The following is a 144,179-nucleotide window of genomic DNA, read 5'->3' on the forward strand; positions in this document are numbered from 1 at the left end:
GCAGCTTCAACAATCGTATACAAAGTCGTGACAGCATATGCTGATGTCGTATTACCATTGGCAAGTTTGAAACATGAACCATCCACCCATAAGGTACCATCACACTCTACAAGAGGAGTATCTTTAAGATCCACTCTCCCTTTTGTTTCTTCTTCTGTCCTGAGAAGACAATCATGCTGTCCAGCATCATCTGTCTCTACTGGAATCGGCAATAACGTGGCTGGATTTAACGTACTGCACCTCTTTATGTGCACATGACTCGCTAACAGTGTTAACTCATAACCTGACAATCGAGCGCTAGTTAAGTGCTGTGTCTTGGTCCTGTTTAACAACGTGTCCACTGCATGTGGAACCATCACAATCAACATGTTATTCATTACTAACCCAGCCGACTGTTGAATAGAAACAGCTGCCGCCGCTGTGGCTCTCAAACAACACGGCAATGCTTTAGCTACCGGATCCAAAGTCGACGAAAAATACGCGCATGGACGCTGCTTGTCTCCAAAAGACTGTGTCAACACTGACAATGCGCAACCTTCTTTCTCATGGACATACAGTGTAAAAGGCTTACTGTAGTCGGGGGTACCCAACACAGGAGCCGAACACAATGCATTACGCAATTCGGAGAAACTTTTCTGACAATCTTCAGACCATGGAACGGGATTTGGTGTATCTTTACAGGTTAATGCTACCAAAGGTTTGGCCAGCAAAGAGAAATTCGGTATCCACTGCCTACAGTATGATGTGATGCCCAGGAAAGCACGTACTTCTCTCTGTGTTTTTGGCACACTCAACCTTGCAATTGCCTGAATTCTTTCTGGGGTCAGTTTCCTTCCCTCCTTCGATAAGAGATGACCTAAGTAGGTCACCTCTTGTCGACAATATTGCAGTTTTGAAAGAGACACTTTGTGATGCAAATCAGACAAATGACGCAACAACGACAAGGTGGCTTCTTTACAAATTTCCTCAGTATCTGCGGCTATTAGTAAATCATCGACGTACTGAATGAGGGTTGCGCCATGAGGTAAAACAATTTCATCAAGCTGTGTTTTTAAAGACTGACTATATATTGATGGGCTTTCACAGTAGCCTTGAGGTGCGCGTTTGAAGCGGAAGCTTCGGCCTCCTAGACTGAAACCAAAAATATCCCTGCTCTCCTCGGCAATCGGGATGCTGAAGAAAGCATTCTTCAAGTCAATCACCGAGAACCAGGTAGCGGAAGCTGGAATCATAGTCAATAGGGCAGTGATATCAGGAACAACTGGAAACTGTGGCACAACTATTTTATTGACCTCTCTAAGATCAATCACAAACCTGTAAACAGGTGGCTGAGAAGGGTCAGTACATTTCAAAACAGGCAGAACAGGACTATTACAAACGTTGCCTCTTGTCTCTTCAATTACATCTTTTTCAATCAAATCATAAATGATCGCTAGCAACGCTTTTTCACCTTCACTAGAGATCTTGTATTGGGGAATGCGTGGCAATTTAACATCGGCTTTCAATGTCACAACATATGGCGGTATTTCCAAAAGACCCACATCATTAGGACCAGTAGCCCAAAGAGTATCAGGAAGAAACGACAATTCGGTCGGGAGTTTATCCTTTGACAAATACATTGGAGAGATTACTTTCCTACCCAGTGTAAATTGTACTCCCGAGGGAGAACAATATAATGTCGCATACAATCTTTTCAACAAATCCAATCCTAACAAGTTTTCACCACAACCTGTCGTCAGAATAAGGGGTGCTTCCAATTCACAAGGTCCAACAGAAAGGGACATAGGACTAGAGATCGGATTCCTAACCGGGGCGCCAGAAAAACCTACTGAAACATTCATCTTGCTAGACAATGGTGCGCCAGGGAGTTTTGAGTGCATAATAGAACTCTTTGCAGCACCAGTATCCAACAGAAAAGGCTCTGACACACCTGATGTAGTTACCTTAACATACGGTCCACCTTGATCTACTAGAACTGAAACAACTCCCTCTCTTTGTCTATGGCTGCCCTAGCAATCATTACCTTCCATATTCTCATCTTCTGCATAATAATCGTCAGCATAGTACTGAGCCGTCCTACCAGACGCACTATTTTGCTGGTCAAAACTATTCATTGAATTCTGAGATGGAAGGGGACGCGTGTTCTGGGGGACACTTCCACGTCCTCTACCTCTAGGAGCTTGTTGAACACCTCGACCTTTTGCACCAATAGTACCATTCGTACGCTGTTACAAAATAGGACAACTATACTTGAAATGACCCTCTTCTTTACAATATGAACACTGATTGGGACCTCCCGGAACACGTGGTCGAGAAAATTCGAACCTTTGCGAGTTTCTTTGAAACTGCTGAGGTTGCTGATAGTTACTCTGACCACCACGTGGCGGGTAAGCCTGTTGTAAAAGAACCTTCATCTTTAGTTCTTTAGTTTTCTTGTCTGCTCTATCCTTCTCATCTTTATCCCTATTTTCGTAATACTGTGCAGTAGCCAATATTTGTGCTGAGGAGGAAACGGCCCAAGAACTCTCTGAATCTTTCAATTTCTTACACAGCTCGGGAAGCAAATTGTGCACAAACTTGTCAACGAACAACCTTTGGCCACCTTCTGTAGTCATATCTTGACCACTGTGGTCGATAAACGTTTCCTCACACCTGGTGAAGAAATCAGACACTGTTTCATCTTTCTTCTGCTTACACGCAGACAATTTATCCCAATTCACATGCATCGCAGGCATTAAAGTCTTCATGTAAGTAATGATCCTAGCAGGAAGTTCCGCTACCAAAGGCTCAGGCTTGGCACCACCAACTTGTCTATCATTTGCAGCACTAATGTTAGCCCATGAGTCGCCTAGCTCTTGAGCGAGATCTGTATTGCGAATCACTCCCCACAAAGGCTGTGGAACAACATTCCCAAATAACATGTCTATGTCGGCTAAGTTCATAACACATGAGACTGCCGTCTGTTCTAATTCCTTATAATATCCTGCAGGATTTTTACGGGGGTCAGGCAAAGTCTGCTTAAGGGCTAAAACTTCAGATCGCTTCCAAGGAACATGTACCCGAACACGCTGGAAATGAGCTGGCATAGCAGCAATACCTTGAGTGGCATCAGCCGCAACGGCGTCCTTCCATACCGGAGGGACTTCTCTCATAGGGTATTGTCTCACCTTTTTATCAGATGAGTCATGTTCAAACAGTGACTTAGAAGGACCCTCAATCCTAAAAGACAACAATGTTGCAACTGCTTTCTCAACATCGGGATCCACAATTGTGCCCTTTTCAAATTCAAATCGTACGCGGCACAAATCCTGTGGATTCGCTTCCAAATCATTATCCTCCAATTCCTCACAAAGAAAAACACACATCTTTTCAAAAACGTATCTCTGTTTCGGTGCTTCCCATTGACGGAAGACATCCATAACAGACTCCACATCATATCTTGAAGGGTAGATAACCCATTTACGCGCCATACGGTCAAACATTTCTCTCTCTCGAGAATCAGGCAATTGACTACGCGTCTGCTTACGTCTTAAATCAGGGGTCACACCAGTGGACCCGAAGAGAGGAGATATAAGGCTAGCAACAGTAGCAGTCATTCTCTGTCTCATAGAAGGAGAAGTTGACAAAAGAACGGGAGGAAAAACAGAGGGAAACAAGGCAGATGCAGATGCAGAAGCAGAGGCAGTATCGGGAACACCACCAGAAGAGGCGGTTGGTTCCACAGACAAAGTCGTAGAAAGTACAGGTGGAGCAGGTAGCAAAGTCGGCGGCCCTTGAGGGGGCTACACCATAGGAGTAGGAGCCAACTGAAGAGGAGCTGGCGGCTGTGGAAGAACTTGAGGCAAAATAACCGGAGGCTGCACAGCTAAAGGTCGTGGAGGTGCTGTAGCACTCTGCACATAAGGAGGTGGTGAATTCAACAAGTGTGACATTAAAGGGTCTTTCTCCATTTCTTTTGACGCATCTTGCTGAAGAAGTGGCAAAACTGGATAACATTTATCGATCACCATGTTACGTTGCCTGTGCAACTGCTCACTTATCTGTTCTTCTTCATTATCTTTAAACTGCATAGCAGCTTGCATTACCGTAATACCCTTTTCTCTATTATTTCCCTTTGCTAATTTAATTTCCTTCTGTTTGGCTTCCTTATGCCATAGGCGGAAAGAGTCAAACATCGCCGGCCGGGCTTTCTTCTTAAAAAAGTTTAACCTCCAGATTATCCAGAATCTCTGTGTCAAAACTACCATTTTGGGGCCACTTTAAAACACCATCTTTCCTGGTGTATCAGATCCATACTTCATTATATGTGATGGGGCCTACGCCATGTTTCACATATAGTTCATAGGTTGGAGTTCCAATCGGAGGAACCGGACACGAGTCCTCCAATCGGGAATCCCTATTACAACCAAGACAAAACAAATTTTCAAGTCTGCTAAGACCAGGCATCTTCGCTCTCTAGTCTAGCTTCAAACTTCAAAGGATTATCGAATACGATAGTCTCGTGAATACACGAGTCCCTCGGCTTTGGTACTTGCAAGTTCCAAATCAAAGATCCCAAGGGGATACCAAACTAAAAACCAAACTAAGGACTGGGAGACGCTCCACTTATACTTAACTGAGGTATCGATGACGTCACCAGAAGGCTCGTTTATCGTTTCACTCTACCAAATCACCAAGGGTCCAAAACAGGGCGATAGTCAGGGCAGCAGTCCTTCGTAGCCGTCGGGAAGCGGGGAACCTCGCCGTAAAGACTTTCGGACCACGTCGACATACAGGGGTCGATGAAGTGGCGGCCTTCCTCCAGAATTTTCACACGAAGCTCCTCACGAACCTCTGGCTTGAACCGGTACCGCTGAAATCGCCCAACATTGGGCGCCAACTGAAGTACTGGGTTTTTCAGAACCCAGCGGTGCCAGGGAACACACCCAAAGACTTCGAGTTCTTCCTGTTTCAGACTACAGAAACACAGAGTCTTCTAGGTGAAGTCAAAGATCGAATTTATTGGCTGCAGCCAGTAACAGGTATCCTAGAAGTACAACACGGTGTATATTCTCAGGAGACTGCTCCACCTTACAAAGTCAGCCTTCTCTTTTATACAAAATATTATGCTTTAGGCAAACATTCCTTATTTTACAGTTAACCATTCACATATTTTTACTACAAAGAAAAAGCAGAGTCATGATGACAAGCCCATATTTCAGTTTGTCCCGCCCTCAATCAATTACCCGGCAAGGCTCAGTACCTTCATCAGATATCGACGGACCTCCAATATAAACAGGCACCTCCTCCTCGTAAAGCAAGTCATAAAGAAGGAAACAGGGACAGGTGTGTAGAAGATTAACCATGGTTTGTGTGTGATCAACGGGTTTTACGATATGTTGGGCCTTGATACTAATCTTGTTCGACCACTGGGAAAGGAACTGGCCGAACAGGTTTGGCTTCAGGCAGTGGAGTCAGCTTGCCCAGGTCACCGAAGAGTCAACGAAGGTGTGCGTGTCCTTCAGACCCATGCTTTGCTTTAGTTCTGCGCCTATGTGAGGGCAATCACAAAATGGCTGTCATTCTAAAATGGAACCCGAGTTTTAGGACGGAATCTCCTATTTCAGGAGATCTCGTCACTCGAATATGCCGCAAATGCTTGTGCATAGTATCCTAATCATTCTCGGTCCGCTGATACCAAATTCGACATGGTAGAACCATGTTAAATACGTGGTTCTGAAATTTACAGTACCACAACTAAACTGTGTGAATATCTGTATCACTTTGTCAGTTGTTGTGTAAACTGCTGCACCAGTTACTAGCTACGTGAAAGTCTATATTATTGATTGATTAGTTAACTGAGTATTTGTATGGGAGAGTGAATGTGTGTGTGGTTCAGTGGGGGGTGTGTGACTGCCCAAAGATGTGTGAATAGTTGATTCAGTAGGTATATGAAGTTAAAACTACATGTTATAACAGTTGTTTGGGTGAGTGAATATCATTATGGGTGTGGAGATGAGCAAATATATGTCTCAATGGTACATGTCCAACAAACTAGAAAAATAAAAACCAGTGTATGTGTCATTTGTTGTATATAAATAGGTATACAGAAGACTCAGTGATTGTATGAGTGACAGTATGGATAACTGTATTGTTGTAATAGTGATTTTATAACACACTAAGTATGAGCTATTATCTATATGAATAGATGAAGTGGTGTTTTTATAAGTGTATAGCTAAGTAAAAGTAAGTATGATCAATTGTTTGCATAAGTGAGTAGGATGACTTCATAAGTGATTAGGATGTGTGCTGGTGTGTAATGTTGATATAGGTGTATAAGTATATTTGATAGTGTTCGATTGATCATTGACAGCATGTATGAGTGAATCTATAGGTAAGTGATTAGATGTGTGTATAGATCTAGGAATCACTGAGGGGGTGTTTAGAAAATTGTATTGGTGTGTCAGTGGTTTTAAATCTGGCACTCTGTATTTTACAGTGAGTGATAAAAGGTTATACTAGTGTATGATGAGGTGTATCTGATTGTCACGTGGATGATGTAATCAGTGATGTCATCAGTGATGTCATTTGAGATGTCATCAGTGATGTCACTGACCATGTCATGAATGATGTAATATGTGACATCATCAGCAGTGGAGTGCGGGCGCGCCAGATTTAGTTAGTACAACTAACTATATCGGAGGAATTTCAATGGTTTTGTTCGAGTGAAATGTCCAGCTAGCTATAACACCCCTAAAACCTATTGTTTTTTCAGTGAATTTCTAAGGTTTTTTAAATGCTAATTCCTAACTATATCAGGCCTGAAACCTATGGTTTTTTCAGTGAATTTCAAAGGTTTTTTAAATGCTAATTCCTAACTATATCAGGCCTGAAACCTATGGTTTTTTCAGTGAATTTCAAAGGTTTTTTAAATGCTAATTCCTAACTATATCAGGCCTGAAACCTATGTTTTTTTCAGTGAATTTCAAAGGTTTTGTAAATGACAATTTTTAATGTATTAATTGTTATACTGATTTTTTTTATACTGATTTACTACATTTTTTAAACTGTTTATTTTTAGATATTTTATTTTTTTAATTACATTATACATTACAATACAAAATATACTTTCTCAGAATGAATTACTTTATTTTAAATACTTTGCAAATAGGCAATAGACTTTTAAGTACAGTAGTTACAGTTGTTGCAAAGGGCAACACAATTTCAAACACAAAGCAACATTGAGCTCAATGTGAATTTCTAGTCAAATGTAATTAGTTACTTTATGGATTACTTTTCTAACCAGAGGGCTGGATCCTAGATTCAGTCCTTGAACATCTCCTGTAAACAGTTGAGTATAAGCGTTTTGGTTCCAGTAGTGATTTTTAAGGATTATTATTGTATTTTAAAAATTGACACTTAGAAAATATTTCATAAGTGGTGGATCCTGGATCCAGTACTGGTGCATCTCCTGCAAACAGTTGAAAGAATATGTTTAAGTCATACATACGATTTTTTAGGAATATTTTTAGTTTGTGAAGATCGACACCTAGAAACTTTTCTGCTGAAAACCACACAATGGATTCCTATGGAAGGAAATACAAGTTACTGGTAAGTACGCTTAGAATTACCTTTCAGGGTCAGTGCTGGTCTAAAAGATGTAGCCCTGGGTTCTCTCCTGATAACAGGTGAGTAAATCAGAATTCGTAGTTCGGCTGATTTTAGAGGAATATTTGTATGTTTCAAAAATGGACACTTAGAAACTTTTCTGCTGAAAACCACACAATGTATTCATATGGAAGGAAATACAAGTTACTGGTAAGTACGCTTAGAATTACTTTTCAGGGTCAGTGCTGGGCTAAAAGATGCAGCACTGGGTTCTCTCCTGATAACAGGTGAGTAAATGGGAATTCATAGTTCGGCTGATTTTAGAGGAATATTTGTAAGTTTCAAAAATGGACACTTAGAAACTTTTCTGCTGAAAACCACACAATGGATTCCTATGGAAGGAAATACAAGTTACTGGTAAGTACGCTTGGAATTACTTTTCAGGGTCAGTGCTGGGCTAAAAGATGCAGCCCTGGGTTCTCACCTGATAACAGGTGACTAAATCGGAATTCGTAGTTCGGCTGATTTTAGAGGAATATTTGTACAATGGTGAAGGAAGGGGACGGGGCCTGAGGTGACGTGTGCAAACACGCCCTGTGGCGCGTTTTAAGTTGGGGAATTAATTCCTCTTCAATCCTGTCATCCCCTGGGGGCCAACTAGCCCACCAGGTACCTCCAGTATGCGCCAGGGAGCTGCGTTGCAGAGAGGTGTTCAGAGGCCACGCCCCTTTTTACAACATTCTGCAACGCAGCTCCGTTGCGCTTACTGGAGGTACCTGGTGGGCTAGTTGGCCCCTAGGGGACCTCTGGATTGAAGAGGAATCAATTCCCCAACGTAAAATGTTCCACAGGGCGTGTTTCCACACATATCACCTCAGGCCCCGCCCCCTACCTTCACCACTGTGCAAACGTGCCCCGTGGTGTGTTGTAAGTTGGGGGATTAAGTCCCCTTGAATCCTGAGGTCCCCTGGCGGCCAACTAGCCCACCAGGTACCTCCAGTATGCGCCAGGGAGCTGAATTGCAGAGAGGTGTTCAGAGGCCACGCCCCTTTTTACAACACTCTGCAACGCAGCTCCGTGGCGCTTACTGGAGGTACCTGGTGGGCTAGTTGGCCCCTAGGGGACCTCTGGATTGAAGAGGAATGAATTCCCCAACTTAAAACATGCCACAGGGCGTGTTTGCACAGTATCATCTCAGGCCCCGCCCCCTACCTTCACCACTGTGCAAACGCGCCCCGTGGCGCGTTTTAAGTTGGGGGATTAAGTCCCCTTGAATCCTGAGGTCCTCTGGCGGCCAACTAGGCCACCAGGTACCTCCAGTATGCGCCACGGAGCTGTGTTGCAGAGAGGTGTAAAAAGGGGCGTGGCCTCAATACACCTCTCTGCAATGCAGCCCCCTGGTGCATACTGGAGGTTCCCGGTGGGCTAGTTGGCCCCCAGGGACCCCCAGAATTCAAGGGGAATTAGTTCCCCATCTGCAAACGTGCCAGGGGGTGCGTTTGCAGAGTGGTGTAAGGAGGGGCGTGGCCTCTGGCCCGATCCCGTTAGTTTTTTTGTTCTTCTTTGTTTTAGAAGGGGGGCTGTGTAGCCCCCCTTCTTTTTCTATTTTTTTTAGCCCTGGTGACCCCAACCCCCAGGGCCTGCCCCCAATTTTTATCTATTAAATAAAAATCTGGAAGTGGGCCACGTGGCCCCCCTTCCAAGGCCATAATTTGCCCCGGGGACCCCATCCCCGGGGCATGGCCCTTTTGTTTAAAACAAAAAAAAAATGTATGGAGGGGGCTGCGTTGCCCCCCTCCTGTGGCCACTTAAGGCCCCGGGGACCCCATCCCCCGGGGCCTGCCATTGTTATATATATATATTTTTTTTATTTAATGGGGGAGGGGGGCTGCGTGGCCCCCCTTCCGGGCCACTTCTCGCCCCAGGGACCCCATCCCCCGAGGCCTAGCCACTCGTTGGAGACCGTGGGGGGGTCCCCAATCCCCCACGGTCCCAGCCGGCACCCCGCCTCCTGCGGGAGCCGGAATTGCTTTTCCACATGGGGAGCAGCTAACATTCTGCTCCCCATGTGGAAAAGCAACCTGCTTTGCTTCATTGAAGCGGGAGCAGGTTTCCCTGCTCTCGCTTCAGTGAAGCAAAGCAGTTTTCAATGGCTGGGTGGGAGCCGCGAGGCTCCCGCCCTGCCATTGCAAACAGCAGTGTCCCGGGGGTGGGCACCCTGGGACACTGCAGGAGCCGGCCCTGGGGGGTGGCGGTCCCCAGGGCCAATACAAGGCTCCAGGACATGTACAAGTTGCCCCGGGGGTGGCGGTCTCCGGGGCTGGGGGGACCTGAGAGCCCCCCACATCAAATAGTTTTAAGCCCCGGGGGGGTGGCGGTCCACAGGGCTGGGGGGCAGCAAGCCCCCCACCCTTGTTAACGAAGCCCCGGGGGTGGCAGTCCCCGGGGATGCGGGGGGCTGTGAGACCCCCGCATATACAATCTTCGAGCCCAGGGAGGTGGCGGTCCCTGGGATTTGGCCCCCGGGGGCAAATTAGCATATTCTGCACGGGCACATTTTTTAAATTTTCGGCCTAAATTCGTGCTGGGTACACGAATCTCGCCAATTTGTTTTTTTTGGTTTACTTATTTTTTGGGCCCTGGGGGTCCTTGTGGGACCCCCTGAGCAGGCCTAGGGGGTCAGGGTTTTTCTACCCTGCCCCCTTTTTGCATTTTTTGCGTTTGTTTTTTAGGTTTCTTGTGCCTCAGTTCTACCGAGGCACAAGTTGACTGCCGACACTTCCTGATCTGGAGTGTTGACAGCCAATTAGAATACAGCTCGTGCACGGCAGGGTTCGCTCTGGGTGCGGGGAGGGTGCACGGATCCTGCAAGGCCATAGATATATATCTACTTTGACTTCTAATTTTCTCAGGAACTACTGAACAGATTTACACCATTTAAGCAAAATGCACATTCTGAACTTAGAACTACCTCTTTACCAAATTTGGTGTAATTCCGTTCAGCAGTTCGGGCTGTAGCTGCGTCAAAAGGTCCTATGGGAAAATGCATGGGGAAAATGCGTTTTTGGACCCTTTTTTCTCAGCCCCCACTTGACGAATCACCGTGAAATTTTCAGGATAGGAGCGGACCGGAGCTGGCCAAAAGTTTGGAAAATTTCGCGAAGATTCGTGAATCGGCGCCAACGTTATTCCAAATAGAATGTTGCGGATTTCCTATGGAAAATAGGTCCTAACTATATCTACCTACTTGCGACCGCCAGTAGGTAATATATATGTATATATATATATATATATATATATATATATATATATATATATATGATATGTTGGAACTCCCACAACCTCCAAACGGCGAAGAAGGAGAGGGACCACAAGACTCTTCAGGCAAGGTGTTTATTCGACCATTTCTCTCAGCATAACATGACCCGTTTCGGGCTCGAGAGCCCTTGATCACATACCGCAATCCTCTGCTGATGACGTCAGATATTACATCACTGATGACATATGTGTCTTTATGAAAAATAAATATTTGTAATATATGTATAGCTAAAGATTAATGGAAGAAGACATGGGTAAATAAGTGTATAAATACAGTGATGTAATATCTGACGTCAACAGCAGAGGATTGCGGTCGCGTGAGTTATATTTGCCTGCAGTAACTATAACGGGGGAATTTCATTGGTTTTTTACGAGTGAAATGTCCAGCTAACTATAACATGTGTGAAACCTATGGTTTTTTAAGTGAATTTGCAAGGTTTTTTAAATGCTAATTCGTAACTATAACGTGTGTGAAACCTATGGTTTTTTCAGTGAATTTGCAAGGTTTTTTAAATGCTAATTCGTAACTATAACGTGTGTGAAACCTATGGTATTTTTCAGTGAATATATATATATATATATATATATATATATATATATATATATATATATATATATATATATATATATATATATATATATCAAATTAATGTAATTAATTTAACTATAGTTTGAATGGGATGTTATACTATTTCCCTGACTCCATTGTTTTGTATGGGCTTGTGCTGCAATACCTGTGACTATGTGTGGTGCTTGACTTACTCAAAGGATGGAATGGAATATTTTTACAGCTATTTTGACACTTTTCCCTGTAGCAATTTCAGATGTGCATTTTGTGACTTGCAATGGCTTTACTCTTATATGGGCATGTGTTTTTATTAACATGTCCCTCCAAATCCCTTCTTTAATTTCCCATAACCCCTCCCATTTAGTATCAAGTATTCTTTTTCCAGCCACCCACACTTAACTCTTCCACATTTACTACTAAAATGGATACCTATGTGCATGGCGATCTCTTCCACTGTGGCGAAGACCTCTACACAGATAAGATACTAGGTGCTCCTCCAATAGGTTCATCAATGGCATGTTGTTTTCTGTGAGTAGTACTAATGTAGTACTACTTTATGTTCTTGAAAATACAGTTTATGCATAGGTCTCCCTGTTTTCTCCTTTTCACCCTTTTGGAAGGCATGAAGCCCCGGATCTTTCCCATTTCTAAAACTACCTCACGTACTGTGTGTGATACTGCTGTGCGACACAAGGTCATGTTTAGACAAAGTTTAATAATTTGCATTTGCTTCAAACTTCAGCTACGAGAAGGGGTAAAACCTCCATCTCCTAGCTTACAACATTAATTGTCTACTTGCACTCATAAAGATGTATTTCTTTTCTGAAGCATCTGCTGAGATGTCTATAGTTAGAACTTAAGCTGATCGAGTCACCAGCTCCTTCGATTGTGTTTCACTTTTAAGAGTTATGGTACCTAATGCTCTAGTTACCAGATTATGCTGTAACTCTTGCATTAGCGTCACACTGTACCCTGGGACTGGACTGGCTGTACCAAGCATCAGGCGTTTCCCCGGGATGCTGGAAGGATGAGGGCCGGTTTTGCAGCGGTGGGGGCTGGTTTTTTTAGTGGAGACCGCTGCTGCAATATCAGCCCCCAGTAACAAAAGCAGCCAGCAAGCATTTCCAGCCTCCCGGAGCCAGGCAGTGCTTCCCCAGGTGCTGATCCAGGAAATTGCCAGGACTGCTTTGGGTTCCCAGTACGGCCCCGTTGGACAGGACTCGAATTGAATATTGAATGGGAAGAGAAATAAGCATGAGCTAGGCTGAGGAACTGATTACGGGGAAGGGCTCAGGTGTGGTCTTGGGGTGGGACCTAGAGCTGTTTATTGTGCCTGGTGATCTCTTACCTCCAACCTCTTTATCCGCTAAGGCTTCTTTCATTTTCCCACCTCTTCATTCAGATCGATTTGCTTTTTGTAGAAGGGACAGAAATATTGACAACAGGATACTTCGTGGCACTGCCACTGGACTGGTGTGATTTTAAAGAATCCCTCCTATGAGTTTGGGGTACTTTGAGGGGTAAGGCTGGACTTCAGGCATTGTGCCATTTAGATCTGACCCAGGGTTGCCCATATTAGTGGTTCCTTTTTGCAGGTAGTAGTCTGGCTGCACTCAGCCACGAGTGACCCATCTAAATCTGTTGTAAATAAAGTCAGTGTTATGTTGTCCATGTACGGCACCTTGAGTGATGATATTGAATACAATCTACTAATAGTCTGCAATGTATTTATTGACTCTTAACTTTGTGTTTCTGACAATACGCAAGAAGGCACTCGTTCAAATCGCCATGGTCTCAAAATCTCTTCAGGTGGTTACAGCTGTTTTGAATTGCCGCATGCACGGGCTACGCCAAGAGCATCGCCATTTTGTTTTTTACCAGGCAAGTTAATCAAGTGAGGAGAAAGATGAATGACACTCTCTAAATAATATGATTTGTTATTAGAATGGAGGCTGCAGAAGGGCCTCCAGAAGACTGCAAACCACAGAGCAATCAGCAGAAACGAGTGGGCAGATTTATGAGCCCCTTGCGCCACTTTTTCGTCACTTTTAACATGGGAAAAGTGACGCAAAAGTGGCGCAAGGGGCTCATAAATCTGCCCCGAGGTTTGCGAGTCACGGCTCCACTCGCTATAGCATCAGAAATAATAAATACAAAAAGAACAAATATGTTGTTCCGTTGCCAACAAAACTGTCACCAAATAGTTTGCAGCTGAGAAGCTGGCACTTTACCTTCACGGGAAGCATGTTCTTTGTGTCGTTTCATCTAAATCTGCGTTCTCCAATTGTGCCAATTGCTGAATGGAGAATGGGCAAGGACAACTGCTTCGCTGCCAGGGAATTATTCGGATGAAATTTAGGGGCATATTAACAAGCCAGGCGATAAAATTATCGCCGCTTTAGCGGCAAAAAAACGCCGCTAAAACGGCGATAATGGGCTTGATAATATGCTCTATGGAATTCCAATTGAAGCCCATGTTAGATGTCCTTCACATTTAACATGGGTTTCAATCGGAATTCCATAGAGCATATTATCAAGCCCATTATCGCCGTTTTAGCGGCAGTTTTCTGCCGCTAAAGCGGCGATGATTTTATCACCTGGCTTGTTAATATGCCCTATTGTTCGTGCGCAGAGTAAGTCTCTCAAATCCACCACACTGCATTTCTGCAGAAGAACACTGGGAACAGTGTTCTGGGTAAGGCGCCAGGGCCCTTGTGACTGCTGGAACACATTTTAAAAGTATTCCCACACCCTTTACAATGTTCAGTGAGAAGGGAACTGGGCCAGGGATTTGAATTTGTTTCAAGGATATTGTTATACGCATTTCATAAATTTGAGATCATAAAAAGAGACACGGTTCATTTTGCCGTACTATCCTGCACCAGCCTATCAGCTTTGCAAACCAAAGCAAGAATGCTGTGCAGAGGGCGTCAATAAGGCATAGACTTTATAGAATGCAACACACCCTCTACATACCTCCCCCACCTTTTGAGTCTCCACGGGTGGTGAGAGAAAGTGGAATGGGGCAGTGTCATCTTAAGAATTTTGGGGACTTGGGCACTACACTTTTGGGGGCACCTGTTAGAGTTTTATTACCCATGTTCTGCTAATTCAAGTCTTTATGATGCCAAGGAAACTTGCAGGAATGGGGCCACTCAAAAACATTTTAGATATGCCTGGCCTGTATACGGATGAACATGCTTACTATTCCTATTGCCAATAAGTTAAAACCAACACAAAGTGCTTATAAAACTAAAAAGAAATATGCCTAGCCAAGAACACCCAAGATCCTTAAAATGATCAGGAGCAAACAGAGACAGTGTTCGAGGTAGGCAAAGAGGGGGAAGATCTCCGTACAGAAATTGACAGAAGGGTCACAGAGAGTTCACTTTCTCCGGGGCCCCTTGGAAGGTGGGGCCCTAAGCAATTCCCCACTCTACCCTTCCCTTAAAACATCTTGATAATGTCCGGGCGAGCCTTAGAGAGTCAATATTTTATGGAGTGTGAATAGGGGTTTCAGTGCCACTGATCCAGTATGAGCCTGTGAGGTGAATTTCACTCCCTTTAAGGGTGAAGGCGAATACAAGGATAAGGACAGCCTCCAATCAGAGTCGTAAGTTCAAGGTATGAAAGACACCCTCCAATGAGAGTCAAAGACAGCTTCCAATGAGAGTCGTAAGTTCAAGGTATGAAAGACACCCTCCAATGAGAGTCAGTTGAGGGGTATGAAAGACAGAATCCAATGAGAGTCAGTTGAGGGGTATGAAAGACAGCCTCCAATGAGAGTTGTAAGTTCAAGGTATGAAAGACAACCTCCAATGAGAGTCAGTTGAGGGGTATGAAAGACAAAATGTAATGAGAGTCAGTTCTGGGTATGAAAGACAGTCTCCAATGAGAGTCAGTTCAGGGTATGAAAGAGTATAAAAGACAGCCTCCAATGAGAGTCAGTTCAGGGTATTAAAGACAGCCTCCAATGAGAGTCAGTTCAGGGTATGAAAGACAGCCTCCAATGAGAGTCAGTTAAAGGGGATAAAATACAACCTCAAATGAGAGTCAATTGAGGGGTATGTAAGACAACCTCCAATTAGAGTCAGTTAAAGGGTATGAAAGACAACCTCAAATGAGAGTCAGTTGAGGGGTATGAAAGACAGAATCCAAAGAGAAAAGACAGCCTCCAATGAGAGTCAGTTCAGGGTATGAAAAAGTATGAAAGACAGCCTCCAATGAGAGTCAGTTAAGGGTATAAAAGACAGCCTCTAATGAGAGTCAGTTCAGGGTATGAAAGAGTATGAAAGACAGCCTCCAGTGAGAGTCAATTAAAGGGTATGAAAGACAACCTCAAATGAGAGTCAGTTAAAGGGTATGAAAGACAACCTTCAATGAGCGTCAGTTGAGGGGTATGAAAGACAGAATCCAATGAGAGTTAGTTAAAGGGTATGAAAGACAGCCTCCAATGAGAGTCAGTTCAGGGTATGAAAGAGTATGAAAGACAGCCTCCAATGAGAGTCAATTAAAGGGTATGAAAGACAACCTCAAATGAGAGTCAGTTAAAGGGTATGAAAGACAACCTCCAATGAGAGTCAGTTGAGGGGTATGAAAGACAGAATCCAATGAGAGTTAGCTAAAGGGTATGAAAGACAGCCTCCAATGAGAGTCAGTTCAGGGTATGAAAGAGTATGAAAGACAGCCTCCAATGAGAGTCAGTTGAGGGGTATGTAAGACGGCCTCCAATGAGAGTCAGTTCAGGGTATGAAAAAGTATGAAAGACAGCCTCCAATGAGAGTCAGTTAAGGGTATGAAAGACAGCCTCTAATGAGAGTCAGTTCAGGGTATGAAAGAGTATGAAAGACAGCCTCCAGTGAGAGTCAATTAAAGGGTATGAAAGACAACCTCAAATGAGAGTCAGTTAAAGGGTATGAAAGACAACCTTCAATGAGCGTCAGTTGAGGGGTATGAAAGACAGAATCCAATGAGAGTTAGTTAAAGGGTATGAAAGACAGCCTCCAATGAGAGTCAGTTGAGGGGTATGTAAGACGGCCTCCAATGAGAGTCAGTTCAGGGTATGAAAAAGTATGAAAGACAGCCTCCAATGAGAGTCAGTTAAGGGTATGAAAGACAGCCTCTAATGAGAGTCAGTTCAGGGTATGAAAGAGTATGAAAGACAGCCTCCAGTGAGAGTCAATTAAAGGGTATGAAAGACAACCTCAAATGAGAGTCAGTTAAAGGGTATGAAAGACAACCTTCAATGAGCGTCAGTTGAGGGATATGAAAGACAGAATCCAATGAGAGTTAGTTAAAGGGTATGAAAGACAGCCTCCAATGAGAGTCAGTTCAGGGTATGAAAGAGTATGAAAGACAGCCTCCAATGAGAGTCAATTAAAGGGTATGAAAGACAACCTCAAATGAGAGTCAGTTAAAGGGTATGAAAGACAACCTCCAATGAGAGTCAGTTGAGGGGTATGAAAGACAGAATCCAATGAGAGTTAGCTAAAGGGTATGAAAGACAGCCTCCAATGAGAGTCAGTTCAGGGTATGAAAGAGTATGAAAGACAGCCTCCAATAAGAGTCAGTTGAGGGGTATGTAAGACGGCCTCCAATGAGAGTCAGTTAAAGGGGATGAAAGACAACCTCCAATGAGGGTCAGTTGAGGGATATGTAAGACAGCCTCCAATGAGAGTCAGTTAAAGGGTATGAAAGACAGCCTCCAATGAGAGTCAGTTCAGGGTGTGAAAGAGTATGAAAGACAGCCTCCAATGACAGTCAGTTAAAGGGTATGAAAGACAACCTTAAATGAGAGTCAGTTGAGGGGTATGCTAACAATAAGAGGATTTCAGTGAAAGCAAGGATAGTATCACTAGATGGGCCGCTATCAATTGGAGAAAACAAAACTGCACTAAAATACTTCATAAACCTTTAACCCCTTCGATGCTCATGACGGAACGGTTCCGTCATGAGCATCGGTTGGGCTGTGCTCATGACGGAACCGTTCCGTCATGAGGACAGCCCCTGGGGGAAGCGCTGGCGCTCCCCCCCTTGTGCATCGATCTTGCCCCCCTTTACGGGGGTGGCAGCGGAAGAGCTTCCGCTGCCACCCCCGAGCCCCCCCACGCTTTCTGATGACGTCAGCGCGCACAGCGCGCGCCGGCGTCATCAGGAAGCGTTGGACGCGCTGGAATCCATTTCTTCCAGCGCGTCCATGGCAGCAACAGGTAGGTTCCCTTGTCCGGTGGGGGCCGCGGGGGTGATTTCTTTTGTATTGAGGCATCGGGGGAGAGGAAAGAGTATTTCCTCTCCCCCGATGTCTCAATACAGGGCATTCCTGCTCCACGATCGCGCACAGCGTCGCGATCATGGAGTAGGGATGCCCCACTAGACACCAGGGATTTGTTTCTTTGAATTTGGGAAGCGACCCCTTAGGCAAGGGTCGCTTCCTTGGGGTGCAAAATGTTTCGAAGTCTTTTCTGCCCCCCTGGGGGCAGATCGGTCCGCTTTCTGCGCGTTTCTGCCCCCAGGGGGGGCAGAAAAGCCCACTAGACACCAGGGATGTCGTTTATGTTATGTAGGAAGCGACCCCTTAGGCAAGGGTCGCTTCCTTGGGGGGCCAAATAATTCGAAGACTTTTCTGTCCCCCCTGGGGGCAGATCGGTCTTCTTTCTGCCCGTTTCTGCCCCCAGGGGGGCAGAAAAGCCCATTAGACACCAGGGATGTCTATTTCGTTATGTAGGAAGCGACCCCTTGGGCAAGGGTCGCTTCCTTGGGGGGCAAAATAATTCGAAGACTTTTCTGCCCCCCCTGGGGGCATATCGGTCTTCTTTCTGCCCGTTTATGCCCCCAGGGGGCAGAAAAGCCCACTAGACACCAGGGATGTCTTTTATGTTATGTAGGAAGTGACCCCTTGGGCAAGGGTCACTTCCTAGGGTGGCAAAATAATTAGATGACTTTTCTGCCCCCCCTGGGGGCAGATCGGTCGTCTTTCTGCCCGTTTCTGCCCCCAGGGGGGGCAGAAAAGCCCACTAGACACCAGGGATGTCTTTTTCTTTATGTAGGAAGCGACCCCTTGGGCAAGGGTCGCTTCCTTTGCGGCCTAAATATTTAGAAGACTTTTCTGCCCCCCTGGGGGCAGATTGGTCGTCTTTCTGTCCGTTTCTGCTCCTAGGGGGGGGCAGAAAAGCCCACTAGACACCAGGGATATAAATATTATTGTAGGAAGCGACCCCTTGGGCAAGGGTCGCTTCCTTGGGCCCCTAAATTTTTTGAAGACTTTTCTGCCCCCTCTGGGGGCAGATCGGTTTTATTTTTTTGCCGTTTCTGCTCCCATTGGGGGCAGAAAAGCCCACTAGACACCAGGGAATTAGTTCAATTAGAAATAGAAGTGACCCCTCGCTTCCAGGGTGCAATTTGTTATATGTATTTGGCTCACCCGCCCCGGGACTGAGTAGCCTTTTTTTTCCTGCTGTTTTCTGCCCCACCTGGCACACAACCCGATTGACCATTTGGGTAGTGACATGGCATGTTATAATGTTTATTGTTATATTTTTTGTGATTTCCAATTGTAATGTTTTTTTTTTGTTTACTTTTTTGTTCTAGGTGAAGGCTTTTCTTCTTTTCACGTTGACGTTTTGGTACTGGTGGTTCTGCTGTTTGTGTAGTTTGGTAAGAGACTGTTTTTTTGTACAATGTAAATGTGTTTGATTTCTCTGCCTGTTTTTTTTTTGCAAATGGTGTAATAATAGCAGTATGTTTGGTTTTTGAGTGTCAAAAACTTTTTGCATTGGTGCTCGATGTGTATTTTGTTGTCTTGTGAGTAATTTTTTTTTTTTTCTTCTTTCTAGTTTGATATCGTTGGTCTTTGCTGTGTCACTGCAGAGTTTGTTTCTGGTGAGTGCAGCTGTCTCTTGTAATTGGATTGTATAGTTTTTGAGTACATTGATCTTTGTGATAAAAGGTACACATTTCTTTACTTACTTGGTTTGCACATTGTTGGTTGTTGTTGACTTGTTTGTGCAGTCTTCTATCTTAGTAAGTATAATGGCTAGCCGCAGGATGACTGCTCAGCAGGTTGTTGGTTTGCTGTTTGAGTCTTCCTCTGATATTGGGTCAGAGACTGACTCTGCTTCTGAGGGAGAGGAGGCTGGGGACGATTCTGGCAGTGAGTTTTCTCTCCGTATGGGGTCATCGGATGATGAAGATACTCTTAGTGCGGATGAAGTGCCTGTGTTAGAGGAGGAGACTGATGTGCCGATAGTGCGGCAAGAGGCATCTGGGCTGCAGCCTGCGGCTGCAAGGCTTCTCCTTGGTGTAGTGCGGCAAGAGACATCTGGGCTGCAGGCTGGGGCTGCAAGGCTTCCCGTTGGTGTAGTGCGGCAAGAGGCATCTGGGCTGCAGGCTGGGGCTGCAAGGCTTCCCGTTGGTGTAGTGCGGCAAGAGGCATCTGGGCTGCAGGCTGGGGCTGCAAGTCTTCCCGTTGAAAGTGATGACCTCTGGGTTGCCCCTGGCCTGGTGCAGCCGGAATTTCCAGAGTTTACTGGTGTTCCAGGGTCTAGAGTGAATACTGAGAACTTTTTGCCTGTAAATTTTTTTCAGTTGTTTATGGACGATGTGTTTTTGGCAGAGATTGTTGAGCAGACTAATTTGTATGCCGAACAGTTTTTGAGGGACAACAGTGCCAGTCTTAAGCCACACTCTAGAGCTACCCGGTGGACTCCCACAAATGTTGAAGAGATGAAGAAGTTCTTGGGTTTAACTTTTTTGATGGGCTTGCTAAGGAAGCCATCATTGGCCTCATATTGGTCTAGCAGTCCCTTGATGGCAACGTCTATTTTTCCGGCAGTCATGAGTCATGACAGGTATTTGCTTCTGCTTCGGATGATGCACTTTGTTGATAATGGTTTAGCGTTGCCACGAGATCACCCTGATTGTGACCGTCTTTTTAAGATTAGGCCTGTCCTTGATCACTTTGTTGATCGATTTTCTGAGATTTATGCCCCTGGTAGAGAAATTGCAGTGGATGAGTCTTTGGTGTTGTTCAAGGGCCGCTTGGTTTTTAGGCAATACATTCCTAGTAAGAGGGCACGCTATGGAATAAAGCTGTATATGCTGTGTGACAGTAGGACTGGATATGTCTCTAATTTCAGGGTGTACACCGGTAAGGAATCTAGGTTTAACCTCCCTGGTTGTCCGTCCACTTTTGGAGTGACTGAGAAAATTGTTTGGGAACTTGGTAGAGGATTTTTTAACAAAGGCCACCATTTATATGTAGATAACTTCTACACTGGTGTGCGGTTGTTCAGGGAATTGGCCAAAGTGGACACTTTTGCTTGTGGCACAATCCGCTGTAACCGTAAAGGTTTTCCGAAAGAACTTGTTTGTCAAAAGCTTGTGCGGGGACAGTGCAGTGCGTTGCGTTGCCAGGAGCTTCTTGCTGTGAAGTTTACAGACAGGAGAGATGTCTACATGCTGACTTCCATCCATGATGAAAGCACTGCACCTGTGACTGTTTGGGGTCAGGTCGCTGAAGTGCGCAAACCTGTGTGCATTTTAGACTATAATATGCACATGGGTGGTGTTGACAGAGTAGATCAGAGGTTGGAACCTTACGCTGCTCTTCGTAAGGCTTACATTTGGTACAAGAAGTTGGCTATCCATCTTTTCCACTTGGCAATGTTTAATGCTTTTGTTGTGTTCCAGGATTCTTGCCCTGAGTCAAAGATGACTTTTGCTAAGTTTCAGGAGTCTGTAATAGGCAGCCATGTTGTAGTGGAACAGGCAAGTGTTCCTAGAGTTGGACTGGTGGAGGATGTTGCTAGATTGAAAGAACGCCACTTTCCAGATCACATTCCTCCCACACCCGCAAAAGATTTTCCCAGTAGGAGATGTAGAGTCTGTTGGCGAAGAGGTTTGCGGAAGGAGAGTCGTATGTACTGCCCCGATTGTCCCTCTCATCCTGCACTGTGTCTCCCTGCTTGTTTCAGAGCGTACCACACGCGTAAAAATTTCTGGGAACATTCATGAGTGGTAAAGTGAACTGCCTGGTCTGTATTATTTGGAAAATATGATTCTGTTTCAAGGTTGGTGTTAGTGCAATGTATTTAGTTGCTGATTTTCTGTTAGAAGATTTGTATCTATTTGCAATTTGTTTGTGTTTTTTTTTTTTCTAAAAAAATCCAAAATGTGATGGCGGTGTGTGTAGGCTTGCGCTTGGCTGTTGGTGTGTGTGGACTGGCACTTGGTTGGTGGTGTGCGTGGAATGGTGCTTGGCTGACGGTGTGCGTGGACTGGCGGTGTGCATGGACTGGCGGTGTGCGTGGACTGGTGCGTGGCTGGTGGTGTGCGTGGAATGGTGCTTGGCTGACGGTGTGCGTGGAATGGTGCTTGGCTGGCGGTGTGCGTGGAATGGTGCTTGGCTGGCGGTGTGCGTGGATTGGTACTTGGCTGGCGGTGTGTGTGGACTGGTGGTGTGTGCGGACTGGTGTTTGGCTGGTGGTGTCCGTGGACTGGAGCTTGGCTGGTGGTGTCCGTGGACTGGAGCTTGTCTGGTGGTGTGCGTGGACTGGAGCTTGGCTGGCGGTGTGCGTGGAATGGTGCTTGGCTGGCGGTGTGCGTGGACTGGTACTTGGCTGGCGGTGTGCGTGGACTGGTGGTGTGTGCGGACTGGTGCTTGGGTGGTGGTGTCCGTGGACTGGAGCTTGGCTGGCGGTGTAGGTGGATTGGCGATTGGCTGCCGGTGTGCCTGGACTGGCGATTGGATGGCAGTGTGCCTGGACTGGCGCTTGGCTAGCGGTGTGCGTGGACTGGCGTTTGGCTAGCGGTGTGTGTCGACTGGTGCTTGGCTGGCTGTGTGTGAGTAGTGACTTTCTGCTGGTCACTACACACAATGCTAGCTGAGTGCCACTCCACGCAATCCTTCAGCCTGTGTAGTTGCTGTGTCTGGATTGTGGGCGTGTGAAAGTGATGGGCCCTTGAATGGCGCTGTGTGCTGGTGTGAGTTTTGTTATGTGATGGGCCCGCGGCTGGCGGTGTGAATGGTTTTGTATGTCTCACACGTATGAAAGGTGTATGAATGGCCTGTAAAGAGGTTGGTGCCTTGTCGTGGCTTTACAGCTCACGAGCTGTGAGTCAATGGTTCAGTTTCTCACCCTTTCAATTATTACCAGTGCATTTCATGTTTTGTGAAATCACTTGCTAATACAATTTTATCTACTGAACCATCACTCACCCTCGTGCCAAATCCAACCAGTATGTGTGTGTGCTTGCGGGTTAGATGGCTGTGCAGTAATATTTGTCTTTCTGAAGCAGGGTGTACCTTGTCCCTTTTTGGTGATTTTTGTACTGTGTTGCTTTTGTACCTGGTGGTGCGAATGGTCTTGTTTGTATCACGTATGAAAGGTGTGTGAATGGCCTGTAAAGTGGTTGGTGCCTTGACGTGGCTTTACAGCTCACGAGCTGCGAGTCATTGGTTTGGTTTTTTGTGAATTTAATTATTGACAGTGCATTTCATTTTTGTGAAATCTCTTGTTAATAAAATTTAATACACTGAACCATGACTCGCCCTCGTGCCAAATCCAACCAGTATGTGTGTGTGTTTGAGGAATAGATGGTTGTGCAGGAATCTTTGTCTTTAGTTTCTCTGCCAAGGTACACTTTCCATGTAAGAATAACCCACCAACTGTAGATATTGTCAAAACCCTTGGGAGTTCATGGTGATGTCTCTCTAGTGAATTGAAAAATATTTTTTATCCCCATTGTCCTGTAAACCTCAAACTGTCTGCCACATTTTCTTTGCAGTATTATTCCTAAATTCTCACGCTGTAGTAACAATAGTTAATCTGGTTTTGCAAGGGGGGTTACTTTGGTTTTTTGCCCAGGGCTCGGCGGCCATCTAGGGAAACCTTCCAAACCCACGCATTTCTGAAAACTAGACACCCGGCGGCTTCCAGGGAGGTATGGCTTGCGTGGATCCCCCAACGTTTCCTTACCCAGAATCCCCTGCAAACCTCAATTTTTGCCCAAAAAATCACTTTTTTCACACATTTTGGGGTGGGAAAGTAGTGGCATCACCGGGCTCACACAAATTTACCACCACCCAGCGTTCCCCCAGGTCTCCCGGTAAAAATGGTGCCTCACTTGTGTGGGAGGCCCAAGTACCCGCGGCAGGCAAGGACAACAAACGTAGTGAGGCGACATCAAAATGGCCTATCGCCAAACCACCTGGTTTTGCAAGGGGGGTCACTTTGGTTTTTGGCCCGGTGCGCGGCGGCCATCTAGGGAAACCTAGCAAACCCACGCCTTTCTGAAAACTAGACACCCGGCGGCTTCCAGGGAGGTATGGCTTGCGTGGATCCCCCAACGTTTCCTTACCCAGAATCCCCTGCAAACCTCAATTTTTGCTCAAAAAATCACTTTTTTCACACATTTTGGGGTGGGAAAGTAGTGGCATCACCGGGCTCACACAAATTTACCACCACCCAGCATTCCCCCAGGTCTCCCGGTAAAAATGATGCCTCACTTGTGTGGGAGGCCCAAGTACCCGCGGCAGGCAAGGGCCAAAAACGTAGTGAGGCGACATCAAAATGGCCTATCGCCAAACCACCTGGTTTTGCAAGGGGGGTCACTTTGGTTTTTGGCCCGGTGCGCGGCGGCCATCTAGGGAAACCTACCAAACCCACGCATTTCTGAAAACTAGACACCCGGCGGCTTCCAGGGAGGTATGGCTTGCGTGGATCCCCCAACGTTTCCTTACCCAGAATCCCCTGTAAACCTCAATTTTTGCTCAAAAAATCACTTTTTTCACACATTTTGGGGTGGGAAAGTAGTGGCATCACCGGGCTCACACAAATTTACCACCACCCAGCGTTCCCCCAGGTCTCCTGGTAAAAATGGTGCCTCACTTGTGTGGGAGGCCCAAGTACCCGCGGCAGGCAAGGGCCCAAAACGTAGTGAGGCGACATCAAAATGGCCTATCGCCAAACCACCTGTTTTTGCAAGGGGGGTCACTTTGGTTTTTGGCCCGGTGCGCGGCGGCCATCTAGGGAAACCTACCAAACCCACGCATTTCTGAAAACTAGACACCCGGCGGCTTCCAGGGAGGTATGGCTTGCGTGGATCCCCCAACGTTTCCTTACCCAGAATCCCCTGCAAACCTCAATTTTTGCTCAAAAAATCACTTTTTTCACACATTTTGGGGTGGGAAAGTAGTGGCATCACCGGGCTCACACAAATTTACCACCACCCAGCGTTCCCCCAGGTCTCCCGGTAAAAATGGTGCCTCACTTGTGTGGGAGGCCCAAGTAACCGCGGCAGGCAAGGACAACAAACGTAGTGAGGCGATATCAAAATGGCCTATCGCCAAACCACCTGGTTATGCAAGGGGGGTCACTTTGGTTTTTGGCCCGGTGCGCGGCGGCCATCTAGGGAAACCTAGCAAACCCATGCATTTCTGAAAACTAGACACCCGGCGGCTTCCAGGGAGGTATGGCTTGCGTGGATCCCCCAACGTTTCCTTACCCAGAATCCCCTGCAAACCTCAATTTTTGCTCAAAAAATCACTTTTTTCACACTTTTTGGGGTGGGAAAGTAGTGGCATCACCGGGCTCACACAAATTTACCACCACCCAGCGTTCCCCCAGGTCTCCCGGTAAAAATGGTGCCTCACTTGTGTGGGAGGCCCAAGTACCCGCGGCAGGCAAGGGCCAAAAACGTAGTGAGGCGACATCAAAATGGCCTATCGCCAAACCACCTGGTTTTGCAAGGGGGGTCACTTTGGTTTTTGGCCCGGTGCGCGGCGGCCATCTAGGGAAACCTACCAAACCCATGCATTTCTGAAAACTAGACACCCGGCGGCTTCCAGGGAGGTATGGCTTGCGTGGATCCCCCAACGTTTCCTTACCCAGAATCCCCTGCAAACCTCAATTTTTGCTAAAAAAATCACTTTTTTCACACATTTTGGGGTGGGAAAGTAGTGGCATCACCGGGCTCACACAAATTTACCACCACCCAGCGTTCCCCCAGGTCTCCCGGTAAAAATGGTGCCTCACTTGTGTGGGAGGCCCAAGTAACCGCGGCAGGCAAGGACAACAAACGTAGTGAGGCGACATCAAAATGGCCTATCGCCAAACCACCTGGTTATGCAAGGGGGGTCACTTTGGTTTTTGGCCCGGTGCGCGGCGGCCATCTAGGGAAACCTACCAAACCCACGCATTTCTGAAAACTAGACACCCGGCGGCTTCCAGGGAGGTATGGCTTGCGTGGATCCCCCAACGTTTCCTTACCCAGAATCCCCTGCAAACCTCAATTTTTGCTCAAAAAATCACTTTTTTCACACATTTTGGGGTGGGAAAGTAGTGGCATCACCGGGCTCACACAAATTTACCACCACCCAGCGTTCCCCCAGGTCTCCCGGTAAAAATGGTGCCTCACTTGTGTGGGAGGCCCAAGTACCCGCGGCAGGCAAGGGCCAAAAACGTAGTGAGGCGACATCAAAATGGCCTATCGCCAAACCACCTGGTTTTGCAAGGGGGGTCACTTTGGTTTTTGGCCCGGTGCGCGGCGGCCATCTAGGGAAACCTACCAAACCCATGCATTTCTGAAAACTAGACACCCGGCGCCTTCCAGGGAGGTATGGCTTGCGTGGATCCCCCAACGTTTCCTTACCCAGAATCCCCTGTAAACCTCAATTTTTGCTCAAAAAATCACTTTTTTCACACATTTTGGGGTGGGAAAGTAGTGGCATCACTGGGCTCACACAAATTTACCACCACCCAGCGTTCCCCCAGGTCTCCTGGTAAAAATGGTGCCTCACTTGTGTGGGAGGCCCAAGTACCCGCGGCAGGCAAGGGCCCAAAACGTAGTGAGGCGACATCAAAATGGCCTATCGCCAAACCACCTGGTTTTGCAAGGGGGGTCACTTTGGTTTTTGGCCCGGTGCGCGGCGGCCATCTAGGGAAACCTACCAAACCCACGCATTTCTGAAAACTAGACACCCGGCGGCTTCCAGGGAGGTATGGCTTGCGTGGATCCCCCAACGTTTCCTTACCCAGAATCCCCTGCAAACCTCAATTTTTGCTCAAAAAATCACTTTTTTCACACATTTTGGGGTGGGAAAGTAGTGGCATCACTGGGCTCACACAAATTTACCACCACCCAGCGTTCCCCCAGGTCTCCCGGTAAAAATGGTGCCTCACTTGTGTGGGAGGCCCATGTACCCGCGGCAGGCAAGGACAACAAACGTAGTGATGCGACATCAAAATGGCCTATCGCCAAACCACCTGGTTTTGCAAGGGGGGTCACTTTGGTTTTTGGCCCGGTGCGCGGCAGCCATCTAGGGAAACCTAGCAAACCCATGCATTTCTGAAAACTAGACACCCGGTGGCTTCCAGGGAGGTATGGCTTGCGTGGATCCCCCAACGTTTCCTTACCCAGAATCCCCTGCAAACCTCAATTTTTGCTCAAAAAATCACTTTTTTCACACATTTTGGGGTGGGAAAGTAGTGGCATCACCGGGCTCACACAAATTTACCACCACCCAGCGTTCCCCCAGGTCTCCCGGTAAAAATGGTGCCTCACTTGTGTGGGAGGCCCAAGTACCCGCGGCAGGCAAGGACAACAAACGTAGTGAGGCGACATCAAAATGGCCTATCGCCAAACCACCTGGTTTTGCAAGGGGGGTCACTTTGGTTTTTGGCCCGGTGCGCGGCGGCCATCTAGGGAAACCTAGCAAACCCATGCATTTCTGAAAACTAGACACCCGGCGGCTTCCAGGGAGGTATGGCTTGCGTGGATCCCCCAACGTTTCCTTACCCAGAATCCCCTGCAAACCTCAATTTTTGCTCAAAAAATCACTTTTTTCACACATTTTGGGGTGGGAAAGTCGTGGCATCACCGGGCTCACACAAATTTACCACCACCCAGCGTTCCCCCAGGTCTCCCGGTAAAAATGGTGCCTCACTTGTGTGGGAGGCCCAAGTACCCACGGCAGGCAAGGACAACAAACGGAGTGAGGCGACATCAAAATGGCCTATCGCCAAACCACCTGGTTTTGCAAGGGGGGTCACTTTGGTTTTTGGCCCGGTGCGCGGCGGCCATCTAGGGAAATGTTAGACCTGGCACCTTGGCGTGAGTTTCCCTTCCACTTTTTGATGGTGTGCCTCGATTGTTTTGCTGGTGTTGTCCGCTCAGGGCACTGCGCCACGGCTAATCCGTGCCGCAGTGCAAGTGCTCCCGAGGTAAAGTGTACCTGTAATTGATGTCCATGATTGGTTTATTGGATTCACTGTCAGTCCCCAGTAAAGTGCACAAGGGGTGCCAGGGCTTGTGAATGCCAATGCTGCTGGTGGGCTTGCAGCGCTGGTTGCGCCACCCACGGAAGCGGCCTTGTAAAGTGTGTCTAGGGTCTGCCACCGCAGACCCTGTGCGCGGTCCGGGACCGTAGCGCTGACTACGCAAGTGCCCCCTCTTGCCAGTCCCTAAACCTTCCCTTACCTACATATTAGCCACCCCTCTGGTAGGCCCAAGGGCAGGGTGCATTGTAGGCATAAGGTAGGACAGGCCCTGATGTGTGTGGCATGTCTTAGTAGTGAATTACAGCCATTTCCGTTCTTCACTATTGAAGGCTACCTGCTCTCCATAGGCCAGAATGGGCTGCCGGGATCACGCCAACGCTGTGACCCCGGTGGACTCAGAGAGCATGGTAGAAGTGTCAAGTTTAGTATGCCCGAACTCAGAATAATAAAATACTTCTTGTAGTCAAGTTTATTTTAATATCCTGGGTTTGTAAATACTACTTTTAGAAAGTTAGTATTTACTGACCTGACCATCTCAGTCCGCCTCTGCTGTGTGTATGTGTTCTGCCTGGCAACAGTAAAGAGCAGGGTTGGGGAATCCCCAGAGACAGGTTGGCTGCCAGGTGGTGGGTAGAGAGGTGACACCTGGATGGGTGGCAGGAGTACACCTTGACTCTTGAATAGACCTGTGCTCTGCCACCACAAAGCCGGCGCCACCCCCTGTGGGGCGGCTGATGTCTCTGCCCTGCTGCTGAAAGGAAAGAGCAGAGTCACCATAACAAAGTGCTCCAGAACTGGACTGAGCCAGGCCCAGGCCCCCTGGCGCTAAAGAACAAAAGAATCATGGTATAAAAGTAGGAGCCTGGCTCCTAAGAAATCAGAATCCTGTTTACCACAAAGAACCTCTGCCCGACTAGAAGGAGAAGAAGACGCCGGAGGAGCTGGCCTGCTGCTTGCCTTGCTGAGAAAGGAGAGGAAGAGACTTACTGAAAAGACTTTGCTACTTTGTGCTTGAACATTCTCCAAGGGCTTGATCTGAGCTTGCCCCCTGAACTGAACCCCAGGAACAGTGGGTTCTCTGTGCTTCTTGCTCCTCCTCCAATCCAAGCCGTGTGGGCATCCCGCTGGAAAAGAGACTGCGCCCCTCATCGCCCCTCCTAGGGCCGTGACACTCAGAAGCTCGCCTGCCTCAAACCCGTGAGAGCCCCGCTCCGTCCCGAGCCTCTCTCTGTCCCCGGGCCAGGCCGCCTGCATCCCTGTCACCGCCTGCTACTGGAGCGCGCTGACCGCGCTATCACCCCTCCCGCCGGAAGCCGTCCGACGACTGTGATCTACGCCGGGTCATCCAGCTGCACTGCCCGTGCCCTGCGACCCCGCTTCGCTATCCCCGGACATCTCAGGCCGCGCCGCCCCCGCTGTGGAGACCCTCCTGCACCGCCGTGCTAAAGGGTCGCTGGCCGCGCCTGCCTACGTGCCCACACCTGCTGATTGAGGACCCAAGAACGCTTCTTAAGCCGAGAGTCGCACCGACCGGTGCCGGCTCTCCACATCACGAAAGAAGTTCCAGTATCGGGCTCGGGGCCCGCAACGCCTTATTTCCCCGTTCGCAGGAGCCGATCTCTGTGAGTACTGGAACCACGAGTAACATTTGCAAGAGAACTACAAAGTATCCATTTGAAGCTACGAACAACGAACATTTGCCCGCTTTACAACCTGGTGGCATAGCGAAAACGTTAATGGTCTTGTGATAAGTCTGCTGAGATATATATACCTTATTTTTACATAAAGAATCGTATTTTTATATATATCCAAGTCTGGTGTCCGTTTCTGGGGGGATTGATGTATTTACTGTGTGTACGATTGTAAGTGCTTAACCACCAACGCCTGAGGAATCGCCTTGGCTGCTCACGCCACGCACCTAGAGGGTGAGCAAGGGTCATTCGCGAGGGGTTATCCTGCGCCCTGACGTGGAGGAGAGGGTTCCTGCTTGACACAAGGGCAACCTTGCGCCAACCAGAGATCCCCGACTCTAACATTGTTGGCAGCGGCTGGGATTTCGGATTTGCACTTGTAATTTGCATACAGTGAATTATTAATCACCAGATAGTGAGAGCAGACCAAATAACGCAGCCACAGGTTTTCATTTTTTGAACTTTGTTGAGACATCTGCCATTACTGCAACCATGCCTGGCTCACTCTCTGCTGGAAGAGCACTCTCTGTGATTTCTGGAATAGATGAGGTGGATTGGGAGAGACTGGAAGGCTACACGATGGAGCAATTGAAAGGCTACAGTGTAAAATTCCGAGTTCCCCATGCTGGATTCAAGAGGAAGAACCAGTACACCAAGGCGTTGAGAGCCTGGAAGGAGTCACGAGACCCACGGAATGCGGGGGACATCGTTCCACCCGACAACCTTGAGGAGCCCAGCAGAGTCCGGTCGCCAGAGGAGCTGGCAGACAGGGCAGCAGACAGGGTGCATGCAATGGAGATGGCAAAGTTGGCAGGACAAATGGAAATGGAGAAGCAGAAGTTGGCCCTGGAGGCACAACAACGCCAAATGGATCATGATATCAGATTGAAGGAGTTGGAGCTGAAGGCGAAAAGTTTGGATACCGCTCCTTCTGGTGGCAGCACTCCACCAGCGCAGGTAGAGTCCAAGGTGTACATCCCCAAAGATGTAGTAAAGGAGTATTTTAGAAAGGATGACATAGGGCAGTGGTTTAGAGCCTACGAGGTGGCCATGTCCTCACACCGGGTCCCTGAGAAAGACTGGGGAGCGGGGTTGTGGGGGAGGTTCCTTGCGGAAGGGCGGGACACACTGTTAGATTTGCCCTTAGAAGTCCAGACCTCATACCCCCATATGAAGGAAGCTTTAATGACCAGGTATGGGTTAACTCCTGAGCTATATAGACAGAGGTTCAGGGAGACCAAGAAGATCCCTGAGAGTACGTATGTGGAATATGTGACCTTTTTCTGCAGAGCGCTGGATGGTTGGGTGAAGGGTAGCAAAGTGAATGATTATCAAGGGCTGCTTGATTTAATTGCATGGGAGCACTTGTCCAGTCAATGTTTTCCTGAGCTACGCCAGCACCTGATAGATAGCAAGCTGTCCAACCCGAGGAAGCTTGCTGAGGAGGCGGACCGCTGGCTCAGCACCAGGGTCCACAAGGGTCAAGTGGGAGACTCCGCCAACGGTGGGCAGGGTCCCCAGCAGAAGAGTGGGGGGGACAAGGGTAAACAGAAGGGGTTCCAAAAAGGCCCCCAAAGTAATTCCCAAGGGAACCAGCAGAAGGGTTCTCAGCCTCCCCCACCCCCGCAGCAGAACGGGGCCCCGACAGGTAGACCTGTTCCAAAGGGGCCCTTCAATTGTTATAGGTGTGGTGACCCGGGTCATATTGCCTCTGATCCTAAGTGTCGCCTGTTTGGTAAGACCGCACCCACTGGTGCTCCACCCCGGCAAGTAGCTAGTGTTAACTTTGGGGAGGAGGTAGCAGTCCAGGAGGGTGGGGGTCCCGGGCAGATGACCCTAGTCTCGCTAGGAGACAGTGAGATGGTCCCTGTCACCTACCTGCCCTCTAACACTAAGAAATATGGGCAGGTGGTGACCATCAATGGAAAGAAGGTTGAGGCTCTTAGAGATACGGGAGCCAGCGTGACCTCGGTGAGGCAACACCTGGTGTCTCAAGAGCAAATTGTACCCAATACCTACTGTAGGGTTGTCAATGCTGACAACGTAGAGAGTCGTTGTCCAATGGCTCAAGTTCCCTTTGAGTGGGGGGAGGTCTCTGGTACTCTACAAGTCGCTGTGAGAACTGACATGCCTGTAGACTGTCTGCTAGGGAACGACCTGGAGAGTTCCCCTTGGGAAAAGGTGGAGAAGGCCACGCATCTGAGGATGGTGGGTCTACCCGACTGGGCGTGCGTGACCACCCGGTCCATGGCAGCCAGTAGGGGTGTTGAGAGGGTCCTGGAGCCTGAGGGAGAGGTCCAGGAACCGGCCTTAGGGAGAAGGCGCAGGAGGCGCGGGAAACCGGCCCCCGAAGTTCCCACGGCCCAGGAGGAAGTAGACCCTGAGGGGGATGCTCTGGAGCCTACCGGGGAACAGATTGCCGAACTGGGAGATCTGCCTGAGCTGACCCATTGGCAGCAAGAAGGAGGTCCCTCCAGGGAGGAATTCTGCAGGGAGCAGAAAGAATGCCCTTCTCTCGTAGGTATGCGGCAGCAGGCTGCAGACCAGGCCAACGGTGTTCAGGCCAAAACACACTACGTGTACTGGGAGAGTGACCTCCTGTATTCCGAGCCTAAGGCTGCTGAACCTGGGTCAGCCCGTGTGCTGGTGGTACCCCAGAAGTTCAGAACCTTCCTACTGGGGCTGGCTCACAATGTGCCGTTAGCAGGACATTTGGGGATGGACAAGACCTATGACAGGCTTGTCACCCACTTTTACTGGCCCCAAATGCATAAGAATTCAGATTCCTACTGCAGAACCTGTCAGACTTGCCAGGCAAGTGGTAAGAGCGGAGGGAAGCATAAGGCTCCTCTGCAACCTTTCCCTGTGGTCGGTAAGCCATTCCAACGAGTGGGTATTGATATTGTGGGGCCTCTGGACCCCAAGACAGCCCTGGGCAACAGGTTCATCCTGGTCTTGGTGGACCATGCCACCCGGTACCCTGAAGCCATCCCTCTGAGGACAGTGACGGCCCCCGTGGTGGGACGGGCACTGATGGGAATTTTCTCCCGAGTGGGATTCCCTCTAGAGGTGGTGAGCGACAGGGGGACCAATTTCATATCCACATATATGAAATCCCTGTGGAAGGAGTGTGGGGTAACTTACAAGTTCACCACTCCTTACCACCCCCAAGGAAATGGGTTGGTTGAGAGATTCAACCGAACCCTCAAAGGCATGATCATGGGCCTGGACGGTCCAATGAGGCGTAAGTGGGACGTCCTCTTGCCATGCCTGCTCTTCGCTTACCGAGAGGTGCCGCAGAAGTCTCTAGGGTTCAGCCCCTTTGAGCTTCTGTATGGTCACCCGGTAAGAGGACCTCTGAGTTTGGTAAAGGAAGGCTGGGAGCAATCTCCCAGGAAACCTCCCCAGAATGTATATAGTTACATGCTGGCCTTCCGAAACCAGACTCGGCGTTTCAGGCAACTTGCTGAGGCAAATCTGGAAGCCAGCCAGGAGGAGATGAAGCGGTGGTACGACCGGAATGCCACTCTGGTAGAGCTTCAACCTGGACAAAAGGTGTGGGTCTTGGCCCCAGTGGAGCCGTGTGCACTTCAGGATAAGTGGACAGGTCCATTTGAGGTTGTGGAGCGCAAAAGTCCTATCACCTACTTGGTGGACATGCAGACTCCCAGGAACCCTTTGAGGGTCCTACATGTTAACCGCCTTAAGCCCCACTTAGAGAGGACCGAAGTGGGCATGCTGCTGGCCACTGATGATGGAATGGAAGAGGAGACCGAGCCTCTTCCTGACCTCTTAGTGGCCTCTGAGAAAGATGGGTCAGTGGATGGAGTTAACCTCTCACCCACCCTGACGCCCGAACAACAGGAAGATTGCCGCCACTTGCTGGGACAGTTTTCCGACCGATTCTCCCTGGTTCCTGGTGTCACAGATTGGTGCGTCCATGATGTGGACACAGGAGACAGCTTACCTGTGAAGCACAAGGCTTACAGGGTAACTGACAGGGTCAGAGCTTGCATTAAGGAGGAGGTCTCCAAAATGCTTGCGCTAGGGGTGGTTGAGTCCTCCAGCAGTCCTTGGTCCAGCCCCGTGGTCTTGGACCCCAAAGCTGCTGCGCCGGGAGCCACACCTGAACTCCGGTTCTGTGTGGACTACAGAGGACTCAATTCAGTAACGAAGACTGACGCGCACCCCATCCCCAGAGCTGATGAGCTCATTGATCGGCTGGGGGCTGCCCGGTTCCTCAGCACGTTTGATTTAACGTCTGGGTACTGGCAGATCGCCTTGACCGATGGGGCCAAAGAGAGGTCCGCATTCTCTACACCAGATGGGCACTTCCAGTTCCGAGTCATGCCATTTGGGATGAAGAATGCCCCTGCCACCTTTCAGAGGTTGGTCAACCAGGTACTGGTTGGGCTGGATGCGTTCAGTGCCGCCTACCTGGATGACATCGCAGTGTTCAGCGCCACCTGGCCCGAACACCTGCGCCACCTCTGGGAAGTGTTGATGGCTCTGCGCCGAGCAGGCCTCACGATCAAGGCAAGCAAGTGCCAGATCGGGCAGGGTTCCGTGGTGTACTTGGGACACCAAGTGGGGAGTGGCAAGGTGGCACCCTTGCAACCCAAAATCGAGACCATCCTGGCTTGGGAACCCCCCAAGACGCAGACCGCAGTGAGGGCCTTCCTGGGGCTCACTGGGTACTACAGGAGGTTTGTCAAGGGCTATGGAACGATCGTTGCCCCCTTGACAGAGCTGACTTCCAAGAAGCAGCCCAGGAACGTGATTTGGACTGACACCTGTCAGAAAGCTTTCGACACCCTGAAGACGGCCATGTGCACGGCGCCCGTGCTCTTGGCCCCTGACTTCTCCAAGGAATTCCTAGTACAGACAGACGCTTCAGAGCATTGTGTAGGGGCTGTTCTCTCACAGATGACTGAGGAGGGCTGGGACCAACCCGTAGCCTTCATCAGTAGGAGGTTACTTCCACGGGAAAGTAGGTGGAGTGCAATTGAGCGAGAAGCAATTGCTGTGGTCTGGGCGCTGAAGAAGCTAAGACCCTACTTGTTTGGGTCTCACTTCCGGGTTCAGACGGACCACAGGCCCCTCAGATGGTTGATGCAAATGAGGGGTGAAAACCCGAAGCTGTTGAGGTGGTCCATCTCCCTACAGGGTATGGACTTTACGGTGGAACACCGTCCTGGTACAGATCACGCCAACGCTGACGGTCTGTCCAGGTATTTCCGCCTTAGTGACGAGGAACCCCCTGGGCAAGGGCAGTTCTCCCCACATTTCAGCTGGAGGGGACACGTGTTAGACCTGGCACCTTGGCGTGAGTTTCCCTTCCACTTTTTGATGGTGTGCCTCGATTGTTTTGCTGGTGTTGTCCGCTCAGGGCACTGCGCCACGGCTAATCCGTGCCGCAGTGCAAGTGCTCCCGAGGTAAAGTGTACCTGTAATTGATGTCCATGATTGGTTTATTGGATTCACTGTCAGTCCCCAGTAAAGTGCACAAGGGGTGCCAGGGCTTGTGAATGCCAATGCTGCTGGTGGGCTTGCAGCGCTGGTTGCGCCACCCACGGAAGCGGCCTTGTAAAGTGTGTCTAGGGTCTGCCACCGCAGACCCTGTGCGCGGTCCGGGACCGTAGCGCTGACTACGCAAGTGCCCCCACTTGCCAGTCCCTAAACCTTCCCTTACCTACATATTAGCCACCCCTCTGGTAGGCCCAAGGGCAGGGTGCATTGTAGGCATAAGGTAGGACAGGCCCTGATGTGTGTGGCATGTCTTAGTAGTGAATTACAGCCATTTCCGTTCTTCACTATTGAAGGCTACCTGCTCTCCATAGGCCAGAATGGGCTGCCGGGATCACGCCAACGCTGTGACCCCGGTGGACTCAGAGAGCATGGGAGAAGTGTCAAGTTTAGTATGCCTGAACTCAGAATAATAAAATACTTCTTGTAGTCAAGTTTATTTTAATATCCTGGGTTTGTAAATACTACTTTTAGAAAGTTAGTATTTACTGACCTGACCATCTCAGTCCGCCTCTGCTGTGTGTATGTGTTCTGCCTGGCAACAGTAAAGAGCAGGGTTGGGGAATCCCCAGAGACAGGTTGGCTGCCAGGTGGTGGGTAGAGAGGTGACACCTGGATGGGTGGGAGGAGTACACCTTGACTCTTGAATAGACCTGTGCTCTGCCACCACAAAGCCGGCGCCACCCCCTGTGGGGCGGCTGATGTCTCTGCCCTGCTGCTGAAAGGAAAGAGCAGAGTCACCATAACCGAGTGCTCCAGAACTGGACTGAGCCAGGCCTAGGCCCCCTGGCGCTAAAGAACAAAAGAATTGGTGTATAAAAGTAGGAGCCTGGCTCCTAAGAAATCAGAATCCTGTTTACCACAAAGGACCTCTGCCCGACTAGAAGGAGAAGAAGACGCCGGAGGAGCTGGCTTGCTGCTTGCCTTGCTGAGAAAGGAGAGGAAGAGACTTACTGAAAAGACTTTGCTACTTTGTGCTTGAACATTCTCCAAGGGCTTGATCTGAGCTTGCCCCCTGAACTGAACCCCAGGAACAATGGGTTCTCTGTGCTTCTTGCTCGTCCTCCAATTCGAGCCGTGTGTGCATCCCGCCGGAAAAGAGACTGCGCCCCTCATTGCCCCTCCTAGGGCCGTGACACCCAGAAGCTCGCCTGCCTCAAACCCGTGAGAGCCCCGCTCCGTCCCGAGTCGCTCTCTGTCCCCGGGCCAGGCCGCCTGCATCCCTGTCACCGCCTGCTACTGGAGCGCGCTGAACGCGCTATCACCCCTCCGGCCGGAAGCCGTCCGACGACTGTGATCTACGCCGGGTCACCCAGCTGCACTGACTGTGCCCTGTGGCCCCGCTTCGCTATCCTCGGACATCTCAGGCCGCGCCGCCCCCGCTGTGGAGACCCTCCTGCACCGCCGTGCTAAAGGGTCGCGGGCCGCGCCTGCCTACTTGCCCACACCTGCTGATTGAGGACCCAAGAACACTTCCCAAGCTGAGAGTCGCACCGACCTGTGCCGACTCTCCACATCACGAAAGACGTTCCAGTATCGGGCTCGGGGCCCGCAACGCCTTATTTCCCCGTTCACAGGAGTCGATCCCTGTGAGTACTGGAACTACAAGTAAAGAGACTACAAAGTATCCATTTGAAACTACGACCCAAGAACATTTGCCTGCTGTATAACCTGGTGGCCTAGCGAAAACGTTATTGGTCTTGTGATAAGTCTGTTGAGATATATACCGTATTTTTACATAAAGAAGCGTATTTTTATATATATCCAAGCCTGGTGTCCATTTCTGGGGGGATTGATGTATTTACTGTGTGTACGATTGTAAGTGCTTAACCACCAACGCCTGAGGAATCGCCTTGGCTGCTCACGCCACGCACCTAGAGGGTGAGCAAGGGTCATTCGCGAGGGGTTATCCTGCGCCCTGACGTGGAGGAGAGGGTTCCTGCTTGACACAAGGGCAACCTTGCGCCAACCAGAGATCCCCGACTCTAACATTGTTGGCAGCGGTTGGGATTTCGGATTTGCACTTGTAATTTGCATACAGTGAATTATTAATCACCAGATAGTGAGAGCAGACCAAATAACGCAGCCACAGGTTTGTAATTGTTGAACTTTGTTGAGACATCTGCCATTACTGCAACCATGCCTGGCTCACACTCCGCTGGGAGAGCACTCTCTGTGATTTCTGGAATCGATGAGGTGGATTGGGAGAGACTGGAAGGCTACACGATAGAGCAATTGAAAGGCTACAGTGTAAAATTCCGAGTCCCCCATGCTGGATTCAAGAGGAGAACCCAGTACGCCAAGGCGCTGAGAGCCTGGAAGGAGTCACGAGACCCACGGAATGCGGGGGACATCGTTCCACCCGACAACCTGGAGGAGCCCAGCAGAGTCCTGTCGCCAGAGGAGCTGGCAGACAGGGCAGCAGACAGGGCGCATGCAATGGAGATGGCAAATTTGGCAAGACAAATGGAAATGGAGAAGCAGAAGTTGGCCTTGGAGGCACAACAACGCCAAATGGATCATGACCTAAAAATGAGGGAGTTGGATCTCAAGATCAAGAGTTTAGACCGCTCTCCCTCTGGTGGCAGCAATATTGAGTTTTACAGTGCTGAGAGAGTAGTACGCACACCCAGAGATGTGGCGCCTGACTTGAAGGAGGGGGTTAACATACACCAGGAGGTTCAAGGGCATGAGGTAGCTCCAGTAGTGCGCAGTATCCCTGAAGGGAATAGGGTAACTGGCGCAGGGGTTCATAGTCCTAGTGGAGGGAGGGACACTCTACTGACTCTAGCTGAGAGGTACAGGGAGAGGGGTTCCGCCAACATTGAAGTCCTGGTGGGTGAGTGTGAAGACCGCCCAGAAGAGTGTAGGTTGTGGGACAGAGACAGTCAGATACTGTCTTGCCAGTCTCAGGAGAGTGGTGTGGAGTACGTGTGTGAGGCACTGGATGGTAAGGTGAAGGATAGTTTGGTTAACCCTGCTAGGGGGCTGTGTGATCCAATTGTGGGAGAGCATATTGTAAGTCCCTGTTTTCCAGAGCTATGCCAACAGCTGTTGGAGAGTGAGTTCTCTGACCGCAGAGAACTCACATTGGAGGGAGACCTTTTGGTGGATTCCAGAGGGTCTGGAGAGGCATTGGGGAGTGACCTTGTGGGGAGTGGCTCAGGTATCTTCCAACCCAGAGTGGTGGAAGTGGTGCAGAGTAGCCCAGCTAGGTCCCATGGTAGTGGGAGGGGTGTAGGGGCTCACGTCCTGCCTCAGTGGAGAAGGAGTGAGTGTGGGGCTGCGTGCCCCCAGGTGCCCGAAACCCAGTCTCAGAGCCTGGATGGTTCTTTAAGGGAACACCAGGCGGGGAGCCTAGGCTGTCCTGATGGGCCGCCCGTTGAGGGGGATCCCCTAGTGTCTGGTGAGCTGGGAGTGTCTGTAAGCAGGCCTCCATCAGTTCTGGTGTCTGGCAGTACCGCTCCAATTGGGAGGGTGCAGAGGTCCAGATTGAGGGGTGAGAGGGGGAAAGAGTCCCCAGTGGAAGAACCAGTGGGTCAGGGGCCAGCCAGAAGGGCTGCGTCCCCCGTGAGTGACCATGGTGACACCACTTCTGTCCTGGGGGATCTTCAGGCACTGTCAGATGGACAGGGGTCGGGAGATCAGCGCCAGGCAGACTGTCACACGACACATGAGTTATGTGTCACCCTCAGGGGGGGCATGCGTGCTCCCCGGGAAGTCCTGGTGCGCCAGGCGAGCGTTCAACCGCATGGGTTGGTCCCAGGGTTGGGAAGCCAAGTTCAGGTGTTGTCTGACCTGGAGGGTGGGACTACTGTAATCAGTGTCCTGACCCATGTTGCTTCTGGGGGTACCACGCCAGTTGGGAGTGGGCAGTACTCTGGAAGGGAGTGCAGAGGGAGGGAGTCCTCGCCTCTGACCCCGGCTCAACTGACGGGTTTAGACCCTAGGTTGGAGGGCCAGGTTCAGGGTGTCCCCCCGGACCTTGACGCCCAGTTGCAGGATAGAACACCTGAACTGGTGGGCGAATTGCGCAGGACACCTGCCCCAGGTGCCCTGGCAATTCTGGAAGGGGGTGCCACTCCAGGTGGGAGGGTACAGAGCCCCAAGGAGAAGGACCGGGTGTGGGAGAGGCCACCCCAGTCTTGGGTCCAGCCGCCGGGTACAGTCCTGGGGCTGGTGGGTCAGTGCCAGGATGTCATACCTGACCTGACAAGGGGGAGAATGGACAAAGGGTGCCAAGCACCTGGGGCTACTGCCCCCCGCTCCCTGGCGCCACAGAGGATTGAGAGCCCTGAGAGGCATACGGCCTGGGTCTCATCCCTGACTACTGTCAGTGGCCACTGTAGCATTTTGCTGTCTATCTGTTGGGACACACCTGTGGGCCAGTTAAGGTTAGGTGCTGTACAGGTGGTGTCCACAGGTGAGGAGAAGGGTTCCCCATGGATTGGCTTGGTGGGCCCTGAGAGTATGGATAGAGGGAGTCCCATAGGTTCAGATTGGCGTAGAAATGGAGTCTGCCCCTGCAGTTGTGGGCCAGGTCCTTGTTCTATCGCCCCAAGCAGGGAAGACCATCACGGTGGTGATTGGTCTACCCTGCGTTTCGGCTGGAAGGGGGTTGTGTTGGACTTGGCCCTTTTTGCAGGGTCATCCCTAAACTTTTTGCCTTCCTCCTGTATTTTTTCTGACCTGTTGTTGGCTGTTTTATGACTCTGGGCACCTTACCACTGCTGACCAGTGCTAAGGTGCATATGCTCTCCCTATGGTAAAATGTATACATTGATTGGTGTCCATGTTTGGCTTATTCGGTTTACTATCAGCCCCTAGTAAAGTGCACCAGGAGTGCCAGGGCTTGTAAATGCGAATGCTGCTGGTGGGCCTGCAGCGCTGGTTGCGCCACCCACAGAAAGCGGCCTTGTAAAATGTGTCTAGGGTCTGCCACCGCAGACCCTGTGCGCGGTCTGGGACCGTCGCGCTGACTGCGCAAGTGCCCCCACTTGCCAGTCCCTAAACCTTCCCTTACCTACATATTAGCCACCCCTCTGGTAGGCCCAAGGGCAGGGTGCATTGTAGGCATAAGGTAGGACATGCCCTGATGTGTGTGGCATGTCTTAGTAGTGAATTACAGCCATTTTCGTTTTTCACTATTGAAGGCTACCTGCTCTCCATAGGCCAGAATGGGCTGCTGGGATCACGCCAACGCTGTGACCCCAGTGGACTCAGAGAGCATGGTAGAGTGTCAAGTTTAGTATGCCTGAACTCAGAATAATAAAATACTTCTTGTAGTCAAGTTTATTTTAATATCCTGGGTTTGTAAATACTACTTTTCGAAAGTTAGTATTTACTGACCTGACCATCTCAGTCCGCCTCTGCTGTGTGTGTGTGTGTTCTGCCTAGCAACAGTAAGGAGCAGGGTGGGGGGATCCCCAGAGACAGGTTGGCTGCCAGGTGGTGGGTAGAGAGATTACTCCTGGATGGGTGGGAGGAGTACACCTTGACTCTTGAATAGACCTGTGCTCTGCCACCACAAAGCCGGCGCCACCCCCTGTGGGGCGGCTGATGTCTCTGCCCTGCTGCTGAAAGGAAAGAGCAGAGTCACCATAACCGAGTGCTCCAGAACTGGACTGAGCCAGGCCTAGGCCCCCTGGCGCTAAAGAACAAAAGAATTGGTGTATAAAAGTAGGAGCCTGGCTCCTAAGAAATCAGAATCCTGTTTACCACAAAGGACCTCTGCCCGACTAGAAGGAGAAGAAGACGCCGGAGGAGCTGGCCTGCTGCTTGCCTTGCTGAGAGAGGAGAGGAAGAGACTTACTGAAAAGACTTTGCTACTTTGTGCTTGAACATTCTCCAAGGGCTTGATCTGAGCTTGCCCCCTGAACTGAACCCCAGGAACAATGGGTTCTCTGTGCTTCTTGCTCGTCCTCCAATTCGAGCCGTGTGTGCATCCCGCCGGAAAAGAGACTGCGCCCCTCATTGCCCCTCCTAGGGCCGTGACACCCAGAAGCTCGCCTGCCTCAAACCCGTGAGAGCCCCGCTCCGTCCCGAGTCACTCTCTGTCCCCGGGCCAGGCCGCCTGCATCCCTGTCACCGCCTGCTACTGGAGCGCGCTGAACGCGCTATCACCCCTCCGGCCGGAAGCCGTCCGACGACTGTGATCTACGCCGGGTCACCCAGCTGCACTGACTGTGCCCTGTGGCCCCGCTTCGCTATCCTCGGACATCTCAGGCCGCGCCGCCCCCGCTGTGGAGACCCTCCTGCACCGCCGTGCTAAAGGGTCGCGGGCCGCGCCTGCCTACTTGCCCACACCTGCTGATTGAGGACCCAAGAACACTTCCCAAGCTGAGAGTCGCACCGACCTGTGCCGACTCTCCACATCACGAAAGAAGTTCCAGTATCGGGCTCGGGGCCCGCAACGCCTTATTTCCCCGTTCACAGGAGTCGATCCCTGTGAGTACTGGAACTACAAGTAAAGAGACTACAAAGTATCCATTTGAAACTACGACCCAAGAACATTTGCCTGCTGTATAACCTGGTGGCCTAGCGAAAACGTTATTGGTCTTGTGATAAGTCTGTTGAGATATATACCGTATTTTTACATAAAGAAGCGTATTTTTATATATATCCAAGCCTGGTGTCCGTTTCTGGGGGAATTGATGTATTTACTGTGTGTACGATTGTAAGTGCTTAACCAACAACGCCTGAGGAATCGCCTTGGCTGCTCACGCCACGCACCTAGAGGGTGAGCAAGGGTCATTCGCGAGGGGTTATCCTGCGCCCTGACGTGGAGGAGAGGGTTCCTGCTTGACACAAGGGCAACCTTGCGCCAACCAGAGATCCCCGACTCTAACAGGAAACCTACCAAACCCATGCATTTCTGAAAACTAGACACCCGGCGGCTTCCAGGGAGGTATGGCTTGCGTGGATCCCCCAACGTTTCCTTACCCAGAATCCCCTGCAGACCTCAATGTTTGCTCAAAAAATCACTTTTTTCACATATTTTGGGGTGGGAAAGTAGTGGCATCACCGGGCTCACACAAATTTTCCACCACCCAGCGTTCCCCCAGGTCTCCCGGTAAAAATTGTGCCTCACTTGTGTGGGAGGCCCAAGTACCCGCGGCAGGCAAGGGCCCAAAACGTAGTGAGGCGACATCAAAATGGCCTATCGCCAAACCACCTGGTTTTGCAAGGGGGGTCACTTTGGTTTTTGACCCGGTGCGCGGCGGCCATCTAGGGAAACCTACAAAACCCACGCATTTCTGAAAACTAGACACCCGGCGGCTTCCAGGGAGGTATGGCTTGCGTGGATCCCCCAACGTTTCCTTATCCAGAATCCCCTGCAAACCTCAATTTTTGCTCAAAAAATCACTTTTTTCACACATTTTGGGGTGGGAAAGTAGTGGCATCACCGGGCTCACACAAATTTACCACCACCCAGCGTTCCCCGAGGTCTCCCGGTAAAAATGGTGCCTCACTTGTGTGGGAGGCCCAAGTACCCGCGGCAGGCAAGGACAACAAACGTAGTGAGGCGACATCAAAATGGCCTATCGCCAAACCACCTGGTTTTGCAAGGGGGGTCACTTTGGTTTTTGGCCCGGTGCGCGGCGGCCATCTAGGGAAACCTAGCAAACCCATGCATTTCTGAAAACTAGACACCCGGCGGCTTCCAGGGAGGTATGGCTTGCATGGATCCCCCAACGTTTCCTTACCCAGAATCCCCTGCAAACCTCAATTTTTGCTCAAAAAATCACTTTTTTCACACATTTTGGGGTGGGAAAGTAGTGGCATCACCGGGCTCACACAAATTTACCACCACCCAGCGTTCCCCCAGGTCTCCCGGTAAAAATGGTGCCTCACTTGTGTGGGAGGCCCAAGTACCCGCGGCAGGCAAGGGCCAAAAACGTAGTGAGGCGACATGAAAATGGCCTATCGCCAAACCACCTGGTTTTGCAAGGGGGGTCACTTTGGTTTTTGGCCCGGTGCGCGGCGGCCATCTAGGGAAACCTACCAAACCCATGCATTTCTGAAAACTAGACACCCGACGGCTTCCAGGGAGGTATGGCTTGCGTGGATCCCCCAACGTTTCCTTACCCAGAATCCCCTGCAGACCTCAATGTTTGCTCAAAAAATCACTTTTTTCACATATTTTGGGGTGGGAAAGTAGTGGCATCACCGGGCTCACACAAATTTTCCACCACCCAGCGTTCCCCCAGGTCTCCCGGTAAAAATGGTGCCTCACTTGTGTGGGAGGCCCAAGTACCCGCGGCAGGCAAGGGCCCAAAACGTAGTGAGGCGACATCAAAATGGCCTATCGCCAAACCACCTGGTTTTGCAAGGGGAGTCACTTTGGTTTTTGGCCCGGTGCGCGGCGGCCATCTAGGGAAACCTACCAAACCCACGCATTTCTGAAAACTAGACACCCGGCGGCTTCCAGGGAGGTATGGCTTGCGTGGATCCCCCAACGTTTCCTTACCCAGAATCCCCTGCAAACCTCAATGTTTGCTCAAAAAATCACTTTTTTCACACATTTTGGGGTGGGAAAGTAGTGGCATCACCGGGCTCACACAAATTTACCACCACCCAGCGTTCCCCGAGGTCTCCAGGTAAAAATGGTGCCTCACTTGTGTGGGAGGCCCAAGTACCCGCGGCAGGCAAGGACAACAAACGTAGTGAGGCGACATCAAAATGGCCTATCGCCAAACCACCTGGTTTTGCAAGGGGGGTCACTTTGGTTTTTGGCCCGGTGCGCGGCGGCCATCTAGGGAAACCTAGCAAACCCACACATTTCTGAAACTAGACACCCGGCGGCTTCCAGGGAGGTATGGCTTGCGTGGATCCCCCAACGTTTCCTTACCCAGAATCCCCTGCAAACCTCAATTTTTGCTCAAAAAATCACTTTTTTCACACATTTTGGGGTGGGAAAGTAGTGGCATCACCGGGCTCACACAAATGTACCACCACCCAGCGTTCCCCCAGGTCTCCCGGTAAAAATGGTGCCTCACTTGTGTGGGAGGCCCAAGTACCCGCGGCAGGCAAGGGCCAAAAACGTAGTGAGGCGACTTCAAAATGGCCTATCGCCAAACCACCTGGTTTTGCAAGGGGGGTCACTTTGGTTTTTGGCCCGGTGCGCGGAGGCCATCTAGGGAAACCTACCAAACCCATGCATTTCTGAAAACTAGACACCCGGCGCCTTCCAAGGAGGTATGGCTTGCGTGGATCCCCCAACGTTTCCTTACCCAGAATCCCCTGTAAACCTCAATTTTTGCTCAAAAAATCACTTTTTTCACACATTTTGGGGTGGGAAAGTAGTGACATCACCGGGCTCACACAAATTTACCACCACCCAGCGTTCCCCCAGGTCTCCTGGTAAAAATGGTGCCTCACTTGTGTGGGAGGCCCAAGTACCCGCGGCAGGCAAGGGCCCAAAACGTAGTGAGGCGACATCAAAATGGCCTATCGCCAAACCACCTGGTTTTGCAAGGGGGTCACTTTGGTTTTTGGCCCGGTGCGCGGCGGCCATCTAGGGAAACCTACCAAACCCATGCATTTCTGAAAACTAGACACCCGGCGGCTTCCAGGGAGGTATGGCTTGCGTGGATCCCCCAACGTTTCCTTACCCAGAATCCCCTGCAAACCTCAATTTTTGCTCAAAAAATCACTTTTTTCACACATTTTGGGGTGGGAAAGTAGTGGCATCACCGGGCTCACACAAATTTACCACCACCCAGCGTTCCCCCAGGTCTCCCGGTAAAAATGGTGCCTCACTTGTGTGGGAGGCCCAAGTACCCGCGGCAGGCAAGGACAACAAACGTAGTGAGGCGACATCAAAATGGCCTATCGCCAAACCACCTGGTTTTGCAAGGGGGGTCACTTTGGTTTTTGGCCCGGTGCGCGGCGGCCATCTAGGGAAACCTACCAAACCCATGCATTTCTGAAAACTAGACACCCGGCGGCTTCCAGGGAGGTATGGCTTGCGTGGATCCCCCAACGTTTCCTTACCCAGAATCCCCTGCAGACCTCAATGTTTGCTCAAAAAATCACTTTTTTCACACATTTTGGGGTGGGAAAGTAGTGGCATCACCAGGCTCACACAAATTTTCCACCACCCAGCGTTCCCCCAGGTCTCCCGGTAAAAATGGTGCCTCACTTGTGTGGGAGGCCCAAGTACCCGCGGCAGGCAAGGGCCCAAAACGTAGTGAGGCGACATCAAAATGGCCTATCGCCAAACCACCTGGTTTTGCAAGGGGGGTCACTTTGGTTTTTGGCCCGGTGCGCGGCGGCCATCTAGGGAAACCTACCAAACCCATGCATTTCTGAAAACTAGACACCCGGCGCCTTCCAGGGAGGTATGGCTTGCGTGGATCCCCCAACGTTTCCTTACCCAGAATCCCCTGTAAACCTCAATTTTTGCTCAAAAAATCACTTTTTTCACACATTTTGGGGTGGGAAAGTAGTGGCATCACCGGGCTCACACAAATTTACCACCACCCAGCGTTCCCCCAGGTCTCCTGGTAAAAATGGTGCCTCACTTGTGTGGGAGGCCCAAGTACCCGCGGCAGGCAAGGGCCCAAAACGTAGTGAGGCGACATCAAAATGGCCTATCGCCAAACCACCTGGTTTTGCAAGGGGGGTCACTTTGGTTTTTGGCCCGGTGCGCGGCGGCCATCTAGGGAAACCTACCAAACCCACGCATTTCTGAAAACTAGACACCCGACGGCTTCCAGGGAGGTATGGCTTGCGTGGATCCCCCAACGTTTCCTTACCCAGAATCCCCTGCAAACCTCAATTTTTGCTCAAAAAATCACTTTTTTCACACATTTTGGGGTGGGAAAGTAGTGGCATCACTGGGCTCACACAAATTTACCACCACCCAGCGTTCCCCCAGGTCTCCCGGTAAAAATGGTGCCTCACTTGTGTGGGAGGCCCAAGTACCCGCGGCAGGCAAGGACAACAAACGTAGTGAGGCGACATCAAAATGGCCTATCGCCAAACCACCTGGTTTTGCAAGGGGGGTCACTTTGGTTTTTGGCCCGGTGCGCGGCGGCCATCTAGGGAAACCTAGCAAACCCATGCATTTCTGAAAACTAGACACCCGGCGGCTTCCAGGGAGGTATGGCTTGCGTGGATCCCCCAACGTTTCCTTACCCAGAATCCCCTGCAAACCTCAATTATTGCTCAAAAAATCACTTTTTTCACACATTTTGGGGTGGGAAAGTAGTGGCATCACCGGGCTCACACAAATTTACCACCACCCAGCGTTCCCCCAGGTCTCCCGGTAAAAATGGTGCCTCACTTGTGTGGGAGGCCCAAGTACCCGCGGCAGGCAAGGACAACAAACGTAGTGAGGCGACATCAAAATGGCCTATCGCCAAACCACCTGGTTTTGCAAGGGGGGTCACTTTGGTTTTTGGCCCGGTGCGCGGCGGCCATCTAGGGAAACCTACCAAACCCATGCATTTCTGAAAACTAGACACCCGGCGGCTTCCAGGGAGGTATGGCTTGCGTGGATCCCCCAACGTTTCCTTACCCAGAATCCCCTGCAGACCTCAATGTTTGCTCAAAAAATCACTTTTTTCACATATTTTGGGGTGGGAAAGTAGTGGCATCACCGGGCTCACACAAATTTTCCACCACCCAGTGTTCCCCCAGGTCTCCCGGTAAAAATGGTGCCTCACTTGTGTGGGAGGCCCAAGTACCCGCGGCAGGCAAGGGCCCAAAACGTAGTGAGGCGACATCAAAATGGCCTATCGCCAAACCACCTGGTTTTGCAAGGGGGGTCACTTTGGTTTTTGGCCCGGTGCGCGGCGGCCATCTAGGGAAACCTACCAAACCCATGCATTTCTGAAAACTAGACACCCGGCGGCTTCCAGGGAGGTATGGCTTGCGTGGATCCCCCAACGTTTCCTTACCCAGAATCCCCTGCAGACCTCAATGTTTGCTCAAAAAATCACTTTTTTCACACATTTTGGGGTGGGAAAGTAGTGGCATCACCAGGCTCACACAAATTTTCCACCACCCAGCGTTCCCCCAGGTCTCCCGGTAAAAATGGTGCCTCACTTGTGTGGGAGGCCCAAGTACCCGCGGCAGGCAAGGGCCCAAAACGTAGTGAGGCGACATCAAAATGGCCTATCGCCAAACCACCTGGTTTTGCAAGGGGGGTCACTTTGGTTTTTGGCCCGGTGCGCGGCGGCCATCTAGGGAAACCTACCAAACCCATGCATTTCTGAAAACTAGACACCCGGCGCCTTCCAGGGAGGTATGGCTTGCGTGGATCCCCCAACGTTTCCTTACCCAGAATCCCCTGTAAACCTCAATTTTTGCTCAAAAAATCACTTTTTTCACACATTTTGGGGTGGGAAAGTAGTGGCATCACCGGGCTCACACAAATTTACCACCACCCAGCGTTCCCCCAGGTCTCCTGGTAAAAATGGTGCCTCACTTGTGTGGGAGGCCCAAGTACCCGCGGCAGGCAAGGGCCCAAAACGTAGTGAGGCGACATCAAAATGGCCTATCGCCAAACCACCTGGTTTTGCAAGGGGGGTCACTTTGGTTTTTGGCCCGGTGCGCGGCGGCCATCTAGGGAAACCTACCAAACCCACGCATTTCTGAAAACTAGACACCCGGCGGCTTCCATGGAGGTATGGCTTGCGTGGATCCCCCAACGTTTCCTTACCCAGAATCCCCTGCAAACCTCAATTTTTGCTCAAAAAATCACTTTTTTCACACATTTTGGGGTGGGAAAGTAGTGGCATCACCGGGCTCACACAAATTTACCACCACCCAGCGTTCCCCCAGGTCTCCCGGTAAAAATGGTGCCTCACTTGTGTGGGAGGCCCAAGTACCCGCGGCAGGCAAGGACAACAAACGTAGTGAGGCGACATCAAAATGGCCTATCGCCAAACCACCTGGTTTTGCAAGGGGGGTCACTTTGGTTTTTGGCCCGGTGCGCGGCGGCCATCTAGGGAAACCTAGCAAACCCATGCATTTCTGAAAACTAGACACCCGGCAGCTTCCAGGGAGGTATGGCTTGCGTGGATCCCCCAACGTTTCCTTACCCAGAATCCCCTGCAAACCTCAATTTTTGCTCAAAAAATCACTTTTTTCACACATTTTGGGGTGGGAAAGTAGTGGCATCACCGGGCTCACACAAATTTACCACCACCCAGCGTTCCCCCAGGTCTCCCGATAAAAATGGTGCCTCACTTGTGTGGGAGGCCCAAGTACCCGCGGCAGGCAAGGACAACAAACGTAGTGAGGCGACATCAAAATGGCCTATCGCCAAACCACCTGGTTTTGCAAGGGGGGTCACTTTGGTTTTTGGCCCGGTGCGCGGCGGCCATCTAGGGAAATGTTGGACTTGGCCCTTTTTGCAGGGTCATCCCTAAACTTTTTGCCTTCCTCCTGTATTTTTTCTGACCTGTTGTTGGCTGTTTTATGACTCTGGGCACCTTACCACTGCTGACCAGTGCTAAGGTGCATATGCTCTCCCTATGGTAAAATGTATACATTGATTGGTGTCCATGTTTGGCTTATTCGGTTTACTATCAGCCCCTAGTAAAGTGCACCAGGAGTGCCAGGGCTTGTAAATGCGAATGCTGCTGGTGGGCCTGCAGCGCTGGTTGCGCCACCCACAGAAAGCGGCCTTGTAAAATGTGTCTAGGGTCTGCCACCGCAGACCCTGTGCGCGGTCTGGGACCGTCGCGCTGACTGCGCAAGTGCCCCCACTTGCCAGTCCCTAAACCTTCCCTTACCTACATATTAGCCACCCCTCTGGTAGGCCCAAGGGCAGGGTGCATTGTAGGCATAAGGTAGGACATGCCCTGATGTGTGTGGCATGTCTTAGTAGTGAATTACAGCCATTTTCGTTTTTCACTATTGAAGGCTACCTGCTCTCCATAGGCCAGAATGGGCTGCTGGGATCACGCCAACGCTGTGACCCCAGTGGACTCAGAGAGCATGGTAGAGTGTCAAGTTTAGTATGCCTGAACTCAGAATAATAAAATACTTCTTGTAGTCAAGTTTATTTTAATATCCTGGGTTTGTAAATACTACTTTTCGAAAGTTAGTATTTACTGACCTGACCATCTCAGTCCGCCTCTGCTGTGTGTGTGTGTGTTCTGCCTAGCAACAGTAAGGAGCAGGGTGGGGGGATCCCCAGAGACAGGTTGGCTGCCAGGTGGTGGGTAGAGAGATTACACCTGGATGGGTGGGAGGAGTACACCTTGACTCTTGAATAGACCTGTGCTCTGCCACCACAAAGCCGGCGCCACCCCCTGTGGGGCGGCTGATGTCTCTGCCCTGCTGCTGAAAGGAAAGAGCAGAGTCACCATAACCGAGTGCTCCAGAACTGGACTGAGCCAGGCCTAGGCCCCCTGGCGCTAAAGAACAAAAGAATTGGTGTATAAAAGTAGGAGCCTGGCTCCTAAGAAATCAGAATCCTGTTTACCACAAAGGACCTCTGCCCGACTAGAAGGAGAAGAAGACGCCGGAGGAGCTGGCCTGCTGCTTGCCTTGCTGAGAGAGGAGAGGAAGAGACTTACTGAAAAGACTTTGCTACTTTGTGCTTGAACATTCTCCAAGGGCTTGATCTGAGCTTGCCCCCTGAACTGAACCCCAGGAACAATGGGTTCTCTGTGCTTCTTGCTCGTCCTCCAATTCGAGCCGTGTGTGCATCCCGCCGGAAAAGAGACTGCGCCCCTCATCGCCCCTCCTAGGGCCGTGACACCCAGAAGCTCGCCTGCCTCAAACCCGTGAGAGCCCCGCTCCGTCCCGAGTCGCTCTCTGTCCCCGGGCCAGGCCGCCTGCATCCCTGTCACCGCCTGCTACTGGAGCGCGCTGAACGCGCTATCACCCCTCCGGCCGGAAGCCGTCCGACGACTGTGATCTACGCCGGGTCACCCAGCTGCACTGACTGTGCCCTGTGGCCCCGCTTCGCTATCCTCGGACATCTCAGGCCGCGCCGCCCCCGCTGTGGAGACCCTCCTGCACCGCCGTGCTAAAGGGTCGCGGGCCGCGCCTGCCTACTTGCCCACACCTGCTGATTGAGGACCCAAGAACACTTCCCAAGCTGAGAGTCGCACCGACCTGTGCCGACTCTCCACATCACGAAAGAAGTTCCAGTATCGGGCTCGGGGCCCGCAACGCCTTATTTCCCCGTTCACAGGAGTCGATCCCTGTGAGTACTGGAACTACAAGTAAAGAGACTACAAAGTATCCATTTGAAACTACGACCCAAGAACATTTGCCTGCTGTATAACCTGGTGGCCTAGCGAAAACGTTATTGGTCTTGTGATAAGTCTGTTGAGATATATACCGTATTTTTACATAAAGAAGCGTATTTTTATATATATCCAAGCCTGGTGTCCGTTTCTGGGGGGATTGATGTATTTACTGTGTGTACGATTGTAAGTGCTTAACCAACAACGCCTGAGGAATCGCCTTGGCTGCTCACGCCACGCACCTAGAGGGTGAGCAAGGGTCATTCGCGAGGGGTTATCCTGCGCCCTGACGTGGAGGAGAGGGTTCCTGCTTAACACAAGGGCAACCTTGCGCCAACCAGAGATCCCCGACTCTAACATTGTTGGCAGCGGTTGGGATTTCGGATTTGCACTTGTAATTTGCATACAGTGAATTATTAATCACCAGATAGTGAGAGCAGACCAAATAACGCAGCCACAGGTTTGTAATTGTTGAACTTTGTTGAGACATCTGCCATTACTGCAACCATGCCTGGCTCACACTCCGCTGGGAGAGCACTCTCTGTGATTTCTGGAATCGATGAGGTGGATTGGGAGAGACTGGAAGGCTACACGATAGAGCAATTGAAAGGCTACAGTGTAAAATTCCGAGTCCCCCATGCTGGATTCAAGAGGAGAACCCAGTACGCCAAGGCGCTGAGAGCCTGGAAGGAGTCACGAGACCCACGGAATGCGGGGGACATCGTTCCACCCGACAACCTGGAGGAGCCCAGCAGAGTCCTGTCGCCAGAGGAGCTGGCAGACAGGGCAGCAGACAGGGCGCATGCAATGGAGATGGCAAATTTGGCAAGACAAATGGAAATGGAGAAGCAGAAGTTGGCCTTGGAGGCACAACAACGCCAAATGGATCATGACCTAAAAATGAGGGAGTTGGATCTCAAGATCAAGAGTTTAGACCGCTCTCCCTCTGGTGGCAGCAATATTGAGTTTTACAGTGCTGAGAGAGTAGTACGCACACCCAGAGATGTGGCGCCTGACTTGAAGGAGGGGGTTAACATACACCAGGAGGTTCAAGGGCATGAGGTAGCTCCAGTAGTGCGCAGTATCCCTGAAGGGAATAGGGTAACTGGCGCAGGGGTTCATAGTCCTAGTGGAGGGAGGGACACTCTACTGACTCTAGCTGAGAGGTACAGGGAGAGGGGTTCCGCCAACATTGAAGTCCTGGTGGGTGAGTGTGAAGACCGCCCAGAAGAGTGTAGGTTGTGGGACAGAGACAGTCAGATACTGTCTTGCCAGTCTCAGGAGAGTGGTGTGGAGTACGTGTGTGAGGCACTGGATGGTAAGGTGAAGGATAGTTTGGTTAACCCTGCTAGGGGGCTGTGTGATCCAATTGTGGGAGAGCATATTGTAAGTCCCTGTTTTCCAGAGCTATGCCAACAGCTGTTGGAGAGTGAGTTCTCTGACCGCAGAGAACTCACATTGGAGGGAGACCTTTTGGTGGATTCCAGAGGGTCTGGAGAGGCATTGGGGAGTGACCTTGTGGGGAGTGGCTCAGGTATCTTCCAACCCAGAGTGGTGGAAGTGGTGCAGAGTAGCCCAGCTAGGTCCCATGTAGGGGTGGGCGGAATTTGCGGAATTAACCTTCGCAAATTATCGCGAGAATGTTTAAAATTATCGCAAACAAGCAGAAATATCGCGAAGATGCGGAAGGTTTTTTCCGGCATGTTCGCGCGATTTTCTGCATGGTTGCGGGTCGCCAACTTACCCATGTGGCTGCTTGCGGGCGCGGCCATCTTGTTTTGAGTTGTTCTCGCGGTGCATGATCGCGAGAAGAAAGACGTGATCGCGCGACGCATGACGTCACTGCGGGCGCGAACTGTCGCGAGACAGCGCAAATGGCTAAAAACAATACAACATCTCATGGAGAACGCGACCGGATCAAGAAAACTTGTCGGCGAACGCAGGGAATCAGGTAAGGCGATCGCGCGCGCGCGAGAATGTATCATTTTACAGCGCGAGCAAGAAACAAATTATCGCCAAGCTGCGGAAACCGGAATTTTTGACATCTTCGCGCTCTCCGCGGAACGCAAAAATGTCAAAATATCGCAATTTCCGCGAACGGAACGAAATTTTTGCCCAGGCCTAGTCCCATGGTAGTGGGAGGGGTGTAGGGGCTCACGTCCTGCCTCAGTGGAGAAGGAGTGAGTGTGGGGCTGCGTGCCCCCAGGTGCCCGAAACCCAGTCTCAGAGCCTGGATGGTTCTTTAAGGGAACACCAGGCGGGGAGCCTAGGCTGTCCTGATGGGCCGCCCGTTGAGGGGGATCCCCTAGTGTCTGGTGAGCTGGGCTCCATCAGTTCTGGTGTCTGGCAGTACCGCTCCAATTGGGAGGGTGCAGAGGTCCAGATTGAGGGGTGAGAGGGGGAAAGAGTCCCCAGTGGAAGAACCAGTGGGTCAGGGGCCAGCCAGAAGGGCTGCGTCCCCCGTGAGTGACCATGGTGACACCACTTCTGTCCTGGGGGATCTTCAGGCACTGTCAGATGGACAGGGGTCGGGAGATCAGCGCCAGGCAGACTGTCACACGACACATGAGTTATGTGTCACCCTCAGGGGGGGGCATGCGTGCTCCCCGGGAAGTCCTGGTGCGCCAGGCGAGCGTTCAACCGCATGGGTTGGTCCCAGGGTTGGGAAGCCAAGTTCAGGTGTTGTCTGACCTGGAGGGTGGGACTACTGTAATCAGTGTCCTGACCCATGTTGCTTCTGGGGGTACCACGCCAGTTGGGAGTGGGCAGTACTCTGGAAGGGAGTGCAGAGGGAGGGAGTCCTCGCCTCTGACCCCGGCTCAACTGACGGGTTTAGACCCTAGGTTGGAGGGCCAGGTTCAGGGTGTCCCCCCGGACCTGGACGCCCAGTTGCAGGATAGAACACCTGAACTGGTGGGCGAATTGCGCAGGACACCTGCCCCAGGTGCCCTGGCAATTCTGGAAGGGGGTGCCACTCCAGGTGGGAGGGTACAGAGCCCCAAGGAGAAGGACCGGGTGTGGGAGAGGCCACCCCAGTCTTGGGTCCAGCCGCCGGGTACAGTCCTGGGGCTGGTGGGTCAGTGCCAGGATGTCATACCTGACCTGACAAGGGGGAGAATGGACAAAGGGTGCCAAGCACCTGGGGCTACTGCCCCCCGCTCCCTGGCGCCACAGAGGATTGAGAGCCCTGAGAGGCATACGGCCTGGGTCTCATCCCTGACTACTGTCAGTGGCCACTGTAGCATTTTGCTGTCTATCTGTTGGGACACACCTGTGGGCCAGTTAAGGTTAGGTGCTGTACAGGTGGTGTCCACAGGTGAGGAGAAGGGTTCCCCATGGATTGGCTTGGTGGGCCCTGAGAGTATGGATAGAGGGAGTCCCATAGGTTCAGATTGGCGTAGAAATGGAGTCTGCCCCTGCAGTTGTGGGCCAGGTCCTTGTTCTATCGCCCCAAGCAGGGAAGACCATCACGGTGGTGATTGGTCTACCCTGCGTTTCGGCTGGAAGGGGGTTGTGTTGGACTTGGCCCTTTTTGCAGGGTCATCCCTAAACTTTTTGCCTTCCTCCTGTATTTTTTCTGACCTGTTGTTGGCTGTTTTATGACTCTGGGCACCTTACCACTGCTGACCAGTGCTAAGGTGCATATGCTCTCCCTATGGTAAAATGTATACATTGATTGGTGTCCATGTTTGGCTTATTCGGTTTACTATCAGCCCCTAGTAAAGTGCACCAGGAGTGCCAGGGCTTGTAAATGCGAATGCTGCTGGTGGGCCTGCAGCGCTGGTTGCGCCACCCACAGAAAGCGGCCTTGTAAAATGTGTCTAGGGTCTGCCACCGCAGACCCTGTGCGCGGTCTGGGACCGTCGCGCTGACTGCGCAAGTGCCCCCACTTGCCAGTCCCTAAACCTTCCCTTACCTACATATTAGCCACCCCTCTGGTAGGCCCAAGGGCAGGGTGCATTGTAGGCATAAGGTAGGACATGCCCTGATGTGTGTGGCATGTCTTAGTAGTGAATTACAGCCATTTTCGTTTTTCACTATTGAAGGCTACCTGCTCTCCATAGGCCAGAATGGGCTGCTGGGATCACGCCAACGCTGTGACCCCAGTGGACTCAGAGAGCATGGTAGAGTGTCAAGTTTAGTATGCCTGAACTCAGAATAATAAAATACTTCTTGTAGTCAAGTTTATTTTAATATCCTGGGTTTGTAAATACTACTTTTCGAAAGTTAGTATTTACTGACCTGACCATCTCAGTCCGCCTCTGCTGTGTGTGTGTGTGTTCTGCCTAGCAACAGTAAGGAGCAGGGTGGGGGGATCCCCAGAGACAGGTTGGCTGCCAGGTGGTGGGTAGAGAGATTACACCTGGATGGGTGGGAGGAGTACACCTTGACTCTTGAATAGACCTGTGCTCTGCCACCACAAAGCCGGCGCCACCCCCTGTGGGGCGGCTGATGTCTCTGCCCTGCTGCTGAAAGGAAAGAGCAGAGTCACCATAACCGAGTGCTCCAGAACTGGACTGAGCCAGGCCTAGGCCCCCTGGCGCTAAAGAACAAAAGAATTGGTGTATAAAAGTAGGAGCCTGGCTCCTAAGAAATCAGAATCCTGTTTACCACAAAGGACCTCTGCCCGACTAGAAGGAGAAGAAGACGCCGGAGGAGCTGGCCTGCTGCTTGCCTTGCTGAGAGAGGAGAGGAAGAGACTTACTGAAAAGACTTTGCTACTTTGTGCTTGAACATTCTCCAAGGGCTTGATCTGAGCTTGCCCCCTGAACTGAACCCCAGGAACAATGGGTTCTCTGTGCTTCTTGCTCGTCCTCCAATTCGAGCCGTGTGTGCATCCCGCCGGAAAAGAGACTGCGCCCCTCATTGCCCCTCCTAGGGCCGTGACACCCAGAAGCTCGCCTGCCTCAAACCCGTGAGAGCCCCGCTCCGTCCCGAGTCACTCTCTGTCCCCGGGCCAGGCCGCCTGCATCCCTGTCACCGCCTGCTACTGGAGCGCGCTGAACGCGCTATCACCCCTCCGGCCGGAAGCCGTCCGACGACTGTGATCTACGCCGGGTCACCCAGCTGCACTGACTGTGCCCTGTGGCCCCGCTTCGCTATCCTCGGACATCTCAGGCCGCGCCGCCCCCGCTGTGGAGACCCTCCTGCACCGCCGTGCTAAAGGGTCGCGGGCCGCGCCTGCCTACTTGCCCACACCTGCTGATTGAGGACCCAAGAACACTTCCCAAGCTGAGAGTCGCACCGACCTGTGCCGACTCTCCACATCACGAAAGAAGTTCCAGTATCGGGCTCGGGGCCCGCAACGCCTTATTTCCCCGTTCACAGGAGTCGATCCCTGTGAGTACTGGAACTACAAGTAAAGAGACTACAAAGTATCCATTTGAAACTACGACCCAAGAACATTTGCCTGCTGTATAACCTGGTGGCCTAGCGAAAACGTTATTGGTCTTGTGATAAGTCTGTTGAGATATATACCGTATTTTTACATAAAGAAGCGTATTTTTATATATATCCAAGCCTGGTGTCCGTTTCTGGGGGGATTGATGTATTTACTGTGTGTACGATTGTAAGTGCTTAACCAACAACGCCTGAGGAATCGCCTTGGCTGCTCACGCCACGCACCTAGAGGGTGAGCAAGGGTCATTCGCGAGGGGTTATCCTGCGCCCTGACGTGGAGGAGAGGGTTCCTGCTTGACACAAGGGCAACCTTGCGCCAACCAGAGATCCCCGACTCTAACAGGAAACCTACCAAACCCATGCATTTCTGAAAACTAGACACCCGGCGGCTTCCAGGGAGGTATGGCTTGCGTGGATCCCCCAACGTTTCCTTACCCAGAATCCCCTGCAGACCTCAATGTTTGCTCAAAAAATCACTTTTTTCACATATTTTGGGGTGGGAAAGTAGTGGCATCACCGGGCTCACACAAATTTTCCACCACCCAGCGTTCCCCCAGGTCTCCCGGTAAAAATTGTGCCTCACTTGTGTGGGAGGCCCAAGTACCCGCGGCAGGCAAGGGCCCAAAACGTAGTGAGGCGACATCAAAATGGCCTATCGCCAAACCACCTGGTTTTGCAAGGGGGGTCACTTTGGTTTTTGACCCGGTGCGCGGCGGCCATCTAGGGAAACCTACCAAACCCACGCATTTCTGAAAACTAGACACCCGGCGGCTTCCAGGGAGGTATGGCTTGCGTGGATCCCCCAACGTTTCCTTATCCAGAATCCCCTGCAAACCTCAATTTTTGCTCAAAAAATCACTTTTTTCACACATTTTGGGGTGGGAAAGTAGTGGCATCACCGGGCTCACACAAATTTACCACCACCCAGCGTTCCCCGAGGTCTCCCGGTAAAAATGGTGCCTCACTTGTGTGGGAGGCCCAAGTACCCGCGGCAGGCAAGGACAACAAACGTAGTGAGGCGACATCAAAATGGCCTATCGCCAAACCACCTGGTTTTGCAAGGGGGGTCACTTTGGTTTTTGGCCCGGTGCGCGGCGGCCATCTAGGGAAACCTAGCAAACCCATGCATTTCTGAAAACTAGACACCCGGCGGCTTCCAGGGAGGTATGGCTTGCGTGGATCCCCCAACGTTTCCTTACCCAGAATCCCCTGCAAACCTCAATTTTTGCTCAAAAAATCACTTTTTTCACACATTTTGGGGTGGGAAAGTAGTGGCATCACCGGGCTCACACAAATTTACCACCACCCAGCGTTCCCCCAGGTCTCCCGGTAAAAATGGTGCCTCACTTGTGTGGGAGGCCCAAGTACCCGCGGCAGGCAAGGGCCAAAAACGTAGTGAGGCGACATCAAAATGGCCTATCGCCAAACCACCTGGTTTTGCAAGGGGGGTCACTTTGGTTTTTGGCCCGGTGCGCGGCGGCCATCTAGGGAAACCTACCAAACCCATGCATTTCTGAAAACTAGACACCCGGCGGCTTCCAGGGAGGTATGGCTTGCGTGGATCCCCCAACGTTTCCTTACCCAGAATCCCCTGCAGACCTCAATGTTTGCTCAAAAAATCACTTTTTTCACATATTTTGGGGTGGGAAAGTAGTGGCATCACCGGGCTCACACAAATTTTCCACCACCCAGCGTTCCCCCAGGTCTCCCGGTAAAAATGGTGCCTCACTTGTGTGGGAGGCCCAAGTACCCGCGGCAGGCAAGGGCCCAAAACGTAGTGAGGCGACATCAAAATGGCCTATCGCCAAACCACCTGGTTTTGCAAGGGGAGTCACTTTGGTTTTTGGCCCGGTGCGCGGCGGCCATCTAGGGAAACCTACCAAACCCACGCATTTCTGAAAACTAGACACCCGGCGGCTTCCAGGGAGGTATGGCTTGCGTGGATCCCCCAACGTTTCCTTACCCAGAATCCCCTGCAAACCTCAATGTTTGCTCAAAAAATCACTTTTTTCACACATTTTGGGGTGGGAAAGTAGTGGCATCACCGGGCTCACACAAATTTACCACCACCCAGCGTTCCCCGAGGTCTCCAGGTAAAAATGGTGCCTCACTTGTGTGGGAGGCCCAAGTACCCGCGGCAGGCAAGGACAACAAACGTAGTGAGGCGACATCAAAATGGCCTATCGCCAAACCACCTGGTTTTGCAAGGGGGGTCACTTTGGTTTTTGGCCCGGTGCGCGGCGGCCATCTAGGGAAACCTAGCAAACCCACACATTTCTGAAACTAGACACCCGGCGGCTTCCAGGGAGGTATGGCTTGCGTGGATCCCCCAACGTTTCCTTACCCAGAATCCCCTGCAAACCTCAATTTTTGCTCAAAAAATCACTTTTTTCACACATTTTGGGGTGGGAAAGTAGTGGCATCACCGGGCTCACACAAATGTACCACCACCCAGCGTTCCCCCAGGTCTCCCGGTAAAAATGGTGCCTCACTTGTGTGGGAGGCCCAAGTACCCGTGGCAGGCAAGGGCCAAAAACGTAGTGAGGCGACATCAAAATGGCCTATCGCCAAACCACCTGGTTTTGCAAGGGGGGTCACTTTGGTTTTTGGCCCGGTGCGCGGAGGCCATCTAGGGAAACCTACCAAACCCATGCATTTCTGAAAACTAGACACCCGGCGCCTTCCAAGGAGGTATGGCTTGCGTGGATCCCCCAACGTTTCCTTACCCAGAATCCCCTGTAAACCTCAATTTTTGCTCAAAAAATCACTTTTTTCACACATTTTGGGGTGGGAAAGTAGTGGCATCACCGGGCTCACACAAATTTACCACCACCCAGCGTTCCCCCAGGTCTCCTGGTAAAAATGGTGCCTCACTTGTGTGGGAGGCCCAAGTACCCGCGGCAGGCAAGGGCCCAAAACGTAGTGAGGCGACATCAAAATGGCCTATCGCCAAACCACCTGGTTTTGCAAGGGGGTCACTTTGGTTTTTGGCCCGGTGCGCGGCGGCCATCTAGGGAAACCTACCAAACCCATGCATTTCTGAAAACTAGACACCCGGCGGCTTCCAGGGAGGTATGGCTTGCGTGGATCCCCCAACGTTTCCTTACCCAGAATCCCCTGCAAACCTCAATTTTTGCTCAAAAAATCACTTTTTTCACACATTTTGGGGTGGGAAAGTAGTGGCATCACCGGGCTCACACAAATTTACCACCACCCAGCGTTCCCCCAGGTCTCCCGGTAAAAATGGTGCCTCACTTGTGTGGGAGGCCCAAGTACCCGCGGCAGGCAAGGACAACAAACGTAGTGAGGCGACATCAAAATGGCCTATCGCCAAACCACCTGGTTTTGCAAGGGGGGTCACTTTGGTTTTTGGCCCGGTGCGCGGCGGCCATCTAGGGAAACCTACCAAACCCATGCATTTCTGAAAACTAGACACCCGGCGGCTTCCAGGGAGGTATGGCTTGCGTGGATCCCCCAACGTTTCCTTACCCAGAATCCCCTGCAGACCTCAATGTTTGCTCAAAAAATCACTTTTTTCACACATTTTGGGGTGGGAAAGTAGTGGCATCACTGGGCTCACACAAATTTACCACCACCCAGCGTTCCCCCAGGTCTCCCGGTAAAAATGGTGCCTCACTTGTGTGGGAGGCCCAAGTACCCGCGGCAGGCAAGGACAACAAACGTAGTGAGGCGACATCAAAATGGCCTATCGCCAAACCACCTGGTTTTGCAAGGGGGGTCACTTTGGTTTATGGCCCGGTGCGCGGCGGCCATCTAGGGAAACCTAGCAAACCCATGCATTTCTGAAAACTAGACACCCGGCGGCTTCCAGGGAGGTATGGCTTGCGTGGATCCCCCAACGTTTCCTTACCCAGAATCCCCTGCAAACCTCAATTTTTGCTCAAAAAATCACTTTTTTCACACATTTTGGGGTGGGAAAGTAGTGGCATCACCGGGCTCACACAAATTTACCACCACCCAGCGTTCCCCCAGGTCTCCCGGTAAAAATGGTGCCTCACTTGTGTGGGAGGCCCAAGTACCCGCGGCAGGCAAGGACAACAAACGTAGTGAGGCGACATCAAAATGGCCTATCGCCAAACCACCTGGTTTTGCAAGGGGGGTCACTTTGGTTTTTGGCCCGGTGCGCGGCGGCCATCTAGGGAAACCTACCAAACCCATGCATTTCTGAAAACTAGACACCCGGCGGCTTCCAGGGAGGTATGGCTTGCGTGGATCCCCCAACGTTTCCTTACCCAGAATCCCCTGCAGACCTCAATGTTTGCTCAAAAAATCACTTTTTTCACATATTTTGGGGTGGGAAAGTAGTGGCATCACCGGGCTCACACAAATTTTCCACCACCCAGTGTTCCCCCAGGTCTCCCGGTAAAAATGGTGCCTCACTTGTGTGGGAGGCCCAAGTACCCGCGGCAGGCAAGGGCCCAAAACGTAGTGAGGCGACATCAAAATGGCCTATCGCCAAACCACCTGGTTTTGCAAGGGGGGTCACTTTGGTTTTTGGCCCGGTGCGCGGCGGCCATCTAGGGAAACCTACCAAACCCATGCATTTCTGAAAACTAGACACCCGGCGGCTTCCAGGGAGGTATGGCTTGCGTGGATCCCCCAACGTTTCCTTACCCAGAATCCCCTGCAGACCTCAATGTTTGCTCAAAAAATCACTTTTTTCACACATTTTGGGGTGGGAAAGTAGTGGCATCACCAGGCTCACACAAATTTTCCACCACCCAGCGTTCCCCCAGGTCTCCCGGTAAAAATGGTGCCTCACTTGTGTGGGAGGCCCAAGTACCCGCGGCAGGCAAGGGCCCAAAACGTAGTGAGGCGACATCAAAATGGCCTATCGCCAAACCACCTGGTTTTGCAAGGGGGGTCACTTTGGTTTTTGGCCCGGTGCGCGGCGGCCATCTAGGGAAACCTACCAAACCCATGCATTTCTGAAAACTAGACACCCGGTGCCTTCCAGGGAGGTATGGCTTGCGTGGATCCCCCAACGTTTCCTTACCCAGAATCCCCTGTAAACCTCAATTTTTGCTCAAAAAATCACTTTTTTCACACATTTTGGGGTGGGAAAGTAGTGGCATCACCGGGCTCACACAAATTTACCACCACCCAGCGTTCCCCCAGGTCTCCTGGTAAAAATGGTGCCTCACTTGTGTGGGAGGCCCAAGTACCCGCGGCAGGCAAGGGCCCAAAACGTAGTGAGGCGACATCAAAATGGCCTATCGCCAAACCACCTGGTTTTGCAAGGGGGGTCACTCTGGTTTTTGGCCCGGTGCGCGGCGGCCATCTAGGGAAACCTACCAAACCCACGCATTTCTGAAAACTAGACACCCGACGGCTTCCAGGGAGGTATGGCTTGCGTGGATCCCCCAACGTTTCCTTACCCAGAATCCCCTGCAAACCTCAATTTTTGCTCAAAAAATCACTTTTTTCACACATTTTGGGGTGGGAAAGTAGTGGCATCACTGGGCTCACACAAATTTACCACCACCCAGCGTTCCCCCAGGTCTCCCGGTAAAAATGGTGCCTCACTTGTGTGGGAGGCCCAAGTACCCGCGGCAGGCAAGGACAACAAACGTAGTGAGGCGACATCAAAATGGCCTATCGCCAAACCACCTGGTTTTGCAAGGGGGGTCACTTTGGTTTTTGGCCCGGTGCGCGGCGGCCATCTAGGGAAACCTAGCAAACCCATGCATTTCTGAAAACTAGACACCCGGCGGCTTCCAGGGAGGTATGGCTTGCGTGGATCCCCAAACGTTTCCTTACCCAGAATCCCCTGCAAACCTCAATTTTTGCTCAAAAAATCACTTTTTTCACACATTTTGGGGTGGGAAAGTAGTGGCATCACCGGGCTCACACAAATTTACCACCACCCAGCGTTCCCCCAGGTCTCCCGGTAAAAATGGTGCCTCACTTGTGTGGGAGGCCCAAGTACCCGCGGCAGGCAAGGACAACAAACGTAATGAGGCGACATCAAAATGGCCTATCGCCAAACCACCTGGTTTTGCAAGGGGGGTCACTTTGGTTTTTGGCCCGGTGCGCGGCGGCCATCTAGGGAAACCTACCAAACCCATGCATTTCTGAAAACTAGACACCCGGCGGCTTCCAGGGAGGTATGGCTTGCGTGGATCCCCCAACGTTTCCTTACCCAGAATCCCCTGCAGACCTCAATGTTTGCTCAAAAAATCACTTTTTTCACATATTTTGGGGTGGGAAAGTAGTGGCATCACCGGGCTCACACAAATTTTCCACCACCCAGCGTTCCCCCAGGTCTCCCGGTAAAAATGGTGCCTCACTTGTGTGGGAGGCCCAAGTACCCGCGGCAGGCAAGGGCCCAAAACGTAGTGAGGCGACATCAAAATGGCCTATCGCCAAACCACCTGGTTTTGCAAGGGGGGTCACTTTGGTTTTTGGCCCGGTGCGCGGCGGCCATCTAGGGAAACCTACCAAACCCATGCATTTCTGAAAACTAGACACCCGGCGGCTTCCAGGGAGGTATGGCTTGCGTGGATCCCCCAACGTTTCCTTACCCAGAATCCCCTGCAAACCTCAATTTTTGCTCAAAAAATCACTTTTTTCACACATTTTGGGGTGGGAAAGTAGTGGCATCACCGGGCTCACACAAATTTACCACCACCCAGCGTTCCCCCAGGTCTCCCGGTAAAAATGGTGCCTCACTTGTGTGGGAGGCCCAAGTACCCGCGGCAGGCAAGGACAACAAACGTAGTGAGGCGACATCAAAATGGCCTATCGCCAAACCACCTGGTTTTGCAAGGGGGGTCACTTTGGTTTTTGGCCCGGTGCGCGGCGGCCATCTAGGGAAACCTAGCAAACCCACGCATTTCTGAAAACTAGACACCCGGCGGCTTCCAGGGAGGTATGGCTTGCATGGATCCCCCAACGTTTCCTTACCCAGAATCCCCTGCAAACCTCAATTTTTGCTCAAAAAATCACTTTTTTCACACATTTTGGGGTGGGAAAGTAGTGGCATCACCGGGCTCACACAAATTTACCACCACCCAGCGTTCCCACAGGTCTCCCGGTAAAAATGGTGCCTCACTTGTGTGGGAGACCCAAGTACCCGCGGCAGGCAAGGGCCAAAAACGTAGTGAGGCGACATCAAAATGGCCTATCGCCAAACCACCTGGTTTTGCAAGGGGGGTCACTTTGGTTTTTGGCCCGGTGCGCGGCGGCCATCTAGGGAAACCTACCAAACCCATGCATTTCTGAAAACTAGACACCCGGCGCCTTCCAGGGAGGTATGGCTTGCGTGGATCCCCCAACGTTTCCTTACCCAGAATCCCCTGCAAACCTCAATTTTTGCTCAAAAAATCACTTTTTTCACACATTTTGGGGTGGGAAAGTAGTGGCATCACCGGGCTCACACAAATTTACCACCAACCAGCATTCCCCCAGGTCTCCTGGTAAAAATGGTGCCTCACTTGTGTGGGAGGCCCAAGTACCCGCGGCAGGCAAGGGCCCAAAACGTAGTGAGGCGACATCAAAATGGCCTATCGCCAAACCACCTGGTTTTGCAAGGGGGGTCACTTTGGTTTTTGGCCCAGTGCGCGGCGGCCATCTAGGGAAACCTACCAAACCCATGCATTTCTGAAAACTAGACACCCGGCGGCTTCCAGGGAGGTATGGCTTGCGTGGATCCCCCAACGTTTCCTTACCCAGAATCCCCTGCAAACCTCAATTTTTGCTCAAAAAATCACTTTTTTCACACATTTTGGGGTGGGAAAGTAGTGGAATCACCGGGCTCACACAAATTTACAACCACCCAGCGTTCCCCCAGGTCTCCCGGTAAAAATGGTGCCTCACTTGTGTGGGAGGCCCAAGTACCCGCGGCAGGCAAGGACAACAAACGTAGTGAGGCGACATCAAAATGGCCTATCGCCAAACCACCTGGTTTTGCAAGGGGGGTCACTTTGGTTTTTGGCCCGGTGCGCGGCGGCCATCTAGGGAAACCTACCAAACCCATGCATTTCTGAAAACTAGACACCCGGCGGCTTCCAGGGAGGTATGGCTTGCGTGGATCCCCCAACGTTTCCTTACCCAGAATCCCCTGCAGACCTCAATGTTTGCTCAAAAAATCACTTTTTTCACACATTTTGGGGTGGGAAAGTAGTGGCATCACCGGGCTCACACAAATTTACCACCACCCAGCGTTCCCCCAGGTCTCCCGGTAAAAATGGTGCCTCACTTGTGTGGGAGGCCCAAGTACCCGCGGCAGGCAAGGACAACAAACGTAGTGAGGCGACATCAAAATGGCCTATCGCCAAACCACCTGGTTTTGCAAGGGGGTCACTTTGGTTTTTGGCCCGGTGCGCGGCGGCCATCTAGGGAAACCTACCAAACCCATGCATTTCTGAAAACTAGACACCCTGCGGCTTCTAGGGAGGTATGGCTTGCGTGGATCCCCCAACGTTTCCTTACCCAGAATCCCCTGCAGACCTCAATGTTTGCTCAAAAAATCACTTTTTTCACACATTTTGGGGTGGGAAAGTAGTGGCATCACCGGGCTCACACAAATTTTCCACCACCCAGCGTTCCCCCAGGTCTCCCGGTAAAAATGGTGCCTCACTTGTGTGGGAGGCCCAAGTACCCGCGGCAGGCAAGGGCCCAAAACGTAGTGAGGCGACATCAAAATGGCCTATCGCCAAACCACCTGGTTTTGCAAGGGGGGTCACTTTGGTTTTTGGCCCGGTGCGCGGCGGCCATCTAGGGAAACCTACCAAACCCATGCATTTCTGAAAACTAGACACCCGGCGGCTTCCAGGGAGGTATGGCTTGCGTGGATCCCCCAACGTTTCCTTACCCAGAATCCCCTGCAGACCTCAATGTTTGCTCAAAAAATCACTTTTTTCACAAATTTTGGGGTGGGAAAGTAGTGGCATCACCGGGCTCACACAAATTTTCCACCACCCAGGGTTCCCCCAGGTCTCCCGGTAAAAATGGTGCCTCACTTGTGTGGGAGGCCCAAGTACCCGCGGCAGGCAAGGGCCCAAAACGTAGTGAGGCGACATCAAAATGGCCTATCGCCAAACCACCTGGTTTTGCAAGGGGGGTCACTTTGGTTTTTGGCCCGGTGCGCGGCGGCCATCTAGGGAAACCTACCAAACCCACACATTTCTGAAAACTAGACACCCGGCGGCTTCCAGGGAGGTATGGCTTGCGTGGATCCCCCAACGTTTCCTTACCCAGAATCCCCTGCAAACCTCCATTTTTGCTCAAAAAATCACTTTTTTCACACATTTTGGGGTGGGAAAGTAGTGGCATCACCGGGCTCACACAAATTTACCACCACCCAGCGTTCCCCCAGGTCTCCCGGTAAAAATGGTGCCTCACTTGTGTGGGAGGCCCAAGTACCCGCGGCAGGCAAGGACAACAAACGTAGTGAGGCGACATCAAAATGGCCTATCGCCAAACCACCTGGTTTTGCAAGGGGGGTCACTTTGGTTTTTGGCCCGGTGCGCGGCAGCCATCTAGGGAAACCTAGCAAACCCATGCATTTCTGAAAACTAGACACCCGGCGGCTTCCAGGGAGGGATGGCTTGCGTGGATCCCCCAACGTTTCCTTACCCAGAATCCCCTGCAAACCTCAATTTTTGCTCAAAAAATCACTTTTTTCACACATTTTGGGGTGGGAAAGTAGTGGCATCACCGGGCTCACACACATTTACCACCACCCAGCGTTCCCCCAGGTCTCCCAGTAAAAATGGTGCCTCACTTGTGTGGGAGGCCAAAGTACCCGCGGCAGGCAAGGGCCAAAAACTTAGTGAGGCGACATCAAAATGGCCTATCGCCAAACCACCTGGTTTTGCAAGGGGGGTCACTTTGGTTTTTGGCCCGGTGCGCGGCGGCCATCTAGAGGAACCTACCAAACCCTTCCATTTCTGAAAACTAGACACCCGGGGCCTTCCAGGGAGGTATGGCTTGCGTGGATCCCCCAACGTTTCCTTACCCAGAATCCCCTGTAAACCTCAATTTTTGCTCAAAAAATCACTTTTTTCACACATTTTGGGGTGGGAAAGTAGTGGCATCACCGGGCTCACACAAATTTACCACCACCCAGCATTCCCCCAGGTCTCCTGGTAAAAATGGTGCCTCACTTGTGTGGGAGGCCCAAGTACCCGCGGTAGGCAAGGGCCCAAAACGTAGTGAGGCGACATCAAAATGGCCTATCGCCAAACCACCTGGTTTTGCAAGGGGGGTCACTTTGGTTTTTGGCCCGGTGCGCGGCGGCCATCTAGGGAAACCTACCAAACCCACGCATTTCTGAAAACTAGACACCCGGCGGCTTCCAGGGAGGTATGGCTTGCGTGGATCCCCCAACGTTTCCATACCCAGAATCCCCTGCAAACCTCAATTTTTGCTCAAAAAATCACTTTTTTCACACATTTTGGGGTGGGAAAGTAGTGGCATCACCGGGCTCACACAAATTTTCCACCACCCAGCGTTCCCCCAGGTCTCCCGATAAAAATGGTGCCTCACTTGTGTGGGAGGCCCAAGTACCCGCGGCAGGCAAGGACAACAAACGTAGTGAGGCGACATCAAAATGGCCTATCGCCAAACCACCTGGTTTTGCAAGGGGGGTCACTTTGGTTTTTGGCCCGGTGCGCGGCGGCCATCTAGGGAAACCTACCAAACCCATGCATTTCTGAAAACTAGACACCCGGCGGCTTCCAGGGAGGTATGGCTTGCGTGGATCCCCCAACGTTTCCTTACCCAGAATCCCCTGCAAACCTCAATTTTTGCTCAAAAAATCACTTTTTTCACACATTTTGGGGTGGGAAAGTAGTGGCATCACCGGGCTCACACAAATTTACCACCACCCAGCGTTCCCCCAGGTCTCCCGGTAAAAATGGTGCCTCACTTGTGTGGGAGGCCCAAGTACCCGCGGCAGGCAAGGACAACAAACGTAGTGAGGCGACATCAAAATGGCCTATCGCCAAACCACCTGGTTTTGCAAGGGGGGTCACTTTGGTTTTTGGCCCGGTGCGCGGCGGCCATCTAGGGAAACCTAGCAAACCCACGCATTTCTGAAAACTAGACACCCGGCGGCTTCCAGGGAGGTATGGCTTGCATGGATCCCCCAACGTTTCCTTACCCAGAATCCCCTGCAAACCTCAATTTTTGCTCAAAAAATCACTTTTTTCACACATTTTGGGGTGGGAAAGTAGTGGCATCACCGGGCTCACACAAATTTACCACCACCCAGCGTTCCCCCAGGTCTCCCGGTAAAAATGGTGCCTCACTTGTGTGGGAGGCCCAAGTACCCGCGGCAGGCAAGGACAACAAACGTAATGAGGCGACATCAAAATGGCCTATCGCCAAACCACCTGGTTTTGCAAGGGGGGTCACTTTGGTTTTTGGCCCGGTGCGCGGCGGCCATCTAGGGAAACCTACCAAACCCATGCATTTCTGAAAACTAGACACCCGGCGGCTTCCAGGGAGGTATGGCTTGCGTGGATCCCCCAACGTTTCCTTACCCAGAATCCCCTGCAGACCTCAATGTTTGCTCAAAAAATCACTTTTTTCACATATTTTGGGGTGGGAAAGTAGTGGCATCACCGGGCTCACACAAATTTTCCACCACCCAGCGTTCCCCCAGGTCTCCCGGTAAAAATTGTGCCTCACTTGTGTGGGAGGCCCAAGTACCCGCGGCAGGCAAGGGCCCAAAACGTAGTGAGGCGACATCAAAATGGCCTATCGCCAAACCACCTGGTTTTGCAAGGGGGGTCACTTTGGTTTTTGACCCGGTGCGCGGCGGCCATCTAGGGAAACCTACCAAACCCACGCATTTCTGAAAACTAGACACCCGGCGGCTTCCAGGGAGGTATGGCTTGCGTGGATCCCCCAACGTTTCCTTATCCAGAATCCCCTGCAAACCTCAATTTTTGCTCAAAAAATCACTTTTTTCACACATTTTGGGGTGGGAAAGTAGTGGCATCACCGGGCTCACACAAATTTACCACCACCCAGCGTTCCCCGAGGTCTCCCGGTAAAAATGGTGCCTCACTTGTGTGGGAGGCCCAAGTACCCGCGGCAGGCAAGGACAACAAACGTAGTGAGGCGACATCAAAATGGCCTATCGCCAAACCACCTGGTTTTGCAAGGGGGGTCACTTTGGTTTTTGGCCCGGTGCGCGGCGGCCATCTAGGGAAACCTAGCAAACCCATGCATTTCTGAAAACTAGACACCCGGCGGCTTCCAGGGAGGTATGGCTTGCGTGGATCCCCCAACGTTTCCTTACCCAGAATCCCCTGCAAACCTCAATTTTTGCTCAAAAAATCACTTTTTTCACACATTTTGGGGTGGGAAAGTAGTGGCATCACCGGGCTCACACAAATTTACCACCACCCAGCGTTCCCCCAGGTCTCCCGGTAAAAATGGTGCCTCACTTGTGTGGGAGGCCCAAGTACCCGCGGCAGGCAAGGGCCAAAAACGTAGTGAGGCGACATCAAAATGGCCTATCGCCAAACCACCTGGTTTTGCAAGGGGGGTCACTTTGGTTTTTGGCCCGGTGCGCGGCGGCCATCTAGGGAAACCTACCAAACCCATGCATTTCTGAAAACTAGACACCCGGCGGCTTCCAGGGAGGTATGGCTTGCGTGGATCCCCCAACGTTTCCTTACCCAGAATCCCCTGCAGACCTCAATGTTTGCTCAAAAAATCACTTTTTTCACATATTTTGGGGTGGGAAAGTAGTGGCATCACCGGGCTCACACAAATTTTCCACCACCCAGCGTTCCCCCAGGTCTCCCGGTAAAAATGGTGCCTCACTTGTGTGGGAGGCCCAAGTACCCGCGGCAGGCAAGGGCCCAAAACGTAGTGAGGCGACATCAAAATGGCCTATCGCCAAACCACCTGGTTTTGCAAGGGGAGTCACTTTGGTTTTTGGCCCGGTGCGCGGCGGCCATCTAGGGAAACCTACCAAACCCACGCATTTCTGAAAACTAGACACCCGGCGGCTTCCAGGGAGGTATGGCTTGCGTGGATCCCCCAACGTTTCCTTACCCAGAATCCCCTGCAAACCTCAATGTTTGCTCAAAAAATCACTTTTTTCACACATTTTGGGGTGGGAAAGTAGTGGCATCACCGGGCTCACACAAATTTACCACCACCCAGCGTTCCCCGAGGTCTCCAGGTAAAAATGGTGCCTCACTTGTGTGGGAGGCCCAAGTACCCGCGGCAGGCAAGGACAACAAACGTAGTGAGGCGACATCAAAATGGCCTATCGCCAAACCACCTGGTTTTGCAAGGGGGGTCACTTTGGTTTTTGGCCCGGTGCGCGGCGGCCATCTAGGGAAACCTAGCAAACCCACACATTTCTGAAACTAGACACCCGGCGGCTTCCAGGGAGGTATGGCTTGCGTGGATCCCCCAACGTTTCCTTACCCAGAATCCCCTGCAAACCTCAATTTTTGCTCAAAAAATCACTTTTTTCACACATTTTGGGGTGGGAAAGTAGTGGCATCACCGGGCTCACACAAATGTACCACCACCCAGCGTTCCCCCAGGTCTCCCGGTAAAAATGGTGCCTCACTTGTGTGGGAGGCCCAAGTACCCGCGGCAGGCAAGGGCCAAAAACGTAGTGAGGCGACATCAAAATGGCCTATCGCCAAACCACCTGGTTTTGCAAGGGGGGTCACTTTGGTTTTTGGCCCGGTGCGCGGAGGCCATCTAGGGAAACCTACCAAACCCATGCATTTCTGAAAACTAGACACCCGGCGCCTTCCAAGGAGGTATGGCTTGCGTGGATCCCCCAACGTTTCCTTACCCAGAATCCCCTGTAAACCTCAATTTTTGCTCAAAAAATCACTTTTTTCACACATTTTGGGGTGGGAAAGTAGTGGCATCACCGGGCTCACACAAATTTACCACCACCCAGCGTTCCCCCAGGTCTCCTGGTAAAAATGGTGCCTCACTTGTGTGGGAGGCCCAAGTACCCGCGGCAGGCAAGGGCCCAAAACGTAGTGAGGCGACATCAAAATGGCCTATCGCCAAACCACCTGGTTTTGCAAGGGGGTCACTTTGGTTTTTGGCCCGGTGCGCGGCGGCCATCTAGGGAAACCTACCAAACCCATGCATTTCTGAAAACTAGACACCCGGCGGCTTCCAGGGAGGTATGGCTTGCGTGGATCCCCCAACGTTTCCTTACCCAGAATCCCCTGCAAACCTCAATTTTTGCTCAAAAAATCACTTTTTTCACACATTTTGGGGTGGGAAAGTAGTGGCATCACCGGGCTCACACAAATTTACCACCACCCAGCGTTCCCCCAGGTCTCCCGGTAAAAATGGTGCCTCACTTGTGTGGGAGGCCCAAGTACCCGCGGCAGGCAAGGACAACAAACGTAGTGAGGCGACATCAAAATGGCCTATCGCCAAACCACCTGGTTTTGCAAGGGGGGTCACTTTGGTTTTTGGCCCGGTGCGCGGCGGCCATCTAGGGAAACCTACCAAACCCATGCATTTCTGAAAACTAGACACCCGGCGGCTTCCAGGGAGGTATGGCTTGCGTGGATCCCCCAACGTTTCCTTACCCAGAATCCCCTGCAGACCTCAATGTTTGCTCAAAAAATCACTTTTTTCACACATTTTGGGGTGGGAAAGTAGTGGCATCACCAGGCTCACACAAATTTTCCACCACCCAGCGTTCCCCCAGGTCTCCCGGTAAAAATGGTGCCTCACTTGTGTGGGAGGCCCAAGTACCCGCGGCAGGCAAGGGCCCAAAACGTAGTGAGGCGACATCAAAATGGCCTATCGCCAAACCACCTGGTTTTGCAAGGGGGGTCACTTTGGTTTTTGGCCCGGTGCGCGGCGGCCATCTAGGGAAACCTACCAAACCCATGCATTTCTGAAAACTAGACACCCGGCGCCTTCCAGGGAGGTATGGCTTGCGTGGATCCCCCAACGTTTCCTTACCCAGAATCCCCTGTAAACCTCAATTTTTGCTCAAAAAATCACTTTTTTCACACATTTTGGGGTGGGAAAGTAGTGGCATCACCGGGCTCACACAAATTTACCACCACCCAGCGTTCCCCCAGGTCTCCTGGTAAAAATGGTGCCTCACTTGTGTGGGAGGCCCAAGTACCCGCGGCAGGCAAGGGCCCAAAACGTAGTGAGGCGACATCAAAATGGCCTATCGCCAAACCACCTGGTTTTGCAAGGGGGGTCACTTTGGTTTTTGGCCCGGTGCGCGGCGGCCATCTAGGGAAACCTACCAAACCCACGCATTTCTGAAAACTAGACACCCGACGGCTTCCAGGGAGGTATGGCTTGCGTGGATCCCCCAACGTTTCCTTACCCAGAATCCCCTGCAAACCTCAATTTTTGCTCAAAAAATCACTTTTTTCACACATTTTGGGGTGGGAAAGTAGTGGCATCACTGGGCTCACACAAATTTACCACCACCCAGCGTTCCCCCAGGTCTCCCGGTAAAAATGGTGCCTCACTTGTGTGGGAGGCCCAAGTACCCGCGGCAGGCAAGGACAACAAACGTAGTGAGGCGACATCAAAATGGCCTATCGCCAAACCACCTGGTTTTGCAAGGGGGGTCACTTTGGTTTATGGCCCGGTGCGCGGCGGCCATCTAGGGAAACCTAGCAAACCCATGCATTTCTGAAAACTAGACACCCGGCGGCTTCCAGGGAGGTATGGCTTGCGTGGATCCCCCAACGTTTCCTTACCCAGAATCCCCTGCAAACCTCAATTTTTGCTCAAAAAATCACTTTTTTCACACATTTTGGGGTGGGAAAGTAGTGGCATCACCGGGCTCACACAAATTTACCACCACCCAGCGTTCCCCCAGGTCTCCCGGTAAAAATGGTGCCTCACTTGTGTGGGAGGCCCAAGTACCCGCGGCAGGCAAGGACAACAAACGTAGTGAGGCGACATCAAAATGGCCTATCGCCAAACCACCTGGTTTTGCAAGGGGGGTCACTTTGGTTTTTGGCCCGGTGCGCGGCGGCCATCTAGGGAAACCTACCAAACCCATGCATTTCTGAAAACTAGACACCCGGCGGCTTCCAGGGAGGTATGGCTTGCGTGGATCCCCCAACGTTTCCTTACCCAGAATCCCCTGCAGACCTCAATGTTTGCTCAAAAAATCACTTTTTTCACATATTTTGGGGTGGGAAAGTAGTGGCATCACCGGGCTCACACAAATTTTCCACCACCCAGTGTTCCCCCAGGTCTCCCGGTAAAAATGGTGCCTCACTTGTGTGGGAGGCCCAAGTACCCGTGGCAGGCAAGGGCCCAAAACGTAGTGAGGCGACATCAAAATGGCCTATCGCCAAACCACCTGGTTTTGCAAGGGGGGTCACTTTGGTTTTTGGCCCGGTGCGCGGCGGCCATCTAGGGAAACCTACCAAACCCATGCATTTCTGAAAACTAGACACCCGGCGGCTTCCAGGGAGGTATGGCTTGCGTGGATCCCCCAACGTTTCCTTACCCAGAATCCCCTGCAGACCTCAATGTTTGCTCAAAAAATCACTTTTTTCACACATTTTGGGGTGGGAAAGTAGTGGCATCACCAGGCTCACACAAATTTTCCACCACCCAGCGTTCCCCCAGGTCTCCCGGTAAAAATGGTGCCTCACTTGTGTGGGAGGCCCAAGTACCCGCGGCAGGCAAGGGCCCAAAACGTAGTGAGGCGACATCAAAATGGCCTATCGCCAAACCACCTGGTTTTGCAAGGGGGGTCACTTTGGTTTTTGGCCCGGTGCGCGGCGGCCATCTAGGGAAACCTACCAAACCCATGCATTTCTGAAAACTAGACACCCGGTGCCTTCCAGGGAGGTATGGCTTGCGTGGATCCCCCAACGTTTCCTTACCCAGAATCCCCTGTAAACCTCAATTTTTGCTCAAAAAATCACTTTTTTCACACATTTTGGGGTGGGAAAGTAGTGGCATCACCGGGCTCACACAAATTTACCACCACCCAGCGTTCCCCCAGGTCTCCTGGTAAAAATGGTGCCTCACTTGTGTGGGAGGCCCAAGTACCCGCGGCAGGCAAGGGCCCAAAACGTAGTGAGGCGACATCAAAATGGCCTATCGCCAAACCACCTGGTTTTGCAAGGGGGGTCACTCTGGTTTTTGGCCCGGTGCGCGGCGGCCATCTAGGGAAACCTACCAAACCCACGCATTTCTGAAAACTAGACACCCGACGGCTTCCAGGGAGGTATGGCTTGCGTGGATCCCCCAACGTTTCCTTACCCAGAATCCCCTGCAAACCTCAATTTTTGCTCAAAAAATCACTTTTTTCACACATTTTGGGGTGGGAAAGTAGTGGCATCACTGGGCTCACACAAATTTACCACCACCCAGCGTTCCCCCAGGTCTCCCGGTAAAAATGGTGCCTCACTTGTGTGGGAGGCCCAAGTACCCGCGGCAGGCAAGGACAACAAACGTAGTGAGGCGACATCAAAATGGCCTATCGCCAAACCACCTGGTTTTGCAAGGGGGGTCACTTTGGTTTTTGGCCCGGTGCGCGGCGGCCATCTAGGGAAACCTAGCAAACCCATGCATTTCTGAAAACTAGACACCCGGCGGCTTCCAGGGAGGTATGGCTTGCGTGGATCCCCAAACGTTTCCTTACCCAGAATCCCCTGCAAACCTCAATTTTTGCTCAAAAAATCACTTTTTTCACACATTTTGGGGTGGGAAAGTAGTGGCATCACCGGGCTCACACAAATTTACCACCACCCAGCGTTCCCCCAGGTCTCCCGGTAAAAATGGTGCCTCACTTGTGTGGGAGGCCCAAGTACCCGCGGCAGGCAAGGACAACAAACGTAATGAGGCGACATCAAAATGGCCTATCGCCAAACCACCTGGTTTTGCAAGGGGGGTCACTTTGGTTTTTGGCCCGGTGCGCGGCGGCCATCTAGGGAAACCTACCAAACCCATGCATTTCTGAAAACTAGACACCCGGCGGCTTCCAGGGAGGTATGGCTTGCGTGGATCCCCCAACGTTTCCTTACCCAGAATCCCCTGCAGACCTCAATGTTTGCTCAAAAAATCACTTTTTTCACATATTTTGGGGTGGGAAAGTAGTGGCATCACCGGGCTCACACAAATTTTCCACCACCCAGCGTTCCCCCAGGTCTCCCGGTAAAAATGGTGCCTCACTTGTGTGGGAGGCCCAAGTACCCGCGGCAGGCAAGGGCCCAAAACGTAGTGAGGCGACATCAAAATGGCCTATCGCCAAACCACCTGGTTTTGCAAGGGGGGTCACTTTGGTTTTTGGCCCGGTGCGCGGCGGCCATCTAGGGAAACCTACCAAACCCATGCATTTCTGAAAACTAGACACCCGGCGGCTTCCAGGGAGGTATGGCTTGCGTGGATCCCCCAACGTTTCCTTACCCAGAATCCCCTGCAAACCTCAATTTTTGCTCAAAAAATCACTTTTTTCACACATTTTGGGGTGGGAAAGTAGTGGCATCACCGGGCTCACACAAATTTACCACCACCCAGCGTTCCCCCAGGTCTCCCGGTAAAAATGGTGCCTCACTTGTGTGGGAGGCCCAAGTACCCGCGGCAGGCAAGGACAACAAACGTAGTGAGGCGACATCAAAATGGCCTATCGCCAAACCACCTGGTTTTGCAAGGGGGGTCACTTTGGTTTTTGGCCCGGTGCGCGGCGGCCATCTAGGGAAACCTAGCAAACCCACGCATTTCTGAAAACTAGACACCCGGCGGCTTCCAGGGAGGTATGGCTTGCATGGATCCCCCAACGTTTCCTTACCCAGAATCCCCTGCAAACCTCAATTTTTGCTCAAAAAATCACTTTTTTCACACATTTTGGGGTGGGAAAGTAGTGGCATCACCGGGCTCACACAAATTTACCACCACCCAGCGTTCCCACAGGTCTCCCGGTAAAAATGGTGCCTCACTTGTGTGGGAGACCCAAGTACCCGCGGCAGGCAAGGGCCAAAAACGTAGTGAGGCGACATCAAAATGGCCTATCGCCAAACCACCTGGTTTTGCAAGGGGGGTCACTTTGGTTTTTGGCCCGGTGCGCGGCGGCCATCTAGGGAAACCTACCAAACCCATGCATTTCTGAAAACTAGACACCCGGCGCCTTCCAGGGAGGTATGGCTTGCGTGGATCCCCCAACGTTTCCTTACCCAGAATCCCCTGCAAACCTCAATTTTTGCTCAAAAAATCACTTTTTTCACACATTTTGGGGTGGGAAAGTAGTGGCATCACCGGGCTCACACAAATTTACCACCAACCAGCATTCCCCCAGGTCTCCTGGTAAAAATGGTGCCTCACTTGTGTGGGAGGCCCAAGTACCCGCGGCAGGCAAGGGCCCAAAACGTAGTGAGGCGACATCAAAATGGCCTATCGCCAAACCACCTGGTTTTGCAAGGGGGGTCACTTTGGTTTTTGGCCCAGTGCGCGGCGGCCATCTAGGGAAACCTACCAAACCCATGCATTTCTGAAAACTAGACACCCGGCGGCTTCCAGGGAGGTATGGCTTGCGTGGATCCCCCAACGTTTCCTTACCCAGAATCCCCTGCAAACCTCAATTTTTGCTCAAAAAATCACTTTTTTCACACATTTTGGGGTGGGAAAGTAGTGGAATCACCGGGCTCACACAAATTTACAACCACCCAGCGTTCCCCCAGGTCTCCCGGTAAAAATGGTGCCTCACTTGTGTGGGAGGCCCAAGTACCCGCGGCAGGCAAGGACAACAAACGTAGTGAGGCGACATCAAAATGGCCTATCGCCAAACCACCTGGTTTTGCAAGGGGGGTCACTTTGGTTTTTGGCCCGGTGCGCGGCGGCCATCTAGGGAAACCTACCAAACCCATGCATTTCTGAAAACTAAACACCCGGCGGCTTCCAGGGAGGTATGGCTTGCGTGGATCCCCCAACGTTTCCTTACCCAGAATCCCCTGCAGACCTCAATGTTTGCTCAAAAAATCACTTTTTTCACACATTTTGGGGTGGGAAAGTAGTGGCATCACCGGGCTCACACAAATTTACCACCACCCAGCGTTCCCCCAGGTCTCCCGGTAAAAATGGTGCCTCACTTGTGTGGGAGGCCCAAGTACCCGCGGCAGGCAAGGACAACAAACGTAGTGAGGCGACATCAAAATGGCCTATCGCCAAACCACCTGGTTTTGCAAGGGGGGTCACTTTGGTTTTTGGCCCGGTGCGCGGCGGCCATCTAGGGAAACCTACCAAACCCATGCATTTCTGAAAACTAGACACCCGGCGGCTTCCAGGGAGGTATGGCTTGCGTGGATCCCCCAACGTTTCCTTACCCAGAATCCCCTGCAAACCTCAATTTTTGCTCAAAAAATCACTTTTTTCACACATTTTGGGGTGGGAAAGTAGTGGCATCACCGGGCTCACACAAATTTACCACCACCCAGCGTTCCCCCAGGTCTCCCGGTAAAAATGGTGCCTCACTTGTGTGGGAGGCCCAAGTACCCGCGGCAGGCAAGGACAACAAACGTAGTGAGGCGACATCAAAATGGCCTATCGCCAAACCACCTGGTTTTGCAAGGGGGGTCACTTTGGTTTTTGGCCCGGTGCGCGGCGGCCATCTAGGGAAACCTACCAAACCCATGCATTTCTGAAAACTAGACACCCTGCGGCTTCTAGGGAGGTATGGCTTGCGTGGATCCCCCAACGTTTCCTTACCCAGAATCCCCTGCAGACCTCAATGTTTGCTCAAAAAATCACTTTTTTCACACATTTTGGGGTGGGAAAGTAGTGGCATCACCGGGCTCACACAAATTTTCCACCACCCAGCGTTCCCCCAGGTCTCCCGGTAAAAATGGTGCCTCACTTGTGTGGGAGGCCCAAGTACCCGCGGCAGGCAAGGGCCCAAAACGTAGTGAGGCGACATCAAAATGGCCTATCGCCAAACCACCTGGTTTTGCAAGGGGGGTCACTTTGGTTTTTGGCCCGGTGCGCGGCGGCCATCTAGGGAAACCTACCAAACCCATGCATTTCTGAAAACTAGACACCCGGCGGCTTCCAGGGAGGTATGGCTTGCGTGGATCCCCCAACGTTTCCTTACCCAGAATCCCCTGCAGACCTCAATGTTTGCTCAAAAAATCACTTTTTTCACAAATTTTGGGGTGGGAAAGTAGTGGCATCACCGGGCTCACACAAATTTTCCACCACCCAGGGTTCCCCCAGGTCTCCCGGTAAAAATGGTGCCTCACTTGTGTGGGAGGCCCAAGTACCCGCGGCAGGCAAGGGCCCAAAACGTAGTGAGGCGACATCAAAATGGCCTATCGCCAAACCACCTGGTTTTGCAAGGGGGGTCACTTTGGTTTTTGGCCCGGTGCGCGGCGGCCATCTAGGGAAACCTACCAAACCCACACATTTCTGAAAACTAGACACCCGGCGGCTTCCAGGGAGGTATGGCTTGCGTGGATCCCCCAACGTTTCCTTACCCAGAATCCCCTGCAAACCTCCATTTTTGCTCAAAAAATCACTTTTTTCACACATTTTGGGGTGGGAAAGTAGTGGCATCACCGGGCTCACACAAATTTACCACCACCCAGCGTTCCCCCAGGTCTCCCGGTAAAAATGGTGCCTCACTTGTGTGGGAGGCCCAAGTACCCGCGGCAGGCAAGGACAACAAACGTAGTGAGGCGACATCAAAATGGCCTATCGCCAAACCACCTGGTTTTGCAAGGGGGGTCACTTTGGTTTTTGGCCCGGTGCGCGGCAGCCATCTAGGGAAACCTAGCAAACCCACGCATTTCTGAAAACTAGACACCCGGCGGCTTCCAGGGAGGGATGGCTTGCGTGGATCCCCCAACGTTTCCTTACCCAGAATCCCCTGCAAACCTCAATTTTTGCTCAAAAAATCACTTTTTTCACACATTTTGGGGTGGGAAAGTAGTGGCATCACCGGGCTCACACACATTTACCACCACCCAGCGTTCCCCCAGGTCTCCCAGTAAAAATGGTGCCTCACTTGTGTGGGAGGCCAAAGTACCCGCGGCAGGCAAGGGCCAAAAACTTAGTGAGGCGACATCAAAATGGCCTATCGCCAAACCACCTGGTTTTGCAAGGGGGGTCACTTTGGTTTTTGGCCCGGTGCGCGGCGGCCATCTAGAGGAACCTACCAAACCCTTCCATTTCTGAAAACTAGACACCCGGGGCCTTCCAGGGAGGTATGGCTTGCGTGGATCCCCCAACGTTTCCTTACCCAGAATCCCCTGTAAACCTCAATTTTTGCTCAAAAAATCACTTTTTTCACACATTTTGGGGTGGGAAAGTAGTGGCATCACCGGGCTCACACAAATTTACCACCACCCAGCATTCCCCCAGGTCTCCTGGTAAAAATGGTGCCTCACTTGTGTGGGAGGCCCAAGTACCCGCGGTAGGCAAGGGCCCAAAACGTAGTGAGGCGACATCAAAATGGCCTATCGCCAAACCACCTGGTTTTGCAAGGGGGGTCACTTTGGTTTTTGGCCCGGTGCGCGGCGGCCATCTAGGGAAACCTACCAAACCCACGCATTTCTGAAAACTAGACACCCGGCGGCTTCCAGGGAGGTATGGCTTGCGTGGATCCCCCAACGTTTCCATACCCAGAATCCCCTGCAAACCTCAATTTTTGCTCAAAAAATCACTTTTTTCACACATTTTGGGGTGGGAAAGTAGTGGCATCACCGGGCTCACACAAATTTTCCACCACCCAGCGTTCCCCCAGGTCTCCCGATAAAAATGGTGCCTCACTTGTGTGGGAGGCCCAAGTACCCGCGGCAGGCAAGGACAACAAACGTAGTGAGGCGACATCAAAATGGCCTATCGCCAAACCACCTGGTTTTGCAAGGGGGGTCACTTTGGTTTTTGGCCCGGTGCGCGGCGGCCATCTAGGGAAACCTACCAAACCCATGCATTTCTGAAAACTAGACACCCGGCGGCTTCCAGGGAGGTATGGCTTGCGTGGATCCCCCAACGTTTCCTTACCCAGAATCCCCTGCAGACCTCAATGTTTGCTCAAAAAATCACTTTTTTCACATATTTTGGGGTGGGAAAGTAGTGGCATCACCGGGCTCACACAAATTTTCCACCACCCAGCGTTCCCCCAGGTCTCCCGGTAAAAATTGTGCCTCACTTGTGTGGGAGGCCCAAGTACCCGCGGCAGGCAAGGGCCCAAAACGTAGTGAGGCGACATCAAAATGGCCTATCGCCAAACCACCTGGTTTTGCAAGGGGGGTCACTTTGGTTTTTGACCCGGTGCGCGGCGGCCATCTAGGGAAACCTACCAAACCCACGCATTTCTGAAAACTAGACACCCGGCGGCTTCCAGGGAGGTATGGCTTGCGTGGATCCCCCAACGTTTCCTTATCCAGAATCCCCTGCAAACCTCAATTTTTGCTCAAAAAATCACTTTTTTCACACATTTTGGGGTGGGAAAGTAGTGGCATCACCGGGCTCACACAAATTTACCACCACCCAGCGTTCCCCGAGGTCTCCCGGTAAAAATGGTGCCTCACTTGTGTGGGAGGCCCAAGTACCCGCGGCAGGCAAGGACAACAAACGTAGTGAGGCGACATCAAAATGGCCTATCGCCAAACCACCTGGTTTTGCAAGGGGGGTCACTTTGGTTTTTGGCCCGGTGCGCGGCGGCCATCTAGGGAAACCTAGCAAACCCATGCATTTCTGAAAACTAGACACCCGGCGGCTTCCAGGGAGGTATGGCTTGCGTGGATCCCCCAACGTTTCCTTACCCAGAATCCCCTGCAAACCTCAATTTTTTCTCAAAAAATCACTTTTTTCACACATTTTGGGGTGGGAAAGTAGTGGCATCACCGGGCTCACACAAATTTACCACCACCCAGCGTTCCCCCAGGTCTCCCGGTAAAAATGGTGCCTCACTTGTGTGGGAGGCCCAAGTACCCGCGGCAGGCAAGGGCCAAAAACGTAGTGAGGCGACATCAAAATGGCCTATCGCCAAACCACCTGGTTTTGCAAGGGGGGTCACTTTGGTTTTTGGCCCGGTGCGCGGCGGCCATCTAGGGAAACCTACCAAACCCATGCATTTCTGAAAACTAGACACCCGGCGGCTTCCAGGGAGGTATGGCTTGCGTGGATCCCCCAACGTTTCCTTACCCAGAATCCCCTGCAGACCTCAATGTTTGCTCAAAAAATCACTTTTTTCACATATTTTGGGGTGGGAAAGTAGTGGCATCACCGGGCTCACACAAATTTTCCACCACCCAGCGTTCCCCCAGGTCTCCCGGTAAAAATGGTGCCTCACTTGTGTGGGAGGCCCAAGTACCCGCGGCAGGCAAGGGCCCAAAACGTAGTGAGGCGACATCAAAATGGCCTATCGCCAAACCACCTGGTTTTGCAAGGGGAGTCACTTTGGTTTTTGGCCCGGTGCGCGGCAGCCATCTAGGGAAACCTACCAAACCCACGCATTTCTGAAAACTAGACACCCGGCGGCTTCCAGGGAGGTATGGCTTGCGTGGATCCCCCAACGTTTCCTTACCCAGAATCCCCTGCAAACCTCAATGTTTGCTCAAAAAATCACTTTTTTCACACATTTTGGGGTGGGAAAGTAGTGGCATCACCGGGCTCACACAAATTTACCACCACCCAGCGTTCCCCGAGGTCTCCAGGTAAAAATGGTGCCTCACTTGTGTGGGAGGCCCAAGTACCCGCGGCAGGCAAGGACAACAAACGTAGTGAGGCGACATCAAAATGGCCTATCGCCAAACCACCTGGTTTTGCAAGGGGGGTCACTTTGGTTTTTGGCCCGGTGCGCGGCGGCCATCTAGGGAAACCTAGCAAACCCACACATTTCTGAAACTAGACACCCGGCGGCTTCCAGGGAGGTATGGCTTGCGTGGATCCCCCAACGTTTCCTTACCCAGAATCCCCTGCAAACCTCAATTTTTGCTCAAAAAATCACTTTTTTCACACATTTTGGGGTGGGAAAGTAGTGGCATCACCGGGCTCACACAAATGTACCACCACCCAGCGTTCCCCCAGGTCTCCCGGTAAAAATGGTGCCTCACTTGTGTGGGAGGCCCAAGTACCCGCGGCAGGCAAGGGCCAAAAACGTAGTGAGGCGACATCAAAATGGCCTATCGCCAAACCACCTGGTTTTGCAAGGGGGGTCACTTTGGTTTTTGGCCCGGTGCGCGGAGGCCATCTAGGGAAACCTACCAAACCCATGCATTTCTGAAAACTAGACACCCGGCGCCTTCCAAGGAGGTATGGCTTGCGTGGATCCCCCAACGTTTCCTTACCCAGAATCCCCTGTAAACCTCAATTTTTGCTCAAAAAATCACTTTTTTCACACATTTTGGGGTGGGAAAGTAGTGGCATCACCGGGCTCACACAAATTTACCACCACCCAGCGTTCCCCCAGGTCTCCTGGTAAAAATGGTGCCTCACTTGTGTGGGAGGCCCAAGTACCCGCGGCAGGCAAGGGCCCAAAACGTAGTGAGGCGACATCAAAATGGCCTATCGCCAAACCACCTGGTTTTGCAAGGGGGTCACTTTGGTTTTTGGCCCGGTGCGCGGCGGCCATCTAGGGAAACCTACCAAACCCATGCATTTCTGAAAACTAGACACCCGGCGGCTTCCAGGGAGGTATGGCTTGCGTGGATCCCCCAACGTTTCCTTACCCAGAATCCCCTGCAAACCTCAATTTTTGCTCAAAAAATCACTTTTTTCACACATTTTGGGGTGGGAAAGTAGTGGCATCACCGGGCTCACACAAATTTACCACCACCCAGCGTTCCCCCAGGTCTCCCGGTAAAAATGGTGCCTCACTTGTGTGGGAGGCCCAAGTACCCGCGGCAGGCAAGGACAACAAACGTAGTGAGGCGACATCAAAATGGCCTATCGCCAAACCACCTGGTTTTGCAAGGGGGGTCACTTTGGTTTTTGGCCCGGTGCGCGGCGGCCATCTAGGGAAACCTACCAAACCCATGCATTTCTGAAAACTAGACACCCGGCGGCTTCCAGGGAGGTATGGCTTGCGTGGATCCCCCAACGTTTCCTTACCCAGAATCCCCTGCAGACCTCAATGTTTGCTCAAAAAATCACTTTTTTCACACATTTTGGGGTGGGAAAGTAGTGGCATCACCAGGCTCACACAAATTTTCCACCACCCAGCGTTCCCCCAGGTCTCCCGGTAAAAATGGTGCCTCACTTGTGTGGGAGGCCCAAGTACCCGCGGCAGGCAAGGGCCCAAAACGTAGTGAGGCGACATCAAAATGGCCTATCGCCAAACCACCTGGTTTTGCAAGGGGGGTCACTTTGGTTTTTGGCCCGGTGCGCGGCGGCCATCTAGGGAAACCTACCAAACCCACGCATTTCTGAAAACTAGACACCCGACGGCTTCCAGGGAGGTATGGCTTGCGTGGATCCCCCAACGTTTCCTTACCCAGAATCCCCTGCAAACCTCAATTTTTGCTCAAAAAATCACTTTTTTCACACATTTTGGGGTGGGAAAGTAGTGGCATCACTGGGCTCACACAAATTTACCACCACCCAGCGTTCCCCCAGGTCTCCCGGTAAAAATGGTGCCTCACTTGTGTGGGAGGCCCAAGTACCCGCGGCAGGCAAGGACAACAAACGTAGTGAGGCGACATCAAAATGGCCTATCGCCAAACCACCTGGTTTTGCAAGGGGGGTCACTTTGGTTTTTGGCCCGGTGCGCGGCGGCCATCTAGGGAAACCTACCAAACCCATGCATTTCTGAAAACTAGACACCCGGCGGCTTCCAGGGAGGTATGGCTTGCGTGGATCCCCCAACGTTTCCTTACCCAGAATCCCCTGCAGACCTCAATGTTTGCTCAAAAAATCACTTTTTTCACATATTTTGGGGTGGGAAAGTAGTGGCATCACCGGGCTCACACAAATTTTCCACCACCCAGTGTTCCCCCAGGTCTCCCGGTAAAAATGGTGCCTCACTTGTGTGGGAGGCCCAAGTACCCGCGGCAGGCAAGGGCCCAAAACGTAGTGAGGCGACATCAAAATGGCCTATCGCCAAACCACCTGGTTTTGCAAGGGGGGTCACTTTGGTTTTTGGCCCGGTGCGCGGCGGCCATCTAGGGAAACCTACCAAACCCATGCATTTCTGAAAACTAGACACCCGGCGGCTTCCAGGGAGGTATGGCTTGCGTGGATCCCCCAACGTTTCCTTACCCAGAATCCCCTGCAGACCTCAATGTTTGCTCAAAAAATCACTTTTTTCACACATTTTGGGGTGGGAAAGTAGTGGCATCACCAGGCTCACACAAATTTTCCACCACCCAGCGTTCCCCCAGGTCTCCCGGTAAAAATGGTGCCTCACTTGTGTGGGAGGCCCAAGTACCCGCGGCAGGCAAGGGCCCAAAACGTAGTGAGGCGACATCAAAATGGCCTATCGCCAAACCACCTGGTTTTGCAAGGGGGGTCACTTTGGTTTTTGGCCCGGTGCGCGGCGGCCATCTAGGGAAACCTACCAAACCCATGCATTTCTGAAAACTAGACACCCGGCGCCTTCCAGGGAGGTATGGCTTGCGTGGATCCCCCAACGTTTCCTTACCCAGAATCCCCTGTAAACCTCAATTTTTGCTCAAAAAATCACTTTTTTCACACATTTTGGGGTGGGAAAGTAGTGGCATCACCGGGCTCACACAAATTTACCACCACCCAGCGTTCCCCCAGGTCTCCTGGTAAAAATGGTGCCTCACTTGTGTGGGAGGCCCAAGTACCCGCGGCAGGCAAGGGCCCAAAACGTAGTGAGGCGACATCAAAATGGCCTATCGCCAAACCACCTGGTTTTGCAAGGGGGGTCACTCTGGTTTTTGGCCCGGTGCGCGGCGGCCATCTAGGGAAACCTACCAAACCCACGCATTTCTGAAAACTAGACACCCGACGGCTTCCAGGGAGGTATGGCTTGCGTGGATCCCCCAACGTTTCCTTACCCAGAATCCCCTGCAAACCTCAATTTTTGCTCAAAAAATCACTTTTTTCACACATTTTGGGGTGGGAAAGTAGTGGCATCACTGGGCTCACACAAATTTACCACCACCCAGCGTTCCCCCAGGTCTCCCGGTAAAAATGGTGCCTCACTTGTGTGGGAGGCCCAAGTACCCGCGGCAGGCAAGGACAACAAACGTAGTGAGGCGACATCAAAATGGCCTATCGCCAAACCACCTGGTTTTGCAAGGGGGGTCACTTTGGTTTTTGGCCCGGTGCGCGGCGGCCATCTAGGGAAACCTAGCACACCCATGCATTTCTGAAAACTAGACACCCGGCGGCTTCCAGGGAGGTATGGCTTGCGTGGATCCCCAAACGTTTCCTTGCCCAGAATCCCCTGCAAACCTCAATTTTTGCTCAAAAAATCACTTTTTTCACACATTTTGGGGTGGGAAAGTAGTGGCATCACCGGGCTCACACAAATTTACCACCACCCAGCGTTCCCCCAGGTCTCCCGGTAAAAATGGTGCCTCACTTGTGTGGGAGGCCCAAGTACCCGCGGCAGGCAAGGACAACAAACGTAATGAGGCGACATCAAAATGGCCTATCGCCAAACCACCTGGTTTTGCAAGGGGGGTCACTTTGGTTTTTGGCCCGGTGCGCGGCGGCCATCTAGGGAAACCTACCAAACCCATGCATTTCTGAAAACTAGACACCCGGCGGCTTCCAGGGAGGTATGGCTTGCGTGGATCCCCCAACGTTTCCTTACCCAGAATCCCCTGCAGACCTCAATGTTTGCTCAAAAAATCACTTTTTTCACATATTTTGGGGTGGGAAAGTAGTGGCATCACCGGGCTCACACAAATTTTCCACCACCCAGCGTTCCCCCAGGTCTCCCGGTAAAAATGGTGCCTCACTTGTGTGGGAGGCCCAAGTACCCGCGGCAGGCAAGGGCCCAAAACGTAGTGAGGCGACATCAAAATGGCCTATCGCCAAACCACCTGGTTTTGCAAGGGGGGTCACTTTGGTTTTTGGCCCGGTGCGCGGCGGCCATCTAGGGAAACCTACCAAACCCATGCATTTCTGAAAACTAGACACCCGGCGGCTTCCAGGGAGGTATGGCTTGCGTGGATCCCCCAACGTTTCCTTACCCAGAATCCCCTGCAAACCTCAATTTTTGCTCAAAAAATCACTTTTTTCACACATTTTGGGGTGGGAAAGTAGTGGCATCACCGGGCTCACACAAATTTACCACCACCCAGCGTTCCCCCAGGTCTCCCGGTAAAAATGGTGCCTCACTTGTGTGGGAGGCCCAAGTACCCGCGGCAGGCAAGGACAACAAACGTAGTGAGGCGACATCAAAATGGCCTATCGCCAAACCACCTGGTTTTGCAAGGGGGGTCACTTTGGTTTTTGGCCCGGTGCGCGGCGGCCATCTAGGGAAACCTAGCAAACCCACGCATTTCTGAAAACTAGACACCCAGCGGCTTCCAGGGAGGTATGGCTTGCGTGGATCCCCCAACGTTTCCTTACCCAGAATCCCCTGCAAACCTCAATTTTTGCTCAAAAAATCACTTTTTTCACACATTTTGGGGTGGGAAAGTAGTGGCATCACCGGGCTCACACAAATTTACCACCACCCAGCGTTCCCACAGGTCTCCCGGTAAAAATGGTGCCTCACTTGTGTGGGAGACCCAAGTACCCGCGGCAGGCAAGGGCCAAAAACGTAGTGAGGCGACATCAAAATGGCCTATCGCCAAACCACCTGGTTTTGCAAGGGGGGTCACTTTGGTTTTTGGCCCGGTGCGCGGCGGCCATCTAGGGAAACCTACCAAACCCATGCATTTCTGAAAACTAGACACCCGGCGCCTTCCAGGGAGGTATGGCTTGCGTGGATCCCCCAACGTTTCCTTACCCAGAATCCCCTGCAAACCTCAATTTTTGCTCAAAAAATCACTTTTTTCACACATTTTGGGGTGGGAAAGTAGTGGCATCACCGGGCTCACACAAATTTACCACCAACCAGCATTCCCCCAGGTCTCCTGGTAAAAATGGTGCCTCACTTGTGTGGGAGGCCCAAGTACCCGCGGCAGGCAAGGGCCCAAAACGTAGTGAGGCGACATCAAAATGGCCTATCGCCAAACCACCTGGTTTTGCAAGGGGGGTCACTTTGGTTTTTGGCCCAGTGCGCGGCGGCCATCTAGGGAAACCTACCAAACCCATGCATTTCTGAAAACTAGACACCCGGCGGCTTCCAGGGAGGTATGGCTTGCGTGGATCCCCCAACGTTTCCTTACCCAGAATCCCCTGCAAACCTCAATTTTTGCTCAAAAAATCACTTTTTTCACACATTTTGGGGTGGGAAAGTAGTGGCATCACCGGGCTCACACAAATTTACCCCCACCCAGCGTTCCCCCAGGTCTCCCGGTAAAAATGGTGCCTCACTTGTATGGGAGGCCCAAGTACCCGCGGCAGGCAAGGACAACAAACGTAGTGAGGCGACATCAAAATGGCCTATCGCCAAACCACCTGGTTTTGCAAGGGGGGTCACTTTGGTTTTTGGCCCGGTGCGCGGCGGCCATCTAGGGAAACCTACCAAACCCATGCATTTCTGAAAACTAGACACCCGGCGGCTTCCAGGGAGGTATGGCTTGCGTGGATCCCCCAACGTTTCCTTACCCAGAATCCCCTGCAGACCTCAATGTTTGCTCAAAAAATCACTTTTTTCACACATTTTGGGGTGGGAAAGTAGTGGCATCACCGGGCTCACACAAATTTTCCACCACCCAGCGTTCCCCCAGGTCTCCCGGTAAAAATGGTGCCTCACTTGTGTGGGAGGCCCAAGTACCCGCGGCAGGCAAGGGCCCAAAACGTAGTGAGGCGACATCAAAATGGCCTATCGCCAAACCACCTGGTTTTGCAAGGGGGGTCACTTTGGTTTTTGGCCCGGTGCGCGGCGGCCATCTAGGGAAACCTACCAAACCCACGCATTTCTGAAAACTAGACACCCGGCGGCTTCCAGGGAGGTATGGCTTGCGTGGATCCCCCAACGTTTCCTTACCCAGAATCCCCTGCAAACCTCAATTTTTGCTCAAAAAATCACTTTTTTCACACATTTTGGGGTGGGAAAGTAGTGGCATCACCGGGCTCACACAAATTTACCACCACCCAGCGTTCCCCCAGGTCTCCCGGTAAAAATGGTGCCTCACTTGTGTGGGAGGCCCAAGTACCCGCGGCAGGCAAGGACAACAAACGTAGTGAGGCGACATCAAAATGGCCTATCGCCAAACCACCTGGTTTTGCAAGGGGGGTCACTTTGGTTTTTGGCCCGGTGCGCGGTGGCCATCTAGGGAAACCTAGCAAACCCACACATTTCTGAAAACTAGACACCCGGCGGCTTCCAGGGAGGTATGGCTTGCGTGGATCCCCCAACGTTTCCTTACCCAGAATCCCCTGCAAACCTCAATTTTTGCTCAAAAAATCACTTTTTTCACACATTTTGGGGTGGGAAAGTAGTGGCATCACCGGGCTCACACAAATTTACCACCACCCAGCGTTTCCCCAGGTCTCCCGGTAAAAATGGTGCCTCACTTGTGTGAAAGGCCCAAGTACCCGCGGCAGGCAAGGACAACAAACGTAGTGAGGCGACATCAAAATGGCCTATCGCCAAACCACCTGGTTTTGCAAGGGGGGTCACTTTGGTTTTTGGCCCGGTGCGCGGCGGCCATCTAGGGAAACCTACCAAACCCATGCATTTCTGAAAACTAGACACCCGGCGGCTTCCAGGGAGGTATGGCTTGCGTGGATCCCCCAACGTTTCCTTACCCAGAATCCCCTGCAAACCTCAATTTTTGCTCAAAAAATCACTTTTTTCACACATTTTGGGGTGGGAAAGTAGTGGCATCACCGGGCTCACACAAATTTACCACCACCCAGCGTTCCCCCAGGTCTCCCGGTAAAAATGGTGCCTCACTTGTGTGGGAGGCCCAAGTACCCGCGGCAGGCAAGGACAACAAACGTAGTGAGGCGACATCAAAATGGCCTATCGCCAAACCACCTGGTTTTGCAAGGGGGGTCACTTTGGTTTTTGGCCCGGTGCGCGGCGGCCATCTAGGGAAACCTACCAAACCCATGCATTTCTGAAAACTAGACACCCTGCGGCTTCTAGGGAGGTATGGCTTGCGTGGATCCCCCAACGTTTCCTTACCCAGAATCCCCTGCAGACCTCAATGTTTGCTCAAAAAATCACTTTTTTCACACATTTTGGGGTGGGAAAGTAGTGGCATCACCGGGCTCACACAAATTTTCCACCACCCAGCGTTCCCCCAGGTCTCCCGGTAAAAATGGTGCCTCACTTGTGTGGGAGGCCCAAGTACCCGCGGCAGGCAAGGGCCCAAAACGTAGTGAGGCGACATCAAAATGGCCTATCGTAAAACCACCTGGTTTTGCAAGGGGGGTCACTTTGGTTTTTGGCCCGGTGCGCGGCGGCCATCTAGGGAAACCTACCAAACCCATGCATTTCTGAAAACTAGACACCCGGCGGCTTCCAGGGAGGTATGGCTTGCGTGGATCCCCCAACGTTTCCTTACCCAGAATCCCCTGCAGACCTCAATGTTTGCTCAAAAAATCACTTTTTTCACAAATTTTGGGGTGGGAAAGTAGTGGCATCACCGGGCTCACACAAATTTTCCACCACCCAGGGTTCCCCCAGGTCTCCCGGTAAAAATGGTGCCTCACTTGTGTGGGAGGCCCAAGTACCCGCGGCAGGCAAGGGCCCAAAACGTAGTGAGGCGACATCAAAATGGCCTATCGTAAAACCACCTGGTTTTGCAAGGGGGGTCACTTTGGTTTTTGGCCCGGTGCGCGGCGGCCATCTAGGGAAACCTACCAAACCCATGCATTTCTGAAAACTAGACACCCGGCGGCTTCCAGGGAGGTATGGCTTGCGTGGATCCCCCAACGTTTCCTTACCCAGAATCCCCTGCAAACCTCCATTTTTGCTCAAAAAATCACTTTTTTCACACATTTTGGGGTGGGAAAGTAGTGGCATCACCGGGCTCACACAAATTTACCACCACCCAGCGTTCCCCCAGGTCTCCCGGTAAAAATGGTGCCTCACTTGTGTGGGAGGCCCAAGTACCCGCGGCAGGCAAGGACAACAAACGTAGTGAGGCGACATCAAAATGGCCTATCGCCAAACCACCTGGTTTTGCAAGGGGGGTCACTTTGGTTTTTGGCCCGGTGCGCGGCAGCCATCTAGGGAAACCTAGCAAACCCACGCATTTCTGAAAACTAGACACCCGGCGGCTTCCAGGGAGGTATGGCTTGCGTGGATCCCCCAACGTTTCCTTACCCAGAATCCCCTGCAAACCTCAATTTTTGCTCAAAAAATCACTTTTTTCACACATTTTGGGGTGGGAAAGTAGTGGCATCACCGGGCTCACACAAATTTACCACCACCCAGCGTTCCCCCAGGTCTCCCGGTAAAAATGGTGCCTCACTTGTGTGGGAGGCCCAAGTACCCGCGGCAGGCAAGGGCCAAAAACTTAGTGAGGCGACATCAAAATGGCCTATCGCCAAACCACCTGGTTTTGCAAGGGGGGTCACTTTGGTTTTTGGCCCGGTGCGCGGCGGCCATCTAGGGAAACCTACCAAACCCATCCATTTCTGAAAACTAGACACCCGGGGCCTTCCAGGGAGGTATGGCTTGCGTGGATCCCCCAACGTTTCCTTACCCAGAATCCCCTGTAAACCTCAATTTTTGCTCAAAAAATCACTTTTTTCACACATTTTGGGGTGGGAAAGTAGTGGCATCACCGGGCTCACACAAATTTACCACCACCCAGCATTCCCCCAGGTCTCCTGGTAAAAATGGTGCCTCACTTGTGTGGGAGGCCCAAGTACCCGCGGTAGGCAAGGGCCCAAAACGTAGTGAGGCGACATCAAAATGGCCTATCGCCAAACCACCTGGTTTTGCAAGGGGGGTCACTTTGGTTTTTGGCCCGGTGCGCGGCGGCCATCTAGGGAAACCTACCAAACCCACGCATTTCTGAAAACTAGACACCCGGCGGCTTCCAGGGAGGTATGGCTTGCGTGGATCCCCCAACGTTTCCTTACCCAGAATCCCCTGCAAACCTCAATTGTTGCTCAAAAAATCACTTTTTTCACACATTTTGGGGTGGGAAAGTAGTGGCATCACCGGGCTCACACAAATTTACCACCACCCAGCGTTCCCCCAGGTCTCCCGGTAAAAATGGTGCCTCACTTGTGTGGGAGGCCCAAGTACCCGCGGCAGGCAAGGACAACAAACGTAGTGAGGCGACATCAAAATGGCCTATCGCCAAACCACCTGGTTTTGCAAGGGGGGTCACTTTGGTTTTTGGCCCGGTGCGCGGCGGCCATCTAGGGAAACCTAGCAAACCCACGCATTTCTGAAAACTAGACACCCGGCGGCTTCCAGGGAGGTATGGCTTGCGTGGATCCCCCAACGTTTCCATACCCAGAATCCCCTGCAAACCTCAATTTTTGCTCAAAAAATCACTTTTTTCACACATTTTGGGGTGGGAAAGTAGTGGCATCACCGGGCTCACACAAATTTACCACCACCCAGCGTTCCCCCAGGTCTCCCGGTAAAAATGGTGCCTCACTTGTGTGGGAGGCCCAAGTACCCGCGGCAGGCAAGGACAACAAACGTAGTGAGGCGACATCAAAATGGCCTATCGCCAAACCACCTGGTTTTGCAAGGGGGGTCACTTTGGTTTTTGGCCCGGTGCGCGGCGGCCATCTAGGGAAACCTACCAAACCCATGCATTTCTGAAAACTAGACACCCTGCGGCTTCTAGGGAGGTATGGCTTGCGTGGATCCCCCAACGTTTCCTTACCCAGAATCCCCTGCAGACCTCAATGTTTGCTCAAAAAATCACTTTTTTCACACATTTTGGGGTGGGAAAGTAGTGGCATCACCGGGCTCACACAAATTTTCCACCACCCAGCGTTCCCCCAGGTCTCCCGGTAAAAATGGTGCCTCACTTGTGTGGGAGGCCCAAGTACCCGCGGCAGGCAAGGGCCCAAAACGTAGTGAGGCGACATCAAAATGGCCTATCGTAAAACCACCTGGTTTTGCAAGGGGGGTCACTTTGGTTTTTGGCCCGGTGCGCGGCGGCCATCTAGGGAAACCTACCAAACCCATGCATTTCTGAAAACTAGACACCCGGCGGCTTCCAGGGAGGTATGGCTTGCGTGGATCCCACAACGTTTCCTTACCCAGAATCCCCTGCAGACCTCAATGTTTGCTCAAAAAATCACTTTTTTCACAAATTTTGGGGTGGGAAAGTAGTGGCATCACCGGGCTCACACAAATTTTCCACCACCCAGGGTTCCCCCAGGTCTCCCGGTAAAAATGGTGCCTCACTTGTGTGGGAGGCCCAAGTACCCGCGGCAGGCAAGGGCCCAAAACGTAGTGAGGCGACATCAAAATGGCCTATCGCCAAACCACCTGGTTTTGCAAGGGGGGTCACTTTGGTTTTTGGCCCGGTGCGCGGCGGCCATCTAGGGAAACCTACCAAACCCACGCATTTCTGAAAACTAGACACCCGGCGGCTTCCAGGGAGGTATGGCTTGCGTGGATCCCCCAACGTTTCCTTACCCAGAATCCCCTGCAAACCTCCATTTTTGCTCAAAAAATCACTTTTTTCACACATTTTGGGGTGGGAAAGTAGTGGCATCACCGGGCTCACACAAATTTACCACCACCCAGCGTTCCCCCAGGTCTCCCGGTAAAAATGGTGCCTCACTTGTGTGGGAGGCCCAAGTACCCGCGGCAGGCAAGGACAACAAACATAGTGAGGCGACATCAAAATGGCCTATCGCCAAACCACCTGGTTTTGCAAGGGGGGTCACTTTGGTTTTTGGCCCGGTGCGCGGCAGCCATCTAGGGAAACCTAGCAAACCCACGCATTTCTGAAAACTAGACACCCGGCGGCTTCCAGGGAGGTATGGCTTGCGTGGATCCCCCAACGTTTCCTTACCCAGAATCCCCTGCAAACCTCAATTTTTGCTCAAAAAATCACTTTTTTCACACATTTTGGGGTGGGAAAGTAGTGGCATCACCGGGCTCACACAAATTTACCACCACCCAGCGTTCCCCCAGGTCTCCCGGTAAAAATGGTGCCTCACTTGTGTGGGAGGCCCAAGTACCCGCGGCAGGCAAGGGCCAAAAACTTAGTGAGGCGACATCAAAATGGCCTATCGCCAAACCACCTGGTTTTGCAAGGGGGGTCACTTTGGTTTTTGGCCCGGTGCGCGGCGGCCATCTAGGGGAACCTACCAAACCCATCCATTTCTGAAAACTAGACACCCGGGGCCTTCCAGGGAGGTATGGCTTGCGTGGATCCCCCAACGTTTCCTTACCCAGAATCCCCTGTAAACCTCAATTTTTGCTCAAAAAATCACTTTTTTCACACATTTTGGGGTGGGAAAGTAGTGGCATCACCGGGCTCACACAAATTTACCAGCACCCAGCATTCCCCCAGGTCTCCTGGTAAAAATGGTGCCTCACTTGTGTGGGAGGCCCAAGTACCCGCGGTAGGCAAGGGCCCAAAACGTAGTGAGGCGACATCAAAATGGCCTATCGCCAAACCACCTGGTTTTGCAAGGGGGGTCACTTTGGTTTTTGGCCCGGTGCGCGGCGGCCATCTAGGGAAACCTACCAAACCCACGCATTTCTGAAAACTAGACACCCGGCGGCTTCCAGGGAGGTATGGCTTGCGTGGATCCCCCAACGTTTCCTTACCCAGAATCCCCTGCAAACCTCAATTGTTGCTCAAAAAATCACTTTTTTCACACATTTTGGGGTGGGAAAGTAGTGGCATCACCGGGCTCACACAAATTTACCACCACCCAGCGTTCCCCCAGGTCTCCCGGTAAAAATGGTGCCTCACTTGTGTGGGAGGCCCAAGTACCCGCGGCAGACAAGGACAACAAACGTAGTGAGGCGACATCAAAATGGCCTATCGCCAAACCACCTGGTTTTGCAAGGGGGGTCACTTTGGTTTTTGGCCCGGTGCGCGGCGGCCATCTAGGGAAACCTAGCAAACCCATGCATTTCTGAAAACTAGACACCCGGCGGCTTCCAGGGAGGTATGGCTTGCGTGGATCCCCCAACGTTTCCATACCCAGAATCCCCTGCAAACCTCAATTTTTGCTCAAAAAATCACTTTTTTCACACATTTTGGGGTGGGAAAGTAGTGGCATCACCGGGCTCACACAAATTTACCACCACCCAGCGTTCCCCCAGGTCTCCCGGTAAAAATGGTGCCTCACTTGTGTGGGAGGCCCAAGTACCCGCGGCAGGCAAGGACAACAAACGTAGTGAGGCGACATCAAAATGGCCTATCGCCAAACCACCTGGTTTTGCAAGGGGGGTCACTTTGGTTTTTGGCCCGGTGCGCGGCGGCCATCTAGGGAAACCTACCAAACCCATGCATTTCTGAAAACTAGACACCCGGCGGCTTCCAGGGAGGTATGGCTTGCGTGGATCCCCCAACGTTTCCTTACCCAGAATCCCCTGCAGACCTCAATGTTTGCTCAAAAAATCACTTTTTTCACACATTTTGGGGTGGGAAAGTAGTGGCATCACCGGGCTCACACAAATTTTCCACCACCCAGCGTTCCCCCAGGTCTCCCGGTAAAAATGGTGCCTCACTTGTGTGGGAGGCCCAAGTACCCGCGGCAGGCAAGGGCCCAAAACGTAGTGAGGCGACATCAAAATGGCCTATCGCCAAACCACCTGGTTTTGCAAGGGGGTCACTTTGGTTTTTGGCCCGGTGCGCGGCGGCCATCTAGGGAAACCTACCAAACCCATGCATTTCTGAAAACTAGACACCCGGCGGCTTCCAGGGAGGTATGGCTTGCGTGGATCCTCCAACGTTTCCTTACCCAGAATCCCCTGCAACCCTCAATTTTTGCTCAAAAAATCACTTTTTTCACACATTTTGGGGTGGGAAAGTAGTGGCATCACCGGGCTCACACAAATTTACCACCACCCAGCGTTCCCCCAGGTCTCCCGGTAAAAATGGTGCCTCACTTGTGTGGGAGGCCCAAGTACCCGCGGCAGGCAAGGACAACAAACGTAGTGAGGCGACATCAAAATGGCCTATCGCCAAACCACCTGGTTTTGCAAGGGGGGTCACTTTGGTTTTTGGCCCGGTGCGCGGCGGCCATCTAGGGAAACCTAGCAAACCCACGCATTTCTGAAAACTAGACACCCGGCGGCTTCCAGGGAGGTATGGCTTGCCTGGATCCCCCAACGTTTCCTTACCCAGAATCCCCTGCAAACCTCAATTTTTGCTCAAAAAATCACTTTTTTCACACATTTTGGGGTGGGAAAGTAGTGGCATCACCGGGCTCACACAAATTTACCACCACCCAGCGTTTCCCCAGGTCTCCCGGTAAAAATGGTGCCTCACTTGTGTGGGAGGCCCAAGTACCCGCGGCAGGCAAGGACAACAAACGTAGTGAGGCGACATCAAAATGGCCTATCGCCAAACCACCTGGTTTTGCAAGGGGGGTCACTTTGGTTTTTGGCCCGGTGCGCGGCGGCCATCTAGGGAAACCTAGCAAACCCACGCATTTCTAAAAACTAGACACCCGGCAGCTTCCAGGGAGGTATGGCTTGCGTGGATCCCCCAACGTTTCCTTACCCAGAATCCCCTGCAAACCTCAATTTTTGCTCAAAAAATCACTTTTTTCACACATTTTGGGGTGGGAAAGTAGTGGCATCACCGGGCTCACACAAATTTACCACCACCCAGCGTTCCCCCAGGTCTCCCGGTAAAAATGGTGCCTCACTTGTGTGGGAGGCCCAAGTACCCGCGGCAGGCAAGGGCCCAAAACGTAGTGAGGCGACATCAAAATGGCCTATCGCCAAACCACCTGGTTTTGCAAGGGGGGTCACTTTGGTTTTTGGCCCGGTGCGCGGCGGCCATCTAGGGAAACCTACCAAACCCACGCATTTCTGAAAACTAGACACCCGGCGGCTTCCAGGGAGGTATGGCTTGCGTGGATCCTCCAACGTTTCCTTACCCAGAATCCCCTGCAAACCTCAATTTTTGCTCAAAAAATCACTTTTTTCACACATTTTGGGGTGGGAAAGTAGTGGCATCACCGGGCTCACACAAATTTACCACCACCCAGCGTTCCCCCAGGTCTCCCGGTAAAAATGGTTCCTCACTTGTGTGGGAGGCCCAAGTACCCGCGGCAGGCAAGGACAACAAACGTAGTGAGGCGACATCAAAATGGCCTATCGCCAAACCACCTGGTTTTGCAAGGGGGGTCACTTTGGTTTTTGGCCCGGTGCGCGGCGGCCATCTAGGGAAACCTAGCAAACCCACGCATTTCTGAAAACTAGACACCCGGCGGCTTCCAGGGAGGTATGGCTTGCCTGGATCCCCCAACGTTTCCTTACCCAGAATCCCCTGCAAACCTCAATTTTTGCTCAAAAAATCACTTTTTTCACACATTTTGGGGTGGGAAAGTAGTGGCATCACCGGGCTCACACAAATTTACCACCACCCAGCGTTTCCCCAGGTCTCCCGGTAAAAATGGTGCCTCACTTGTGTGGGAGGCCCAAGTACCCGCGGCAGGCAAGGACAACAAACGTAGTGAGGCGACATCAAAATGGCCTATCGCCAAACCACCTGGTTTTGCAAGGGGGGTCACTTTGGTTTTTGGCCCGGTGCGCGGCGGCCATCTAGGGAAACCTACCAAACCCACGCATTTCTGAAAACTAGACACCCGGCGGCTTCCAGGGAGGTATGGCTTGCGTGGATCCCCCAACGTTTCCTTACCCAGAATCCCCTGCAGACCTCAATGTTTGCTCAAAAAATCACTTTTTTCACACATTTTGGGGTGGGAAAGTAGTGGCATCACCGGGCTCACATAAATTTACCACCACCCAGCGTTCCCCCAGGTCTCCCGGTAAAAATGGTGCCTCACTTGTGTGGGAGGCCCAAGTACCCGCGGCAGGCAAGGACAACAAACGTAGTGAGGCGACATCAAAATGGCCTATCGCCAAACCACCTGGTTTTGCAAGGGGGGTCACTTTGGTTTTTGGCCCGGTGCGCGGCGGCCATCTAGGGAAACCTAGCAAACCCACGCATTTCTAAAAACTAGACACCCGGCGGCTTCCAGGGAGGTATGGCTTGCGTGGATCCCCCAACGTTTCCTTACCCAGAATCCCCTGCAAACCTCAATTTTTGCTCAAAAAATTACTTTTTTCACACATTTTGGGGTGGGAAAGTAGTGGCATCACCGGGCTCACACAAATTTACCACCACCCAGCGTTCCCCCAGGTCTCCTGGTAAAAATGGTGCCTCACTTGTGTGGGAGGCCCAAGTACCCACGGCAGGCAAGGACAACAAACGTAGTGAGGCGACATTTGGGATAGGCAATGTTGATGTCGCCTCACTACGTTTCTTGTCCTTGCCTACCGCGGGTACTTGGGCCTCCCACACAAGTGAGGCACCATTTTTACCGGGAGACCTGGGGGAACGCTGGGTGGTGGTAAATTTGTGTGAGCCCGGTGATGCCACTACTTTCCCACCCCAAAATGTGTGAAAAAAGTGTTTTTTTGGGAAAAAATTGAGGTTTGCAGGGGATTCTGGGTAAGGAAACGTTGGGGGATCCACGCAAGCCATACCTCCCTGGAAGCCGCCGGGTGTCTAGTTTTCAGAAATGCGTGGGTTTGCTAGGTTTCCCTAGATGGCCGCCGCGCACCGGGCCAAAAACCAAAGTGACCCCCCTTGCAAAACCAGGTGGTTTGGCGATAGGCCATTTTGATGTCGCCTCACTACGTTTGTTGTCCTTGCCTGCCGCGGGTACTTGGGCCTCCCACACAAGTGAGGCACCATTTTTACCGGGAGACCTGGGGGAACGCTGGGTGGTGGTAAATTTGTGTGAGCCCGGTGATGCCACTACTTTCCCACCCCAAAATGTGTGAAAAAAGTGATTTTTTGAGCAAAAATTGAGGTTTGCAGGGGATTCTGGGTAAGGAAACGTTGGGGGATCCACGCAAGCCATACCTCCCTGGAAGCCGCCGGGTGTCTAGTTTTCAGAAATGCGTGGGTTTGCTAGGTTTCCATAGATGGCCGCCGCGCACCGGGCCAAAAACCAAAGTGACCCCCCTTGCAAAACCAGGTGGTTTGGCGATAGGCCATTTTGATGTCACCTCACTACGTTTGTTGTCCTTGCCTGCCACGGGTACTTGGGCCTCCCACACAAGTGAGGCACCATTTTTACCGGGAGACCTGGGGGAACGCTGGGTGGTGGTAAATTTGTGTGAGCCCGGTGATGCCACTACTTTCCCACCCCAAAATGTGTGAAAAAAGTGATTTTTTGAGCAAAAATTGAGGTTTGCAGGGGATTCTGGGTAAGGAAACGTTGGGGGATCCACGCAAGCCATACCTCCCTGGAAGCCGCCGGGTGTCTAGTTTTCAGAAATGCGTGGGTTTGCTAGGTTTCCCTAGATGGCCGCCGCGCACCGGGCCAAAAACCAAAGTGACCCCCCTTGCAAAACCAGGTGGTTTGGCGATAGGCCATTTTGATGTCGCCTCACTACGTTTGTTGTCCTTGCCTGCCGCGGGTACTTGGGCCTCCCACACAAGTGAGGCACCATTTTTACCGGGAGACCTGGGGGAACGCTGGGTGGTGGTAAATTTGTGTGAGCCCGGTGATGCCACTACTTTCCCACCCCAAAATGTGTGAAAAAAGTGATTTTTTGTGCAAAAATTGAGGTTTGCAGGGGATTCTGGGTAAGGAAACGTTGGGGGATCCACGCAAGCCATACCTCCCTGGAAGCCGCCGGGTGTCTAGTTTTCAGAAATGCGTGGGTTTGGTAGGTTTCCCTAGATGGCCGCCGCGCACCGGGCCAAAAACCAAAGTGACCCCCCTTGCAAAACCATGTGGTTTCGCGATAGGCCATTTTGATGTCGCCTCACTACGTTTGTTGTCCTTGCCTGCCGCGGGTACTTGGGCCTCCCACACAAGTGAGGCACCATTTTTACCGGGAGACCTGGGGCAACGCTGGGTGGTGGTAAATTTGTGTGAGCCCAGTGATGCCACTACTTTCCCACCCCAAAATGTGTGAAAAAAGTGATTTTTTGAGCAAAAATTGAGGTTTGCAGGGGATTCTGGGTAAGGAAACGTTGGGGGATCCACGCGAGCCATACCTCCCTGGAAGCCGCCGGGTGTCTAGTTTTCAGAAATGCATGGGTTTGCTAGGTTTCCCTAGATGGCCGCCGCGCACCGGGCCAAAAACCAAAGTGACCCCCCTTGCAAAACCAGGTGGTTTGGCGATAGGACATTTTGATGTCGCCTCACTACGTTTGTTGTCCTTGCCTGCCGCGGGTACTTGGGCCTCCCACACAAGTGAGGCACCATTTTTACCGGGAGACCTGGGGGAACGCTGGGTGGTGGTAAATTTGTGTGAGCCCGGTGATGCCACTACTTTCCCACCCCAAAATGTGTGAAAAAAGTGATTTTTTGAGCAAAAATTGAGGTTTGCAGGGGATTCTGGTTAAGGAAACGTTGGGGGATCCACGCAAGCCATACCTCCCTGGAAGCCGCCGGGTGTCTAGTTTTCAGGAATGCATGGGTTTGCTAGGTTTCCCTAGATGGCCGCCGCGCACCGGGCCAAAAACCAAAGTGACCCCCCTTGCAATACAAGGTGGTTTGGCGATAGGCCATTTTGATGTCGCCTCACTACGTTTGTTGTCCTTGCCCGCCGCGGGTACTTGGGCCTCCCACACAAGTGAGGCACCATTTTTACTGGGAGACCTGGGGGAACGCTGGGTGGTGGTAAATTTGTGTGAGCCCGGTGATGCCACTACTTTCCCACCCCAAAATGTGTGAAAAAAGTGATTTTTTGAGCAAAAATTGGGGTTTGCAGGGGATTCTGGGTAAGGAAACGTTGGGGGATCCACGCAAGCCATACCTCCCTGGAAGCCGCCGGGTGTCTAGTTTTCAGAAATGCATGGGTTTGGTAGGTTTCCCTAGATGGCCGCCGCGCACCGGGCCAAAAACCAAAGTGACCCCCCTTGCAAAACCAGGTGGTTTGGCGATAGGCCATTTTGATGTCGCCTCACTACGTTTGTTGTCCTTGCCTGCCGCGGGTACTTGGGCCTCCCACACAAGTGAGGCACCATTTTTACCGGGAGACCTGGGGGAACGCTGGGTGGTGGTAAATTTGTGTGAGCCCGGTGATGCCACTACTTTCCCACCCCAAAATGTGTGAAAAAAGTGATTTTTTGAGCAAAAATTGAGGTTTGCAGGGGATTCTGGGTAAGGAAACGTTGGGGGATCCACGCAAGCCATACCTCACTGGAAGCCGCCGGGTGTCTAGTTTTCAGAAATGCATGGGTTTACTAGGTTTCCCTAGATGGCCGCCGCGCACCGGGCCAAAAACCAAAGTGACCCCCCTTGCAAAACCAGGTGGTTTGGCGATAGGCCATTTTGATGTCGCCTCACTACGTTTTGGGCCCTTGCCTGCCGCGGGTACTTGGGCCTCCCACACAAGTGAGGCACCATTTTTACCGGGAGACCTGGGGGAAAGCTGGGTGGTGGTAAATTTGTGTGAGCCCGGTGATGCCACTACTTTCCCACCCCAAAATGTGTGAAAAAAGTGATTTTTTGAGCAAAAACTGAGGTTTGCAGGGGATTCTGGGTAAGGAAACGTTGGGGGATCCACGCAAGCCATACCTCCCTGGAAGCTGCCGGGTGTCTAGTTTTCAGAAATGCGTGGGTTTGGTAGGTTTCCCTAGGTGCCGGCAGGGCTAGGGTTCAAAATCTACAGCTAGTCACTTTGCCAAAAAAAGGGTCATTTTTCACTGCAAAACCACGTTGCGTTTTGCGCCGTTTCCTGTCGCGGGCACTAGGCCGACCCGCACAAGTGAGGTACCATTTTTCTCGTAGGACTTTGGGGAACGCGGGGTGGGTGGAAATTTGTGGATCCACGCAGATTCCAGAACTTTCCATCACAGAAATGTGGGGAAAATGTGGTTTTTTTGTCAATTTTTTACGTTTGCAAGGGATTCTGGGTAACAGACCATGGTGGGAGGCAGTCAAGTCACCCCATCCTGGATTCCCCTGGGTGTCTAGTTTTCAAAAATGTATAGGTTTGCTAGGTTTCCCTAGGTGCCGGCAGGGCTAGGGTTCAAAATCTACAGCTAGTCACTTTGCCAAAAAAAGGGTCATTTTTCACTGCAAAACCACGTTGCGTTTTGCGCCGTTTCCTGTCGCGGGCACTAGGCCGACCCGCACAAGTGAGGTACCATTTTTCTCGTAGGACTTTGGGGAACGCGGGGTGGGTGGAAATTTGTGGATCCACGCAGATTCAAGAACTTTCCATCACAGAAATGTGGGGAAAATGTGTTTTTTTTGTCAATTTTTTACGTTTGCAAGGGATTCTGGGTAACAGACCATGGTGGGAGGCAGTCAAGTCACCCCATCCTGGATTCCCCTGGGTGTCTAGTTTTCAAAAATGCATAGGTTTGCTAGGTTTCCCTAGGTGCCGGCAGGGCTAGGTTTCAAAATCTACAGCTAGTCACTTTGCCAAAAAAAGGGTAATTTTTCACTGCAAAACCACGTTGCGTTTTGCGCCGTTTCCTGTCGCGGGCACTAGGCTGACCCGCACAAGTGAGATATCATTTTTCTCGTAGGACTTTGGGGAATGCGGGGTGGGTGGAAATTTGTGGATCCACGCAGATTCCAGAACTTTCCATCACAGAAATGTGTCAATTTTTTGCGTTTGCAAGGGATTCTGGGTAACAGACCATGGTGGGAGGCAGTCAAGTCACCCCATCCTGGATTCCCCTGGGTGTCTAGTTTTCAAAAATGTATAGGTTTGCTAGGTTTCCCTAGGTGCCGGCAGGGCTAGGGTTCAAAATCTACAGCTAGTCACTTTGCCAAAAAAAGGGTCATTTTTCACTACAAAACCACGTTGCGTTTTGCGCCGTTTCCTGTCGCGGGCACTATGCCGACCCGCACAAGTGAGGTACATTTTTCTCGTAGGACTTTGGGGAACGCGGGGTGCATGGAAATTTGTGGATCCACGCAGATTCCAGAACTTTCCATCACAGAAATGTGGGGAAAATGTGTTTTTTTTGTCAATTTGTTATGTTTGCAAGGGATTCTGGGTAACAGACCATGGTGGGAGGCAGTCAAGTCACCCCATCCTGGATTCCCCTGGGTGTCTAGTTTTCAAAAATGTATAGGTTTGCTAGGTTTCCCTAGGTGCCGGCAGGGCTAGGGTTCAAAATCTACAGCTAGTCACTTTGCCAAAAAAAGGGTCATTTTTCACTACAAAACCACGTTGCGTTTTGCGCCGTTTCCTGTCGCGGGCACTATGCCGACCCGCACAAGTGAGGTACCATTTTTCTCGTAGGACTTTGGGGAACGCGGGGTGGGTGGAAATTTGTGGATCCACGCAGATTCCTGAACTTTCCATCACAGAAATGTGGGGAAAATGTGTTTTTTTTGTCAATTTTTTACGTTTGCAAGGGATTCTGGGTAACAGACCATGGTGGGAGGCAGTCAAGTCACCCCATCCTGGATTTCCCTGGGTGTCTAGTTTTCAAAAATGTATAGGTTTGCTAGGTTTCCCTAGGTGCCGGCAGAGCTAGGGTTCAAAATCTACAGCTAGTCACTTTGCCAAAAAAAGGGTCATTTTTCACTGCAAAACCACGTTGCGTTTTGCGCCGTTTCCTGTCGCGGGCACTATGCCGACCCGCACAAGTGAGGTACCATTTTTCTCGTAGGACGTTGGGGATTGCGGGGTGGGTGGAAATTTGTGGATCCACGCCGATTCCAGAACTTTCCATCACAGAAATGTGGGGAAAATTTGTTTTTTTTGTCAATTTTTTACGTTTGCAAGGGATTCTGGGTAACAGACCATGGTGGGAGGCAGTCAAGTCACCCCATCCTGGATTCCCCTGGGTGTCTAGTTTTCAAAAATGTATAGGTTTGCTAGGTTTCCCTAGGTGCCGGCAGGGCTAGGGTTCAAAATCTACAGCTAGTAACTTTGCCAAAAAAAGGGTCATTTTTCACTGCAAAACCACGTTGCGTTTTGCGCCGTTTCCTGTCGCGGGCACTAGGCCGACCCGCACAAGTGAGGTACCATTTTTCTCGTAGGACTTTGGGGAACGCGGGGTGGGTGGAAATTTGTGGATCCACGCAGATTCCAGAACTTTCCATCACAGAAATGTGGGGAAAATGTGTTTTTTTTGTCAATTTTTTACGTTTGTAAGGGATTCTGGGTAACAGACCATGGTGGGAGGCAGTCAAGTCACCCCATCCTGGATTCCCCTGGGTGTCTAGTTTTCAAAAATGTATAGGTTTGCTAGGTTTCCCTAGGTGCCGGCAGGGCTAGGGTTCAAAATCTACAGCTAGTCACTTTGCCAAAAAAAGGGTCATTTTTCACTGCAAAACCACGTTACGTTTTGCGCCGTTTCCTGTCGCGGGCACTAGGCCGACCCGCACAAGTGAGGTACCATTTTTCTCGTAGGACTTTGGGGAACGCGGGGTGGGTGGAAATTTGTGGATCCACGCAGATTCCAGAACTTTCCATCACAGAAATGTGGGGAAAATTTGTTTTTTTTGTCAATTTTTTACGTTTGCAAGGGATTCTGGGTAACAGACCATGGTTGGAGGCAGTCAAGTCACCCCATCCTGGATTCCCCTGGGTGTCTAGTTTTCAAAAATGTATAGGTTTGCTAGGTTTCCCTAGGTGCCGGCAGGGCTAGGGTTCAAAATCTACAGCTAGTTACTTTGCCAACAAAAGGGTCATTTTTCACTGCAAAACCACGTTGCGTTTTGCGCCGTTTCCTGTCGCGGGCACTATGCCGACCCGCACAAGTGAGGTACCATTTTTCTCGTAGGACTTTGGGGAACGCGGGGTGGGTGGAAATTTGTGGATCCACGCCGATTCCAGAAATTTCCATCACAGAAATGTGGGGAAAATGTGTTTTTTTTGTCAATTTTTTACGTTTGCAAGGGATTCTGGGTAACAGACCATGGTGGGAGGCAGTCAAGTCACCCCATCCTGGATTCCCCTGGGTGTCTAGTTTTCAAAAATGTATAGGTTTGCTAGGTTTCCCTAGGTGCCGGCAGGGCTAGGGTTCAAAATCTACAGCTAGTCACTTTGCCAAAAAAAGGGTCATTTTTCACTGCAAAACCACGTTGCGTTTTGCGCCGTTTCCTGTCGCGGGCACTAGGCCGACCCGCACAAGTGAGGTACCATTTTTCTCGTAGGACTTTGGGAAACGCGGGGTGGGTGGAAATTTGTGGATCCACGCAGATTCCAGAACTTTCCATCACAGAAATGTGGGGAAAATGTGTTTTTTTTGTCAATTTTTTACGTTTGCAAGGGATTCTGGGTAACAGACCATGGTGGGAGGCAGTCAAGTCACCCCATCCTGGATTCCCCTGGGTGTCTAGTTTTCAAAAATGTATAGGTTTGCTAGGTTTCCCTAGGTGCCGGCAGGGCTAGGGTTCAAAATCTACAGCTAGTCACTTTGCCAAAAAAAGGGTAATTTTTCACTGCAAAACCACGTTACGTTTTGCGCCGTTTCCTGTGGCGGGCACTAGGCCGACCCGCACAAGTGAGGTACCATTTTTCTCGTAGGACTTTGGGGGACGCGGGGTGGGTGGAAATTTGTGGATCCACGCAGATTCCAGAACTTTCCATCACAGAAATGTGGGGAAAATTTGTTTTTTTTGTCAATTTTTTACGTTTGCAAGGGATTCTGGGTAACAGACCATGGTGGGAGGCAGTCAAGTCACCCCATCCTGGATTCCCCTGGGTGTCTAGTTTTCAAAAATGTATAGGTTTGCTAGGTTTCCCTAGGTGCCGGCAGGGCTAGGGTTCAAAATCTACAGCTAGTTACTTTGCCAAAAAAAGGGTCATTTTTCACTGCAAAACCACGTTGCGTTTTGCGCCGTTTCCTGTCGCGGGCACTATGCCGACCCGCACAAGTGAGGTACCATTTTTCTCGTAGGACTTTGGGGAACGCGGGGTGGGTGGAAATTTGTGGATCCACGCTGATTCCAGAACTTTCCATCACAGAAATGTGGGGAAAATGTGTTTTTTTTGTCAATTTTTTATGTTTGCAAGGGATTCTGGGTAACAGACCATGGTGGGAGGCAGTCAAGTCACTCATCCTGGATTCCCCTGGGTATCTAGTTTTCAAAAATGTATAGGTTTGCTAGGTTTCCCTAGGTGCCGGCAGGGCTAGGGTTCAAAATCTACAGCTAGTCACTTTGCCAAAAAAAGGGTCATTTTTCACTGCAAAACCACGTTGCGTTTTGCGCCGTTTCCTGTCGCGGGCACTAGGCCGACCCGCACAAGTGAGGTACCATTTTTCTTGTAGGACTTTGGGGAACGCGGGGTGGGTGGAAATTTGTGGATCCACGCAGATTCCAGAACTTTCCATTACAGAAATGTGGGGAAAATGTGTTTTTTTTGTCAATTTTTTACGTTTGCAAGGGATTCTGGGTAACAGACCATGGTGGGAGGCAGTCAAGTCACCCCATCCTGGATTCCCCTCGGTGTCTAGTTTTAAAAAATGTATAGGTTTGCTAGGTTTCCCTAGGTGCCGGCAGGGCTAGGGTTCAAAATCTACAGCTAGTCACTTTGCCAAAAAAAGGGTCGTTTTTCACTGCAAAACCACGTTACGTTTTGCGCCGTTTCCTGCCGCGGGCACTAGGCCGACCCGCACAAGTGAGGTACCATTTTTCTCGTAGGACTTTGGGGAACGCGGGGTGGGTGGAAATTTGTGGATCCACGCAGATTCCAGAACTTTCCATCACAGAAATGTGGGGAAAATTTGTTTTTTTTGTCAATTTTTTACGTTTGCAAGGGATTCTGGGTAACAGACCATGGTGGGAGGCAGTCAAGTCACCCCATCCTGGATTCCCCTGGGTGTCTAGTTTTCAAAAATGTATAGGTTTGCTAGGTTTCCCTAGGTGCCGGCAGGGCTAGGGTTCAAAATCTACAGCTAGTTACTTTGCCAAAAAAAGGGTCATTTTTCACTGCAAAACCACGTTGCGTTTTGCGCCGTTTCCTGTCGCGGGCACTATGCCGACCCGCAAAAGTGAGGTACCATTTTTCTCGTAGGACTTTGGGGAACGCGGGGTGGGTGGAAATTTGTGGATCCACGCAGATTCCAGAACTTTCCATCACAGAAATGTGGGGAAAATGTGTTTTTTTGTCAATGTTTTACGTTTGCAAGGGATTCTGGGTAACAGACCATGGTGGGAGGCAGTCAAGTCACCCCATCCTGGATTCCCCTGGGTGTCTAGTTTTCAAAAATGTATAGGTTTGCTAGGTTTCCCTAGGTGCCGGCAGGGCTAGGGTTCAAAATCTACAGCTAGTCACTTTGCCAAAAAAAGGGTCATTTTTCACTGCAAAACCACGTTGCGTTTTGCGCCGTTTCCTGTCGCGGGCACTAGGCCGACCCGCACAAGTGAGGTACCATTTTTCTCGTAGGACTTTGGGGAACGCGGGGTGGGTGGAAATTTGTGGATCCACGCAGATTCCAGAACTTTCCATCACAGAAATGTGGGGAAAATGTGTTTTTTTGTCAATTTTTTCCGTTTGCAAGGGATTCTGGGTAACAGACCATGGTGGGAGGCAGTCAAGTCACCCCATCCTGGATTCCCCTGGGTATCTAGTTTTCAAAAATGTATAGGTTTGCTAGGTTTCCCTAGGTGCCGGCAGGGCTAAGGTTCAAAAACTACAGCTAGACTCTTCGCAAATAAAGTGTAAATTTTCAGTGTGAAAATGTGGTGCGTTCACCCTAGGTTTTGAGCCACTTCCTGTCGTGGGCACTATGCCTACACACACAAGTGAGGTACCATTTTTATCGGGAGACTTAGGGTAGTTCAGATTTGTAAAGCAACTGTTATTACCTATTGATTTTTGATGCATTTCTCCCTTCCAAATGAAAGACATTGTGTAAAAAAAAAAACATTTTGAAAAATGACCAATAATTGTCATGCAAATATGAGTATTCCCAATTTCGAAAATGTACAAATATGCACTGTTTCTAAACTCTGTAATTTGTTCCCATTTCAGAAATACATAGGTGTCTTTCATACCGATTTTTCCATGTATACATTTTCCCACAATAATTGCTATATACCCGGAACAAAAAAAAAAAACATTACAAAATGCTACGCAGTTTTCTACTCTGGGTTCGTTGGGCTCTTGGTGAACCTACAAGTCCTATATGTCCCCACAACCAGGAAGGTCCACCGGATGTAACGGTACATTGCTTTCAAAGAGATGTCATAATTCAAAGAAGTTACAGGTGAAAACGTTGACTCAAAATGCTGCTTTTTTCAACAAATTTTTAATTTTTCCTATATTTACCTGTAAGTTTCTATAAAGAAACCTTGATGGATCTACACAAATGACCCCTTGCTGAATTCAGAATTTTGTCTACTTTTCCAAAATGTATAGCTTTCCAGGATCCATTAATGTTTTTGTACCCATTTCTACCGTTAACTGGAAGGAGGTTGAAAGCACAAAAAATAGCAAAAATAGGGTATGTCCCAGAAAAATGCCAAAACTGTGTACAAAATGTTGGTTTTCTAACAAAATTCTGTCATTCCCTAAAAGCTGGAGAAATGGTGATTTCAGCCCCACAAACCCTTTTTTGATACCATTTGCAGAGAAAAACCCAGAAGCTTTCTTTTGCAGTCCGTTTTTCCAATTTTTCACAAAAAAAACTAAATTTTGCTGTATTTTGACTAATTTCTGGGAACCCTGTAGGAGAATCCACAAACCCTGGGTACCTTTAGAATCACCAAGATGTTGGAAGAAAAGGACGCAAATTTGGCATGGATACCTAATGTGGTCAAAAAGTTACAGGGGCCTAAGCGCGCACTACCCCAAATAGCCCAAAAAAGGCTTAGCACAGGAGGGGAAAAGGCCTAGCAGCGAAGGGGTTAAGTTTAGAAATGTTTCTATTATTTGATAATTAACAGGAGCTTTCAAGTGGCCAGCAAACATGCACACCTGTGAAAATGAATGCATATTTTGGGTTAGGGGTCCTCCGTTAAGGAAAGCCCAACAAGCCTTGTCCGAGCATATACATGCGCATGTCTGTGCAAAATTGTTTGCGCATTTATATGAGTTTAGGTTTCTGTCTTTTCCTGTCCCCATCATTCAAGCAAGTTTGTGTCAGCAAAAATATCAAAGGCAATGACAAAGTGACGTTTGTGAACAATTACTTAGACTTTGAGCTGAAATACGACAGGAGGGAAAGCGGAGGCAATGCACAAAGGATGCATGCGCCATTTGTCAAAGATATTTGTTTCCTCGGTCAGAATTCCCTTAGCTAATGCAGTTCCTTTGAACGGTTAATGACCGACTAGGCACCACTTAAGAGTTATTGCAAAATATATGTGCATGTATCAAGCCCCTGGGCTGTTAGCTTAATTTGCTTTCCATATATCACAAACATTAATAAATTACACACGGAAAAGGGGCAATATTTAAACGTACATTCCATTTTTTAGACGAAGTATATTTTCTGGGGCTCTTTAGATTACGCTGCAATTTACAATTACAAAGATGTATAGTAGCATTTACTTGATCTTATTTCGTTAATAAAATGTTATTGATAGTCTGTTTACCTTTTGGATCAATGTTTTTCTTTGTCTATATCTGTGTATTTCATGATGAGTTACTTTAATCATTTTAAATGTGAATTTGCTTTTTAGCCTCCTAATCAGTACTATACTTTCATGCAATAAGTAGCTGTGCAATATTCAGGTATTTTTTTAAATGTAATTTTACAACTGATGAGGAGAAGGTACCGGGTACATCAGGGGTCACGGCATCCAGGACTGGCAGCTGTGGACAGGAGAAGGATGCTGATATCCTAACAGAGATACCATTGGTCGTAAACATAGCACACTGCACCCACTGGGGACCGCAGTCATTTGGAACTGACAGGCACCTGCATTTAAGATCACAAACTCCTAAACATTGTTGCCACCCAACAGTACCTATACTGGGGCCCATAGATACCTGCATTGCACTGACAAGCACTACACCTGAATGTAGGACTGGATGATAGGCACACCAGTGCCAGTTAGGTGACACAGACTCTGAATGGGCAAATATAGGGTCGGAGAAACGCTGGGAGAGAGATAAAGAGCGCAGGTAAAAGAGAGAGAGAAAGAAACTTGGCACAGAAAAAAATCTCAACATAGACATGGAGACAAGGAACAATAGGCACGGGGACAAGGAGACACAGGGACAAGGAGCTACAAGTACAATAGACACTGGGAATCAATGAGAAGGGAATGAGACACTGGGTCAGGGAATTGACGCAAGGTAAGGTACCACTGGAACAGGGAACCACTGGGAGGGCAAGGTAACAATGGGACAGTGAACCACATGGAAGGTAGAGCACCACTGGGGCAGGCAGGAAATCACTGTGACGGTAAGGAACCACTGGGAAGATAAAGTACTACTGTGACAGGGAACCACTGGGATAGAGTATCACTGGGAAGGTAAGGAACTACTGGGACAGAGAAACAATTAGGAAGGTAAAGTACAACTGAGACAGGAAATCACTGGGAAGGGAAGGTACCACTGGGACAGGGAATCATTGGGAAGGCAAGGAAACACTGGGAGAGGGACCACAGGCAAGTAAGAAACCACTGGGTCAGGGAACCACCGCAAAAGCAAGGAACCACTATGACAAGGGACCATTGGGAAGGTAAGGTACCACTATGACAGGGATTCTCTGGGAAAGAGGGGCCCTGGGAACATGTATCACATGGAAGGGAGGGCCCTGGGACAGAAAACCAATTGGAAAGTGTTGGACTTGGCCCTTCTGGCAGGTTCACCCCTGAACTTTTTTGATTTTTACTGGTGACTTGGTGTGGTGATTGGTTGGTTTCTGCGCACTTTCCCTGTGTCCCAGGGTAAAGTGCGTGCGTGCTCTGAGTGCATGAGGTGAGATAGGCCTGCCCTCCCATAGGAATGCATGGGGAATGTATGTGTCCCTAGTAGTTCCTGATGCGTGGGGTGTGCAGGCCCGAGTTTGGTATGTGCGGACTCGTGGGAGTGAATGCTGCGCGACGATGTGTGCGGCGTGTATGTACCTAGTGTGGAAGTGCCACTTCTAGAAGTGGGCACTTCTGTGTGCAGTGTGTCTGTCGCGTGATTGGCTGGTCGTGTCATGTGACGGGCTAGGGATTCCCCAGTGTCAGGATGAGTCACCCAGTGGTGAATGGGGAGATCAGCAGCTAGATGGGTGGGAGGAGTCCACCTGGGTCCTGAATAGGACAGGGTTTTCCAAACACAATGCTGGCCCCGCCCCCTGTGGTGCGACTGACGACCCTAGCCCTTCCAGTGAATAGAGTGAGGGGCTGAGCACATCAAGGGTGCTCCCCAACCAGCTGCGACTGGTTTTCCCCCTCACCCTGAACCCAGAACAAAGGGTTTGCCTGTATAAAAATGGGGCTGTGTCCCCACAGAAACTGTTCTCTTCCAGGATCCACTTGAAGGGGGCCTGCTGCTGCTGGGCGCCAGGAGAGACCGCCACTGGGGACTGCCTCCCTGTTGGAGGGCCCTGTGAGCTGGCCCCTGGGCCCAGTCCTTGCCCCCTGCCCTTGCAAGACTTTATTGCTGAACTTTCCTTTGCTTATAGCACCTGGGAGCGCTTTCTGGGCTTCTTGTAGCGCTGGGAGCGCTGTTCTGCTATGTAGCGCTGTGAGCGCTGGGATCCTGCAAGCCGGTGCCCACCCGGCATTTCCCCCGTGCGGCGCCAATCCTGAAATCCCCTGGCAGGTGCCCACCCTGCCAGGGACCTTGCCGTGTTCGTTGGCGGGTGCCCACCCCGCTTATAACGTAATATTTGCGGGAGCCTACCCCGCGTTATTGCCGCCATACAGATTGCTTGTCCTCAAGCGGGTGCCCACCCCGCAGTTGTGTCATCATCTCGAGGGAGCCCACCCCTCTTGCCGAAGTTCAGAGAATTCACCGCCGCTGGCCCGGGGGCTTCATTCCAAGTGCCGGGATCTCCGGCGTCTGCAGCAGCCGCGCTGGGATTGGTCCCAGGCCTCGGGGATTCCCGCCGCGTCACCCTTGGAGCTGCACCGGGATTGGTTCCCGTTCCGCCGCGTCATTGCAGCGGCCGCGCTGCGATTGGTTCCCACCGCGAGGGTCTCGAAGCGCCCGGGGAGACGCGGAAGAGGAGAGCCACGCCGCCACCACGGAGACGTCCCGCCAGAGAGCCCAGGTGAGTGGGGCTCGAGAGCGAGGGTAGCGGAGGCACGAAGGCAGGGCGGCCCCGTCTGGCAGTGGGCCGCCCCCCACCTAAGACGAGCCTTGTTGTGTAGAGCTCCGTGTAGCTCCAACAGTTGGGGCCATTTTTGTTTCAGAGTCCCGAGCGGGACTCCAACCCAGACGGGGGCAGTCTCTTGATGTCCAGAGCGGCCCCGGCAGGCAGCGGGCCGCTCCACCGTACGAGGACACGGGCAGTGTATAGAGCCTGCGAGGCTCCAAGGCGGCATTTCACTGTGCTGAGTCCCTGAGCAGGACTCCCACGGTAACGGGGGCATTTTGTTCATCATCAGAGCGGCCCCGGAAGGCAGCGGGCCGCTCCAGCGTTATCTTGGGCCATATTCTTGATTCAGAGCCCCGAGAGGCTCCAACATATGCCATAATTGTACTAAGGGCCCAGAGGTGCCCCGGCCCCAGTCCCTACAGCTGCCCAGCACTTAGTGGGCAGCTGCCACGTTTAGGTTGTGCCCCTGCGCTCATTGGCTTGCGCAGCCTGCGCAGCCCAGCCCTGACTTTGTGGACGAAGGGCGTTTGAGCCCCTGAAAGGCCAGGTCGGCCTGGGGACAGTTTTGCTGTGTCGTGCCCTCACCTAGGGTACCTGTTGAGGTTTACATATGTACTTTTGCGCCTGCGCAATGCCTTTATGCTATGTTGATTGCTAGCTGTACCTATGCGTAGGGGAAAGTCTTTCCTAGTGTAGGTTGTGCTTTATGCGTCAGGTGCCTTGTGTTTACACCTCTAAATGTATTTTATGCATTGTGTTTATGTGCTTAGACCCCTACAGGTAGAGTGATACTTAGGTGGTTGTTTTTCCCCTAGTACAGGTGGTACTAGTGAGGTCCTAGTTCCCTGCGTGATATTCCTAAAGGTGGTTAGGGTTGCGTAGGTGGTACTTTCTGATACCAGTAGTTACTGGTTGTGTGCTATATGTTCTATTTTTAGTGCTACAATGATTGTATGTGCTATGTTCTAAAATATTATTCCTACGTTCTAAGTGCTATTTCTACAAAGTGCTAATTCCTGACAGTGGTCCATGTGGCCCTGTCCCCTGTATATATAATCCCTTGTAAATTCTGCCCGTGCCTGTTGGCACATTGTAAAGTGTGTGTTTTTATCTAATGTGTTGTGTATAATACAAAGGCTATTTTTATAGAATACCTTGTGTGGAGTTTCCTTTGTGGTGGGCCTTGGGTGTTGTTGCTGGGTGCGCGCGCAAACGCTTTACACATCGCCTCAGAGATAAGCCTGACTGCTCGTGCCAAGCTACCAAGGGGGTGAGCAGGGGTTATCTTTGGCGTGTAACTTCCTTGCCCTGACTAGAGTGGTGGTTTCTGCCTGGCTTTGGCGCAAGCCTCAGCCAGCCAGAAATCCCATTTCTAACATTGGTGATCAGCGGTGGGATTTGGACTTGCGTTTGCGCTGTACCGCAGCGGCAACTGGCCGCACTACAAAACTCTGCATTTAGATAAATCACATGGTATAGGGATTATTGTTCTAAGTTTGTTTTTAATTGTCATTTCTTTGGAAATGTGTTTTTGTGCACTGTGAGTTAGGTGTCCCTAGCTCGGGAGGGTAGATCATCCCCCTTAGTGCATTGTGTTTCTGGATTCACCAGAGGGTGGGATCCAGTGGTGGCAGCGTAATAGTGTCCTGTACATTTGTCCCCCGCCCTGCGCCCAGAGTTGGTACCTGTGTCACGTGGTGGTCAGGTTGAGGAATCAGGGGTGGTAGAAACTGCCTTACCAGTCCGAGGGGAGGGTTGTGTGTGGATGAGTGGTGAGTGGCACTAGGCAAGTGAGTGTGAGTTCTCTGGGTTTGAGAGCTTGCTGAATCTTTTTGTGAAGTGTGTACTCCTGTTAAGCTCAGACCCCTAGGTTCCCTGTGTGATCTTTTCTCTAGAACGTCTGCCAGAATGGAGCCTGCTTTTGATCTCAGTGATCTAGTTTATTACGGTATGCAGGAGTTGGAAAGGTTCTGTAGAGAGAGAAACATAGGGGTGAGCGAGTCAGACACTGTGTACGAATTGAGGAACTACATGATTGGATGGCAAGCAGATGAATGGGAACGTGAGCGCAGTGAGGAAGAAAGGGCCCGGGCCTCACACCTGGAGGGTGGTGGGTCCGTGGGGAGCCCTGAAGATTTAGAAGAAGATGACAGTACCTGGACTCCAGTAGAGAGTGAGGACCCCGTAGGTAGGGAGTCCCTTGCTGGGTCCAGCGTAGGAGATAGCGCCTCATCCCTTTCCTTGTCCCCTGAGTATAGTGGTAGTTTTCTGGATTCCCCAGTGAGGGTGGAGTCCAGGGGGGGCAGCGATATAAAGTGCAGTACAGAGAGTCCCAGTCCCCCGAGTGTGGTACCTTGTTCCCGAGAGGAGGAATGTAGGTTGAAGTTCAGGGGCAGTAAGAAGCTGTCTCACCAGTCTTGGGAGGAGGCTGTGGAGGAATGTCATGATGCACTGGTGGACTGGTTGGTGTTTAACCCGGAGCAGGATTTGGATGGAGTACTAAATATGATTATCAAGGAGCAGATGCTCAGTAGTTGTTCTCCAGGGTTGCGCCAACACCTGTTGAGGTATAACTCTTTTTGTCCATTTGAACTTGCAGAGGAAGCAGACCGCTGGGAAAGGGCCAGAGGTTCTCTAGTGTCATTAGTGAGTGATTCCAACAATAGTGGGTCAGAGATCCTCCAGCCCAGCGTGGTGGAGGAGGCTCCGTGTAGCCCAGCTAGGTCCCAGGATAGCGAGGAGGGTGTAGGGGCTCGCTGCCTGGCTCAGTGGAGCAGGAGTGAGGGGGTGACCGAGGGTCCCCAGACGCCCGAAACCCTGCCTCAGGACTTGGATGGTTTCATGAGGGAACACCAAGTTGGGGACCTAGGCTGTCCTGTTAGTCCACTTGAGGAAGATCTCTTAGTGAGTGGAGGACCTGGGGCACCTGTAACCAGGGCTCCTGTGGTTCTGGAGTCTGGCGGTACCGCTCCGGTAGGGAGGGTACAGGAGTCCAGCGTGAGTGATTGGGGGATGAGTTCCCCAGTGGAAGAGCCGGTGGGTCAGGGACTTCCCAGTTGGGCTAGGTTCCCGTGTAGTGACCAGGGTGACACCACTTCTGTTCTGGGGGATCTCCGCGCACTGTCAGGTGGACAGGGGACGGGAGATCAGCGCCAGACAGACAGTCGCTCGACATACGTGTCATTTGATAGCCTCAGGGGGATGGAGTGGAGATCCCCAGAAGTCCTGGAGTGCCAGGCAATTATTCCACCAAAGGTTCTAGGCCGGAGGTTGGAAGGCCAGGTTCGGGATCAGCCTGACCTGAAGGGTGGGTCGTCTGTAATCAGCGTCCCGACCAGTTTTTCTTCCAGAGGTACCGCCCCAGTTGGTAGGGAGCAGGGTTCTGGAAGGGGGTGCAGAGGGTGGGAGAGCCCACCTCTGCCCCCGGTACAACCTGAGGGGTTAAACCCTGGGTTGGAATGGCGTTCTAGGTGTACCCCTCGCCAGAGGAGGAGGAACCCTAGGAGAAGAGGTAGGGGGAGGAGAGCCTTCCCTGAGACTCCTGGTCCGCCTGAGGGTGTAGACCCTAGGCTGGAGAACCAGTGGCAGTCTAGTCCTGTCTTTCAGAGAGGAAGAGTGGAGAATGGCCGCTATGTGCCAGGGGTTACTACCCCCCACTCTGTGGTTAGGCAAAGACCAGTGGCACCTGGGTGGCCTAGGGCCTGGTCTTGGCCGCGGACAGCTTGGGAGTACCAGTGGGGTAGCCCAGTTGGTCCAGACAGTGGTGTTAGAAAGAATTCCATGGGTTCGCCGTGGCGTAGAACCGGAGGGTGTCCCTGCAGTTGCGGGCCCGCGTCCGTGTTCTATCGCCCCAAGCAGGGAAGTCCATCACGGTGGTGATTGGGCTGCCCTGCGTTTTGGCTGGAAGGGGGTTGTGTTGGACTTGGCCCTTCTGGCAGGTTCACCCCTGAACTTTTTTGATTTTTACTGGTGACTTGGTGTGGTGATTGGTTGGTTTCTGCGCACTTTCCCTGTGTCCCAGGGTAAAGTGCGTGCGTGCTCTGAGTGCATGAGGTGAGATAGGCCTGCCCTCCCATAGGAATGCATGGGGAATGTATGTGTCCCTAGTAGTTCCTGATGCGTGGGGTGTGCAGGCCCGAGTTTGGTATGTGCGGACTCGTGGGAGTGAATGCTGCGCGACGATGTGTGCGGCGTGTATGTACCTAGTGTGGAAGTGCCACTTCTAGAAGTGGGCACTTCTGTGTGCAGTGTGTCTGTCGCGTGATTGGCTGGTCGTGTCATGTGACGGGCTAGGGATTCCCCAGTGTCAGGATGAGTCACCCAGTGGTGAATGGGGAGATCAGCAGCTAGATGGGTGGGAGGAGTCCACCTGGGTCCTGAATAGGACAGGGTTTTCCAAACACAATGCTGGCCCCGCCCCCTGTGGTGCGACTGACGACCCTAGCCCTTCCAGTGAATAGAGTGAGGGGCTGAGCACATCAAGGGTGCTCCCCAACCAGCTGCGACTGGTTTTCCCCCTCACCCTGAACCCAGAACAAAGGGTTTGCCTGTATAAAAATGGGGCTGTGTCCCCACAGAAACTGTTCTCTTCCAGGATCCACTTGAAGGGGGCCTGCTGCTGCTGGGCGCCAGGAGAGACCGCCACTGGGGACTGCCTCCCTGTTGGAGGGCCCTGTGAGCTGGCCCCTGGGCCCAGTCCTTGCCCCCTGCCCTTGCAAGACTTTATTGCTGAACTTTCCTTTGCTTATAGCACCTGGGAGCGCTTTCTGGGCTTCTTGTAGCGCTGGGAGCGCTGTTCTGCTATGTAGCGCTGTGAGCGCTGGGATCCTGCAAGCCGGTGCCCACCCGGCATTTCCCCCGTGCGGCGCCAATCCTGAAATCCCCTGGCAGGTGCCCACCCTGCCAGGGACCTTGCCGTGTTCGTTGGCGGGTGCCCACCCCGCTTATAACGTAATATTTGCGGGAGCCTACCCCGCGTTATTGCCGCCATACAGATTGCTTGTCCTCAAGCGGGTGCCCACCCCGCAGTTGTGTCATCATCTCGAGGGAGCCCACCCCTCTTGCCGAAGTTCAGAGAATTCACCGCCGCTGGCCCGGGGGCTTCATTCCAAGTGCCGGGATCTCCGGCGTCTGCAGCAGCCGCGCTGGGATTGGTCCCAGGCCTCGGGGATTCCCGCCGCGTCACCCTTGGAGCTGCACCGGGATTGGTTCCCGTTCCGCCGCGTCATTGCAGCGGCCGCGCTGCGATTGGTTCCCACCGCGAGGGTCTCGAAGCGCCCGGGGAGACGCGGAAGAGGAGAGCCACGCCGCCACCACGGAGACGTCCCGCCAGAGAGCCCAGGTGAGTGGGGCTCGAGAGCGAGGGTAGCGGAGGCACGAAGGCAGGGCGGCCCCGTCTGGCAGTGGGCCGCCCCCCACCTAAGACGAGCCTTGTTGTGTAGAGCTCCGTGTAGCTCCAACAGTTGGGGCCATTTTTGTTTCAGAGTCCCGAGCGGGACTCCAACCCAGACGGGGGCAGTCTCTTGATGTCCAGAGCGGCCCCGGCAGGCAGCGGGCCGCTCCACCGTACGAGGACACGGGCAGTGTATAGAGCCTGCGAGGCTCCAAGGCGGCATTTCACTGTGCTGAGTCCCTGAGCAGGACTCCCACGGTAACGGGGGCATTTTGTTCATCATCAGAGCGGCCCCGGAAGGCAGCGGGCCGCTCCAGCGTTATCTTGGCCCATATTCTTGATTCAGAGCCCCGAGAGGCTCCAACATATGCCATAATTGTACTAAGGGCCCAGAGGTGCCCCGGCCCCAGTCCCTACAGCTGCCCAGCACTTAGTGGGCAGCTGCCACGTTTAGGTTGTGCCCCTGCGCTCATTGGCTTGCGCAGCCTGCGCAGCCCAGCCCTGACTTTGTGGACGAAGGGCGTTTGAGCCCCTGAAAGGCCAGGTCGGCCTGGGGACAGTTTTGCTGTGTCGTGCCCTCACCTAGGGTACCTGTTGAGGTTTACATATGTACTTTTGCGCCTGCGCAATGCCTTTATGCTATGTTGATTGCTAGCTGTACCTATGCGTAGGGGAAAGTCTTTCCTAGTGTAGGTTGTGCTTTATGCGTCAGGTGCCTTGTGTTTACACCTCTAAATGTATTTTATGCATTGTGTTTATGTGCTTAGACCCCTACAGGTAGAGTGATACTTAGGTGGTTGTTTTTCCCCTAGTACAGGTGGTACTAGTGAGGTCCTAGTTCCCTGCGTGATATTCCTAAAGGTGGTTAGGGTTGCGTAGGTGGTACTTTCTGATACCAGTAGTTACTGGTTGTGTGCTATATGTTCTATTTTTAGTGCTACAATGATTGTATGTGCTATGTTCTAAAATATTATTCCTACGTTCTAAGTGCTATTTCTACAAAGTGCTAATTCCTGACAGTGGTCCATGTGGCCCTGTCCCCTGTATATATAATCCCTTGTAAATTCTGCCCGTGCCTGTTGGCACATTGTAAAGTGTGTGTTTTTATCTAATGTGTTGTGTATAATACAAAGGCTATTTTTATAGAATACCTTGTGTGGAGTTTCCTTTGTGGTGGGCCTTGGGTGTTGTTGCTGGGTGCGCGCGCAAACGCTTTACACATCGCCTCAGAGATAAGCCTGACTGCTCGTGCCAAGCTACCAAGGGGGTGAGCAGGGGTTATCTTTGGCGTGTAACTTCCTTGCCCTGACTAGAGTGGTGGTTTCTGCCTGGCTTTGGCGCAAGCCTCAGCCAGCCAGAAATCCCATTTCTAACAGAAAGGAACGGACTTGGAAAAGGGTGACACTGGAACTCAACACTGAGGCTGTGTTCCCCAGCATCAGGGAAAAACTGGGAGGGTGTGACACTGGTGTATAGTAACTCAGACCTTGTGTAAGTGAAAGTAATATCGTGATCATACACTTTGAGACACTTTAAGCAATGGAGACACACACAAAAAATACTCATTCACAAGCAGAAAGATATATCTACTCTGGGACACTGGTATTGGGACGCACTCAGACAAGTTAACTTTGACTTAACATAAGGACACACGGTTGTCAGATATGATGATAAGGACATTAGGACCTTCAGACATGACTGAAAGGACTGGAACCACAGATTTAAGGGACTCAATTGGGGTCAGAGGTAGTATCTTGCGCAACATGAGCAGGAAATGAAAACATGTTGCTGCCATATGGTTGACATGTTCGTGAATAGAAGTTGATAATTCTAGAGTTCCCCAAGGTTCCTGGCTGAGAAAACCAGTGTGGGGCAGAGGAAAGTCCTGCAAGCTATCAGGCTAGTGACCAGGTTAATGGTTCTTGGCCAAAGAAAAGCGCCTCCTTCTTGTCGCCATTATATTTAAGCAATTGATACTCATCCAATCAGCAACTGCATATATGCAGGGTTTAAAAATATGTTTTGTGTGTCATGAATGTTTAAGAAGCTGGAAAAAACAATCTGAGTGTTGTCTGCATAGGAGTTGATATCACAATCAAAACCCCTAAGTGAAGCCGTGGGATGAAGTTAAATATTGAACAAGGTGGGGCTAAGAGAGCATCCCTTCCGGACCCCATATTTCAATGGCGTGGCAGAGGATGTGAGGGGAGCAAGATAGACTGCAGAAGAATGGTCTGTAAGTAGAGAGCGTAGCCATTTTAAAGCCTGCTTACCAATGCCAATGTTCTGAAGTCTCAAAATAAGGTTGTGGGATGGAGTCAAATGCTGCGGAGAGTAGGACCAAAGTGGCAGATCCACCCTAGCCCGGAATAAGTCTGATATCATCAGTGATCATAAGAAGAACTTGTTCCATACTATGCATAAGACAGAAACTGGACTGGGAAAGATCCAGGATAACTGAAGATTAAGGGCGTGCTTTTGAGTTCGGTGGACAGGTTACACAGCAGATATCCTGCTCACATATTACAAGTGTCACTGGAGAAAATGCACTAGTAATACAGTGTATGTGATATCCATCACCTTTGTAATGGAGTAACCCATCCACCAAACTCCTAATGATGACCTGAATTCAGTCTCCAGAATGTTTGTAAGGTAGGGAAGGAGAGACATTAGCCAGAAATTTGAAAGTACAAAAAGTGAGAGAACCTCTGCAGTTTGCCAGGAATTAGGTACAGATGTATTTTTGAGGTAGAGATTTAACATTTGCATTAAGGCAGAAATGGCTTAATTAATAAGGAGCTTATGATCGAATGGTAACATGGATCAATGGGGAAGCCAGAAGTGATGGTGTCCTTAAATGACTGAACCTGATCTTGGCCTCGAATATCAAATTGTTCTACGATATCTCTGTTAGGGGCTGGACAGAATACCAAGTAGAGTGCAGTGTTTATTCTCATCATAGATGTGAGAAATGTTCTCATGGCAAAGGTGTTTTTGAGAAGAGTGTTTTAACTTTGTTGATTTCGGAAGCATAGTATGAGCTATGAGCTATAGGCAGAAATAAAAGATTTTTATGACCAAAAAGTGAATGTTTGCCCAAACTGTTTCTGAATATTTATACTCTCCCCTCCAGCTGCATTCACACACTTGCAAGAGCATTTATCCTGCTTTAATTAATCATTGTAAAATGGTGTAGGAGGGTGTTGAGATGGGGTATGTAAAGTCTACAAAGAGCTACAGTATCAATGGCTATTGTTCTCCATGTATTGATTTCTGAGGCAAAGGAATTTATATATTTAGCTGTGGGCTGAAGTGCTGATATAATGACCTTTAGAAAGATGGTTTGGGTAACACTGGCCCATAGGCAGAAGTTCAGGATAGTTGTCAAAGAACTAGGAGTCATGATGTTGGTAAGTTGAGTGAGTTGAATAGCGATTACACAACAATCAGACCAAATAAGTGATAGGAGCACTGACACTTGAAGTTAATTGTGGTTAATTAAAATAGATTCTAGAATATGCCCTACTCTGTGTGTGGGAGAATTAAATAACTACTTGAATCCTAAACACCCCAGAGATTCAAGTAGATTAGTTGTGTCAAGAAGATTATTGTTTTCCAAATGAAATTTGATATTTCAAATGATTGTAGACATATCTGATTTAAGTATACATGGGTATCAAACTAATCCAAAAGAACTGAAGAGAGGGTGTCCATGAACATAGACTCAGGCTGAGAGAAACTTGGTGGATTGATACTTTGAGAACAGTGAAAACAGGTCTTAATATTGATGATGAACTTCATACAAACAGTTAAAAAAGAGAGTTTGTCATAAGTTATCGGTAGAGATTGTGAATTTTAGTTTTATAAGGTTGTTTGGATTTCATAAACTATGTAGATGACTAATATGAGCATATGGGCATGTTTTTTGGAATTGGAATAGGGTGCTTCATTATATTGTTTGGTTGGGTTGGTGCCATAGGACCGTCTTGATAACAAATATGACTCCTGGACTTCTATGTGCTTTGTTTAGGATATTTAGATTGACACTATGGAATGGCCATTTTGTGGCAGTAGTGGGATATGTAATGCCCATTCATCTTATCATATTGACAATGATTTATACAATGTTTTATCAAGGTGGGGTGATATAAACTCTCATGGTATAAGAGTGTAGATGCTATAGGATGGACCTGATATAATACCTGGTTAATTGGCTCCTGTCACTATTGGCTGAAGGTTTTCAATGCACTTATAATGTGTGTCTCAATTGTCTTGTTAAATTCTGCTTCAATAGTTTTAGAGCATAAATGTTGTAAGATTGACCTCACATGATATGTGGGTAAACTATGTGTTGACTGGACTTCGGTAAAGCAGGCTGTAGGTTCACAGTGACTCTATATATGATATTTCCTTGTACCGTTTGTGGTGACGTATGATCCAAATAACTCCAAAATATTTTTAGTTCAACAAATGAATGTAAAGAGGTTTAGAAAGGTAATTTTAAAATATTTAACAAAATAATATTTCAATAGATTTAGAATATGAATGTAATGAGATTGACTTGAAGCAGTACGTAGCCAGATTATGAGTGGCCTGGACTTTGCAGAACAGGTTGAAGGTTCATGGTTGCTATTTGCATGAGATTTTGTTATCCCATAATATGTGCAGTATGAGCCAAATCATTTTATATATTTCTTGGTATTCTGAACTGGTTTAATAAGTACTAAAAGGATTCAATCTATATTTGATTAAGATAGTTTGAATGTTGTTTAACAATGGATACTCTACTTTTCAAATTGGTTTTAAAGCGGAATGGAAGTGACATAGGATGCCATTGAATTTGGAGAAACTATAAGAGGTGGTGCTTGAATCATACCGTTCTCTTTGTGCAGTGAGCACGGAGTGAATGTCCCATTAAAGGTAAGACAGAAGAAGAGGAGGTATGGCTCCATATTTTGTGGGGAATGTCTTTTCAGGTAAAAGATGAAATTGTGTCGTATTGAGTGAAGCCAACACTCATGTTGGGTTTTCAGTATGAGAGGACTGATAGATGTAATAAGAAATTTGTAATTATTAAAGGAGTTAAGGAAATTAGAAAGGGACCTTTGATTCCCAGGGATTTTTATTATCATATACCTTATAGGAGATTTTGAGACATCATTTGGTCATACCAATGAGATGTGAGCTAATGGATGGACCTGTAGAATCTAGGCTATTATATTTCCAGCAGAAAGGAAGTTAATTTTAGACGGTAAAGGGAGTTGAAGGTGTGATTTCATTTACTTGCTCTCCAGCAGTCTTCCTGGTATTATTTAATGTTCTATGGTATCATGAAATTAAGGATGGGTGCAGAATTTTGCTACTAAAATAGAAAGCTACCGGCACCTGTGATTTGACTTTGAAGTTTAGGTAAGAATTGTATAGTCCAGTACTAGTTTGGAATTGCTTTCTGAAAGTTCATTATGATTAGAAAGTAATGTTATTCTGTTCCTTTTTTTGTGAAAATATGTTTTACTATTATCTTTGAAGGGATTTTGACTCAGGATTTTGGAGATGTGAATAGGAGGTGTGTGTGTATTTGTTTGATGCAACAGCAAACTGTGGTTCTGAGGAACTTTCACTTTTATTACTTGAAACTATTTATATTGAAAAATAAACACTACAATGAAGATATAAAAAAGCAATATCTAAGCCCTCTTGTATCTAAAATTGGTAGCACATATTGATTATATAAACTGATGTTTATTTGCATATTAAATAATTGATGGGATATTACAACACTAAAGGCTTGGATTTTATTATCTTGATTTAATTTTGCATATTATATGATTATTATTATATGATCATGTTAACTTAAATATGATGAACTTTTATAAAGAGGTTATAATGCTAAATTTCAGTCATTGTTTGGGTTAGATGTAAAATGATTATGGATTGTTTTATCATTCAACAATGTATTGGCAGATGGTACTAAACTCTCACGAACGATATACACAAAAATGGGCTTAAAGCAGGGGTGCATTCTTGCTCTGTTGCTGTTCAACATCTATATCTCAGACTTGTCATATGTTTTAAAATCCCAAAATGATGCCCCACCAAAGCATTATGGTCTTCCTATGACACACATTCTGTGCGCCAATGATTTGCTTCTACTGAGCCAGACACCCTTAGGGCTGCAGCCTCTTCTAAACAATCTCGCCACCTGCAAAGAACAACAGAATATATTTGAAGTAAACCTTACAAAAAACAATTAATTAAATTAATTCAGAAAGTTATAACACCTGGCGCTTGGTCTATTCACTGTTACTGGCTTGTGTGTACCTCACAGTTCATGTATCTCAAAGTGGTGTTTTGATTCTAGAGGTTCCTTCATTTCACCAATGGAGGCCATGAAGTTGAAGGTTGCCTTCCTAGCATCAGACTTTCCGCAGCTCGCGAAAACTCCACATGATCCCGTTCTCTGATCCTCACAGAAGGTGATGGCACGGAAGCTTTTACCCACTATACTATACGGTTCTGAAACTGTTGGTGAGAAGATGGCAAAACCCTTCGACCTACTAACTGCTAAGGCTCATCGGTCAACATTCAAACTTCCAAATCAAATATTAAGCAGGCACACCTGCTCCTTGAATTTGATATTATGAAACACAGTATTTCCTCAAGATGTGTTATGGTTTTTGCATGTCTGAAAACAACACCGTGTCAGCCCGGGTCTGGCAGGAAATAAACACTCTCTCCTCAAAGGCGGGATTAAACAACTATCTAAAAGATGCAATCCATTCTCTCCACATAATAAATCTATGGAAACTGCAAGTTTCATCTGAAGAATTTAAAAGACACAGTAATGGAATCACCAGGTTTACCCTAACACACCAACTGTTTTACTGTGCTGTTTTCAGTGCAATGGTTTTAATGGATTTCATGTGTAAGGCTTTTAATTAACTATGCTCTCTATTAAGTAATTCAAATCTGAAAAAAATAAGTACTGTGGATATAAGAACTTTATATATAAACAGCTTGAGATTGTGTCTATTAATGATCTGCCATCACCTCATGTTGAGTAATAAAAATTCCTTTGATAAGAAATTAAATGTTAGATGTGCAATAAAAAGACAATGTTGAAATGTCTTACATTAGGTCTACTAAATGCTAAGTAATAACATGTGCAACAGTTTGTGTTTTTAGATGATATTTGGGATAAGATATATATATTGATTTCCTATAAAGCAAAGGGAATGTAAGAGTACAGCATCTTAATTGTTTTGTATGTTTATTTTTTTCTACCTATACTTTACTTTGCATTTTGACACTTTTACTCTACACTTATTGCAGTGAAACACGAGACAACTATACATAAAGGAGCCCTTAGAGGCAGCAGGACGCCCCAAAACACATGTCGGCTCAAGCTCAAATTTGTATTGAACTGATCAGGAGTACTTTCAGAAGAGGTCTCACTGTTTGATTGAAATGTTGGATGTTGGCTAAACAACGACCTTGGAATAACTGATCAGCATGTATTTGTGAAAGAACGCAATAACTTTTAATAAGAATACTGGAAACTGTTGGATAGGATGAGGGATAGGATTAAAGATTAGAAAGTGTTTTTTATGTCACATTTGTAGTATATAAAATAGGGGAGTTACATAAAAACTCTGTGAGATTCTGCGGAGTTCCACCCACCCATACCCTGCATGTGAAATACAGTCTTTTAATTGGTCTGAGATGCCCGAACACCCCAGAGTATGCATGGCCAAGTTTGTCTCGTGAGTCAAGTTCACCAGTGAGCAAAAAAAAAAAGGACACGAATGAGAAGAACCACCACACTTTTGTCATCTAACTTGGTGGCCATTTTGAAATTGTAACTTTTCCTTGAGAAACCAGAAGAAAACATTATTTTCCTTATTAACAAATCAGTTAAAGATCATGTCCTATTTTTGAAAGTATATATTACAAAATCTGCGAAAAATGAATTATAACTTTTGGACGTTTAGATCAATGATAGCCTTTGGTCGTCCTTTTTTAAATATAAAACAAGTTTTCTGCATTGCAACAATATTATGAACGGTATTGATATAGGGAAATCATGCAGGAAGACTAATCAGTTAATTAACATTTCCTTTACAACTGTTATTAACAAACCTAAAGAAGAGCTTGCTAGCTGTTTCATAACATTTACTGTTGATAGCATGTGGTGCAGCACAAACTACAAAACCCCAATAGGGGTGTCCAGTAGTAAACATATATTTGAGGCAGGGTGATTACAACCTGCCCCCTATAACACTTACTGCCAATCTACCCAGCTACAAAGTCGTCCAACTGGAAACCACTAATTCTTCGGAGTTGCAAAAAAACTTGTCCGATTCTGTTTTGCAGATTCTCAAAGTGTAGGCTGGCATTTTTAGAAGGCTGTCTTGGTTTGTTTTCTGTCAGTTTATAAACAAAATAAAAGTAAATACATCTCCATGCTCTGCGTCTGACAGCATTCCTTGCATCTCTTAAAGGGGCAGAGAAGTTGCAACCAGGTTTTTTCCACCGACGGTAGTCTAGCAGGACTAAATAACTTCCTGGCACCAGTTCAAATTGTTCTGAGAACCTCACCAATTTCTGGCAGATGAGAGCCGAGGGCAACCCTCCCTCAGCCTTAAGCACACACACTCTGCACAGGTTCCCGAGGTGAACCAGAGGTTAGATAAGAAGGGCCACTTGAGTGTGTGCTCATCAGAAGAAGACTGGTCAGTGTACTCAAACTGGTCCAAACCCCCTAGCAGTGCCTGGCTCCCCACAGGATGCAGGCCCTTCTCTAGAGGAGGCAGAAATGCTTTTTAAAATGGGAGGGAGGGTGTCATTTGAGTTTAACTTCACTTGGCACCTGAGCCAACTTTTAGGACAGGCACAAATTTCTGCCTAAACGGACACACCACTCCATAAATTGTCTTTGTTTCAAAGCGATAGCGTGTTATCCTTTTGGACACAGAGCCCGAGCAGTGATCAATTAAAGTCTGTGGGGCAGATTTACGTTTCCTGGTGCATCCCTGCAAATCAGCAGGGATGCGCCAGGAAACTTGCGACATGCATCTCAATCCTTGCGCCACCACGGATGCGCCGCATTTACAATGCGGCGCATTTACAATGCGGCGCATCATGGTGCAAGGAAATGCAGATGCATGTCGCATCTGCTGCCGTAAGATTGGCGCAGTGCTGGAGTTGTGTCGCGGGCGCGACGCAACTCCAGCACTGTGCCAACCCTGCCTATGTCTGACATGGTGCGTCAAGCCTTACGCCTGCTTCAAGCAGGCGCAAGGTTTTGACGCAGGGGGTTCGGAAAAGTGACTGAGTGAAATCTTGTAGATTTCACTCAGCCACTTTTCGGAGGCATTCCAGCGCTGGAATGCCCTCCTGCGCCCACATGAAACCTGACGCAGGTTTAATTTGGCGCAGGGCTTTACAACGTGACGCATCTCACTAGATGCGTCACGTTGTAAATACCCCGCAGCATGGCGCTGGCTTTACGCCACCGCTGCGTCGCAGAAGTGACGCAACGGCGGCACAAAACTGGCGTACGGGGCTTGTAAATCTGCCCCAGAGTGCTTAAGGAGGTGGGAGGGAGGCTGGGGAGGTGAGCACAAAAATAGTGCTGATTAATTCCATCAGGGGAGTGACCACATTTATTAGTAATCCGAATTCCACAGTACAAGAGTAACGCAAAATAACTAAATTCTTCCAAATCTGCTGGCGTAATTAAAAATTCCACCCACGCATAATATAAAACCATTCCTGTATTTGAATGGGTTAAGGTTTTTTTTGTTCATTTGTGTAATAAAAGATAAACAAATATCATCTTGGACTCGTCTGAAGAACTTGCTATTGTTTGTTCTATGTGGGATGGACCTATCTGAATGAATTATTTTTTAAACAGTTGTTCCCCCTTCTTTGAATATGGAAATAGGAACTCTGCAATACCTTGACAAAATGGGTGTGACGTCTAGGGCAGGAGGAGTGATTTTAGAGCACCTGAAAAAAAGGCAGATGAGCCAAAGTCTAATTAAAAGAACAGGGTATCTTCATAAGTGTCATTTAAGGGATCCAGGATAATATATAGAGGGGCAAAAAATAATGGCACAACCATGTTCTCTTTTCTCGTGCAGGACACACTTTATCCACATTTGTTTAGCTGCTTTCTACTGCACTCTTCTGCAGAGACCCCAGTGCGAGACGCAATGTTCCTGGTAGAAACTAGCACGCAAAAGGACACTTTCCTCAGGCATATCCACATTTCTTCTGCACAAACAATTGCTAAACAACAATAAAACACTAGGTGGCCTGCAAAACCAACACACACAAACCTTTTTGTTGATACGAACAACCAATCCACCTGCAAATAGTGAATGATGTTCATACCAAAAGAAAAAAGTAGTGAAGTTTGAAATACTGTACTTTTGGTGAATGACAAGAACATTGCTTAGAAAGAAATTGTGCCAAAAGTGTAGTCAAGTCCCCAAATTTGGGGGACAGAATACAGAAGGTAAAAATATCATTTTTTGAAAATATATTTGCCTACAATACTGTTTACTTCAACATAGTTGTATTAAATAACTTTTAAAAATTAAATAATATAAGTTAGTTATTTTAATTTTAGGTAATATTATAATAGTAGCTGCTATTCCCCTAAGGTATGCCCTAAAAGTAGCCCAATGAGCAGTGTGCTGTGTCATTGAAAGGTAGGACATGCACATTTTAGTTTTACATGTCCTGGTAGTGAAAAACTCTGAAATTCACCTTTCACTAATGTGAGGTCTAAAGGTTATCATTGGGGAGTACTTTTTACATCCAATAAGCTGAAATACCCAATTGGAAGGAGGTAGAGCTGTCATGTATAGTACCTATGGATTGAAATAATAAATCCTCTTTACTGGTAAAGTCAAATTTATCATTACAATTAAAAAAAATGCTAATTTTAGGCAGATGGCATTTTTTTGCTCATAGCCCTGTGTGCCTGCAGCATGTCTTCAATATACGTCTTGGGTGAGTGATAGCTGGGCTTTGTACATTCCCTCTACACAGCCACACACAATAGGAGCTTAGGTGTGACTTAAACGACCATCCTGGAAGGATGGGCGGGACGAGCTGGACTGAACACCAAAACACAGGACTGAATCCCCCCACTGTAGTGAGGCTGGAGCCAAGGCAGGAAGGGAGGACCTCTGTGCACTCCAAAGGCCTTCTTTGAAGCCTCTCCTACTTCAAAGGAACCCCTGGGTATAACAACTGGACTTCTGACCCTACCACTTCAATACACTTCTGGATCTCTGACGATTCTGCCGGGAGGAAGGACTGCTGTTCTACTGAATGACTGCCACTCTGCTGTACTGCTGCTCTGGAAGAACTGCTTTCTTGCTAGACTGACCTGATGCCTGCTGCCCCTCTGGCCTGACAGAGAAGGACTGGACCTGCATCACTTGAACCCAGAGTGACTCCAAGGGCTTGTTGGCCTGCCTCCTGATTGAAGTCTTAGGGAGATAAAAGACTTCCAACTCACCTGCCTCAATACCTGGTTTTCAGCCATCTGTGAGTCTGCCATGCCAGCCAACCTAGTCCTGGGCCCTTAGAAGTGGGTCTCAAGTGCTTCTCCAGCAGAATCCACAAATTTCTGTTGACGTCAAGGTCAGAACCCGCACATCTCATCCAGTACAGATGCATTGCTGCCCCTGCGAGGATCAGCACAGACGCATCGAAGCCATTGTGTGGATCAACACTGATGCATTGTCACTGTGCTGCGTATCACCCCTTATGCGGACACATTGTCACCTTTGCAAGGCTTGGAACTGACGGTTCACCTTTCCTGTGTGGACCATCATCGATGCATCGCTTCACCTGAACCCCGCATCTCACCTTTGACGACGATTTAACCAAGGTACTTTACAGTGGTCCAAGTCTGCTCCCTGTATCTGATCTGCGCTCCATCGCTGTTGGTCTGAACATTTGGATTTGACCAATCTAGGGTGGGCAGATAGTTCCTGTTGGCGAGTTATGCTTTTATGCACTGACATTTCAGTTGATTCTTTAAAAATTCATAACTCTGGTTCTTGTTATTGGAGTTTTGTTGTTTTGGTCTTGTTTTGTTCATTAAGTTAATGTCTGGTTTCTTAGGCAGGTGTGGTATGTCTTTTTGTGTGCCGGTTCATACTGTTTTACTGTTTGAAGTGTTGCATCTTAAATTAAGCCTGACTGCTCTGTGCCAAGCTATTGTGTTGAGCACAGGTTAATTTAGTGTGTGTTTATGACTTACCCTGACTAGGATTGTGGTTCCTGCTTTGAATGAGTGCATTCCTCTGCCAACCAGAAACCCAATTTATAACATCAGCCAGTGTATTAAATGTATCCATGGCAGCAGGTGCACTTTAAGGCTTTCCTGGCTGGTAGGGCACAAGGCCTTGGCCCCCCTTTACATATACTTATAATTCCCAATGTGTTTCTAGTGTCTACTATGGTGCAGGAGGATAGAGTTATATCCTTACTTATCCCTTACAGAACCGTATCTGCATGCGCTTTCTGAATCGACCCCCCTCTATCCCTCATTTTATTTGCCTTGGCGAGTTGTTTTGCCCTACTTGGAGGACTTCAATAAGTTAACCACAATTTTATTGTGGATTTCTATATGGGTAAAACCTGAGGCTTGCTTGAAAAGGGCTCAAAGGCTGTGTTCAGTTAGATAAGGGTTTAGCAATACCCTGGATAGCTTATACTGAAGCATCCTCAAATGATCTTGTCCACCCAGAACTGTTCCATTTGTCATTACCTATCTACCTAGAGAAGAGGCTAGGGCTCAGGGAGAGTACTGAATGTCGCAAAAAAAATTGCGCAATCTTGAGAATGTAAACATAAATTTGGTCATGGAATCCGGGAAAATGAGTTGCTGGTAAAGGTCACTTCTGTTCCTCTTTAGGGAAGGCAGTTCATCATTTGCTTTGTTTTCCCAGTGCGTTTTACCAATGATTGTCCTAACAGTGCCTGTCCTTGTGACCATATCTCGGAGCAAACCCTACTTCACTTTATTTTCTTTTGTAAATGTAATTTTATTTTTGCTGAGCATATCATGGTACCGTTTCTTAGGAAGTGATGTTTTGTTCAATGTATGACCACCCCTATATTTTTGCAAACACTATGTACAGAGGAAGTCTGTTACCAGATTTGTAAATTTCTGAAACTAGTTGTCCTCTTCAAGAAAAGTATGAATAATTGATTTTATTGAAATGAACTTCCACTTTATTGGTGAATTGTTATGCTGTTTGTTTTCTAGTATGAATCATGAAGAATAATTGTATTTGTTATATCCTATTGTAATGATATTTTATGTTGCTTTTATAAACATCTCCGGTATGTGAATAAAGATTTCTTTGATTTAATTGAATAATTTTAGGTGATATTTTATTAAAAATATTTTTTCACTTTTAGTACAGTATGCACATTTTAAAATATAATTATCATTTTTTCAAATGTAATTAATAGTTTATAATTTAGACATGGGTTTTGGGTTTGTAGGTGAATAGGGTGGGAAGCTCTTTAAATTATAAATTACTTTTTTTTTTACTTTAAATTAACTTTTATGTTAATTAAAGATTTATTTGGCAATTTACTATGTAAATGTTTTCATGTATTAACTGTTACTTTCATTATTTAGGTTCTGTTGTGATTTTTAGTGTGTAATTTTCCCTTGCCATAGTTTAATTAGTAATGTATAATTTAGTAGCTGGTTGTTGGGTTTGTAAGGTAATAGGATGGGAATTAATTTCGAATTATAAAAAGAAATATTAATTTTTAATGGTAATCATATATTTAATTTGTAAAAAGATATGTAAATTATGTATTTCATTATTATTTCAATTATTTAAGTGGGTGGTTTAATATAAAATATAGTCAGGGTTGTTGGGTTCATAGAGTGATAAGGTGGAAAGTTATTTAATTTATAAATTTTGAGGTATTTGTTTTCCAATACATTTTTTAATGTAAGTTGAGTAATTGATTGGCAATTAATTATGTAAAGTACTTAACTGCTCATTTGTTACATGAAATATTGGTTGTACTTTAAATAGGTGTTTTTTGATTGATAAGTGTATTTAATACCCTTTTTTAAAACAAAATTAATATTTATTTAGTTTTAATTTTGTTCCATTTCATTACTATCTTAATGGTAATAGTTTTTTTATTTATGACTTTTCTTAGGCAACAGTGTAGGAAGTGTATTTACATATGTTTTTATTTTATATTGGCTAAAGTATTATTGTATTATTTCACTTACAATTGCATTTAATTTTTGTGTCATCATGCGATATTTATTTATTTTTGCTATGTTTTAAAATGTTATGTTGTTTGGTATTGAAATGTTTAGTTAAAAAGGACAAAGAATCAGCATAACATAGCTAACCCATTCTAAGTACAACACTTTCTCTGTTTTTCCATAAGTTTGCAGTCGGAATAGTAAATCAAACCCCTCTAAAATCCAACACTTTCCCTACAGTTGCTTAGATTGGAGTAGTTACAGTATATCTATCCCGTCCACAGTCTGGCACATTCCATGCCTTTGCTTACATTGAAATGGGAATTGTAAATATAATCCCTCTAAATTCCAACACTTTCCCAGCTGTTGCTTAGACTAGGGTATGAACAGCAAATGTAACCCCTACAAAGTCTAAAACATCCCCAGTTTTGCTTACATTCGAGTGAGAATTGTTAACCTCACCCCTCCAAAGCCCAGCACTTCTCCTGATGTTGCTTGGATTGGAGTGGTAATAGTAACACCATCTGCCCAGGAGGTGACATATGCACAGGAACTGATATCACTTGATTTCCCACTGTCCATCCACACAGAAATTGACATCACTGGATTTCCCACCATCTATAAGCCCAGGAAGTGACATGACTAATTTACCACCAAAACTGTCTTTAAAAGAAAAAGGCAAGCAAGAGGACTAATTTCCATCATCCAGCTGCACAGAATGGGACATCTGCACAGGAAGTGACAACACTGGATTTCCCATCATCCAGTTGCACAGAAAGTGACATTACCCCCGACTTATAAAATGGCTGCCACAGCATGGATGCGCAGTGGAAGAGCAGTTGGTGCATCAAATACAAACCCATCCATGTCTGGACTGTGCCCAGAACGAGGAACCCAGGTCCTCCCCATCCAGCTACTACCGTTCTGTGACCTTATGTGCCTTGAAACCTGCCTACTGCTGCCTTGACACACCACACAACACAGAGGAAGCATTCAACTGTACTTCCTGCAAGTTTTCATGCACTTGCCCACACCCAATACTTACCTCAGTAGCACCATCCCACACTCATCTCTTTCACACTCATACAGTCCTGCAAACACACACACAATACTCCACACTTGCATGCATGCCTCTTAACACCTGTTCACTCACCAAACACAGCACAGAGATCAATGCCCCTTACCTACTTTTCCTCATGGAAACCTGGCTGAATCCTGCATCAGCACCTGACATCGCCACAGCCATCAACCTCATGGACAAGACACCCAGTACCGGGATCAAGTTTAATGCCTGCATAACTAAAGTCGCCCACTGGTAAAGCTAAAGCTAAACACTGATAAGACCTAAATCTTGATCTTCAGGAAGAGCAGATCACCCAGGGACTTCACCTTTTGGCCAACAGAGCTAGGACCAACACCCAACCCAACATCGATGCCAGGAACCCCGAGATGATCCTTAACAGAAAACTTGACTTGACTGCCTCATGCTTCTATACACTGAATATGCTGAGATAGATTTTCAAATAGCTCTCAATCAACACACTGAAAACAGTCATGCATGCCTTGGTCACAAGCAAGCTGGACAACAAGAACACCCTCTACGCTGGGATCAACAAAAAACTTAACAGAAGGCTAGAGACCATTCAGAATCTGGCAAGCATTAAAAACAAAGGTTACTCCCTACAAAACTACTTTATGGTCTGGGATGAGGGAGAGAAAACACCAATTAAATAGAAAAAATCCTACTTGACATGTTTTGCTTCTTGTGTGGCTCACAAGTGCTGATAGTTCTGATCCCAACAGAAATATTACGACAGTATCATTTCACAAATTATATTTATTCATTTTGTCTTATATTTTATCATACTCCTTGATCCTAGTATACACATATACAAAAAGTCCACATGTACATTTTAACATTTCATTTCACGTACTGCAGCAATAACCTATTTTTAATAACAAAGAAAAATAGTTTTGTACTATAATTAAAATCAAAAGTACACCTACAAGACAATCCACACCAACAAAACAGTTACCTTAAATTTGAATTCAGTATTAAGTTGGGTGTAATTTAGCTATTAAGTTGATACATTGGAGTACTAGCTTTTATAGACCCAAATGGAAGTTACCCCTTAGAACATGTGCTAGGGAATCTTCCTGTTAGCCAATGGGGCCACCAGCCTTGCTACTGTGAAAATGACGATTGTGACTTTTCACTGTCAGGACATGTGAAGTATAAAAGAAACACGCCCTTCTTTTTAATATATAGCACCCTACCCTGTGGGCTAATAAGGCCTTCCCTAGGGGTGACTGATAAATATTAAAGAGTCTGCCCCAGTCGGAGCCCGGAGGAGGCTAGGTTAGGCCCCCTCTCTTGGCTGTTCTATTGGGGCTCGGACTGCCAAGGTACTTACATCATGGTTTAAGCAAGATGTGTCTTACCCTCATTAAGTTACCGTATTAGTTCTAGTTACTTGTCTTGAAGCCTTAAGACAGCTAGCTATACTTCACCAGGCTGCATATTAGCTGGTTTGCCTTATTGCATATAATTATCCTATGGTCCTTGCTCTACTTATTAGCAGAGTTAGGCAATGCTTGTATCTTTTGAAGGTAACCCAGCAATATTTAATGTAAATTATGGGCAAACGGAAAGACGGAAGGCAGGGTACTGCTAAACCAGCTGCGGCAAGTGCAGGTAAGAGCGGTGGGGCGGTGGGCTGGGTGGGGGGATTTCAACGGACGAAGACGAGGGAAAATTAATTCTTAAATTAGTTTTCCCTTGTCATTATCCATCAAAATCCCCCTGCCTCACCACTCTTACCTGCACGGGTCGCTGATGTGCTAAACATTCTAAAAGTTCAACCAAAGCCGATAACTACACATTGAAGGAGATCGGCCTTCTGCTAGAGGAGGTGGAGTCACTTATCGGCCCAGACATGCACACAATTTAGCCTTGATAAACTAATTAACTCATGACAAAAGAACAGATAGTGGCAGTGTAATGAGCACCACACAAAGCTTAGATAAGCAGCCTCTGAGCAGGGATCATACATTCCTGCAACCAGGTAAACCCCCCTGCAGTATTGGGGATTATTGTATTTCCTTATTTTAGAATTTGTCTGGTTCAGTAGAATTAAAAACCAAAACAATTAGAGTGTTCCTACTATTTATGTATTTGTCATAGAATATTAACCTCAGATGTATTGGAGCTGGTGATACAGTTGCTTGCCAGGGCTATGCTCAGGGTTGCCAAATAAAGAAGAAACCTATTTTACATTATCAAGTCTGCTGGCCATTACTTCTGGAATTTGTTGACGAGCTTGGCAACCTTATGGACCCACAGAGTTCGAATTTTGGATACACGCAATTTCGCCGTTTATGCTGATTTCGCCTGCTGTGTACACTCATCCTGCTAATTTGTTTTTACTGCGTCCATGATGAATGGCGGACTGCCAGCTACGCAGTGATTTGGTGTTCCGTGATTCCCGTGTTGCTCTGGCACAATACGGCGTATTTTCTACACTTTTAGAAGTGGCGGTAGCACTGTTAGATAAGGTTTTGATTTGAACTTGCCCGTGAGTGTTCCAACTCTACCGCCACCTGCAAGGATCCACTCCTTCCATTCGCGTGGAGCTGCATCTGGATGCTCACATCTGCTCCTCATATTCTGGGAACTTCCTCTGCTCTCCTGATAGACGCAAGCACGTCACCGTAGCCAAATAAGATTGTGACCTTAATGTACCGCCATTTTGGTAATCGCAAAGTACAGAAAACAAACCTTTTCTTCATCTCTTAAACGAGAAGCTCTTTTGCTTGGATCTGCATTTTATATCCTGTTTTTTTTTTTTTTAAACGTCCACACCGGAGGAACCACCGAGGAACAACTCAGCATATAATCTTTATTCACTAAGAGTTTTTATCTTCTCTAGGTCATCCCACTATACAGTGGCTTAAGTGGAAAGGATATTTTTTAAATTACATTGCCAATCTGGAGGATTATAGTGATTCCTTCTTACCAGAAAGGAAAAAATGGACTTTAATTTACTGCTTGGGCCCAGAAGGATTAAGGATTTATAACCAGCTTCAAGAGCGAGAAAGACCTGGTGACATGGATGTCTTTAAATTAGCTTTAATGGACTTGTCTGTGAAGCTGTTATGAGACATGCTTTGTTTCAAAGAAAGCAAGAAAAACATGAATCTATTGAAGACTATGGGGTCTATTACAATGTCGGGCGGATCGCCACTGCCCGCATGGCTGTGGTGACACGCCCGGCATTATTCCCCGGCTGCCTCCCATTTCCCCCGCCATATTATTATGGCGGGGGTACCGCTGTGGTGCCTGATAGACACCGCCATCCATATTACAATGTCTGCGGGAAGCAGCCTTTCCTTGGAGGCAAAGGCATGCGGTTTTCAACTGGCCCCCAGGATGTTGGGGGCCCGTTGCGGGCCCCCAGGATGTTGCGGGACACATGGGGGTGTACCTATGGTACCCCCCTGCATTTGCATGCACGACGTGGCATGCAAATGCACAAATGCCTTTTTGGCATTGCGGCGGGTGCTGCTGACAGCACCGCCCACTGCAATGAAAAAAATGCAGGATGCGCCCGCCAGTGTGGCGGGCGCATCCTAATTGTGTATGCGGGACCGCCGCACACATGGCGGGCGGTCCCATTTCACGATGCGATGGCGGGCGGACCATCGTAATAGACCCCATAATCTCCGCACTTAAGATATTAGCCATTACTTGTAATTTTGGGAACCTTCATGATGATCTCGTGAGAGACCAAATTATAATGTTTACAAAAAACGAATCTATTCAGGATAGGTTATAGGTAGATGGGAATTCTAGTCTTAAGGACCTTATGGCTATTGTTAACAAAGCTGAATTGTCACGTTGTTGTGTCAAAGTAACTTTAGCGCAAGAAAAAATGGAAGGGGCAGATTATGTTTATAAGAATTCTGAAGGAGAAAAAAGAATTCCTTTAACCCTGCACAACACAACAGTAGGAAAGAATTTTAAAAAGAGGATCATGTTGACAACACCAAAAATCCTAATTATGCATGCTACAGATGTGGGAGCGCTGTTCATTCAACGCGTTTCGACAAATGTCCTGAGAATTCTGCCAAATGTATTGAGTGCAGTCTAATTGGGCATTTTGCTAGAGCTTGTATGCATAAAGGGGAAAAGAAACGGAAAGGCAAGGTTACATGCATAAAAGAGAGCGATGACAAGCATTCTAGTTCTGAGGAAAGTGGTGATGATAGCAACATGAGGTACAACGAGAAAAAGAACATTTGAAATATTTCAAGTCAAGGTGGGAGTAAACCTCTCTGCTGGGTTTCTTTCAGTGGTGTATCTTTACAAGTAGCAGTGGAATCTGGGTCTTCCTACACCATTAGTGCAGAGAGCATATGGGTATAGCACTTCATTGCTGTGGTGGGGGATTAATTGGAACCTTCTGATATTAGTCCTGAGAGCTATCCTGGGGAAAAGATATATGTCATTGGCCTCAGGCAACTTGTTTTCAGGTTCAAAGGTATGCAACTTGTATTTAGCTAAAGAAGGACCCTCAGTTTTGGGCTGGAAAGATCAGAAAAAAACTTAAATTAACCTAGATCCCAACAGTCCAGAGCAAGTACTGGTGGCTTGTGAAGGAGAAGACACTAAGAGCTGGCTCTTACAAGAATTTCCAGCAGTCTTCAATGGTAAAATTGGAAAATTGAAGGCTTTCACTCATGTTATAAAATTAAAACAGAATTCCACACCCAAAATTCACAAAGCACGCAACATTCCCTTCATTGTAAGAGATGAAGTTAAGTCAGAATTAAACAAAATGTTGGATGCTGGTATTATAGAGCCTATAGAAGCCTCTGAATGGGTGTCTCCATTAGTTGTAGCCAGACTATGTGTGGATTTGAGAGTGCTCAATGATAACATCATTGTAGATCAGTTTCCTCTCCCAATCATCGATGAAATGCTAACATTAACAAGGAATGCCAAATGGTTCTCTACTTTAGACTTATCTACTGCTTATCACCAGGTAGTGTTAGATAAAAAGTGTAAACATCTTACGGCTTTTTGCACACCCTTTGGGTGCTACCAATTCAAACGCATGCCGTTTGGTTTAGCGTCCACAGCAGTTGTCTTCCAAAGACTTATATTTGAACTTTTTGGAGACTTAAAAGAGGTGACATTTTTTCAGGACGACATTTTGAGTATGGGGCAAACTAAACAACATCACGATGAAATTTTATGAAAAGTATTAAACATTCTGTGCAAAAAAGGGCTGACTGCTGAGATGAGTAAAGGTAAATTTGCTAAAAAAAAAAAACTTATTTGGGGCATGAAATTAGTGAGAAAGGCATTAATCCCAAGGAGAAACTTGTAGAAGCAATCAACAAAGCTCCTTCTCCCAAAAACAAAGATGAGCTACGCTCATTTTTGGGCTTGGCAAAATTCTACTCATAATTTGTCGAAAATGTTTCTGAATGCGCTCCATGTTAAAGAACAAATCCAAGTTTGATTGGACTAACTTATGTCAGAATACTTTTCTGGATATTAAGGGGCAGATTTACAAGCCCCTTGCATCATTTTTGTGCCGCCGTTGCATCACTTTTTGTGACATTATACCTGCGTCAGGTATAATATATGCAGGGTAGGCGTTCCAACGTAAAAAAGCCTCGTAGAAGTGACGGAGTGAAATATACAAGATTTCACTGTGCCACTTCTAGGACGCCACTGTGTCAAATTCTTACGCAAAAGGAGTGACGTAGCACAATGAGGATAGGCCTCCCCCTGCATTGCTGGAGTTGCGTTGTGCTTGCGACACAACTCCAGCAATGCATGACTTTTGCGTCAACAGATGCGTCAGAATTTCTGACGCATCTGTCAATCCTTGCGCCATGATGCGCCATATTGTAAATTCGGCACATCTAAAGTAGCACAAGGGTTGCTCAGGGTGGCGCAGGGAAATTGACACATCTTCACAGATGTGTCACTTTCTTGTTAATCTGCCCCTATGTGTGCTATAAGTAAAGCTCCTAAGTTACAAGCTTTCAATGCCACTACTACAACCTTTGTCACTACTATTTTAACTTCTCCACAAAGGAACAACAAATATTTTGATGAGAAACATGGTGTCCCTGATGTGAAGTTGACTGTTGGTCAATGGGTTAGTGTAAAGTCCAATAGAAAAGTACCCAAAGTAAAAGCAAATTAAGTGCTCCTGTGCAAATTGTCAAGGTCATGAATAACACAGTGAGATTAACTGAAGGCAGTGTAAGTGATATGAGTCGCTTATCTCTAGTCAAGAATGTACCTTGTCACAAGTTGAGGTGTCCTCAACAGCATGAACATAAACATGACTACTGGTGGATTAATATTCATCTTGAGAAGGGTTATACTTCTAATTCTGTTAATTCCAATGTTTGTGTTCAGAGGGGAAATTATCTGAGTGATATCTCGGCTAAGGTGTTCACTAGAAATGAATTAAGGGTTGGCCCAAGAAATGAAGTTTGTACAGAGGTGAGCAGTGGCTCTGTCCAAAATGAGTACGGTGGAAAGAAAGTTAGCACTTTTGGTAGAAACATTGTGAAACCTAAGCGACTGGAAGACTATGTATGTGATTCATAACATTCATAATAATTGTGTATAGTTTTACCAGTATCATTCTTTCTTGTTTTTCTTTTTGTTTACAAGCTTTCTTTCCTTTTTTTAAAAAAAATATGACACTATTGAGTTGATCCTTCCCTGTAGGGACCTAGTAGAAAAGCTAGTGGTGTTTGATTTGTAGACCTCTACCCTGTTCAATATAAATATTTGTCTCAAATAAAGGCCCTAGGAGCCTAATCAGCGTAAGGATCGGTGGATCCACTCCCTCAATCCAGCCGCAGAATCACCCAATCGGACAACTGATTGACAAATAGAGTCCACTAAAAAAGTTTCTCTCTGAGATGATCCAACGCCGCGGGGCATTACTGACCAGTGCACAGCTGACTGTGCTTCAATTTGCTCCACTTGCCCCTCTGACAACCTTCCTCAGGCTGGCTGTAGTGGCCAATCCGGAAGCTATTCACTCTTAGGCCTCACTATCTCTGCTAGTGTTATCTCCAATGATGAGGTCAGGTTATCGCAGGATTCCTGCTACTTGCCTACTTCTGCTCAGTAAATAAGTAAATATCTTTATTGGTGTGATTACTTAAAGCCATTGCAATAATAAAACAGTGGAATGTAGATTCCCTAAGTTAAAACCAATATAATGTGCCAAGATTTACAATTTGCTTTTATAACAAAAGCCAATTTGCTGCATTTACACCTTATAAAAGAAAAAAACATTTTAAATGATTTCACATAGTTAGAAGAGTTATTAAGAATGAAGGGTCCATGGAAACTAGAGTCTATGGTTGGCGGCAATATGCAAAGTCGAGAGTGTGTAAGGCAGATCTCCAGGCAACATTGGTGAGCAGTGTACAAAGTCAGTGATGTGTGGACTAATGCTCTAATTTGCAGGACAAAGAAGATTGGTGGTTGGTGCGCAGGGACGATGTGCAAAGTAAGCAGTGTGCAAAATAATTTCCCTGGCTACAGGCATGGGCAATGTGTGAGGTCAGCAGCAGGTGAGATAGTTCTCTAGGTATCAGGAACGATGGTGGGTAGGAATTGGTTATCGAAGATTTAGATAGTGGGCATTGTTCAGGGCACAGACATGGTCTCAGTTATCTCTTGGAATCTAGCAGACTAAAAGCCAAAGTTGATTCCCCAAACTGAAACAACTTTACTGTGGTAAATGACATTTGTTTGTTCCAGGAAACCTGGTCCTTGGACCCAGTTTTTAAACTGTGCTATATAATTTTTTTCATTCCTGCTACACGTGGCTCTGTAGGGAGACTGGCTGGTGGCTTAACAATTTGGATCCGGTTTGATCTGGATCCATTAATTAAGCAGCTCCCAATTAACTCCCAGATATTATAGCAGTTTGAATTACAATAGACAAATCAAGCTTTATTGACATCTGTAGCGTGGGGTCAAGGGAGGCCTTAGATCACCAACTGTGGCAACTCATGAGGAGTTTTTGGAAAACATCATGGCGAATCACATCTAGTGATAGCAGGGGGAGGAAGAGGATGAGGTTTGGGGTGTTCCACAGCTTGGTCTACCCCCGATATCTTAATGGACTGAGGCCGCTCCACAGTTAAAATCATTGTTTCTGGAATTTGGGGTGAGATCTACGAATGGAAAATCTAAATCCGACATGTGTGGGGCTTGTACCTTTGATAACTTGTTGCACTCCAGTTACAACAACTATATTCTAATTGATCTCCATTTATGGCCATACTTTAAGGATATGATTGTCAAGGCCAGGGTCAAAAGCAACCACAATCCGAAGTGCCTCACTATGAATACATTTTGCTCTAAGTTGGAAACCAATCACCAGACTCCTGCTAGCACTAGGGATATATTCCCATTAATGATACACTTCACCTAAAATTGTCACAAGTAATTAAGTCCCCTGATGTCCAAACTGCAATTAGTGCTGACATTCAGCTATGTTTAGCTGACATGACTGCAGGCCCAACAGGCACGAAAGGCAATGTGGGTATTATAGACCTCCATAATGATCTTTTAAAGAAAAATGTACATAATTTTAGAGTAACCCTTACTTACCCTCATAAACATCCAAGATGTAGGCATCTTTGTTGGCATTTGGGAGTAGCACTAAGATCCAAAGATATTGCTCAGATTCATTTAGCACGGAAGTTGTACAAACAGGCTCAGTCGCATGCAAAAAGAGAATGAGATAAAGCAAGGTAGGAAGGGCTCCCGCCCCACTCCCCTTCATCATATAGCCCCTACTCTATGGGTGGAACCTTTCTCAGCCTTATATGCTCTTAATTGGTTTACCACCCCTAGAGAGGATATAGCGAGTGCCATCTCTACTGAAGACCTCATCGCTTCATCAATGCTTCCTTTTGAACTAGCAGACATATCACTAGCCATGTATGCAATAGACAGTGGCCAACATTTGGGGTTTGTGTGCTTTTGGAATTTTTGATGAACATGAGGATAGCAGACTTTTGGATAAGCTTTCATCCAGTAATCCTGAAACTCTTGTAATTTCCTTCAAGGAAACTCAAACTACAATTTGCTCTTGTATCGCAGCCAGAGCCCCCCGTCCAGAAAGAATCCAGAATGATTTATACAGGGAAGATCCAGTAGTGTGGGGTACCTATATGAATTTGCCATCCAGTATTATACTCTCAAGTTGGTAGATTCCCACTGATTGGAAACAAGGTTGTTTACAAGACACAGGATAGGACAAAGCTGAGTAGCTATAAGCCAATTACTGTGATAGATTCCCTGCAGAAAATATTCTGCAAACACATTTTGGCCCGTCTCCAGAATCAGATCTCAGAAGGGGTTTCCAAGCTAGGTTTCATGCCAAAATCAGTACCCTGGACCAGGTCTTTCACTTCATCTGTATCTATTGGAAAGAAGTATTAATAAAAAGGGGCAAGCTGTACTTAGTGTTGGTGGACCTGCATACAGCTTTTGATATGGTCCCACGGGGCAAACTTTGGAAGGTGTTGGCTGAGATTGGGATCTGACTAAATTTATTGGATATTCTGATGAGATTACATGAAGCCAATAAGGCTCAGGTTAGGTAAGAGACCTTTACGATTAGGCATGGAGTTAGACAGGAGTGCATTTTAGCACCCAACCTGTTTTCACTTTTGTAAATGGAGTACTATGATACCTGGATAGGGATGGGTGCGAAGCTCATAGAGTCAGAGAGAGAAGAACCTCAGCCCTTCCCTTTGCCAATGATACGTTACTGATATCTAAGTCTCCCCAGAGGCTCCAGCAGTGATCTAATGACTTTAACTACTTTTGTGATGAGCGAGGATTGGAGTTAAATGATTAAAAAACAAAGTATATGGTCTTTTCCAAGGGTACTCAGAAGACATCCAAGATAAGTATGTCTGTTGCAGATTGCCCTATGGAATTGGTTACCATCTTTTATTATTTAGGGATGCACTTAACCTCTAATTTGAGCTAGGCCCTACATCTTGAGAAAGTACATCTCCAGCTCATCCAGCGAACCTCCCACATAAGCAAGATTCACAAAAAAGCGCTGTCAGCTAATATGGCTCTAACACTACAAATTTAGACTCAGTCATTTATGGAGCAGAATTGTGGGGTAGTGGGACTACTGATTGCCTTTCGTTGACAGAACACCATTTTGTAAGATCTCTCCTCAACCTCTGAGCAAGCTTCACCATGATTGCAATTACCCTCGACCTGGCTCAAAGGAAGATTGCCCACAAAATAGAGTGTAGGTTCCTAATGTTTTGGCATCGACTGTGGTCCACTGAAGCGTTTGCCTGCCTATTCAGTGGGCCTACTGGACCTCATGGTATCCCAAATGGTTAGCAAGATCTCTTGGGTTTGTTCACTTAGGCACTCTTGAGGAAATTGGGGTTACAATCTTATTGGACTGATATGGAGAAGATGTCCCATATTATAAAGAATTTCCTGGGAATTTACTATGGTGGAGAGTGTCTCTGATGTTAGGGAATCGCTTACCCAGCAGTTTGTTGCTTTTAAAGCTTTCCCCAATATGAAGAGACAATCAACAAGATTGTCCCACCTTTGGTGTGGAAATTGTTTCTACAATTTAGGTATAAGTCACTCTCTACCAAGGAGTTCTTTAGCAGATGGCAAAGCTAAGCTCTCGTTGATGACACGTGCCCAGCATGCAAGGGAGGCCCAGAATCCCTGGTCATTTATTATTCTTTTGTCCCTACTACAGAATTATGAGGGCCAAGTGGGTTATTCCGTTATGTTGTTGCATTTGGCGTAGACATTATTTGCAGGTGCTTAGAATACTTAGCACAGATACAAGGAAAACTGTGGTATTTGGTTAGGGAAATTCCTGATGGCCCTATGAATCAGATGCTCCAAGTGTATTGTGTGATATTTTTGCATCGCTGTTTTAATGGAAATATGTCCTTTTAGTATTGCTTCCGTCTCTCTCTTATATTGTGTTTTAATTACTCGTTAGGAACGGAATAGTATTTTTTTTCATTTTTTATGTATATATGTGATTATGCACATTTATTAGATTGTTGTTTCAATATACAAAGCTGTACCCTCTTGCTGTTTTTTTTATCAGCTCCGGCGTTAGCTAGAAGGTAACAATTTTAAACAATTCTTTTATTGTGTTGTATGTATATGTATGTATTGAGATGTACTTTATTAGATCTTTGTGATTGAATTTTTTTTTTTATGATGATGATTTATTTATATTAGAAAAGTTTTATATAGCGGTGGCTAGACCCGGAGGTATCAGAGCGCTTTACATGATAATGGACATAGTTTCAGAACATTGTTACATCAGTTACAGTTACAGTTGCAGTTACCAGGATACGCTTAGGAGAAAAAAACGTGATCTTACACAATAATAAATGATATTAGCGAGTAGCATATCCAAGACACACATCATATGAGGAGTGTAAGGTAGTGGGGCAAATGGTAAACAGGGGAGAGGAAAGCAGACTGAGTCAAGAAGATCTGAAGGGGTAAAGTACTTGAGGGGGAACAAAGCAGTAAGATAGAGACAGCTAAAACCGCGAAGAACCGTGAAAAACAATGTCCGATGTCTGGCTGGGTTTGTGATGGCCGAGGGGGAGACTCAGAGCCGCTATAGCTGCATAGGACAGCTCGTCCGGGCAGCGGTCAAAGGGTACTCGGGTTCCGCGGTAAGTACAAACAGTTTTAATTTCAGCCTGTGGGGGCATCGTCATAGGTCCAAAGAAAGGCATTAGTCCCGGTGTTACTGGGAGGCATCGTCCGCCTCGTCTTCAAGCTCGCCTCCAGGTCGGAGGATGTAGGGAGGGATCACTGGCGATGCCAAAGAAAAAAGGTTCCCTAGCTGTGGAAGTAGTGGAAACATCTCACTCAGAGGGGTGTTATGTATGTAGAGGGGCGGTGCATAGCCGCAGCCAATGACTACAAATTCAGGAGCAGCTACAAGGCATTAAGGACATAGAGGTTTGATGGAACGCTGGGTTAGCTTCATGGTATCCCGCTAATACAGAGCATCAGCTGCTGCAGGAAAGACTGCATATGTAGAGTGTGGTCTCAACAAGTGTTGGGTGCCATCTTGACTGCAGAGCACTCGGCTGCCTCAACAAACGCAGCCAAAGTGAGCAATTGACAAGATCAGGGGGCCACTAATAAAGGAGCACTGTCCGTTAGTGCTCTGTATTGCACACAAATCAGAAATATACAGCGAAATGAGTGCAATAAAGGTTCGAATGGGGGAGATTGTGGCCACCATTTTAGGGTAAGGCAGCATGATGATGATAACCAGAGGCAGGGCCCCTGGACCAGATGGCATACCGGCAGATGTATTTTTGTATGATAGTGTTATGAACCCCAGTGTACCCCAATATAGGCATAGGTAGTTGCACGACCCTTTACCTGCATTTGACCTACCATTGTTCTACATAATGGGGCTGGTGCTGACCTTTTACTAAATAAATGTTGTATGGTTTTCTGTGAAATCTAGCCTCAATTATTATGCAAGATGATTCTCAGTATCACTGCAGGATTACCATTCTCCCCATAATAACTCTGTATAAGTGCCATCACTATCGTCATCCTTGGCCTACATGCCCTTAGTACACATTGTAGAAACCCTGAGGGTACCTTTTGGGTATGTAAGCACCACATCTTTGCTGGGCAAACCAGCATTCTTGCATTCTGGTAATTGGGCTCAGGTGGAGCTAGACAAGTTGGGTCGGTTATCCCAAAGATACTCCATCCAGAATGGCCTTCAGCAAGGGCGTGTTTTAGCTGACCTTCCCGCCTTTATCTCCAAACCCCAGTCTTTTCCCCCCAATGTTAGCAAACATCATATTGACTGGTGATTTGGTATTACTGGATTGTACCCCAAATTGGCCTGCAGAGGAAACAAGATGCTTGGGCAACTTATAGTAAGCAGAACCAGCTTTGTATCAACCTGAAAAAAAACAAAATGTGGCTTTTTGGAAAAAAGTTAAGAAATTCAGTTGGTCCTTAGATACAAAGGAGGTGGAGCAGGTTGATCAATACAATTATTTGGGTCTGACCTTTAGGAGGAACCTGAACTTGGACACGCATCAGGATGATATTAAGCAGAAGGTCTTATTGCTAGCCAGTTGCCTATCAAGATTTAATAGTAGTTTTGGGGGGCTTTCTTATACTCTACTGCTAAAGGTCTGTATGGGGGTAGGTCTTTTTCCTCGATCTGACATACAAATGGGCTAGATTAGAAGGGGCAGTGCTTAGAAGACTTCTATCTCTCCCCCAGGGCACCATGGTACAAGCCGTAAGGAGAGAGCGTAAGTTGGTTTCCTGGAACCTGATGGCCTTTACTCGGGCGCTAAGTTATTTTCATACATTCTCTGATGATGATGAAGCCCAAAATTGTGTTGGGAAGAGATACAAGGTAGTGAATGAAGCTGGGCACAGGATGTAAGAACTAGATAAATTGCCCTGAGGAACCTCCATACAGATAGAGGTACAATTACATCCTGGTACCCCTTCCCTGGTAAGCATGTATTGAAAGAGTCTGTTGCTTTGGTGTCCGAATCCAA

The sequence above is a fragment of the Triturus cristatus genome, chromosome 2_1, assembly GCF_964204655.1.
Source record: "Triturus cristatus chromosome 2_1, aTriCri1.1, whole genome shotgun sequence".
NCBI lineage: Eukaryota > Metazoa > Chordata > Amphibia > Caudata > Salamandridae > Triturus > Triturus cristatus.